The sequence below is a fragment of the Cyprinodon tularosa genome, unplaced genomic scaffold, assembly GCF_016077235.1.
Source record: "Cyprinodon tularosa strain WSP-4 unplaced genomic scaffold, ASM1607723v1 ctg668, whole genome shotgun sequence".
NCBI classification, from domain to species: domain Eukaryota; kingdom Metazoa; phylum Chordata; class Actinopteri; order Cyprinodontiformes; family Cyprinodontidae; genus Cyprinodon; species Cyprinodon tularosa.
The window spans coordinates 44,626-188,804 of record NW_024039416.1 but is presented as its reverse complement, the minus strand read 5'-3'; the positions used below and the strand labels follow the sequence as shown (position 1 = coordinate 188,804).

Here is a 144,179-nt window from a genome sequence, read left to right as displayed (position 1 = left end):
CACCTGCTCCCAGTTTCCTCATTAGCCCCCGTCTTTGTCTCAGTCCCCGTCCACACGAAGCCAAACCCTGGCCTAAATTCACAAATTTTTCACTAAACCAGCCTCTCATCCATAAGAAGCCGGCGTTTCGGGGGTCTGTAAACGATCTTTTTTTTATTAAGCCTTCAGAGTGGGAAGATTTTGGAACGCCGTTTTCGCGTTTCCATCTTTAAGCTCTGACCTGCATTTTTTTTTTTACACGCATGCGTCATAGCGTCGCCTCCAAACACGCATGCGCGACACAGTATCACAACAACAATGGCGCCGTACTGTGTTGAATGGTTGCTGCTCATGCTACTCACCCTGCTGTCGGGCTTACAACAGAATCTTCTTCTTCTGGAATATCTCCAGGAAGAACAGAGCAATATCGACCACATAGTTCAGCACCTGAATTTGACTGAACCACGAAAATGGACCCGCAGGGCAACCATGTATAAATATTAGTGCGCATGCTCAACATTTCGTCGCCTGTTTTCGCCTATTTTTGCTTTGGCACCACAGCGCCACTTACAGGCCTGGCATACATTTTGCAGCGTTTTCATGCATTCGTGTGGACGATCACATTTATTTTACGTCTCCGTCTTTAAGACAAACGTTCTGGAAAATATTAGCGTTTCGTGTTCGTTTTGACTTCGTGTGGACGGGGCTTCAGTCTCTCTCTTCAGTTCCCCTTTGCTGGGTCCTCGTCAAACACCGTCTAACATGCTCCACCTCCTTCTCTCTGTGCCTTCCTCCTTATGATTGTGATTCCCCTGATGTCTCCATGGTTTCTGGTACGTTTCGACTAGTTTTCATGTTTTGATTTTTGGACTTCTGGTTTCATGTTTGTTTGGACTTTGTTTTCTTTTTGGATTTTTGGATAACCTGCCTCTGTTTTCTGTTAAGTCATTATTAAATCCACAAGAGATTCACCTCTGCCTCCCTGCCTCTGCTTTTGGGTCAACTAACCAAAGCCAAATCGTGACACACCTGATCCACAGCAGCAACCTGTTAGATCTCCTGCTTCTGCACAGCTGATCAATATTAATGCATTTAATCACCTGAATCTAGCAAACCGTCAGTAGAACATGTTCCTGGGCGTTCATAACCTCTGCTGGCCCATATCTTGTTCCACGTGTAAGAATGTGATGCCCATCCTGTCAGCACCTTTTCTTGGCCCCGGTTTTCTTCGCACATCCAGCTCCTTCAAAGCTTTTGTTCCGTTATTTATGGAGCTTCATCCCTGAATGTAAATGAGACCAACGGACTAATGCATGAGCTCTAACAAACATAAAAGAAAATTTCTGAAGAGAGAACAGTGCAGATATCAATGGGACGGGCTTGAAACACGGTGGAATACATTTGCAGCATTCAATAAGTGGAACGCCGATCTCATATCTGTTTCATGAAGCCCATTAATTATTTTCAGCATCATTTTCTGAGATCTTTTTGAAACTATAATAGTCGGATGAGCCTTCAGATGGGAGATGAGATGAGTTCAGTCGGGTGGTGTGTAAACGGTTGTGTTTTTGATATGCAGAGCGGCAGCATTGAGGCCCGCTCATGTTATGCAGCTTCCAGCAGAAGCCGTATTGTGTGTGAAATTAGAGTAACCTGCCTGCAGAGTCCTCAAAGATCAGGCTCCGAGCCGAGAGCTGCACTTTATAGGAAATGCAAATGGCTGCGTCGGCAAATTGGATTCTCGTAAAAAGAAAAATACAGGAAGTGTCAAAAGAAAAAAAAAGAAACTGGCAAACGCAGTGACGGCATAAACAAATAAAAGATGGAGAAAACTGACAGCTCTGGCTGCGCGAGGGACAGTAAAAGCGAAGGAGTTTATTTTTTACTACGTGTTCTGCAGCAAAGGATTGATGAACCTTCCTGGACCATATGGACACGGCCTCGGCCCAATGAAAAACACACCTGGAAGATGATTTATGCTCAGTGACATCATCAGCCAACACTCCTCCTGATTAATACAGAAAATCTACACCAGGAGATGGAATATGATTTTATTTACTTAAAGTTTAAAATGAACGTTTGAATAAAAATGAGAAGATTGGAGGAAAAAAAATCCAAGAAATCTACCCCTTCTCTCAAGAGTCATATAGCATGGATAGCAAGGCTTCCTAAAATAGGACCCCTGAGTGGATGGTGGAGAAATGTTTTCTATAAAAGTTGTGATTCGGTTAGATGAGATGCTTCAAACTAGAGATGGACCAATCTGGGTGATCTGGGTACGCTACGCAGGACCCATTCACTGGGATCTTTTAATTAAGGTGGATGAAATTAGGGGATCTCATCAGTTCCAAATTCAGACTGGAAGAAAAAAAAATAAATACCTAAGAGGATTAGGGCCACTGACAAAAGTTAAACTGATTTTTAAATATTATTTCAGTTTAATATGGGAGGAAAAGTCAGAATTCTGACCTTAATCTCAGAATTATGCTGGTGAAGATTCTCCGGGTCACAGTCATTCCGTCAATGTTTAAAAAACAATCCACTAAACTTGGTTTCCGAGGTTTGAAGACATTTTGCTTCCCATCCAGGAAGCTTTCTAAATTCAAATGTCTGGATCCACATTGAGTTTGAGGCTTTATATAGACAAGGCCTTATATTGCTTGGAAACATGCAAATGTGGAGCAGTACGGCTATCGCCATGGTGTTCCACTTGATTTATGCATATAAATAACTTTATTATAATTCATGCAGGGAGTATTGCAGATTATAAGTGTCAGGATTAGTTTGAGGGTTGAGGACCAAAAGGCTGAGTTGAATCTTTCAAGTGATTTAAGGATGAAGAATAAAAAACTGAAAACAGAGACAGGTTATCCAAAAATGCAAAATGAAAACCAAAGTCCAAATAAACAGGGAAACCGGGAATACAAAAAATTTAAAAGGAAAACAAAGTCCAACCAAACATGAAAACAGGAGTCCAAAGTCCACAGATCAAAAAATAAGACAAAACACAAGTCTAAACATACCAAAAAACCAAGGAGACATCAGGGAAATCAAAATCACAAGGAGGGCTCAGAGAGACGAAGTGGAGGAAGACTGATGAGGTTAGACGAGGACCCAGCAAAGAGGAACTAAAGAAAGAGGGCTTTTAAGGGAGACTGAGACAAAGAGGGGGCTAATGAGGAAACTGGGAGCAGGTGTGCACAGAACAAGAGAGGGAAAGAGCTAGGGAAGAGGGAGAACACAAGAAGGCAGCAGAGAGCAACAAATAGAAACCTGGAAGACTGGAAATAACAACAAAATGATAATCAAATAACTAGGACTATAAAACATGGAGAAAAGAAAACTAAACACTCAAAAGAAAACATAACAGAACCAAGACAAGGACAGTAACTGGAAAAAACCAAAGAACACATAAAAATAAAACCACTAACACTAGAAAACAAGGAGTAAAGCAAGACTGAAGACTAAAAAGAAAATGTAACAGAACCAAGACTAAGACAGTAACTGAGAAAAAACCAAAGAACTCAATATACTAAGAATTAACTCACTAAAACTAGAAAACAAGGAGCAAAGCAAGGAAGTGGGGCCAAGTTTGTGCGACAATTGAGGGACATGAGGACTGTGGTTGGAAAATTTAATTTCTCTTATTTCATATTTTAGTTTATCCTATTTACTTACTATAAAAGTTTCAAAAGGGCCGCATGATGAACCGTTCTCTCTTTGCAAAGATATGTAAATAAAGTGCCGACTGAGTGAAATCCATCCATCTCCGTTTATTTAACTGAGGTGAATAGTTCAATACTTTTGCCAAACTACAGGATGAAAAATAGCGGGGATCCAGGTGGAAAAATGGTCCCAGCATTCTCGCGCATCTCGCTCTTCTAGCTGGTCAAACTTCACGAGTCGTTTTCCAAAATGGCGGTCATACAAACAAAACAAGCCCGGTAAGGAACCAAACAGGAAATACGCATAGTGTAGAGCAGATGTAGATCTGACCAATCAGAGGCCTCCTGTCTGCGCTCACCTACAATTCTGGAGAGGTCCAGCAGAGTGACTGGGAAGGGGGCGGGGCATATCTGCATTAACTGCAACGCACACGCAGACGACCTGGTTTCTGAGCATAAATCAGACCCTTAAACAAAGACCAGTTCATCCTAAAGTCCTAATCTGAGCAGAGTGTCTGCAGGTCAATGCAGTGAGGAATGCTCTGATCTTTATCTTGGAGAAACCAAACAACCTCTCCACAGACGCATGGCCCAACACAGAAGAGCGCCCTCCTCTGGACAAGACTCTGCGCTACATCTACACCTGATGGAAGAAGGACATTCTTTGGAGGACCAGAATGTTAATGTCCCCTGCTTTCAGGGCAGATTCCAGCTTTCAAAAACCTCCAATGCAGCAATAAAGTTGATTCCTTCCCGCTATCATCGCAGCCCCCACCCCTTTACAGGGGAGCAGAGCACCTATCTGTTCAGCAAAGCCAACTATTCCCTCTAACGACCCCCCTTTCAGAGACACAGACAGGTATGGGGCATTGCAGGCTAACAAAGAAGCCAAACGACCCCCATTCCAAAGGGGGGGACCCGTTCATCCGTTTCTATTTGCATGTTTTCTAAACTAAAACCAGGCTTTGTTGGGCTGCTGGATAAAACCTGGAACTAAACGCTATTTCTGACATTTTAAACTGAAAAATCTTCCTGGATGGAAGAGAAACGTCTTCAAACTTGGAAACAAAGTCCAGTGGATTGATTATTTTTTACTTTTCTGGAATGACAATGACCTTGAGGACCAGCATACTACAAGGTTAACACTTCCCAGCCAGTAGGAGGCGCACTGGCGTTCGCTCTCTAACTTATTGAGTAAAGTGTTAGCCAACCAGTTGCTAGGTCTGCTAACGCTAACCAAACCAAACATTTAAAGGTTCTCATTCGCATTATATTCTTTTACAAAAAATACCAAAACCGTCTGATCCTGATAAAATACGTTTATTTAAACCAAGCTTCCTGTTTTTTACCCTCATTTCCTTCAGTTACAACCTTAAAAACTTTAAAACTTTCATCAAACATGTTTATTATGTTGATTCTGTAGTTTGACGTTTCTGCTTTTTTTTCTCCTCTTTTCTCCATTTGATGAAGAAAAATAAATAAATGGACAATAAAGCGTCTCTGTTTCAGTCGGGCGGTTTAATCAAAGTTCAAACGGCGCTCGGCAGACCGGCCCTGGAAGCGGAGCTGCTGCCTCTATGTGATCTGTGCTGGTTTTCTGGGGGCCCTCGATGGGATGGGTCGTTGGTGAAATAACAGGACATGCCAACAAATTGCATCACTTCTGGCTCGATGAACAAGGACAATGGCGTGCCATATGCCAGCCGGGAGGAGGGGTGTCTCTCATTTCCAAGTGGACCCCTGCTTTCAGGACAGGGTCCAAAGTCCGTCCCACATGAACATCCAGGGAGCCAGTTTGGTGACAGAAACACACGAACCAGAAGGAAAGATCCAGAGATCTATTAGAGAGCTGCTGAGGCCGGAGCGCCGCCAACGCTTCACCTGCAGAGCCGACCGGATCCTGGCGCCGCCAACGCTTCACCTGCACAGCCGACCGGATCCTGGCACCGCCAACGTTTCACCTGCAGAGCCGACCGGATCCTGGCGCCGCCAACGCTTCACCTGCAGAGCCGACCGGATCCTGGCGCCGCCAACGCTTCACCTGCAGAGCCGACCGGATCCTGGCGCCGCCAACGTTTCACCTGCAGAGCCGACCGGATCCTGGCGCCGCCAACGCTTCACCTGCAGAGCCGACCGGATCCTGGCGCCGCCAACGTTTCACCTGCAGAGCCGACCGGATCCTGGCGCCGCCAACGCTTCACCTGCAGAGCCGACCGGATCCTGGCGCCGCCAACGTTTCACCTGCAGAGCCGACCGGATCTTGGCGCCGCCAACGTTTCACCTGCAGAGCCGACCGGATCCTGGCGCCGCCAACGTTTCACCTGCAGAGCCGACCGGATCCTGGCGCCGCCAACGCTTCACCTGCAGAGCCGACCGGATCCTGGCGCCGCCAACGTTTCACCTGCAGAGCCGACCGGATCCTGGCGCCGCCAACGTTTCACCTGCAGAGCCGACCGGATCCTGGCGCCGCCAACGCTTCACCTGCAGAGCCGACCGGATCCTGGCGCCGCCAACGTTTCACCTGCAGAGCCGACCGGATCTTGGCGCCGCCAACGTTTCACCTGCAGAGCCGACCGGATCCTGGCGCCGCCAACGTTTCACCTGCAGAGCCGACCGGATCCTGGCGCCGCCAACGCTTCACCTGCAGAGCCGACCGTATCCTGAAGGACAGTCTGAGGCTCTGCTGCCTTTTTCAACCGTTCAGGGTTCCACTTCATGAAGCAGGTTTACCAAACCTTTATGTTTTCTCAACCTGAAAACAGAGAATCTCTGGTTTTTCAGGCTAAACCTCTGTTTCAGTCGCCATGGTAACATTCTCCCAGAGCTAACCTGGTCAGTAAACTGTCCTCCCTCTCCCCTCTCCTTACAGCCAATCACGCTGCTTTATTTCCTCGTTTAGTCAGATTTTTGTCATGGTTTTGTGCATATACATTATATACATAGACGCCTCATAGGACGCTGTCGGCAGCGAAGCCAGCGTGCCTTGAGGGCGGCCATCTTGGATCGATCCATAATAATTAGGAGGCGCCTAAAATCTCATTTTAATCACATTACCTTTACGTTAACTTATATGACGGAGTATTAGGGCCAGGCTGGAGATGTTTTTTCTTCTTTTTCGAGAATAAAGTTGTAACATTATGAGAAAAAAGTTGTAAAATTACAAGAATAAAGTCTCGTAAGAATAAAGTGTTATAAGTGTTCTGATGGGATTTTCGCGAAAGGATTTTTATCAAAAACATAATTAATGTGCACAAATAAAAAAATTGTTGTATTAACCATACATGTAAACAGTGTTATGGTGCCCCCAGGAACTTGGGGCCCTATAGGCAACTGCTTCGAGTTGCCTAATGGTAAATCCCCCCCCCCCGCATACAGAGGGAGCCTGCAGACAGCAGTGATTTCTTAGCAGGTGTGTGAATCTTCCGATCATCGACTGCAGAGATCCAATCAATTCTGCCCGGGGCCCCATGGAGGTTTGGGTCGCCCCTGTTTTTATCCGCCCGTCGGTTTCTCGGGTCGATGCCTCGTCTGGACTCCTTCCAGAGGTTTGCCTCTTTTCTGTAACCAGAGCCGTTTAGTAATGAACCTGATTCCTGACGCTGAGCGCTTCCTCTGATCCTCCTCATCAGCTCCAATCATAATGAGAGGAACGTTCTCCTCCTTTTTTCAACCATCCAGGGGTTATTTCAGAGCGGACAGAGCAGCAGTGATGGAGGACTGTCCTGAAGCCATGCTGCCGCTGTTAATGGACGGCGTGTGCTGGATGAATCCCCCCAGCAGACTCCACACGACTCCTCTGATCACCTTCTAAACATCTTCTTGTGCAGGAGGACCTTCCCTGTTGAGGAGCGGAGGCTTTTGTTTCTGACCATATGTTTCTAAAGAGCATCTGCTCTCTGCTGCTGAGGCTCAGAGGGACGAAGCTGTGAAAGGGTTTTAACCTTTCGCTTCGGGGGCAGTTGAGCACTTAATACTCCAGAAATCTCCTAGCTGGGTTGATGCCAGTGTCCTTCCACCCTGGGCTCCATGGGAACGGGAGGGGGGGCAGACCCACGGAGGCTTTACCTGACCTCCGCTCCCTCACCAGATGCTGAGAGGGAGAAATCAGCGGAACCTGGAGGCTGTGATGTACGACGGCCCAGAAAATGGGTCAGGAGAGGCTCTCTGGGAATCTGGGAATCACATCCTGGAGCCCAAATCCTGTTTTCTGTTACTTTTCCCTCCTTTTTATAGCTTCAGTCAGACTCTGACTGCTAATCTGTGATAGCGGGCATTTGCCTGGTGGGCCGGTCCTGCTTTTAGCGTGCGAGGGCCGGCCCTCCTCAAATCATACCGACCCCAACACTTCCTCTACTCTCCGGCTGCAGCATCTATCTACCTGTGACAGTAAATAAAGAGCTCAAGAAGTAATTAACTATTAAATTAACTATTAAAATGATGCATGCAGTATATAATATAGCCCTTCCTTGTCATGCTCATCCTTGTAACGGTTTGCATATGGTGTCATTTTCTAACAAACTATTTTAAAATAAAACTAAAATGCTTTCTTTAAACCAAACTATGATGTTCCTCTTATATTTGACAAATTTATATTCAAATATTTTGCAAAAATATGTTGCGGTGCATGATGAGGTTTTGCATCTAAAGGCTAAAGTTTCCCGTCTTACTTGCATTGTTGCCAGGTTGGGATGTTTCCCAATCTGGCAGTTTAGGATGGAAGTGTGGACGTTATGCAGCAGCAGTCATTGTGGCGTCTGTGTTAAGTCGAGGTGATGGTTGTCATGTGATGCTTGAGACAGATCGATTTATGCTTTTTGGCAAAGTGCTAACCTAACCCGTAGTTCGGTGGCGCTTGTCACTACCCTATCCATCCCGGAAGCAAGATCCATCACACGCCTGCGCAAACAGAATAACTTCTAGGTACGCTAATACTTTGTTTGTCTTACTTTTTTCATTCTTTTGTCTTTTTCGGGCAGACTGTTCCTTTTGAATCTTTTTTTATTTGCATCAATTTTGTATTTTCTTTAAACGAAATAAAGCAATACATAAAAAAAATACTTAAAAAGCCTTTGGAAAGTTACTGTGACAGCTCTGAGCATGACGTCACGCAATATAATGGAGAGAATGGAAAACGTATCCATTACTTCCAGAAAACAATATTTTCTATACCATGTAATTTAGCATTCTTTAATGTTTTAAGTATATTGAAAAGTATTTTCTGTACCATTATTATAAATAATATAAACATAGTTTTCGGTGATCCGGATCTTATTATTCTGTTCGCTCAATCGCAGGATGGATCCAGCTTCCGGGACGGATCGGTTAGTGACAGCGTTTGCAAAACATCTCTTTGAGGCTAAAGAGAGGCTAAGCGCTGAGCTAACAGGATGTTAGCATCCTTTGGGTTTTTTATGCACACAGATGCAAACAAAAGCAGAGGGGGGGCTCACTGCTCTAAATTCTGCAAAACTTAATAATAATGTGAATAATGAACATTTTGTTTCTGCTGTTATTCAAATCATATAAAACCAACTTATTGAGTAAAGTGTTTCTATAAAGGCCTATAATCAATTTCAGTGTCTTTTGTTTCCACAGATCTGGAAAAACTAAAGGCGGTAGATTTATGGTGAATTCACCAGCTGCAGATTTAATGGCTGTAAAAAGTAAAAAAAAATGAATTATACATGCAGAGTTACCTATTATTGATTAGTTAAATGAGATGCCTCACATGATTTTTACTTATATATTTTAATGTAATTTGTGTAAAAATAAAGCAATAGTAAGAGAAAAAAAAACTAAATTTCCTCCAAAATAAATAAATCAAATTGGGTCAAATCAAATCATAGAAATCATCAACAGAAATATAATCAATTTATAGGGAGATAATTTTGGTTCATAGATTTTAGTCTTTAATGCTGGATTTTAATTTTTTTTTTTTTTGTAATTTGTTAATATTGTTTGAATAACTTGTGTGTTGTGTGTGTGATCAAATGGTTTAGGTTCAGGTTTAGGTTCAGATTAAGGTTCAGATTTAGGTTCAGATTTAGGTTCAGATTTAGGTTCAGATTCAGGTTCAGATTAAGGTTCAGGTTTAGGATCAGATTAAGGTTCAGATTAAGATTCAGATTAAGGTTCAGATTAAGGTTCAGGTTTAGGTTCAGATTAAGGTTTAGGTTCAGATTTAGGTTCAGATTAAGGTTCAGATTCAGGTTCAGATTAAGGTTCAGGTTTAGGTTCAGATTAAGGTTTAGATTCAGATTAAGGTTCAGATTAAGGTTCAGGTTTAGGTTCAGATTAAGGTTTAGGTTCAGATTTAGGTTCAGATTCAGGTTCAGATTAAGGTTCAGGTTTAGGATCAGATTAAGGTTCAGATTAAGATTCAGATTTAGGTTCAGATTAAGGTTCAGGTTTAGGTTCAAATTAAGGTTCAGGTTTAGGTTCAGATTTAAGGTTCAGATTAAGGTAAAGATTATGGTTCAGATTTAGGTTCAGATTTAGGTTCAGATTTAGGTTCAGATTAAGGTTCAGGTTTAGGTTCAGATTTAGGTTCAGATTAAGGTTCAGGTTTAGGTTCAAATTAAGGTTCAGGTTTAGGTTCAGATTTAAGGTTCAGATTAAGGTAAAGATTATGGTTCAGATTTAGGTTCAGATTTAGGTTCAGATTTAGGTTCAGATTAAGGTAAAGATTATGGTTCAGTTTTAGGTTCAGATTTAGGTTCAGATTTAGGTTAGGATTAAGATTCAGGTTTAGGATCAGATTAAAGTTCAGAATAAGGTTCAGGTTTAGGTTCAAATTTAGAGTCATATAGACTTTTTATAAAGAAAAACTTTAGGAGGCAGACAATCCGTACAGAAATGTGGGAACCGGGATCATTAAAAATGCAGATTTATTCCATCGATCTTGAATAATCTTTTAGCCTCATTCTTTTTGTTTTTAACTGATAACTGAAGGGGGTGGTGGGAGGTTGTGGGCGGGGGGGCTGTGGATGATTAGCTTCTCTTTGTCTGCTGTTTTCTTTTTCTCTCTGCTTTATTTTCCCTGAGAAGATTAAATATTTCTGCTTGAGAAAATCTTTTTAACCTGCCACTGACTGCTGTCCTGCCCCCCCCTGTCACTGCCGGAGCACACAGGGACCACACTACCCCCCTTCTAAGAAAACCCGCAGCTCTCCCCATTTTGTCGCTCCAAAATGTGGTAAAAAAAATGTAATCTTCTAACAAAGAATAGAAAAGGGGCGGCTATAGAGGAATTTTTTCCTTTTTTTCCTGCAAGTGGCCTCTTTATTGGGTGGGGGATGGGGGGGGGCCGGGGAGGGCTTCTTCACAGTATCCACACACAACAGGGATCCAATCTGTCAAATAATTAGCCAGTGTGGGAGGACAAAGGTTTTTATTTGGCTGAATTTCATACATCACTGCGTGAATACATCATCACTGTATTGTGACGGGTCATGGGAACTTCAGGCCTGAGAGACGGGACAGAGACGGGACAGAGACGGGACAGAGACGGGACGGAAAGGACCGAACCGAGGGACGAATCGACAGGGATTCACAGATGAGGACATTGCTGACATATGATGAGAGTTAGCAGGTTATTTGGCATAGAAAAAAACCCTGAAATATGTGAGAGAAAAGGTGCTTTTTATGTTAGATTCAAATATTCTGTGTCCTAAAGTGGCTAAAGTAGAGAAAATGTCCAGGAAACTGGACTGAAACGTGGCCTTTTATAAGAAAAGCTTCGATTTCTTTTGGTCCTGCGGGTTAGTTATTAGTAGTTAGTATCTTTCAACTCATTTGGGAAAAATAAAAAAAAGAAATCATCTGAAAAATGAGAAAGGCTGCAGACTTTTGTTTTGGTTTTGGTTCCCTGAAATCCTTTCACACAAGAAAAAATGTGATAATTTTGTAAGCGATGCCTCAGTGGAAGAACTGATCCATGAGAAAAATGAGAAGAAGGTTCTGCAGCAACAGAGTCGGTGCAGAGAAAGCATCCTGCAGGTGGACGACCTGAACTCTCAGCACAGAAACAACAAACTGTTTGCTGAGCAGTTTCAACCGACAGTCTCAAGACAGCCGATTAATTATATAAAATATAACTGTAAAATGTTTTATAAATGGAAATTAAAAAAAATCCATTCAGAAATGAAACTTTAAAAAAATGTTTTAATGTTTTTTTTTTTCAAAATATTTGTTTTTTGGTTTCAGTTTGACTTTATAGAGTTCATGCATTTCAATTTGCCTTTTCAAGATCAGATTCTGTTTACTTCTGGGGGCGGGCTTTCCTCTGGAGGGAGGAGCAAAAATGCATTTCTATTGGTCTACTGAATGTTAGCAGCATTTCTATTGGTCCAGACCGAGCCTTTGGGTTTGGCTTTAAGTGAGGAGAGTGTCATCAGTAAAACACAATTTATAAATGCTGAAATTTGTAAAACTCAATCTAAAAAACCGAAATTTCAAGAAAACAAATTTCTTGGAAAATAAATAAATCTAAGAAAACAGCAAAGTTCCTCTTACATTGTTTTTATTGTCTGCTGGATGTTAGCAACCATTATTATTGGGCAATGTTGTTTTAACAGTGAATGATTATTCAGGATTTGATATTAAGATAATCATTTCTGCTTCAAACGATTTTAAAGTTACTTTTCTGGATTATATATTTTATAAAAATTTCCATTTTCAAAACCTATTCCTTGCTTGCATCAATAATGGAACTAAATTCACTCCATAGAGTCCCAAACTTGCCTCAACATGTTGCTCAGACGACCTGAAATCCCTCAGAGAGCAGACTTTCAATGATTCCAGAAGGCGGAGAACATCGTTAGACCTGGTTAGATTATGGCATTGAAAATGGCCCTGCAGAGGATAGTGAGGGGAGCCCCACTCATTCTTTCAGTAGGAACAGAATATCTGCAAAAAAGCGACCAGAAAAGCAACAGCAGAAGCTGCTATAAAGTTTTTTGGCCTTTTCAAAATGCTTTTTAAATGTTTTTTATATTTATTTTAATTTATCTCTTGTTTTCACTTCAATCTGCTAAATGATCCCAGGAAGAAAATATGTGGTTTTTGGTCCTTTTATCTTTCTAATCAAAAAAGCATAAACTATTTACTTGTTTTTTCTTCTCGCCCTGTGAAGACGGTCATCTTCTGGTTATCACCTCTCCACAGAAAAGCTCCTGCTGATCCTCAGGAGGCCTCTTGATCCGGTAGCAGAACATCCCAGAAGATGATGAAGATGATGTAGATGATGAAGAGAATGTGGGGGAGCAGCAGAACCGTTTGATCTTTATTCACTCGATCATCTAAACATTTGTCAGCTCTAGAAACAAGATCATTAAAAATAAATAAAGAGGTTCAGGCGTTCCATCCCACTCATCAAATTAAAATACATCATTCTTCCAACAAATAGAACATAACTAAAGCAGAAAACATTCCTTAAATGTAAGGATTAATATTCAGTTATAAAACAAGAAAAGAAAAAAACAGATGCCATTCAAAAGTACAGAGTTATTTATTTTATACTCATGTCAGGGGCGGATTTAATACATTTGGAAATGTGGTGAACAACAAGTTGGGGCAGCACCAAGTCCAACCACAAAATATATTAATTGTCTAAATGAAACTAATTATTTTTGATGTTTTTTTTTCTTAAATACCAACAGGCCATAATGAAAATGAGCTTAAATGAAACAAAACTGTAGCGGGTTTTAAGCAGCGCCTCAAAAAAAAAAAAAGTAACTTTAGCTGCTGGACGCGCCTCATCAACCAATCAGAGAAGCTGATCTGGGAGCTGGCAGGGAGTCAGACGCAGCACTGCTGATGCAGAGCGCTATGATCACTCCTCTGAAACAGTTTATTAACGCCTAAATTAACTTCAAACGTAGAAACCTGCCGGCAGAATATGTTGGCTTTTATTATCCTGCTGCCTGCAGTTTGTAGCACAGACCTGAAAAACGCTAACATCTACTTCCAGCCGCCACCAACAGGAGGGGAAAACCCCCAAGAGGCGAGCGGGCATGAGGCAGCTGCTGCTGGGGATTCCCAGTGACAGCGCAGCGCCGGTATGTGGGGGTCTGAGCGGCTCCCACAGAGAAATAATCTTTGAAGGCAGGATGGTAATCTGGATGAACTGACTGCACAGACCATGGCCGTTTCTCAATATGCGTTCTTGAGCGTTCTTGTGTACTCGTGACACGTCATCAGCCTCAGCCCGAGTACCGTTCCAATTCTCAAGAAGGCCTGATCGAGAACGCAAAAAATCCCCGGATGTTGTTCTCACCCCGCCCTCTTTATCGAGCATGCATCAGAGCAGACTTGTGCGTTCTTCAGACTGGCCGCTTCCCCAGAATGCCCCGCGGCCGCAGCTTGATTCCAGACAGCGCTCACAGTGGTAGGTTAAACATTCCCTTTTCTGCTGCTGTTGTTCTTCAAAAGTACGTTTTGAAATCGTTTGAGGCGATAACATTATACATTGAAGCCTCCCTGTGTGGTCTGTTTACAGAGTTAGTGCGAAATTTAAAAAAAAGTCTGACGTTGAGTGGCCCAGAGTGACCAGCAGACCTCCAAGGGTAACCGCAGCCAGGGCTAAATTTACCCCGTCTGTAGTGCACTTCTCTCGGTCTAGTTACGTGTGAACTACCGCTCTTTCTGATGGCGGTTTTTTGCGGTTCGGTAATTTTTTTAATGTTTTTTAAGCTTTAGAAATTTAAAATATTGTTTTCAAAATGTTTTGTGTAGGGAATAAATAGTTTTGACTGTTAAAGAAAAGCTAAACAACGTTGCCTGTGATGACGTCACGAGTACGCTTCTGCTCCAGTACACATACGTGCTTGCGTGCTCACGTTCTCGTCAAGTCCGATCTTCCTGCGTTCTCGCCAAGAACGGACTTGACGAGAACGCGAGTACGTATTGAATTGAGAAACGCCTCATGTTTTCAGGAGGACTTTCTCACTTCAACATAGATTCTAACTACTTTTTACCCGCTGATCACAGCTAATATAGCTGCCATTGTTCCAGGCAGAGAAAGGATAGGGTAGCTCCGCCCACTGCGTGTAGTGGGGGAAAAAAAGTATTCAACTATTCATCCTAGTTAAATAAAAGGAGATCGATGGATTTCACTCAGTCGGCACATTTATTCATATCTTTGCAAAGAACAGTTCATCATACGGCCCTTATGGCACAGCATTCTGCCCTGTTCTGATCTGGGCAGCGTTCGTTCCTCCTTACTGACAAAAATGGAAAAGTAGTCAGAGTCAAAACAAATTACAGACACTTTGGTTAAACAGTAACATGTTATGAATAAACTTTGAGAAAGAATCTGGTTTGTTATGGGAAGAAGCTATGTCTGGTCTACAAACACCATCCTGCAGAGAAATGTGTGGCCTTGAGAGAGAAACAGACTAATTGAACACTTTTATAGTGAATAAATAGAATAAATTAATATATAATTAAAAGAGAAATCTAAATTTTCCAACAACACGTGCATCAGACCACTTTTCCACCGCGCAGTTAGAACAGCAAAGATGCTTCAGCCGCGCGTCAGAACTGGAGTAATGTAACTAAAGTAATCCCTCCCTGGGATTATTAAAGTATTTCTGATTCCTGGTTGATGGGACAGGTGTTGTGAATGAAACGGTGCCCAGCTTGAAAGAGCTCCTGTGTGTCGCTGAATGTGAGCATTGATGACTGAAAGAGATCTGCCTCCATTTATCTGTTTACTACAGTCTGTTGGATTCATGTTCATGTGGATTTAAAGACATTTCTATTAGTGGAAAAAATTGCAGGGAGGAATATAAAAAAGTCTAATCAACCAAAACTTTCACAACCCCCATGCAGTTCCTCCATGGACCCCCTAGGGGTCGTGGACCCCCTGTTGAAGACCTCCGATCTAGAGCTTCACCTTTTAATAAGGTTTATTCTTTCCCACAGCAATCCGTGCTTCACCATCTGCTGCAAACGGCTGCAGTGGACCAAACCAAACGGACAGAACTGCAGGATCTGTTTCAAGCATGACACCTGAGACTCTCTGCTCCTGGACAGCAGCTCTATGAACGCCACAAACACGGCTCCACTCCTGTCGCTTCACTGCCTCATTCGGTCGGAGGAGCTTTCACCTCAACATGGCGGACCTGAGTTCCAGGAGCGAGTTTCAGTGGAGATCAGAGGAAGAAAGCCGACAGAGCGAGAGGACCTCCGCCTAGCAGAGGAGCTGGGGGGCCGGGGTCAGCGGGTACAGCTGCCCTTTGGGGGCTAAATGAAAAACCCACACAGAGCATTCCTTCATTCATCCTGTCAGAATCATCTTTTCTTAACTTTTATTGATCAAGGTTCGTCCCTCTGTCCTCTTCCACCAAACATTATACAGCCACATCCAGTCCCTGACTGCTGGTTAAAACACCATAGAAAAGTTTAAATTTTTAAACTCCAGTGACGGCTGATAAACTTCCTGCACAGGTGCTGTAATTCTCCATAATCGTGCATCGCTAGAAGAGCATCAATCGCATTGCTTTGTTTCTAAGGAACACCTTTCAGCACCGGAAAACATGGAAATCCCTGGAATCCCGGTCAGAGTAAATGCTCTGTCTCTGTTTCTTTATTCTCTGACTCCTCAAACTAAACATCTAAAGACTGCGCTTAGAATCTATTTATTTAGACTCTATTTCCTTAAAATCTGTTTCCTTACACTCTGTTTCCTTAGACTCTATTTCCTTAGACTCTATTTCCTTAGACTCTATTTCCTTAGACTCTGTTTCCTTAGACTCTGTTTCCTTAGACTCTATTTCCTTAGACTCTATTTCCTTAGACTCTATTTCCTTAGACTCTGTTTCGTTAGACTCTGTTTGCTTAGACTCTGTTTCCTTAGACTCTGTTTCCTTAGACTCTGTTTCCTTAGACTCTGTTTCCTTAGACTCTATTTCCTTAGACTCTATTTCTTTAGATTCTGTTTCCTTAGTCTCTATTTCCTTAGACTCTATATTTCCTTAGACTCTATTTCCTTAGACTCTGTTTCCTTAGACTCTGATTCCTTAGACTCTATTTCTTTAGATTCTGTTTCCTTAGACTCTATTTCCTTAGACTCTGTTTCCTTAGTCTCTATTTCCTTAGACTCTATTTCCTTAGACTCTGTTTCCTTAGACTCTGTTTCCTTAGACTCTATTTCCTTATACTCTATTTCTTTAGATTCTGTTTCCTTAGACTCTATTTCTTTAGATTATATTTCCTTAGACTCTATTTCCTTAGACTCTGTTTCCTTAGACTCTGTTTGCTTAGACTCTGTTTCCTTAGACTCTGTTTCCTTAGACTCTGTTTCCTTAGACTCTGTTTCCTTAGACTCTATTTCCTTAGACTCTGTTTCCTTAGACTCTATTTCCTTAGACTTTGTTTCCTTAGACTCTGTTTCCTTAGACTCTGTTTCCTTAGACTCTATTTCTTTAAACTCTGTTTCCTTAGACTTTATTTTCTTAGACTCTATTTCCTTAGACTCTATTTCTTTAGATTCTGTTTCCTTAGACTCTATTTCTTTAGATTCTGTTTCCTTAGTCTCTATTTCCTTAGACTCTATTTCCTTAGACTCTGTTTCCTTAGACTCTGATTCCTTAGACTCTATTTCCTTAGACTCTGTTTCCTTAGACTCTATTTCTTTAAACTCTGTTTCCTTAGACTTTATTTTCTTAGACTCTATTTCCTTAGACTCTATTTCTTTAGATTCTGTTTCCTTAGACTCTGTTTCCTTAGACTCTGTTTCCTTAGACTCTGTTTCCTTAGACTCTATTTCCTTAGACTCTATTTCTTTAGATTCTGTTTCCTTAGTCTCTATTTCCTTAGACTCTATTTCCTTAGACTCTATTTCCTTAGACTCTGTTTCCTTAGACTCTGTTTCCTTAGACTCTATTTCCTTAGACTCTATTTCTTTAGATTCTGTTTCCTTAGTCTCTATTTCCTTAGACTCTATTTCCTTAGACTCTATTTCCTTAGACTCTGTTTCCTTAGACTCTGATTCCTTAGACTCTATTTCTTTAGATTCTGTTTCCTTAGACTCTATTTCCTTATACTCTGTTTCCTTAGTCTCTATTTCCTTAGACTCGGTTTCCTTAGACTCTGTTTCCTTAGACTCTATTTCCTTAGACTCTATTTCTTTAGATTCTGTTTCCTTAGACTCTGTTTCCTTAGACTCTGTTTCCTTAGACTCTATTTCCTTAGACTCTGTTTCCTTAGACTCTATTTCCTTAGACTCTGTTTCCTTAGACTCTGTTTCCTTAGACTCTGTTTCCTTAGACTCTATTTCCTTAGACTCTATTTCCTTAGACTCTGTTTCCTTAGATTCTGTTTCCTAAGACTCTGTTTCCTTAGACTCTGTTTCCTTAGACTTTATTTTCTTAGACTCTATTTCCTTAGACTCTATTTCTTTAGATTCTGTTTCCTTAGACTCTGTTTCCTTAGACTCTATTTCCTTAGACTCTGTTTTCTTAGACTCTATTTCCTTAGACTCTGTTTCCTTAGACTCTGATTCCTTAGACTCTATTTCTTTAGATTCTGTTTCCTTAGACTCTATTTCCTTAGACTCTGTTTCCTTAGTCTCTATTTCCTTAGACTCTATTTCCTTAGACTCTGTTTCCTTAGACTCTGTTTCCTTAGACTCTATTTCCTTAGACTCTATTTCTTTAGATTCTGTTTCCTTAGACTCTATTTCTTTAGATTATATTTCCTTAGACTCTATTTCCTTAGACTCTGTTTCCTTAGACTCTGTTTGCTTAGACTCTGTTTCCTTAGACTCTATTTCTTTAAACTCTGTTTCCTTAGACTTTATTTTCTTAGACTCTATTTCCTTAGACTCTATTTCTTTAGATTCTGTTTCCTTAGACTCTATTTCTTTAGATTCTGTTTCCTTAGTCTCTATTTCCTTAGACTCTATTTCCTTAGACTCTGTTTCCTTAGACTCTGATTCCTTAGACTCTATTTCCTTAGACTCTGTTTCCTTAGACTCTATTTCTTTAAACTCTGTTTCCTTAGACTTTATTTTCTTAGACTCTATTTCCTTAGACTCTATTTCTTTAGATTCTGTTTCCTTAGACTCTGTTTCCTTAGACTCTGTTTCCTTAGACTCTGTTTCCTTAGACTCTATTTCCTTAGACTCTATTTCCTTAGACTCTATTTCTTTAGATTCTGTTTCCTTAGTCTCTATTTCCTTAGACTCTATTTCCTTAGACTCTATTTCCTTAGACTCTGTTTCCTTAGACTCTGATTCCTTAGACTCTATTTCTTTAGATTCTGTTTCCTTAGACTCTATTTCCTTAGACTCTGTTTCCTTAGTCTCTATTTCCTTAGACTCTATTTCTTTAGATTCTGTTTCCTTAGACTCTGTTTCCTTAGACTCTGTTTCCTTAGACTCTATTTCCTTAGACTCTGTTTCCTTAGACTCTGTTTCCTTAGACTCTGTTTCCTTAGACTCTATTTCCTTAGACTCTGTTTCCTTAGACTCTGTTTCCTTAGACTCTGTTTCCTTAGACTCTGTTTCCTTAGACTCTGTTTCCTTAGACTCTATTTCCTTAGACTCTATTTCTTTAGATTCTATTTCCTTAGACTCTATTTCCTTAGACTCTGTTTCCTTAGACTCTGTTTCCTTAGACTCTATTTCCTTAGACTCTATTTCCTTAGACTCTATTTCCTTAGACTCTGTTTCCTTAGACTCTATTTCCTTAGACTCTGTTTCCTTAGACTCTGTTTCCTTAGACTCTGTTTCCTTAGACTCTATTTCCTTAGACTCTATTTCCTTAGACTCTGTTTCCTTAGATTCTGTTTCCTTAGACTCTGTTTCCTTAGACTCTGTTTCCTTAGACTTTATTTTCTTAGACTCTATTTCCTTAGACTCTATTTCTTTAGATTCTGTTTCCTTAGACTCTGTTTCCTTAGACTCTGTTTCCTTAGACTCTATTTCCTTAGACTTTGTTTCCTTAGACTCTGTTTCCTTAGACTCTGTTTCCTTAGACTCTGTTTCCTTAGACTCTATTTCTTTAAACTCTGTTTCCTTAGACTTTATTTTCTTAGACTGCGGATCATTAAATCCCATTTTAAGGCTCATAGCTTCTTATTCAGTCGTTCTAATATTTTGAAAAGGAAAACTGAGGATTTTCAGATCTAATTTGTTCGACTTCAGTCATTTTTCTGCGTTGAACTTGTTCTTAAAATCACAAAGTTAAACCCACTCCTCTTAGAGCCCCCCGCCACCCCCGCACACACACACACACACACACCAAGCCCCCCGCCTCGCTCCCTCCGTCTCACACTGTGATTTATACACACAAGATGTTGCACAATAGGAGCCTTGTTTGCTAAATGGGATAGCCTTAATGGAGACTTATATTTCCAGGATTATATCTGTATTCAGTTGCAAATTATTTGAGTGGTGGGGGGGGGCTTTTTTCAATACTCTTCCTCTGTCTATGAATAATAGTATCATTTGAATTAAGTGGACACCTGGTGCAGCAGCTACGGCTCCGAGGCGCGCTGTTGACCCGCCACCGCTGCCAACTTCCCTTTTTCCCAGCCTGGCCTTATTCGTCCCTCTGAGCCTCCAGATTCAGTTTCCCTCCAGCAAATGCCACACACTTGTAACTTTACTCTCCCTTCAGCTGAAACTTCCTTTCTAAAAGGTAAAAAAAAAAAAAAAAAAACTTTGAGAGAAGAGAGGGTGGAGGTGAAGAGGAGGGGGAGAAATTCTTATCAAGCTCCTCTTAGGTTTGGCCACATTGGTTTGAAAGCAGCGTGTAGAGTTTCAGGGAAACCTTCCAATTAAATACTGTAAAAAGATAAAATAACAGAGTCCCGGAGCTGCAGCTCGCTGGTATTAAAGCCCCCTTTTGTTGATTTATTGTACATTAGCCACTGAGCCATGCAAGGAAGAGGACATTTCAGAGGGGATTCTATTTGTATGCATCCTGCGTCGGCTCTGCACACAATCGGGCCTGTATTACGTTCTGCAAATTTATACCAGGATGTAGGTTTAGAGTGCCCCCACCCCCCCCCCCCACCCCCCCACCCCCCCCACCCCCACCACCACCACCGCCAACCCCGCTTCACTCGCCCCCTGAAAGAAAAAGAAAGTTTTTCAAGTGTCTGCTTTCATGAGCACAAGTGATTGAGGTTGACAAACAAAGCTTTGTTTCTCCTCTCACAGATGTACAGCCCTGCTGCACATCCCTGAGACGCTTTCACAGATTTCTGCTAGAGCCCCACCATCGTGGGGACCGTGTGGAGATACTCCTGGAGTGGACATCCAATAATAAGCAAAGCTTTTCCCAGGGCTGTATTTCCACCCAGGAGGAGGAAGCTCTTTCCAACCACAGATCAGATAAAAACGAAGGAGCTGTTGTTTTTATTTTTTTCTGTTCCTTGCTGTGAATTTTCCTTCAAGAAAGACAATCTGAGAATCCAGAGATGTTGGTTATAATAAAAGGTGTTTTTTCATCACTCTACCTGGTGTCTATATAGACATATATTCAGTTAGCTTAGCATCTTCCTCGCTATAAATCCAAGCTGTTCAGATTCGTCCAACAAGCCAGAAACATCCCTGACCTGCAGAATTGGGATTCATTGTCTTTGACATATAATTCAAGTATCCGCAATGAGACACAGTCAGGGGGGCATTTACCATTTGGCAATACCAGGCAGTTGCCTAGGGCCCCAAGTTCCTGGGGCCCCATAAAACTCTGTTTCTATGTATGGTTAATACAACTATTCCTTATTTGTGCACATTAATTATGTTTTTGATAAAAATCCTTTGGCTAAAATGCCATCAGAACGCTGATAATATTAATTGTGTCTCAGCCCCCCCCTTCAGTGTCCACCATATTGGATCAGTCCATTTGCTGCACATGTTCAGAAAGGTCCAAACAGACAGCAGCAAACCATTTGAAAACAAACCATGCAAAGAGCAGTGTTGCCAACTTAGCGCTTTAGTCGCTATATTTAGCCACTTTTCAGACCCCTCTAGCACTTTGATTTCTAAAAAGCTCCTAGCGCCAAATCTAGAGACTTTTTTCTGCTACTGGAGACTTTGGAGACAACATCTAAAAGCAGCGAACTCTGCTCTCCAGAGCGAGTAGATTGGTAACCCCGCCTCCTGCTCTCCTCTATCTTGTCTGCTGTCATGATTCATGCAGCTATTATTTCATCCAAATGAAAAATGGAGAACAGATAAGCAGATCATGGCTTGTCTACAGTGAAAAGAAGGACTGGGTTATTTACTTTGGCCTTTTTGGAAACATAGGAAGGAGCAATCAGCTAAGTGAGCTTAGTGCTTGGAAAAAATCTTTCATTCCTTTAGAGACAGCATGAAAAGTCAGCTGAGTACAAAACATAGAGAGGAAAACAAGAAGAAAAGGGACGAGAAGAGAGGGACACAACCTAGAACAGATAATGGATGTCTATTCTATTAACATTTCTCTATCTGTAGAATGGGGCTGTTCTATGTGTTGACTTCTCCATTCAGAGGGCCCCCTGCCTGTCTTTGCCAAGGGCCCCACATTTCCTAAATCCGCCCCTGGGCACACATTAACAAAAACAGAAACGACTTCCAGCTTCAGCTTTTAAAAGAGAAATTCTCAGGTTTTCTATCAAATCAAAATAATCCCCTCTTAACTAATTATTTTTGACTTGATTATTTGACATCTCAAACATAGTTTTTTATTTGGTAAGAGTTTTTTTTTAATCATTTTAACCCTTTATAGGACAAGTAACCGTTTTTGATCACTTGCATACCCCTTAGAAACGGACCCCCCCCCGTCCCTCAGTGAGATGGTAAATGGTAAATGTCCTGTACTTATATAGCGCCTTTATTCAAGTCAGGAGACTTGACCAAAGCGCTTTACACTACATTCATTCACCCATTCACACACACACTCACACACTGATGGTGGCAAGCTACATTGTAGCCACAGCTGCCCTGGGGCTCACTGACAGAAGCGGGGCTGCCGTACACTGGCGCCACCGGGCCCTCTGACCACCATCAGTAGACAATGCAGGTGAAGCATCTTGCCCAAGGACACAACGACACTGAAAGTCGGAGTTTGAACCGTCAACCCTTCGATTTCAGGACAAACTCCTACACCCAACGCCACTGTCGCTCACAGTGAGGTCTAGAAGCACAAGATCTATATCCAGTCATTCAGCAAAGATCCTGCTACAGTACATGGTTGTAGATCTTATTTTGGCATTTGACCAATTAGATGAGCCAAATTAGATGAGTCAAGAAAAAAGGTAAAAAGCTGATTGAAAAGTTAAAAAGGAAAGCTAAAGGGTTAATATGCTTCTAAGGTTAAAATTTGTTTTTCATGAATTTCTTAATATATTCGGGCAAGTTTGTGTTTCTTGTTATTACATTGACACAAATTTTTGCCATCAAAATATCCACAGTTTTTGAATGTTACAAAGATAATAAGGTATGGTGCTGGATTCCAATAACACACTACAAAAATTAGTAAAAATGTCTTAAAATAAGTGTATTTACCCTTAATTTAAGTAGGTAAATAAGTAAATCTCCCAGTGGAAGAAGCATTTTTATCCTTAAAATCAGATTATTTGATATTATGCACTTGGAATAGGAGACTGCACTTTTTTTCCTTATTTTAAATGTACTAAATTTAGTTATTCCATTTCTAAAGTGTCAAATTTACCTGCTCAATTCAAGAAAAAATCACAAATTTTAAGAGAAAATGACTTAGTTTAGATATTTAAAGTCTTTCACAGAGTGCCCTATAAAGGGTTAAAGTTTTCTTTTTCCTTTTTTGTGTCTTTTGGTTGCAGGAGCAGCTGCTTTAGATGCATTTCTTTGTAAGCATCAGTGGCTCAGATTAGGTCAGGGTGTGAATGAGCAGCCAGTAAAAAAAGTTGGAAAATATGATGATTTGCACTGCAAAAACGATCTAGAAATAAGTAAAGATTTCTTAAATTAAGTGTATTTACCCTTAATTTGAGTAGGTAAGTAAGAGGATTTGCCAATGAAATGAGTATTTTTATTTTATTTTAGATAAAATTCACTTGAAATAAGACAAAGCAATTGTTTTTTTTTCTTATTTTAAATGTAAATTATCTTGTTCTATTGGCAAAGTGTTTCACTTACCTCTTCAATTCAAGAAAAAAATGCACTTATTTTAAGAAAGAATTAAATTTTTTGCAGTGTGCCAATGGAATGAGCGTTTTTACCCTTTTTATTTGAACTCTTTACAGGGAAAGTTATTGTTTTTGATCCCCTTTACAAATGAGCACACCCCCAAACCCCCACCCCCCCGCCCCCCGGGCAATGTTAATACATTGCGATTCATATTTGCCATTAAATCCTCCATGTTTTTTGAATGTTCCAAAGATAAAAACGTCTTGTCCTGGATTCCAATAACACTTTTGGCCGGAAATTTTGATTTTCAAAGGATTTCACTGAGCACCCTATATGGGGTTAAATGTATATTAGTCGTGTTTTAATGGCAAAGTGTCTCACTTTCCTGCTCAATTCAAGAATAAATGCACATATTTAAAAAAAAAACTTGATGTATTTACGTTTTTTGCAGTGCAGGGAAGGTGGAGGAGCTGCAGGAGCTGCAGAGAATCAGAGACAGTTCTGCAGGCGGCAGCTGAAGCTCAGCCCAGGATGTGAAAATTATTTTCTTTTTGTTTGCATGACTCTTCTCTTTCCTGAGCTCTGTTCACATGGTGCCACGCTCTTATACTCTATATTTCTTCTCTTGTTTCTCATAATCATCAAATAAAATCCCAATGTGACCCTTTAGAGCTCCAACCCTGCAGGGAGCAACCAGGATTATAAAAAGCAGGCAGCTCTGCAGAACTTCTGTCCCTCCAATCATGATACTTGAAAGCTTCCCAGCTTGAGCAGGTGGTTCTGCAGCCTGACCTGCAACCCGGTGTCAGTGTCTGAAAGGCCCCCGCCGGCTCCCTGATCTCCACCGGCTGGATGACAGAGGAACAATTATTGCTCTAATTCTCTCGTCGATGCGGTTTTGTCTTACGAGGTCGATGATTGTCGTCGTTATCGCTGATCGATGCAGAGACACTTCATAACCCGTCTGACTGTGATAGAAGCTGATTCCTGCCTCCTGATCTCCATTTAGCTCTGATTGCAGGCGCTGGCCCGAATCCGCGGGGCCGCGTATGGATTAGCTGCTACGGTCTTCAGGTCGATTCGATGATGTGATTAAATCGATGATCATCTCTCCGAAGGCTCTTTCATTTGTTCTCGTTTGGCTGCACAGCAGAACCGTCCCTGGAACACAGAGAGCAAATTAAAAGTTCAAAGACTCCAGGAGAGTCCATGCCGTTTGGTGGGTTTTCAATTAATCATTTAGAGAATTTCACAATAATCGAAAGTTCTACGGGGGGCAAAAAGAAACCAGCAAAATAAATATAGGAATGCTCCTTAAATTTATACATAAAACATTTTAGATGCTCAAATTACAGGAAATATATCTTTAAACTATAAAATGCTGACCCTCCTACTCTGAGGAACTGGATGGACATAATAGAGGAGATCTATAACATGGAAAGACTCACATTTAAGCTGAGACTGAAACAAGGCGAGTTTGATGCCAAATGGGACAAATGGACAACATATCGACCCCATAGCAGAGCCGCCATGAGAGACTGAGTCTATTCACCATTGCCGAACTGCTCTTACCTAAGATATATATCACTGACACCTTTGTTTCTTTTCTCTTATGCAAAAGCAAAAAAAATTGAGTGTCAAAAAAAAAAATAATGGTTCTGTTCTGTAAAACCCTTTGTTGTTGTATATTTTTGTAATTATTAATGTTCTATATTGTTTATGTACTTTCTTTTGCAATAAAAAAAAGAAAAAAACTATAAAATGCTCAATTAAATTATTAAATTCAATTATTTAATTGTGCATTTCAATCTGAAAACTCACATGGAAAGAAAAGACAATTAGAAGAGTTTTATTGGTACAATTAATTGAATCTCAATATACACTCACTGGCCACTTTATTAGGTACACCTGTCCAACTGCTCGTTAACACTTAATTTCTAAGCAGCCAATCACATGGCGGCAACTCAGTGCATTTAGGCATGTAGACATGGTCAAGACAATCTCCTGCAGTTCAAACCGAGCATCAGTATGGGGAAGAAAGGTGATTTGAGTGACTTTGAACGTGGCATGATTGTTGGTGCCAGAAGGGCTGGTCTGAGTATTTCAGAAACTGCTGATCTACTGGGATTTTCACGCACAACCATCTCTAGGGTTTACAGAGAATGGTCCGAAAAAGAAAAAACATCCAGTGAGCGGCAGTTCTGTGGGCGGAAATGCCTTGTTGATGCCAGAGGTCAGAGGAGAATGGCCAGACTGGTTCGAGCTGATTGAAGGGCAACAGTGACTCAAATAACCACCCGTTACAACCAAGGTGGGCAGAAGAGCATCTCTGAACGCACAGTACGTCGAACTTTGAGGCAGATGGGCTACAGCAGCAGAAGACCACACCGGGTGCCACTCCTTTCAGCTAAGAACAGGAAACTGAGGCTACAATTTGCACAAGCTCATGGAAATTGGACAATAGAAGATTGGAAAAACGTTGCCTGGTCTGATGAGTCTCGATTTCTGCTGCGACATTCGGATGGTAGGGTCAGAATTTGGCGTCTACAACATGAAAGCATGGATCCATCCTGCCTTGTATCAACGGTTCAGGCTGGTGGTGGTGGTGTCATGGTTTGGGGGAATATTTTCTTGGCACTCTTTGGGCCCCTTGGTACCAATTGAGCATCGTTGCAACGCCACAGCCTACCTGAGTATTGTTGCTGACCATGTCCATCCCTTTATGACCACAATGTACCCAACTTCTGATGGCTACTTTCAGCAGGATGATGCGCCATGTCATAAAGCTGGAATCATCTCAGACTGGTTTCTTGAACATGACAATGAGTTCACTGTACTCAAATGGCCTCCACAGTCACCAGATCTCAATCCAATAGAGCATCTTTGGGATGTGGTGAAACGGGAGATTCGCATCATGGATGTGCAGCCGACAAATCTGCGGCAACTGTGTGACGCCATCATGTCAATATGGACCAAACTCCCTGAGGGATGCTTCCAGCACCTTGTTGAATCTATGCCACCAAGAATTGAGGCAGTTCTGAAGGCAAAAGGGGGTCAAACCTGTTACTAGCATGGGGTACCTAATAAAGTGGCCGGTGAGTGTACTTTTTTGAAGTGTATGGCGACTGACCTTAAAGTATTTTTTTATGCATGACTAAAGGGATACACGCCCATTCAGGGAGTTTAAAGTGTATTTTACGTATAAAACTAAAGGAATAAACGGGACTAAAATACGCGTAAATCTTGCGCTTGCATATGCTGATCTGAGAGAACACGTCTTTCAAACTGCAGCAGTGGAGCTGGGAATCTTTGAGCATCTTGACGGATATAGATATTTGCTCCAGACTACAGGCTGTGACTCACAGGAAGTGACTGTTTGAGTCGGTTTACACAGATGGAGACCATTATCAGTCAACACTCACATACAAATCTGTTGGAGGCATTTTGCCTTTTTTCTTCTTGTTTTCTTGTTTCCTGTTTGGATTAACTGAGTGTGCAACTGAGTGTGCAGCTGTTCAGAGGATCTCCATCTGAAGTTAAGTTATTTTCTCTGTGATATCTCTGTATCTAAGTAACTCTAACTGACTACTTTAAAACATAGCACCTTCTGCTGCACTTTTCTACTGAGCACTTGTCAGTTTCACACGGTTTTATTTCTGATAGCAAGAAGTAGCTAGCCTAGGCTAGCGCTAGCTTAGCATTGCTATGGCTTCTCTCTCTCCCTCCCTTGACTCTTTTCCAACTCTTCCTTCTTCCTCTCCTCTCTCCTGCTCTCTGTGTCAGATGTTCAGTTATTCCTCTGCCTCCTTTAGTGATAATGGGATGTGTAATAAGTGTAGTATTTTTGTAGCTTTGGAGGCGAGGGTGTCAGAGTTAGAATCCAGGCTTCAAGCTGTTGAAGTAGGCCCCCCACGTAGCTGTCCTCCAAAAGTGCCTGAGCAGCCAGGCGATTGGGTAACTGTACGCAGAAAGCGTAGTCGTGGATCTCTGCCCACTGGTCACCACCAACCCGTTCACGTTTCTAACCGGTTTTCCCCACTCAGTGACACACCCACTGAGAAGCCCACTCTGGTGATTGGCAGCTCCATAGTCAGAAACGTGGCATTAGAGACACCAGGGACCATAGTCAAATGTTTGCCGGGGGCCAGAACGGGCGACATCAAATCCTACCTGAAACTACTGGCTAAGGATAAGGTTAAATACAGTAAGATTGTTATTCACGCTGGTGGTAATGACACCCGGTTACGCCGATCGGAGGTCACTAAAATTAGTGTTGCTTCGGTGTGTAAGTTTGCCAAAAAAATGTCGGACTCCGTAATTTTCTCTGGTCCCCTCCCTGATCTGACCAGTGATGACATGTTTAGCCGCATGTCGTCATTCAATCGCTGGTTGTCTAGGTGGTGCCCTGAAAACAACGTGGGCTACATTAATAATTGGCAATCCTTTTGGGGAAAGCCTGGTCTGATTCGGAGAGACGGCATCCATCCCACTTTGGATGGTGCAGCTCTTCTTTCTAGGAATCTGGCCACATTTATTAGTCCTCCAAAACCCTGACCACCCAGGGTGCAGACCAGGAAGCAGAGTTGTAGTTTAACACACATCTCTGCAGCTTCTCTACTGTTACCCACTCTTTACTCCATCCAGACAGTGTCTTGCCCACGACCAAAATCTAATAAATTAGCAAAGATTCCCAAAGGAGTAAATCATGATAATCTAATTAAAATCAAAATAACTCCAATTGGGGAAAAAGTTAAAACAATTAAATGCGGTCTGTTTAACATAAGATCGCTTTCCTCTAAAAGTCTACTAGTTAAAAACTTGATTTGTGATAATCACATTGACTTGTTTTGCCTTACAGAAACCTGGCTGCAGCAAGAGGATTATGTGAGCATAAATGAGGCAACTCCTTCAAGCTATTTAAATTTTCACATCCCCAGAAGTTCTGGGCGAGGAGGAGGAGTAGCAACAATCTTCGAGTCTGACTTACTGATTACTCCCAAAACAATTAATTCCTACAACTCTTTTGAACATTTAACCCTTAATTTCCCTGATCCAAATTTCAAGGCAAGAAAACCTCTTCTTTTTGTAACTTTGTATCGTCCACCAGGTCCTTACTCTGAATTTTTAGATGAGTTTTCAGAGTTCCTTTCTGATTTGGTATTAAATACTGACAGGGTCATCATAGTGGGAGATTTTAACATCCATGCTGACATTGAAGGCGATAGCTTAAGAGCAGCCTTTAATGCTATCTTAGACACTATTGGCTTTGTTCAAAATGTGAATAGTCCCACGCATTCTCATCTTCATACTTTGGATCTTGTGCTGACATACAGCATAGAATGTGAAGAAATAACAGTATTTCCTCACAACCCTGTCCTCTCTGACCACTTTCTAATAACCTTCAGGATTACTTTAACAGAGTTCTCCTCCCCCAAAAGAAGGTTCAATTTTAGTAGATCTTTATCAGATAGTGCAGTTATAAATTTTAAAGAATCTGCTTCACTTTCTCTCTGCTCTGTGTCACTGAGCAGTGCTGCAGAGTGCAAAAGCTTAGCTTATTCCCCTTCACAGGTTGATGATTTTGTTGAGGGGGTTGCTAGTTCTCTGCGTATTGCCTTAGACAACGCAGCTCCTTTGAAAATGAAAACCGTTAAAAATAGAAAGCTTGCTCCTTGGTTTAATGCAGAGCTGCGTACTTTGAAGCAAAATGCTAGGAAACTGGAGAGAAAATATCGCTCCACAGGCCTGCGAGAGTCCTTCCTAGTCTGGAAAAATGGTTTACTGCTGTATAAGAGGACCCTTTGTAAAGCAAGAGCAGCATACTTCTCCTCATTAATAGAGGAGAATAAGAATAATCCTAGATTTCTTTTTAATACAGTTGCCAAACTCACCCTGAGCCATAGCTCTGTTGAACCGTCCATTCCACCTGCTCTTAGCAGCAATGATTTTATGGGATTCTTTATAAATAAGATTGATCTTATTAAAAATAAGATCATAAGCACTCCTCTATCCGTGATTGTACCTGAGGTAGTCATGGAATCTGAACCGGGTTTAGACTGCTTTGATCCAGTTGAACTCTCTGAATTAGCAAAATTATTGTCTTCATCTAAGCCTTCAACTTGTATGTTAGATCCAGTTCCAACCAGGTTATTTAAGGAGGTATTCCCTTTGATCTCCTCCTCCATTTTAGATGTGATTAATCTATCTCTGTTACAGGGATATGTACCTAAAGCTTTTAAGATTGCTGTAATTAAACCTCTGCTTAAGAAACCGTCTCTTGACCCAGATGACTTGGTCAATTATAGACCTATATCCAATCTTCCTTTCTTATCCAAAATTCTTGAGAAAGTAGTTGCCAAACAAGTTTGCGATCACTTCCACCATAATGAACTTTTTGAAGAGTTTCAGTCTGGCTTTAGAGCTCATCATAGCACTGAAACAGCTCTGGTGAAAGTCACTAATGATATTCTCATGGCCTCAGATAATGGACTTGTATCTGTGCTCGTCCTGTTGGATCTTAGTGCTGCATTTGATACAGTTGACCATAATATTCTTTTAGAAAGACTTGAATATTTTGTTGGAATTAAAGGAACAGCACTAGACTGGTTTAAATCTTATCTATCTGATCGAATTCAGTTTGTTCATGTTAATGATAGATCTTCAACACGCTCAAAGGTTACCTGTGGAGTACCACAGGGATCAGTGCTAGGACCAATTCTCTTTACTTTATACATGCTCCCAATTGGTAGAATTATTAGACAGCATGGGATTAATTTCCACTGTTATGCTGATGATACCCAGCTATATCTGTCTATAAATCCAGATGAAGCTAACCCATTACATAGATTACAGGCATGTCTTGAAGACATAAAAACCTGGATGACTCTTAATTTTCTGCTTCTGAATGCAGACAAAACAGAAGTTATAGTCTTTGGACCAGAGTCTCTGAAAAAGAAACTGATTAGCCAGTCACTTCATTTGGATGGGATTAAACTGATTTCAGATAATAAAGTAAAAAATCTTGGTGTTATTTTTGATCAGGACCTGTCATTTAAATCCCATATCAAAGAGGTTTCTAGAATTTCCTTCTTTCATCTGAGGAACATTGCAAAAATTAGAAATCTCCTGTCCAGGGGTGATGCTGAGAAACTAGTCCATGCATTTGTTACTTCAAGGCTGGACTATTGTAATTCTTTACTATCAGGAAGTCCACAAACTGTAGTTAAAAGCCTTCAGCTGATCCAAAATGCTGCAGCCAGAGTTCTAATGAAAATGAAAAAGAGAGATCATATCTCTCCTATCCTGGCTTCTCTTCATTGGCTTCCTGTTAAATCAAGAATAGAATTTAAGATCCTCCTTCTCACATATAAAGCCTTAAATGGCCAAGCTCCATCTTATATCAGAGATCTGATTGTTCCTTATGTTCCTAACAGAGCACTTCGCTCTCAATCTGCAGGTTTACTAGTGGTTCCTAGAATTTCTAAAAGTAGAATGGGAGGCAGATCTTTTAGTTCTCAGGCTCCTCTCCTGTGGAACCAACTACCAGTTTTAGTCCGTGAGGCAGACACCCTGTCTACTTTTAAGGCTAGGCTTAAAACTTTCATTTTTGATAAAGCTTATAGTTAGGGTGGCTCAGGTTATCCTGAGCTATCTCTATAGTTATGCTGCTATAGGCTTAGACTTTTGGAGGACATAGGGACCCCCATTTCATCATTCTGCTTCATTCTCTCTCTGTTCTCCTATTCTGCAGAATCTGTTAGTTCAATCTCTAACCTTCTGCTCTCTCTGCTTTTCCTCAGAGTAGCTTTGCCTCGTCTGTTCCTGTTTGGCTGTGACGTCATCCTGGAAAAAAACATCAGCTGTGCTGCTTCTATCAACACCCTTGTTAATAGATGTTGGAGATCGGCCTGTTTTCCAGTGTGGTCCTGTTTCTCTGACCGTGACTGAGTGGATGTGCTCTCTTCGTCCTCTGGCATGGGAGCTGCCTTGGAGCTCGTCTGCCTGGCTGTGTGTTTCCTGGACGGGGCCGCCTTTTACAGCTGCTTTTTGTATCTCTGCTTCTGTCTCCTTGAACCCCAGTCGGCCTCGGCAGATGGCCGCTCACACTGAGCCTGGTTCTGCTGGAGGTTTCTTCCTGTTAAAAGGGAGTTTTTCCTCTCCACTGTCGCTACAAGCATGCTTAGTGTGGGGGATTGTATTTGAGTCAATGAGTCAATGCAATCAACTGGTTTTCCTTAGATAGAAAACTTTGTATCAATTTGACTGTATGATCTGGTTGAACTGTAAAGTGCCTTGAGATGACATGTGTTGTGAATTTGGCGCTATATAAATAAACTGAATTGAATTGAATTGAATTAATAGCGTCGGGATCTGACCGGAATCGAACTTGTTTTTCAGTTTGTTAAAAATGCATCACATCAGAACATTCTTTTTAAGCATTTAAACTGATGTAATTCACCAAAGAACAGGTTTGTGTGTCTGAACAAGCTCTGCGATTCAGAGGAACCCCTCATGTTCTTCTCCTACCCCCCGTCTGGGAGGTTTGCTTCTCATAGGTTGTAATTAACCACAGTTTTATTGCACTCGTTGCTCTAGGTGTCCTGCAAGACCGTGAAAAGGAACAATTTGCTTTCTTTCTCCTGAAATCTGCAGGTTTTCTTGGCATTAGTTGGTTGTCGCATCGCTTTGCATGTCAGCAGAGAGCCAAACGTGTAATTATGAGTCTTTAGTTTGTGAGAACACAGCAGCTGTGAAGGTGCTGGAATCACCCAGCAGCCCCAGAGCCAGTGGTCCCAGTCCGTTTCTATCATCGCCTTCCTCATTTCCACGCTGAAGGCGATCTGACATCCAGGACGTCATGTGAATCTGTGAAGGACAGGAGGCAATGAGTGGGAGAATAGCAGCAATCTTCAGAAAAGTTCTCCATTCATTCCCACAGCTCACAGCCTGGAAGATAAAGGGAAAAAAATCAATAAAGAAACATAGAGTTAGATAAAAGCAGAGAGGAGCAGACGGGCCGGCCGGAATGAGCCGAGGGTTGGGAATTAAAACCATCAGAAATGTCCCGGCTCCTCAGCCTCGGGTCTACGTAACCTAACAGGCCTGTCTCTCTGCTGTCTGTCACTCCACGCTCTCTGTTAACTCCTCCTTTGTTCACTTCTGATTTCTTTCTGCTCTCCTCTCCGCCTGCTTTGTGTTTGGGGATGAAGAAGCTGCTCCCATTCAGGTCCAATAACTGCTGACTGAAGGTTTTGGTTATTGGATCTGGATCTGTGATGTTTGCTGCTGTCTGTGGAGGAACATCTGGAGGCGGGGGGGGAGTCACCATTAGGCAATACTAGGCAGTTCCCTAGGGACCCATGTTCCTGGGGACCCCTTAAAACTCTGTTTACATTTGTGGCTCCATGTCATCAGAACACTTATACTATTAAAGTCGTAGGAAAGATGCCGTTCCAACTGTTTCATTTCCGAATTCTCCTGAGTGGAGCCCGACTTTACATCAAGGGGGCGGGATTGTTGTGGCGGAAGCAAGTTTGGCTGTGGCCGGTTTGTCGGAAGCATCTTGCTAACCAGTTAGCATCTTAGTGCTAGCAGGTTCCCAATGGGAAATTCCATTGGGACCAAGTAGCACTAAATTGGTGACTTAGAAACGACGCTGTCAAGGAACGCTATGGACAGCTGAAACATGCAAGAGGAGGAGAGTTTAGTGTCGGAGGTCGTGGATGAGTCTCCTCCGTCATCCATTTTTTATTTAGAGGAGGAAAGCGGGGACGAAGATGTTGTGGAAGAGGACGCCAGGGCGGCAGAAGCTTGGTTTGGTGTAGAAGGCTTCCAGCCGTACATGTTTGAGCCCTTGCCTCGCAACGCTGCCAGTTCTGTTAGCTCTACGCCTGCCGAAGACACAGACGTCCATCCCCGTGAACACTGGGACGCAACTCAATGGGAAAGGAAAGGATTCTGGTTTCAACCGTTGCGTATATTAGCTGCGACACATGAATCAAGATGCTATGACCGGAAACATTTGATTGACAGATGACCGTTGATATATGATTGGATGAATTTAGGTGTTCAGGCTGACGTAGAACTAACTGGTCTGCAGAAGATAAAGGAAAAAACACAGATTTTAAGATAGGATTTTATTAGAAAGGATTACATTTTTTTCTCTTAGATATTGGAGCGGTGCATTTAAATGCTATAGAGCTAAACATGCTAAATTGTAGAGTATTAGTAGTGTACATTTTTAACCTGTCAAGTTTTTTTTAGATTTTTAACATTACAATTTATATTTTTCCAAGCACACAACAGTTTAAAGCAAAGTTTAGTTTGAAAAGAATGTGCAGGAAGGATTGAAAAGCATGTTAACACGGTAATATAGGCTTGAGTTCATTATCTGACGCATGCAGATACACACCAGGAACCTGGAAACTTAAAAAATACTGAATTACAAAAAACATTTTAAAAACAAACATGTTTCATTGATATATATACAAAAATAAAAGTTAGGAACTATATTTATCAATCATTATACTGGGCAAGTACAAATTGTTTCCCAAAATTCCCAAATTTCTTAAATCCGCCCCTTTTTGGAGGGATCAGCCTTAGAAACCAGCGGTGGAGCATCTGAGGAGAAAAGCTGAAACTTTGTCTTTTCTCTGCAGTAACTTAGATGCTTTTCTTTAACATTATGTATCCAACCAGAAAAGCTGGTTTATTTAGGCCTTTTTCTGTCTAAACAAAGCATGTAATCATTAAGGATTACATGCTTTGTTTGGCAGGATAATCAAAGCAAAGTCAAAAGGGGGATCCAGGTTCAATCTACAGAAGAATCCGACAGGAGTCCGAAGACAGACCAGGCAAACAGATCAGACGGGGGCAGGTAGGCTTTGCTTTATGTAGTTTGGTTTTTCTTATTGTAGTTGCGCTTTTAGATTTGTAGTTGCAGTTTGCACTTCAGGGCCACCGTAGAAAGCAGCCAGGTACGTTTTGTTTTCTTGTTTCTTTAGTAGGTTTATGTTTTGTATTCTAATATTTTTAATATGTTTTTGTTTTCACAGTGACTGAAGTAACCGTGGTGACTGTGATGAGGATCTTCATCAAATAGAATAAATTCAAGCGTCGCGTCAGGCTGAGTAATTGAAGTGCTGTGGAGCTGCTACAGTCTGTATGAAGCACCATGTTTTCATGCTTGTGGTTCTGGTCCACATGCATCCATCCTCCTGCTCTCCATCACCTCTCAGTTAACCGACCTCATCGACGTGTCTTGACTTGTAGCAGGTATCCGGGTCGCCGGTGAGGCTTTTTCAAACGGGCTCAGGTCATATCTCACGGCTTCAGGGCTGGCCTGCCGTCACGTATTAATTAAAATCCAAATACATGGTATCGATTGTGTTATCAGGCGAGCCCAGGCCAGCCTGGCCACATTGATCCAACCTCTGATTTATGGTCATTTTCTAGAAATATACTTTTGTGTGACAATATGAGAAACACTGAACCCGATAACAACCTGAGAGCATTTAAATGATGATTGTTGTTTAAATCTAAGACATAAGTTATGTTTTTTGGATTAACTGTCTGGAAGCGTAATGCATACGAACATTTAACCACCCAAACTGATCAGATCAGGGCAGGGCTGAGCGATTCCAGCTCCTGAGGGCCGATATCCTGCAACTTTTAGATGAACCTTTGGTTTAACACACCTGAATCAAATAATTAGATGATTAAAAGGACTCTGGAGGAACCACTGATCTCTATTTATTCTCTTGATCACCCGTTGGTAGTACAGGGTGGAGTAAAGCCACCGGCCACCATATTGGTACTCCCTAGTTAGACCGATGCAGAGATGGGAAGTAACGAAGTACAAATACTTCGTTACTGTACTCAAGTAGATTTTTCTGATATTTTTACTTTACTTTACTACTTATTTTTAATGGCGACTTTTTACTTCTACTCCTTACATTTTTACACAAATATCTGTACTTTCTACTCCTTACATTTTAAAAAATTGGCTCGTTACTTTAGTTTTGAATCATTTCAATGGAGTTACCGTTATTATTTTTCACGTCATCAATACCAAATTCAATCTAACTGGATGGGAATCTACGTTGCATTTGACGCACCACTACAAGATGAATCGACAGATTCGGCGGTATTCATTGGCGGCAAATCATTGCAGCTTGGTGGCGGTGGCGTTAGCATAGTAGCATGGACGACGAGATGATTGAAAATGAACACAACGGAGATCTAGTCCTATTGGCAGACATCCATTTAAAATGTAGGCAACGGCATGAAAAAAGTGGTTTCTACTTTTACTTTTATACTTTAAGTAAATTTACAAGCCTGTACTTTGGTACTTTTACTTGAGTAAAGAAGTTTAATCAGTACTTCCACTTTTACCAGAGTATTTTTTAACACAAGTATCTGTACTTTTACTCAAGTACGGAAAGTGAGTACTTTTGCCATCTCTGGACTGATGTAACCAATGTAAACAATCTGTGCGCTACAGCATCAAACAACGATGATTGTTTTCATTTTCAGGGGGACTTAAGACTTAAAATCGAACCAGGAATCTTGTTGCTGTAAGGCATCACTGCTATCCACTGATCCACTGAGCAGACCCTTAATTATTCTAATATTTAGTTAAAAACATATTAGTATTAAAATGAAAGTTCAATCATAAATTAATTCTTTCAGTAAATTCATGTTTTTCATGTTTATGTAGTTTGGTTAAAAGCACATTAAAATGATCTAAATTATTTAATCTTTTTATTCCCCAGGTCACGTTCCCCATGCAAAGATTGATTGATTGTTTGATTGATTGATTGATTGATTGATTGATTGATTGATTGATTGATTGATTGATTGATTGATTGATTGATTGATTGATTGATTGATTGATTGATTGATTGATTGATTGATTGATTGATTGATTGATTATTGGACTGTTTTCCAACAAGTTTCACCAGAAAACTTATAAATAATCTTTATTCCTCAGGAGTTTATGCCGCCAATGAGGCACAACTTTATTGTTTTACTTTATTTGTGTTAACCTTTATATTTGTTTTGAGCTAATTTGAGTTTGAGTTAATTTGACAGCTTTTGTTTGGGACTTTGAAAGATGTGAACGCAATAAATGGCTGTTAAAACCAAAAGAACGACGTTTAGCCTTGATTAACTGGAGAGGAGTAAAACACTTTCACCGAGGCTCGTCTTTAACCAATCAGCTGTCTTTAAGAATCTTTAATGTATAATTAAAGCAATTCAACAACCTGGAAAAACATAAACATATTAAAAGAGAATTAAAAGAAATCTTTAAAAAAACAAATGTGCAATACCACATCTGGAAACAGCTCTGCTGTGAAGCTAACATATTTATACAGAGTTAATCAAATGTTAGTTTTTACGATGGCGTATTAGGGCCCAGCTAGAGATGTTTTTTTCTTCTGTTCCGAAAATAAAGTCGTAAAATTACGAGAATAAACTTCTAACATTAGGAAAAAAAGTTGTTATATTACAAGAATGAAGTCATCAAACCAAAACCTGTTTCAGAGAGAAAGCTTGGAGCTCCGCCCACCAGATGACGGCCGACCAGCTCCACCAATCAGCATCCTGAGTCCACTTTGACTTCCTGCCCAGTTTGATGCTGCTGCTAAAAGATTTCCTGATTTGTCAAACCGATGCTAAAGTAGAACTTCCCATGATGCTCCACATTCCTCATTTTAGGGAAGAAAGCGCTTCTGGAACGAGTTATCATAAAATACAACTTGTTTCTTGTAATATTACGACTTTATTCTCGTAATTTTACTCCGTTGTGTGGTTTAAAGTTATTCAAATGTTTTGTTTTTCTCTTTAATGCAGAAATATTTTGATCTTCTGCAGGAAAATGCCAGAATCTCTTTAAAATGGATCCCAAACGCATTCAGTCAACATGCATCCATGCAGCACCTTATTTCCAGATTCTTGCACATCAGAAATATGATTATATTTAGAAAATTAACCCCTTCAGCCCAGAGGGTCTTAGGAGCAAATTCCACCTGAAATTACATGTGAATTAAAGCAAGAGCAGCTCCGAAAGTACACATTGGAAATACAGTTGTTTGTATTTGTATAACAGAAAGGCATTGAGGAATATTTTTCAGGTGGAACAATTATTTTAAATGTCACCATGTCTGATTTATAGGTGCACTGGGAAAAATCGAAGTCTAAATAAGTAATTTTTTCTTAAAATAAGTGCATTTGTTCTTGGATTAAGGAGGTAAAAGAGACATTTTGCCAATGGAACAAGACAATTTACACTTAAAATAAGAAAACACAATTGCATTGTCTAATTTCAAGTGCATATTATCTAGTTATCTTATTTTAAGACTAAAAATACTCATTCCATTGGCAAACTATTTCATTTACCTACACAAATTAAGGATAAATACACTTAATTTAAGACATTTTTATTTATTTCTAGATCGTTTTTCCAGTGTGATAAACAAAGAAAAAAAAAATTTATATTTAGCCTCGCCAATTTTTTTTTCTCCAAAATAAACACTGAAAAACACCATGAAAGCTCATTAGAAACTCTGCATGCAAATGCATTTTTCCGCTCATAAAAAGGGAATCCGGTTAGAAAAATCTGCTGATTTCCATTATTGGAGACTTTCTTCATAAGGCAAAGGCTTTGTTTATTTGAAATTGACCAATAAAATCACCAAACTGAATAGAAAAGAAGAATAACAGAGCAGCTAATCTAACGCATGACGGTTACATCACCTGAAATGGTCACACAATGACCTCCGACCCCTCATTGGAAAGGTCTGAGCCTCTAGTTTCCAATGTTGGCGGCCATTAGGGGGAGGGGCTAAAAATGCATCGATGTTGTTGCAATACTCCCGCAGAGTCACACATGTCAGCTGGAATTTTAAATCTCATTTTATTTGTTTAATTCAATTCTATTCAGTTTATTTCTATAGCTCCAATTTACATCATCTCAGGTCACTTTATAGATCCAGATCAACCAGATCATCCAGTCAGATTGACTCAAAGTTTTCTATCTAAGGAAAACCAGCTGATTGCATCGACTCATTGACTCTTCAGCAATCCCTCACACTAAGCATGCTTGTAGCAACAGTGGAGAGGAAAAACTCCCTTTGAACAGGAAGGAACCTCCAGCAGAACCAGGCTCAGTGTGAGCGGCCATCTGCTGAGGCCCACTGGGGTTCAAGGAGACAGAAGCAGACATAGAAAAAGAAGCATAGATACAAAAGGCAACTGTCAACCAGCTCCACTGCGTTTACAAAGCTATAAAACAAAAAGTACTTGTGAAAAAATTATTTTGAAACATGTTTTTAGAAAATTTAAAGCCCCATCTGAAAGGAATGTGGATGAAACACGTTAATTGTTTTTCTATAAATAGATAAACATGAGCAGGTGTCAGTTGGGCCCGGTACCGGACCCGTTGGGCTTAACGGGTGAAACAAAAGAGGTTTTGATCAAGTCGTTCCTGCAGAGAACAGGTTTGCATCAGAGCAGCGGCTGATGATCACAGTCTGCACTGATCACAGCATCAAAATAACACTTTTTTATCTCCAGACTTTTGTTTCTATAATCCTGGAGCTCCGTCCGTCATGATAAAGTTCACCCACATAACCTAAACAGAGAGAGAATCAGAGCTGCGCTGCGACTGATTCATTTCTTCCTCTAATAATCGATACTGTAGATCAAGAGGTGCTTCAGGAGTCTGCGTTAGGATCTGGAAGAGATCATGAACAAGGAGTTAATGGTTTGATTGTGCGTAGCGACACCTCTTACAAAGAATCAATATCGAATCAAGGAGGGTCGAGTTTCCAGATAAGCGCTGGCGGACGCTCCGGCTATTCATCATAAGTCTGCAGAAACCGGATGGGACTGAAGAAATGATATTCCAGCAGGAGAGAGGAGCCTCCTTATCTCTTCATAGCAGGGGAGCAGCAGACATGCCGATCAATACCAGGCTGCTGTGTAGTAACTGCAATTATCAACAGCTGATTCTGTCCGCCCCCAGCTGCATCTTTTAATACCACATAATTACAAGTTTGGGAACAAAGCCGGGGGAAAGGGGATTAGAGCTCTGCTGAAGTATGACGCTCTCTCTCAGCTCTGTAGGTGAGGTGTGAATGGAGGACTTCTTTACCCTCTAAAACCAAATAAGAACAATTGTTTTACATGTTTTTTTTATATTGATCTGTTCAGTTATGAAAGTCATGAAGTAAAACTGAAGAAACTCTATTTTTTATCTCTTTTTCAGCTTTTTATGAGTGAAATAAAACAATCAGGCATTCCTCGGGGTCCTGGTTTTGGCTCCCTACAAATATTCAGTGAAACTTATCAATCATTGCAACATATTTATGTTTATGACACATTAACTGTTAAGCTAACTCATGCCCCGCCCTCCTCTGATTATAAGGGAGAGAGTCTCCTAACCTGGAGCCACAAATTGTTTGAATATTCAGAAGGAAATGTTAAAATAAAAGAGGAATTTGAAATATATTTGAGAAAGTAAATTAATACTGGAATGTAAAAATGTATCAGTGAATAATGCTTTGAATAGCTTTGATTTTGGGTTTAAATCTTATATTTTGTTTCAGGAATAATTTTGTTATTTAAATTATGTTAATCAATGTTTCATGTTTTTTTTTTATATTTATTCTATTGTATAGTTGGATGTGTGTATATATTATATAAAACTGTAACTGGAGCGTGTAACAAAAGTAATTTCCCACTGGGATTATTAAAGTATTTCTGATTCTGATTTCTCTGTGTTTATGTTTAAAGGTTTTTCACCTACTACTGCTACTACTATTATTAATGCTACTATTGTTGATTGAACTTTCAAATAAAAGACAAAAAACGAAATAATCAACTTTGGTGTTCTGATTGAAATCCTGTAAAATCTCTGGAAGCAAGCTGCCTTTTGAAGAGGGGGAAACCTGCAGTTTAACCAAACAAATGTTTTCAAGATGACTTGGATAATAGCGCGTTGTGACAAACACCAGATAAAGCACTGGGACTTGATCAACAGCCGATACCGCACCGTGACGTCACTAACCAGTAGGTGGCAGTAGTGTTCTTTGACAAACATGGATGCCTCCAGTAAAGCACATTCACATGAAAATTACTCTGAATTAAAAACACTGATCATTTATTGAACAGGATGGAATCATTTCAGATTTAAAGAACTTTCAGAGGACTTTTCCTTTAAGGAACGACCATATTTGGAACATTTCCTAGATCTAGCAGGTCCTCCTATGAGTACAGAGGTCTTCTGAATTATGGAATCTATAAGTGAAGATGACTGTCAATAAAAATATATGCGTAGGTGTCTACATTTGTCAATGTAAATCAATATACTTGAATAAATGTATGATTTGCTGCTTGTTGTGAACTCATACAGTCATGTGACATCAGATGTTTATTCTGTGATGTTCCCCTTTAGAAATAACAGCTTTGCAACCATACAAGTACAAATCACAGAATTATGAGAACCAATCACAAAGTTCTACTTGTGATCCAACCTGGAGATATGCACGCTGACATGAATGAAATAAGTCTTGTGGCGCTCTGACCCAGGCAGAAGACTTGATGCTGTGAGTTGATATAACCTAGGGCTGGACTCTGATGGTGGAATGATCCGGAGGTGGAGTGGGACTGAGAAAGTTTGGGATTGATGGGGGAGGGTGGGTGAAAGTTCAGCTGGTTCCCAGGAGAGAAGCTGGGCTGGTAGCTTAATGAAGAGCGCCTTCGCTCTGGGTGCTAACGTCCCGCAGACCAATAGAGCATCATCAGCCTCAGCCCTACTGTTCCAATTCACAAGAACAACAGACTGAGGACGGACAAAGTACCCGGATGCTGTTCTGGCCCCTCCCTTTTTACCCAGCATGCATCAGAGCAGACTTGTCCGTTCTCCAGACTGAGCTGTCCCAGCATGCACTGCGGCAGCAGCAGCTTCCAGGTTAGCGCTCACAGAGCTCAGAGTGTTAAGATAAAAGTTCTCTTCTCTGTTGCCGTCGTTCAATAAAAGTACAGTTAAGATTATTAGAGGTGAGAATATTAAACTTTCAGCTTCACTATATGGAACATTTACTGATTTACTGCGTCAGGCTAACGTTAGCCCGTCTGCAGCGGCCAGGGCTAACGTTAGCCCGTCTGCAGCAGCCAGGGCTAACGTTAGCCCGTCTGCAGCGGCCAGGGCTAATGTTAGCCCGTCTGCAGCGGCCAGGGCTAATGTTAGCCCGTCTGCAGCGGCCAGGGCTAACGTTAGCCCGTCTGCAGCGGCGCTCTCTCTGCATAGTCGTGTGTGAAGGACCGCTGGCTCTGATGATGAGTTTTTTCTGCTTTATTTGGAAAAACGCTCATTTGATTTGTTTTACAGTTGATTAAAGAAAATCTAGGAAAAAAGAAATCTTCATTTTAAAACATTTCTTAAACTTTTTTCAAAGTTTAATTACTGGATTGCTTCAGTTAAATTAAATGAGAAATTAAAAAAAGCTTTTTAAAACATTTTTATTTACAAAATGTATCTTTTTGTTGCAACAACATTGGAACAAAATTCAGTCCATAGTTTTCAAAAATGGACAGAAAAGTTTCCCTTCAGGACCTGCAGAGGTCTAGTGTAAAATCCAGCTAAGTCCTCTGTGGACCCCACACATCCTGGACATTTCATGTTTATATATTGATTAGCAGCAATTAGAAATGTAAAAAGGTTAAATGTTAAATGGGTGCAGGTCTGTTTGGAAGGCTCTGTGTTTTATTGGCTTTTATTAACCCTAACCCTAACCCTTTTGTTCTAGTTAGTTTTGTCTTTTCAAATCAAGTTAAATCTAATTAAATGTAATGAGTTTAATCAAAAATCTGCAGATAAAATGTCCATACACTACCGTTCAAAAGTTTGGGGTCACATTGAAATGTCCTTATTTTTGAAGGAAAATTACTATACTTTTCAATGAAGATGACTTTAAACTAGTCTTAACTTTAAAGAAATACACTCTATACATTGCTAATGTGGTAAATGACTATTCTAGCTGCAAATGTCTGGTTTTTGGTGCAATATCTACATAGGTGTATAGAGGCCCATTTCCAGCAACTATCACTCCAGTGTTCTAATGGTACAATGTGTTTGCTCATTGGCTCAGAAGGCTAATTGATGATTAGAAAACCCTTGTGCAATCATGTTCACACATCTGAAAACAGTTTAGCTCGTTACAGAAGCTACAAAACTGACCTTCCTTTGAGCAGATTGACTTTCTGGAGCATCACATTTGTGGGGTCAATTAAACGCTCAAAATGGCCAGAAAAAGAGAACTTTCATCTGAAACTCGACACTCTATTCTTGTTCTTAGAAATGAAGGCTATTCCATACGAGAAATTGCTAAGAAACTGAAGATTTCCTACAACGGTGTACTGCTCCCTTCAGAGGACAGCACAAACAGGCTCTAACCAGAGTAGAAAAAGAAGTGGGAGGCCGCGTTGCACAACTGAGCAAGAAGATAAGTACATTAGAGTCTCTAGTTTGAGAAACAGACGCCTCACAGGATCCCGACTGGGATCTTCATTAAATAGAAGCTGCAAAACACCAGTGTCTCTTAAATTTCTAACATTGTTAATGTCTTGACTCTATTTTCTATTCATTTCACAACGTATGGTGGTGAATAAGTGGGACTTTTCAGGAAAACACAAAATTGTTTGGGTGACCCCAAACTTTTGAACGGTATATTTGTTTATGACCTTCCAAGTATTATTGTGAAATGGTTTACAGCTTTTAACCAAAGTGGCCCCTCAGAATGAGGTGATTGGGGGCCCAGATTGTGAGAAATGAAGCAGAGGCTCCAGCAGCTGATGTGGCGTCCAGGCAGCAGCCTATCGCAGCCGGGCTGCTAATGATGGACCGGAGGCGGGGGAAGCGAGCGGCACACCGGAGCCTCCCTTCCCACCACCTCCACTCTGAGATGGGATCCAGCAGCGACCTGAGCGACGCTCTTTACGCACCGCTTCAAAGCCGCTGAAATCTGACATGGAGGAAGCGGATCATCTCCCGCTTTGCTTCATTTCTCACTTTATTTTCTCCAAAGTCCGCTGCCACCGGCTGCTGCCAGACGCTGTTTGGGGATAAAACATAAAACCATCCGGATCTTGGAGAGGCGCTTTGATTTCTGCGTCCGCTGGACTCTGGGAGCTCAGAGGAGAAAGGTCCATCGGACTTTAGGGACATTCAGAACCAAAACAGGAGGATGACCTGCTGAGGAGTTCGGATCGCGGAGCTGTGCGTAACCCCCCCGCAGCGGACAGGAAGTGAACTAATTATGATAAAACCCTCATTTTAATATCTGCTGCGCGCTGGATGGACTGCAGCCAATCACCCAGCGAAGGGCAAATCATGATCCCCCCTCCATCATAATTACACTGACATGCGCAATCTGCGCATCAGCAGCGGCGCGCGCGCGCAGCGTATTTCACCGACCCCGCTGCCCATGAAGGCTCCCAGTCTCTGCTCGTAGATGATCCGGCGGGAGGCTCAGCATGTCCCGCCGAAAGCAAACCAAGCCTCAGCAGCTCCGCTCCGAGGAGGAGGAGGCGGAGGAGGACGGAGAGCAGAGCCGGTGCGCAGCGCGCTGCAGGACGGGTAGGTGGCTGCGGGGCAGGAGGTCAGGCTGGGATGGAAAACTATCTGCTGCAAAATACGTCAGGATAAAACTAAAAAAAAGATCATTAAATCATCTTAAATTGTATTTTTAAAGTTTTTCCAAAATAAAAAAAAAGCGCAAGCAAATATTTACTACCGATTTAGCTGAATTTTTGCTGCTTTTCAATCAAACATTCACCATTTTAAATAATTTCCTTTGTTATCTCTGCTTTGAAGCTGGAAAATATTTTCAAAAAGGAATAAAAATTAGGTTAGAAAGAAATAATTCAGTTTGTTAAAATGAATTAACCTTGTTTTATTGCTGCCGACTCAGAAAATAATCATCTCACACCAAAGCCAAACTAAATCAAATTCTATTTAACTTTTAATTTATTTTAAGAGACATTTTATTGATCTAAAAATAAATGCTCAACATTTCTAATTAGTTTAATATTTTGGGTTTTTTACGAGGCCTCTTAGTTCTCAATTTAGTTTATTTTTTTATTCAAACTTTAATTTAAAATTTTCTTAAATTATATTAAAGCTTTGCCTTAGTTTGGATTGTTTATATATATATAAAAAAAAACAACTTAAAATTCATCTGATTTTAATCACCATTATCCAGTTTTAGAATTTTATAATCATTTCCCGTCATTTTCTTTATGCTGAAGGCCTCAGAGTGATTTATCCAGATTTTCCTGCAGAATTAAATCCTACATCTTTATTTCTGACAGAATGAGGCCCTCGGTGAGCAGGGGCCTCCCTTCGGCCCTGCAGGAGGGACTGTGGGCTTTGATTGAGCCCGCTGACTTAACCTTTGTCAGCCTCACCCTGAGAAGGGCAAGTGGTCCGTGTCGAGATCAAAATACAATTAGTGGGTGTGAAGCGTGGCCCTCTGAAGCCCAGGGGTCACACGGCGAGCTCTGAGCCGGTCTGCTCCTCAGCTGCAGCTTCAGGGGGTCCTCCTCTGACATCTGAGGCCAAAGAGAAGAAGAAGAAGCAGGAATGAATCTGTTTGCTGTCCCTGACCGCTTTTCAAGCTTTCTTGTCATCGTTGGAGATGGATTAAAAGTCTAAAATCCAACCTGATCTCCTCTTTGTTTTCCCTGGAATTAAATCCTAAACAGCCGAGAGAAAAACAGTGAAAGTGTGCTCGGACCACCCACCTAGAGACACCAGAACTCTGCTCGCTTCCCTCCGATGAGTTTAACTTTTAGCCGCAGCTCAGCTCCGGTTTCACTCTTATTTTCAACAAACTTTCTTCATTCTTTAAGTCCGTCTGTCTTCGTCCGACTAAACCGCAGCAACTAAACCTGGAATCTGACACCAGCTGACATTAAACCGCTTTAAATGAATTAGTGTCTTTTAGCCACAGAGCACAATGTCTGTGTCTGGTGATACAAACCGCGAGAAAAAAAGGAAACATTTCATCATTGAAACATTTTGCTCTTATTTTCCTAAAGGGGCAGAAGATGATGCAATAATATACAGCTTATGCTTTTATTGTCTGTTTCCAAATGGAGTAAAACCTGCACAGATGCATCAGTGAAACTATCAACATCTGGTAGGAAATCTTCTAAATCAGCTGCAGACCAAATAAAACCAAAGATCTTCATCAGAACATCCGGTTAACGTCTTTTAGTTCCAGCCAGTGAGCTTCTAGGTCCATTAAAAAGGTGTGATTTATGCAGAAAACAGAACAAAATAACTAATCCAGGTTCAGGAAACAACCTGAAGCATCATTTTAGATCAGAAATATGATCCCGCCTTAAAAAAGCTGAAACCTGCTGCTTGGTTAACATGATTGGATGGTTTGTTCAGAACGATCTGAGCTTCAGAAACGCAGAAAATCAATGCAAAGCTTGAAATGTCATTATGTGTCTGAATGAACGGTCGGGATGTGCGATAACTTCATCGATTTTTCTCCAGGGGAGGGGGTGATTATCAACATGCATGGATTTATAAAAAAAAAAAAAACAAGCTTTGTTTTCACTTCTAAGCTGTATGATAATTTAACTAACTGATTTTTTTATTCCCTATTGTTCTCCCTTAAACATAAGTGTCATGTACGCAGGTCCAGAGTAGATTGTTGATCAACAGATCAATTATATAGAGATCACTATGTTTTATTTAAAAAAAAAAAAACATGCTAATTAGAGAAATAGCATAGAAACTGGAACATTTCTGTTTCCAAATGTTTTCCCCAAATTTAAACTCTACATCTTCAAAGCTACATTTGGTTTCTTTTTCTGCACTATAAGAATGATCGCCTCATTCATGATGAAACCCTTCAGTTTGGAGGCGTTTTCCGCTTAAAGGATGCAGAACCAAGTGGCTTTAAAAGAGTCCAGATAAAAAGAAGAAAACTCTTAATCCAGAATAAAAAAAAAAAAAAAGAAAGTTGGCCTTTTTCCAAGACGAAGACGCAAATCAGGAGTTTTGTACGATGGGGGAAAACCATTTTCCAGACTCTGAGTTTCAGACGATGAATGTTTAATTCAATGCGCTGTAAAAGACTGAAAACTTGTTTGTTTCTCTCAGTGAGAATAAAAACAAGATAGAAACTCCTGCTGATTCCTGCTTTGCTTGACGCTGCTCGAAATGTTTGCACTTCAACTCTAAAAAGAGTGAAAAGATCAACAAAGTACTGAATTAAAATAAAAACAAGAACAAAAATGTAGAATTTTCTATATATTTCTGCTTATTGATGAGCAGCGGATGCACAATAGTCTCGTATAAATGATGATAAATCAAGCTGCTTTAATGGAAGATTTTAAATAAAGTTTTATTCAATAAAGCTTGAATAGATTTATTAGAAAACAAAATGAAACAATTATAATTAAAAACAAGTATTACAGTTTATGCTGTCAAATGCTAATTTTATAAAATTAAAACTTCCTTTCATTTCTTATTTATGAAAAAAAGAGAGAAAGGGACAGAAAATATCCAAACACTGTCGGCACCTTTAAGAAAATTTTAAAATGATTTTTAAGCTGATCTTTTTGTCTTTTTCCAGACAGTTCAGAGCAAAACGAAGAAAAAAAAATCCTCATCTCCATGGAGCTTTATTCAATTAATCAGTTAAAAAAAAAAAAGTTACAAGAAACTTTTAATTGCTCCTAAAGTTTTTTTTCTTCCCACAGGCTATATCCCATCACTCCCAGTAAACTCTGTTCTAATCGTCCAGTTTGGATGGAGATATTCAGAAATATTCAGGTTCACTAACAACATAGAAAGATGTAGATGTAAACAGTCTAGAGTTAGCATGAAAAGCAAACGATGCTGTTCGGGAATAGAATAAAATATAATAGAATATTATTTTATTTCCTTAAGGTTGTTGTTGAAACAGCAGCAAAGCGACAAATTAGAATAAAACACAGTAAAAATATGGAAATCCTGCACAGAAAGAGCAGAAATTGTTAAACTACATGTAAAACAGAAATATGTGTAATTAGTCAACCGTCAAAATTTTAATGATTGGAAACATTCAATTCTATTCAGTTTATTTCTATAGCTCCAATTCACATCATGTCATCTCAGGTCACTTTCCAGTTCACCAGATCATCCAGTCAGATTGATTCAAAGTTTTCTATCTAAGGAAAACCAGCTGATTGCATCGACTCATTGACTCTTCAGCAATCCCTCACACTAAGCATGCTTGTAGCGACAGTGGAGAGGAAAAACTCCCTTTGAACAGGAAGAAACCTCCAGCAGAACCAGGCTCAGTGTGAGCGGCCATCTGCTGAGGCCCACTGGGGTTCAAGGAGACAAAAGCATTTTAAGAAACTGTTAAAGGAAAATGAAATATTTTTTATTATTGTAGAAATAATATTTAAAAAAGGCAGGTCAATAAAATGTCCTTTTTCCATCTGATTGTTAATAATCTAGATCCCTATAACTGATTTAATTCACTAATTAGAAATTATTTTTAAATTATTAAAACTAATAATTTTTTTAAGATTTTTGCTGATTTTTTATCAACATTAGAATTCAGTGCAATCAAATTCACATTCTATAATCTCAGGTCTCTTTATAGATCTAGATCAATCAGATCATCCTGTCAGATTAAATGATCAAAGTTTCTCTCCAAGGAAAATCAGCTGATTGCATCCAGTGATTCACTTTAAAGGATTTTCTCCTCCTGGATGAGCAGGCAGAAGCAGTAGATATCGATTATGTAGCAATCCTTCAAACTAAGCATGCTTGTAGTGACAGTGGAGAGGAAAAACTCCCTTTGAACAGGAAGAAACCTCCAGCAGAACCAGGCTCAGTGTGAGCGGCCATCTGCTGAGGCCCACTGGGGTTCAAGGAGACAAAAGCATTTTAAGAAACTGTTAAAGGAAAATGAAATATTTTTTATTATTGTAGAAATAATATTTAAAAAAGGCAGGTCAATAAAATGTCCTTTTTCCATCTGATTGTTAATAATCTAGATCCCTATAACTGATTTAATTCACTAATTAGAAATTATTTTTAAATTATTAAAACTAATAATTTTTTTAAGATTTTTGCTGATTTTTTATCAACATTAGAATTCAGTGCAATCAAATTCACATTCTATAATCTCAGGTCTCTTTATAGATCTAGATCAATCAGATCATCCTGTCAGATTAAATGATCAAAGTTTCTCTCCAAGGAAAATCAGCTGATTGCATCCAGTGATTCACTTTAAAGGATTTTCTCCTCCTGGATGAGCAGGCAGAAGCAGTAGATATCGATTATGTAGCAATCCTTCAAACTAAGCATGCTTGTAGTGACAGTGGAGAGGAAAAACTCCCTTTGAACAGGAAGAAACCTCCAGCAGAACCAGGCTCAGTGTGAGCGGCCATCTGCTGAGGCCCACTGGGGTTCAAGGAGACAGAAGCAGACATAGAAAAAGAAGCATAGATACAAAAGGCAACTGTCAACCAGCTCCACAGGCGGCCCCGTCCAGGAAACACACAGCCAGGCAGACGAGCTCCGAGCCAGCTCCCATGTCAGAGGATGAAGAGAGCACATCCAGTTAGTCACAGTCAGAGAAAGATGTAAAATTAGGTCCTACGTAATGAAAAGACACCAGATTTCTCGCGTCCGCCGGAATTCAGTCCAACCAGTGGAAGAACTTCCCTGGTTACTATGGCAACGGATTGCTGTTGTCTCAATGGCTGGGAGACATTTTACACGTTTAAAGTGTAAACATTTATGACATCTATAATGGGTTTAAAAGACAATGGTAACATTCCATTCACATGGACTTCAACATTAATACTGTGCAGTTATTAAAAATGTGCAACTCATTTAAAAATACTAATTTAACCATCGAAAGTTAAAGCAGCAGAGTGTATGAAGTCAGAATTCTCCTAAAAGTATGCACCTGTAATTATTCCGAAATTTTCTTAAAAGAGTAAAACATTTGTTAAATGGAGTCATCATTAAAAAATTGTTTAAAACAGTGATTCCAAAAAGTGTTTAAAACAATCCACTGGACTTTGTTTCCAAGTTTGAAGACGTTTCTCTTCCATCCAGGGAGCTTTTTCAATTCAAAATGTCAGAAAAAGCGTTGAGTTCAAGGCTTGAAGGCCTCTTTTTGTTTAGAAATCATGCAATAGAAACGGATGAACGGGTCCCCCCATTTTGGAATGGGGGTCATTTGGCTTCTTTGTTAGCCTGCAATGCTCCACACTGGAAAAACAACCTAGAAATAAGTAAAAATGTCTTAAATTAAGTGTATTTCCCCTTAATTTGAGTGGGTAAATGAGATAGTTTGCCAATGAAATTAGTATTTTTACTCTTAAAATACGAAAATTAGATAATATGCACTTGAAATAAGACAATGCAACTGCTTTTTTTTCTTATTTTAAATGTAAATTGTCTTGTTCCGTTGGCAAAATGTTTCTCTTATCTCCTAAATCCAAGAACAAATGCAGCTATTTTAAGAAAAAAAGTACTTATCTAGATTTGGATTTTTTTCCAGTGCATCCCTATGTCTATGTCTCTGAAAGGGGGATCGTTAAAGGAAATTGTTGGCATGGCTTAACATCTCTTAACATGATGGCTTCCTTCACGCTCCTCTCAAACCACCTGTCTTCTTTGTCCCAGTGTGAACATTCTGGTCCTCCAAAGAATGTCCTTTGTCCATAAGTTTTAAAACAGAAAATAAATGTTCTGACATCAGCAGCAATATCCTCTAAAATGACTGTATGAGCTAAGCTAACGTTAGCATTGCTGCTGATATTGAGGAAAGTGAGGCATAAACAGGTTTCGTCTATAGTTGAAAACAGACATTTACTTTTTTTAAATCAGTTTGCATCTATTGTTAAATGTTTATTATGGAGGAACATGCAGGAAGAAGATAACAGCGATCAGCCTAAAGATGCTTTGCTAACAAAAGAAAAGCGTAGAGGGGGGGTATTTTCTTGAAAAGTAGCCAATGAAAGGCAGTTTACTTTCTCAGGTTGGTTCTACCCTAACATTGACAGAGACAGGTTCACAGGTGAGGAGGAGAGATCTACAGGTGCAGAGAAGGAGTAAGCTCCAGGGGGAGTTCATTTGAGTTTTAAATAATGCTGCTTGTTTCACTGTTTGTTATATTTGTGCAGTTTTGACAGAATAACGACTCCATAAACTACAGCAGAGATGCTGTTGAAAGTGAGCAAAGAAACTGTGCAGCAGGTATGGAAACACTTACTGAGCTTATTGGGAGCAGTGAAGCTTATAAAGTTGCTGCATGGAGGAAGGATCTGCAATAATGCTCCTCTGTGCATTTAAGGATGCAGAAGGAGGAACAGCTTGGTGCATCACTGTAGGGCATGGACCAAAAGGGATGTTATGTTTGCTAGAGTCCTTCTGTCTTCCGCCACCTGCAGTGAAATAACGGGGAATCCGATAACAGAGCTGGCCTTCCTGATTTATCCTCTCAGCTATAGATCAGCTACTGCTCAGACAAACAATACTATAAAGCCAAAGAAGGTGTTCACTGAAAAAGACCTCTGTCTGCTCAGCAGGAAGAGTCTGCTCTGACTCTGCCTGTCAGTGTTATGAATCCAGCCCAGTTTACTGTTCAGGTTTAACAGCCTTACGCTACGTTCAGAGGCCTGCAGCAGGAGCAGCAAAAACACGTCATTTTTTAAGCTTGTTCAAGTTTAGTTCTGACGCGTGGCTGAAGCATCTTTGCTGCCCTGGCTGCGTGGTGGTAAAGTGGGTCTAATGCGCGGTGGGCGGAGCTACCCTATCCTTCCTCTGCCTGGAACAATGGCGGCTATATTAGCTGTGATCAGCGGGTGGAAAGTAGTTAGAATCTATGTTGAAGTGAGAAATTCCTCCTGAAAACATGGTCTGTGCAGTCAGTTCATCCAGATTACCATCCTGCCTTCAAAGATTATTTCTCTGTGGGAGCCGCTCAGACCCCCACATACCGGCGCTGCGCTGTCACTGGGAATCCCCAGCAGCAGCTGCCTCAGGCTGTTTGCGGCGGGTGAAAGGCGTTTCTCACGTACGTAATCCAAACTGCAGGCAGCAGGATAATAAAAGCCAACATATTCTGCCAGCAGGTTTCTACGTTTGAAGTTAATTTAGGCGTTAATAAACTGTTTCAGAGGAGTGATCATAGCGCTCTGCATCAGCAGTGCTGCGTCTGACTCCCTGCCAGCTCCCAGATCAGCTCCTCTGATTGGTTGATGCTGCGCGCCCAGCAGCTGAAGTTAAATTGTAATTTTTCCAGCTGTAGCAGCTGCTGCTTCTGAAGTGCATGGCACGCGTCAGATGCTCAGGAGCTCATGAGGCGATGCTCCCACTGCAGGACCTTCTGCTGTGTCTTGATGCGCGTCAACCATCGACTTTGCATGTAAATTAGCTGCTTCTGCTGCTTGCGGGCTGAACGTAGCATTAGAGTCCACTCATTTCATTGTGCACTGGATATTCATCGGTATCAGAAAGGTGGGTCTGCACCTGCCAAGACAGATTAAAGCAGGAGTCACCAACCTTTTTAAGGCTGAGGGCTACTTCATGGCTACCGAGTCATAGGAAGGGCTACCAATACTGACCTATGAACTGGAGGGATCAGTGTTCACCTACAGTAAAACTCATCCATAAAAACTCATTTTTATTCTTATTTTATTCTTTTATTCATTTCTAATTTTCTTTTTAATATTGTCATTTTAAAACCACTGAAATATGATGAAATAATACAAAAATGAATAAAAAGAAGAGCAACAGAATAAAAAAAACTAAACTTAACCCACTGAGTGAGTTCTTCTGTTTTCAGAAGACGAAGAAGGCCCCCCATGTGGTCCTTGAGAGCCCCTTGGTGCCCGCGGGCACCGCGTTGGTGACCCCTGGATTAAAGATTTGTGGTTAATTTACCATCACAGATGAAGAAGAGAAAATGGGAAGATCAGCCATAGGATCCTCCAATGTCCACATCATTCAATTCTGTCTTAGTATTAGATTTGGACCAGGACTAAATCTGACTGGGTTGGTTTTTTTCTGACAACAGAAATCTCCAATAATCTGTTCCAGAAACCAGATAATCTCTGGATTAAACTTTTGTATCTTTGTTCTCTGTCAGGTTGAACGGTGCCTCATTTGAGCTGCGCTGCACTGTAAAAAGTGTTGTTGTGATGGTAAGACGATAATAAAGAAGGTTTTTAACTCTGAATTCTGTTTTTCCTCCTCAGAAGTTGCTGGTGCAGCTGTGGAGACCGATGCAGGACCCTGCAGTCGAGAGGAAACGCTAATTTGTGCCAAATGTTGCGCTCAGTTCTTCAGTTGGACTGAGCTGAGCAAACATCAGAGAGTCTGCACCGAGGACCCCATGGTGCTCATCGTGACAGACAATCCGCCCGAGGAGTCTACAGGAGAGCCCTCTCCGCTTCCCAGCGTAGCATCCAGCGACTCCTCCACAGACGCTGTCTTCGAGCTGACCAACGACAGTCTGGATCATTTGGAAGAAAGCAGGGATTGGGATGAAGGTATGGAGATGGACGCTTCCTCACAGACCACCTCCAGCCCCCCTCCTCCAGACCCCACTGCGTCCACATCCCCTCAGGCCTCTGCGGCCGGCAGCTACGGAATGCCAAGCACCAACGTTACACTGGAGATCCTCCACAGCACCAGGGTGGCTGTGGCCCAGTTCTCCCAGGGGATCCAGAGCAACGGTCTGGGTGGAAAGGCAGCCTCGGCGGCTATCCCAGTGATTCTGGAACACCTGCTGGCTCTGCAGCAGCAACAGGTCCACCAGCTGCAGCTCATTGAGCAGATCTGCAGCCAGGTGGCCGTCATGAATCGGCAGCCAACACAAGCAGCGTTAAACCCGGTGTCCCGCTCAGTGGCTCTGGCCTCCAACCCAGGAATCCCGCAGCCTCCCGTCCTGCCTCTGTTGGGAACCATGCCTTCCTCCGTTAACGGACAGGCCGCCGCATCTTTACCCTCAGTGCTGGAAAAGCCACAAAGTCTCCCCTCGCAGTCTTTCTGTGGAACGTCCGCGTTCACCTCTGTGTCATCAGAATCCTCCACCTCACCCCCCAACATCTCCAAGCTGCTGCCTCCTTTCAGCGGCTCAAACAGCGCCTCCCATCCTCTGACCCCCTCCCCCTCGCTGCCGTCACCACAGCCGAGTCTCCTCAGCTCATCCTCCAGCCTGCCGTTTCTACCTCAGAGCCCGCCAAGCGGCGTCATTTTCCCCAACCCGCTGGCCAGCATAGCCGCCACGGCCAGCGCCATCGACCCCCTGGTGGCCCTGATGAAGCAGCGGAAAGGGAAACTTCCCGGCGTTTCTCTGTTTGAAACAAAGCCCAGCCCAGAAGAACCCTTCTTCAAGCATAAATGTCGGTTCTGTGCCAAAGTGTTTGGCAGCGACAGCGCTTTGCAGATCCACCTGCGCTCCCATACGGGGGAGCGGCCCTTCAAATGCAACATCTGCGGCAACCGCTTCTCCACCAAGGGAAACCTGAAAGTGCACTTCCAGAGACATAAAGACAAGTATCCTCATGTCCAGATGAACCCCTTCCCTGTGCCAGAGTATCTGGACAATGTGCCAACAAGCTCTGGGATTCCCTACGGCATGTCTGTTCCCCCAGAAAAACCCATTTCTTCATGGTTGGACAGCAAACCTCTTGTAGCAACCATCCCTGCGACTTTAGAGCTCCCACTTTCCTCCAGTGTTCCCAGGAACGGAGGATCTGGTGACCCGGTTAGTGTGGCGGCATCGGTGAAGTCTCCCTACCACGCAGCTCCGGGTGAAAGTGTTTCTGATCCACCGACCCACAAAGGCAGTGAGGCCAGTTTCTCTCCTGCCTCAGAGACTGAAGCCTCCAAAATGCTGCAAACAGATGAGGCCCAGCTGCCCCACAGCTGCACCCGGTCACAGAGGGGTAATGCTGTCGACGAGACACCCAGCTGGGCCACCGAACCCCAAACCCCCACATCCCCAGCCTCCCGCTCTCCACCCGTCTCCCACCTCACAGATTCTCTGCAAACATCTGAAACCTCCAAGCTACAGCAGCTGGTGGAGAACATCGACAAGAAGATCACAGACCCCAACCAGTGCGTCTTGTGCCGCCGCGTCCTCAGCTGTCAGAGTGCGCTCAGGATGCACTACCGCGTCCACACCGGTGAGCGGCCTTTCAAGTGCAGGCTGTGCGGCCGTGCTTTCACCACCAAGGGGAACCTGAAGACGCACGTGGCGGTCCACAGAGAAAACCCTCCGCTTCAGCTGCAGCACTCGTGCCCCATCTGTGAGGAGAAGTTCACCAACGCCATGGCTCTGCAGCAGCATGTCCGTCTGCACATGGGGGGGCGGGTTTCCGAGGCGGACAACTGCGAGACTCTCAGCAGCAACAAGCACATGGACGACATCTCCATGGAGGATGAAGACGAGGACGAAGAGGAAGGAAATGTAGAGGATGATGTTGATCCATCTAAACCTTTCATCTCTGAATGCAGAGCACCTCCAAACTGTGAATCGTCAAGTGTAGCACCTCAGCAGAATCAAATAAGGATGACAGATGCCTCAGTCGGTCGGAACCCCAGCTTTGCTGTGAAACCCCTCAAAGCCGGAAACCTCCGGAGCGATGATGCCGTCTTATACGAGGAAACTTTGGAGAATGGCTGCAGAAACAGCCCTCAGGTGTCTGAATCCTCCTGTTCTCCATTTGCACCAACATCTCCTCCTCAAAGCGTCTCTGAAGGCCTGGCTGTCAAACCCCCGACAGCTGCCAGCAATGCGACAGAAACGCTAGAGCTTCTATCCGCTGCTGTGAAGACGGAGCGGTCGCTGTCTCCAACATCAGCACCAGCGTCCGCACAAGATCCAAGCAAAGCCTTCGTGAAGGAGGAGAGTCCTTACAGAGTTTCGTTCCAGCTGAGCGGAGACAGAGGTGAGGCCAAAGTCTGATGTCTGGTGAATTAAAGCAACCAGAAAACACTCTGGTATCGTCACACTGTTTGCTCTTTGCTCACAGCTGCTGATGGGAGCGTCTCCAGCCCCATTATGTCTTCATCCAGCTCTGTCAAAGCTGAGGGGACTGCGCAGGGTCAGCTGAACGGCGTGATGGAAGCGCAGCAGCCACCTGCGTTTAGCGTGCACGTCCCTGCAGCGTACCCGACCGCCGGCAGCCCCGGTGTGACCTCTCTGCTCGGCCCGGCGCCTCCCAGACGAACGCAGAAACAGCACAACTGCAACGTCTGTGGGAAGAACTTCTCTTCAGCCAGCGCTCTGCAGATCCATGAGCGGACGCACACCGGAGAGAAACCATTCGTCTGCTCCATCTGCGGGAGAGCGTTCACCACCAAGGGCAACCTGAAGGTACGCAGAAATGTCTTCCGGTCCGGGACGAGGTGACCTCATTCTGTTGGACCTTTTTCTGATGTCCAGCAACCAAACATCTTACTGAAACTGAGAGGAAACAAAAGACTCTCAGCTTTTCATTATTTACCAAGATTTCCCAGGAAAATTTTTTTAAACCTTTAAAAAGAACATTTTATTGGATGATTTATTTAAAATATCGTTTTTGAGATGATTTAAAAAAGAGGAATTCTTCAGAAAATCATAAAAAAATATATAAAAGCAATCCTCGTCAGAGCCTGGTTAAAAAACAGCAGAAAACACCCTTTGATAGGAATAACAACCACTATGGATGCACAATATATCTATAAAAATGCCAACAAAAAAAACAAATGATTTCCAGGTTTATTTTTTGTACACTGGAAAAACGGTCTAGAAATGAGTAAAAAATTGTATTTACCCTTAATTTAAGTTGGTAAATGAGATACTTTGCCAATGGAATTAGTATTTTTACTCTTAAAATAAGATAATTAGATAATATGCACTTAAGACTATGCAATTGTGTTTTCTTATTTTAAGTGTAAATTGTCTTGTTCTATTGGCAAAATGTCACCTTTACCTCCTCAAGCCAAAAACAAATGCACTTATTTTAAGAAAATAACGACTTATCTAGATTTCGATATTTTCCAGTGTATATAAATCTTGTCCTTCTGAGGCTGTGAAGGTAAATTTTGTATTTTGGTCCAATATTGGGTCTCAAACCTAAATAAATAATCTATGAGTTTAATAATGGAGAAGCTATTAGTCAGCCTTATATTTTATCAATATATAGAAACTATTTTTTTTTTGAGAATTTGTTTATTTAAGAGCAACTATGCAAATAAACAAACATCTAGAAAAAGTAGATTATATTCTATTATTTTTCTGTTTTGCAGAGGAGCTACTGCGCACGTAAAACTTTTAACGAGAGTCAAAGGGCAAAGATTTTTGTGTCCTAGGGTGGAATACGTCACCAATCCAAGGGAAAATGTGTCATAATTGGTTTAAGCGATCTGACCCAAATGCAGAGAATCCCTCAGAGACCAGGGAAAAAGTTTAACAGGTTTATTAAATGTTGATGAAACACAGAAGTAGGAACTGGAACTCGGTGGACTGGTGAACCGGAACCGGAAGGTCTGAAGTAGAGGTCAAAGCGATCAGTTCTGGGACCATAGGAAAATTGACTGAGGCTTGAATATAGCTGAAGAGCAACTCATGTTTGAGGGGGCTCTTGTAAATCCTTGAATCCAGTTTGTGGGGAATTAATCCAGAGGAGAGGGAACTCATTGGAGAGCGGACAGGCAGACATACGTTGGACCCAGAGGAGTAAACGAGCGGACTGTCACTTGGTTTTCCGATGAGGACTTGAATGGATCATGTGAAGGTTTACCCCTGCTCAGTGTGTACTCAGTAATCCTTCCAGGGGGAGAAGGTCCAGGTATCCAGTTACACAGGAAAGGCTTCCTGCCGAAGAGCAAAGACAAAAACAAGATTAGACTCAGAGGAACAAAGCTTCGGTTAGACTCTGCTAATCTTAGCTTGGCAAGTGTACCCAAAACTGGAAAACACACTGGCTTCGAGGTAGCGACAGCCAGCTGCTCAAATACTCCTCCGGTAATGATCCAACGAGCCGCAGGTGTGCAGGGAGGCCCAACGAGGAAAGGGCAACACCTGGTTGTGGAGAGAGAAAAACACAAAAACAACCCACACAAACTGGATTCCTAACAAAATTAAATGACGCTTTACTAGTCATTAAAGGTTAAATATTTATCTAGCACAAAAATATGTATCAATATATTTTGAAATATTTTTTATGAATCCATCCATTTTATTTTTCGTCACGCTTTATCTCAGCTGAGGTGGCAAGGGCTGCTGGTGTCTATCTCCAGCTGTCTACGGGTGTAAGGCGGGGTCCACCCTGGACAGGTCTCCAGTCCATCGCAGGGCAACACAGAGACAACCATTCACACTCACACCTAAGGAGGATTTAGAGAAGCCAATTAACCTGACAGTCATGTTTTTGGACTGTGGGAGGAAGCCGGAGTACCCGGAGAGAACCCACGCATGCTCAGGGAAAACATGCTAACTCCATGCAGAAAGAACCTGGGCCGGGAATCAAACCTTCTTGCTGCAAGGCAGCAGTGCTACCTACTGTTCCACTGAGCAGCCATTTTTTATGAATATAAATGATAAAATATAGATTTAATTTTTTTATTTTTTTTTTATGTCTTAATCAAGGTCATTTGGCAGGTGGGGCGGCGCCCTAGCGCCCTCTATTGGCCAACCGCCATTGCCAATATTGTCGGACTCCCCAGCCTGATAACAGATACCAATGCTTTTTAATGAGACCTCCTAACAGACTCTATATTGTTTCCTCCCTTCTGTCCAGTGAGCCAATGAAGATGGTAGTTCATGTAATTAGAAACTTTAAAACAACCAACATCCTTTTTACCTCAACTTCTCTCCTGTAACAGACTCATGCATTTGTTGAGTGCTTCCAACAGGCTGGGGTGGAATAATCCTCACCTCTTTGTAACATAAATAAATCCTGACATATAAGTTACCTACTGTATATTGGTGGAGGGATTTCCTAACAACATTTTCTTTCCATTTGGGATTAATAAAGTGCTTTTTTCTGACCAAATAAAAGATTATTCATGAACACATAGAGAATAATTTTTAGATGAATGAAAAATAATATTTGATAGAACAAATAATATGTGAAATTAGTTTTCCTTTTTGTTAACAAGTTTATTGTTTTAAAAAAAATGGATGGATGGATGGATGATGGATGGATGGATGATGGATGGATGGATGGATGGATGGATGGATGGATGGATGATGGATGGATGATGGATGGATGGATGATGGATGGATGGATGGATGGATGGATGGATGATGGATGATGGATGGATGGATGGATGATGGATGGATGAATGGATGGATGACTGGATGGATGGATGGATGGATGGATGGATGGATGGATGCATGATGGATGGATGGATGGATGATGGATGGATGGATGATGGATGGATGGATGATGAAGGGATGGATGGATGGATGATGGATGGATGGATGGATGGATGGATGGATGGATGGATGGATGGATGATGGATGCATGATGGATGGATGGATGGATGATGGATGGATGGATGGATGATGGATGGATGAATGGATGGATGACTGGATGGATGGATGGATGGATGGATGATGGATGGATGGATGGATGGATGGATGATGATGGATGGATGGATGGATGACTGGATGGATGAATGGATGGATGACTGGATGACTGGATGGATGGATGGATGGATGGATGATGAAGGGATGATGGAAGGTTGATGGATGGATGGATGATGGATGGATGGATGGATGATGAAGGGATGATGGATGGATGACTGGATGGATGGATGATGAAGGGATGATGGATGCATGATGGATGGATGGATGGATGGATGATGAAGGGATGATGGAAGGTTGATGGATGGATGGATGGATGGATGGATGCATGATGGATGGATGATGGATGGATGGATGGATGATGAAGGGATGATGGATGGATGGATGATGGATGGATGACTGGATGGATGGATGATGAAGGGATGATGGATGCATGATGGATGGATGGATGGATGATGGAAGGATGATGGATCGATGGATGGATGGATATGTGGATGGATGGATGCATGATGGATGGATGATGGATGGATGATTGGATGGATGGATGGATGATGGATGGATGAATGGATGATGATTGGATGGATGGATGGATGGATGATGGATGGATGATGGATGGATGATTGGATGGATGGATGGATGATGGATGGATGAATGGATGATGATTGGATGGATGGATGGATGATGGATGGATGAATGGATGATGATTGGATGGATGGATGGATGATGGATGGATGGATGAATGATGGATGGATGATGGAAGGATGATGGATGGATGGATGGATGGATATGTGGATGGATGGATGCATGATGGATGGATGATGGATGGATGAATGGATGATGATTGGATGGATGGATGGATGGATGGATGATGGATGGATGAATGGATGATGATTGGATGGATGGATGGATGATGGATGGATGGATGAATGATGGATGGATGATGGAAGGATGATGGATGGATGGATGGATATGTGGATGGATGGATGCATGATGGATGGATGATGGATGGATGAATGGATGATGATTGGATGGATGGATGGATGGATGGATGGATGAATGGATGATGATTGGATGGATGGATGGATGATGGATGGATGGATGAATGATGGATCTGTTCTGTGGATGAAGGTGTTCACTGAGCCTTGTCTCCCCTCAGGTTCATATGGGAACCCACATGTGGACCAACGCCCCGGCCAGGAGGGGGCGCCGGCTCTCCGTGGAGAACCCCATGGCCCTGCTGGGAGGAGAGGCCCTGAAGTTTGGGGACGTGTTCCAGAAGGACCCGGCGACCCGAACTGTGAACGTAGAGCCTGGATTCTGGAACCGTTACGCCACGGCGATCACCAACAGCCTGGCCATGAAGACCAACGAGATCTCTGTGATCCAGAACAGAAGCATCACTCAGCTTCACCCTCTTACCGTCATGAGCGCCGCCAGCGGCCAGATACCCGGCCTAAACAAGACCCGAATGGACCTGGGAAGCAACCGGCATTTTACCATGCTGATTGACGAAGGAAAAGAAATCGGAATAAACTAAAGAAAAACCGGGAAAAATCTTATGCAAATGATTATAAACATTAAAGTATTTGTAAAGCATCTTTAAATCATGGTTTCAGAGAGCAGCAGGACAGGCTGCAGTCATGGGGGAAAGTTTTCTACGCAGTAAAAAAGTTCAGGTTGTTCCTGACGATCCCTTCAGAGCTGCACACTGCTGCTGCAGCTGGCTGCACACAATCAATCCAAACTCTAAACGAAACACCTGTTGTCCATGTTCTAAAGAAACTGTCATTTTCAGAATCACAGCTGAATAAAAACATTAAAACTTTGTCTGTTTTTTGATGACTAAACCTGAAAAAGCAGAAGGTGGAATTTTCCCCAAAGAGCAGAAACTGTTCAGATGATCTCCTTCCAACCGCTGAGCAGGAAAAGGAAATAAAGAGGAATGAGTCTGAGAAGTTCCCTGTATCAGAGGTCATCATGAAGCTCAGCCATTCATCCATAATACATTCATCCATCCATCATTCATCCATCATCCCTTCATCCATCCATCTATCATCATTCATCCATCATCTCTTCATCCATCATCCCTTCATCCATCCATCATCCATCCATCCATCATTAATATCCATCCATCATCCATCCATTATCCATCCATCCATCATCCATCCATCCATCCATTCATCCATCCATCCATCTATCATTTATCCATAATCCATCATCCATCCATCTATCATCCATTCATCCATCCATCATTCATCCATCATCCCTTCATCCATCCATCTATCATCCATTCATCCATCCATCATTCATCCATCATCTCTTCATCCATCATCCCTTCATCCATCCATCATCCATCCATCCATCATTAATATCCATCCATCCATCATCCATCCATTATCCATCCATCCATCCATCCATCATCCATCCATTCATCCATCCATCCATCCATCCATCTATCATTTATCCATAATCCATCATCCATCCATCTATCATCCATTCATTTATCATCCATCATCCCTTCATCCATCCATCATTCATCCATCCATCATTAATATCCATCCATCCATCATCCATCCATTATCCATCCATCCATCCATCCATCATCCATCCATTCATCCATCCATCCATCCATCCATCTATCATTTATCCATAATCCATCATCCATCCATCTATCATCCATTCATTTATCATCCATCATCCCTTCATCCATCCATCATTCATCCATCCATCATTCATCCATCCATCATTCATCCATCCATCATTAATATCCATCCATCCATCATCCATCCATTATCCATCCATCCATCCATCATCCATCCATCCATTCATCCATCCATCCATCCATCTATCATCCATTCATCCATCCATCATTCATCCATCATCTCTTCATCCATTATCCCTTCATCCATCCATCATCCATCCATTATCCATCCATCCATCATCCATCCATCCATCATCCATCCATTATCCATCCATCCATCATCCATCCATCATCCATCCATCCATCCATCCATCATCCATCCATCCATCCATCCATCCATCCATCCATCATCCATCCATCCATCCATCCATCCATCCATCCATCCATCCATCCATCATTCATCCATCCATCCCTCTATCATCCATTCATTTATCATCCATCATCCCTTCATCCATCCATCTATTAATATTGTTTGCTTTACAGGATTTCTAGCTTTGTTTTTATGTCCTAAAGGTTCTGAATATTTTCAGAACCTTTAGGACATAGATGTAATTTCGTTTCATCCAATCATTGGCATTTCTGTCTCCTTCCAGACAGGATGTCTCCCTCTGCCATAGTCCATCCAATCAGTTCCCAGAATGCAGAGAGAGACACGCCCACATTCTCATTCCCTCCCAGTAGATTTCAGCCATAAAGGTTCTGTAAAAGTTGCACGGGGGGGCAGTTTTTAGTAAAGGGGTTCAAGACTCTCTCCCTGGCTACCCCAGGATCTTTCTGCAGTCCAAACACATGACTCCTGGGTTATTTTGTTTTTCTCCATTGTCCTTAGGTATGAGGACAGATATGCATTATTAGCCTGATAGAATAGACACAGTGTCCAAATCACCAAACTGTAAACTTATCTGCTGTGCTGGTATTGATTATATCAACTCCACTCCACTGCAGTGCAAAGCCTAAAGGGGCGCCTGCACAGACTGATAGTTGATAATATACACAGATATCTATAGATATACTCATAAATCTTTTATTATAGCAAGTTTTTTAAGCAAGTATATTCGTCTTTAGTGAAATATTTTGAAATGCAGATGCTTTCATTGTTTTGTTTCCTGTTGGAAAGAATTGATTTCTAAATATTTGCTGTGGTCTTGCTCCAGCAGAAATTTAATTTAATTTATGGCACAGAAAATACACAACAATTATAATCCCTGAGAGAATTTAAATAAGACGAGTTCTAATGTTGCTGGACGCCCTAACAAGACTGCAGAAAATATTTAGAAATATTCAAACAGTGCACATTAGATTAATCATTGGGCCGCATTTAATTAAAACCCATTCATTAAACATTAAATATTCAAATATTAGCAACAAATAGCTTCTCTGTTCTGCCCTATTTTGGAATATAACTCCTGAAAATGTTTGGAAGGCAAAAAACAAAAAGTAAGGAATTTTTAGTCATTTTAAAACCTATTAGAGGAGTTATTGTGCTCAGGCTTTTAATATTTGATCTCTGCAAGTTCCTTGGAGCCATGGACAGTTCTAGACAGGGGCCAACGGGGGCCAGTGCCCCTGTAGATCATGTCCTGGCCCTGTTATGGCCCCTGTACCAAAGACATAATACTAAAAGAAAGTCTAATGCTAACATGCACTTGAACAGACATGGTTACTGATAGGGCCTTTGGATCTATTTCATTTTTTATTCTGTTTTACTAATTATTTAAAAACAATAAGGTGATATTGTGTCGGTATTGAGACAGGAGCCCAATTTTGATCTGCTAAATGTTTTTTTCAAAACAATAAAAAAAAATATATACTCTCATTTTTACAGCTGAATTTATCAGTTTTTCTTGAGTTCTAATTCAGGTTCTATAGAAAACTGTAATTTTAAGTTAAAATATATAAAATTCCCAAATTATGAATGACCTAATATTCCAAATAATAGCTTTATTTGTTCTTTTAGATAATTTTTTGAGTTGCTTTTTTACTATGCAAAGGGATTTTATTTTGATTTTAACAATAATCCAAATGAACATTTTCAAGCCAAAAATAAAAATTTTCAGTTGGAAGTCATATAAACTTTGATTAAACCTAATTGAATGGAAAATTCACTTCATGCATAATATATTTAAACCCCTTGCCCTGTTTTTTACTCCATGCTTTTCTGTTCCCAATGAACACGTCCTGCTGCCCCCCTGAATTCTGACTCTTTTCCATATTAAACTAAAATAAAATTTAAAAATCATTTAACTTTTTTCATTTTTTCAGTGGTCCTAATCCTCGTCTGTTTACATTTAAAGAATTAGATTATGTCCCCAAAAATTTTACTTTACATGAAAATAATATTTAGCTATTTCACCCTAAATTCCCGTAATTCCGTGAGACCGCGAACGCTTCACTGACAGAACGTACGTCTCAATATGACGTCATCACGCCCGTGCCCAGCCAACATGGCTGACAGCATCCCGTTGAATCCGGTTCGGAAAAGCTCCACGAGAATCGCGAATTACAACTCGGGCCGACATTCCAGGTAGGTGTTTGGATCCGGGACGGGTTGTGGGTCTGGACCGGAACCATGAACCAGTTTGTCGGTGTTTGTTTGAGTCCGGAACTTCGGTTTTTGTTCCCTCTGCTGTGACAGCTTCTGTAAAACAACCAAAACCCGAACAGAGGTCTGATTTTACTCCAAACAGAGCGACTAAAAATCTTCTTTATTCTGGAGTTCATGTTAAAAAGCAGCAGAATGATTGAACTGGACCAAGTATCTGTTTTGTGGACAGAAAAACTGAATGTAGCTAAATATAAAGGTTGCTATCAGCTAGCATAGCAGCTTGTTTGGCTTTTCAGGTCACATGATCGGTTCTGTCGATCACATCAGACTCTCTCATTTTCCTCACTTTATCTTAATATAATCAATTTAATTCAATCATTTATATTTATTGGTTTTGGTTATTGCCTTATACTACTACACTTTTCTATTTTCCTTATCTCAGGCCACAATCTAGTTAATTTCAACTCCCTGATTACTTCTTAAAATAATTTCTTTAGATGGAATAATTATGACGGAGTATTAGAGCCAGGCTAGGGGTATATTTTCTTCTATTTCGAGAATAAAGTCGTAAAATTACAAGAATCAAGTTGTATTTTATGACAACTCCTCCAAGAAGCCCTTTCTTCCCTAAAATGAGTCATGTGGAGCATCATGTGAAGTTCTACTTTAGCATCGGTTTGATAAATCAGGAAATCTTTTAGCAGCAGCATCAAACTGGGCAGGATGTCAAAGTGGACTCTGGTGGCTGATTGGTGGAACTGGTCGGACGTCATCTGCTGGGCGGAGCTCCAAGCTTTCTTTCTGAAACAGTTTGCTGTATGATGACTTCATTCTGTAATGTTACGACTTTATTCTCTTAATATTACGTATTAATTGTATATTATATATCAGATATAAGCAAAAACTGCGTAAACACGCGGAATTGCTTCCGGTTGATCGTAAAGCGTTATTTCAGAAAAGACGGCTGAAAACCTGAAAAGTCAGGTTTCTGGGCTGTTGCTGAGAAACACAGTTTGAGCTCCTTCCAAAAATTCTCTATTGGGTTCAGGTCTGCTCTGATGCATGCTGGGTAAAGCGGGAGGGGCGAGAACGACATCCAGGGACTTTGTCTGTTCTCGCTCTTCTTCTTCTTGTGAATTGCAACAGTTCTAGGGCTGATGACGTTTCAAGAGTACACAGATTGAGAACCGGCCCTGGACTCACAGGTGGCATCAAGGAAATTAACTTGTTCCCCCCCTCAACGCCAGATGACAAAAGCCCTCCGTAAATATTTCTATTTACAAAACTAATTCTTTCCCAAAATAATGGAACATATTTTACTCCATACTGCAGCTGGCGGATCTTCTTGTTCTCATTGGATCCTCACAGGGATCAGGATCCATTTGGGTCGGTGTGTTCTGGTCAGGATAGAGTTTATGCTTTCCTGACAGAATCTGGTTCTGGTTCTGGAGTTGGTCTGAACTGGTAGGAACCCATCAGGAACTGGATCTGCTGCTCCCCACTGAGCTCTGATGTTCTGTAAAGTTCTGCCACCGAGTCTGCCTTAAATCTTCAACCATTTGAATCAAATCCACAAACCTGTCATTTTAGGTTAAAACCAGAGAAGGGTTTTGTTTTTTCCTGGTCTTTTTCTAATTAGGTGTGGATCAGATTCAGTGTTTCCATCTTTGTTTACCTCGGTCGCGGCGGCTGTCTGGGTTTAGGTCTGGGCCGCCCCAGATTAACGTCCTCTTCTGTGTCTCTTTTCCCAGATTCTCGCTTGAAGATGAGCCGTCCAACCTGGACGAGATGCCCCTGATGATGTCCGAGGAAGGCTTCGAGAATGACGAGAGCGACTACCAGACGCTGCCCCGCGCCAGAGCGGGCCAGAGGCACAGAGGGCTGGGCTGGTTCCTGCTGGGAGGCTGGAAGGTCCTCTGTAGCAGGTAGGGCTGCTCTTTCACATCACAGAAACCAGCTTCTGCTCCCAGTCTTGGTTTAAACCTTGTTGGACAAAGAAGAAAGTAAATCTGTATCTATTCTGGAACCAGATCAGGGTCCGAATGAAGGACGTTTCCATATATATGGGTCCTCTGAGCTCCAGATATCTGCCGTTTACTAACCGGCTGTCCAGGTCCTGTCCTGTATTCCATCCTGAAGCTGCTAGATGCTCATCATCATGCTGTCACTCAGCTCTGCAGAGACCAGCTGCTGATCCATTCATTCAGCTGCAGTGTTCTGGAGAAGAAAGCATCTAATAACTGCAGAACTGGACCTGGACACCCCTGGTCTACATCATCAGGGCTCAACATGGAGCACGACTCATTATCAGAACTGCTGTGCATGGCGGTAGATGCTGTGCTAACAGCTCAGAATGAGGAAGATGGGTCCGAACGAAGGGGAGCGTGTTTTTGTGTCTCAGCCTGATGCTGCGTTCAGGGTCTGTCTGGAACAGAGTGACACGTTTAAACTTGTTTATTTTGATGGTTTTATTCTAGATTCTGTCCCAGATCTAACATCTTTTTTTTTTCTTTACTATAACATAAAAAACTCACTTTAATATTTTACCAGTGATATTTTCCTTTTTCACTGATTGAACTCATGGAAATTGTCTTTTATTTCTCTCTATTTGGACTCTAATCTGCTTTATTCAGGTTTAACGGGACTCTTTGCTCTTAAAGGAAAAAGCAAGGTATAATCAATGGATCATTATTTATACCTAAAACTAATACGTTCGCTGGGATTTAATGAATTTAGCGTTAATCAATAGAAAAAATAAAATAAAACCAATAATTTTTGTGGCAATCACTGAGTCTGGGAGCGGCCATTTTTTTCCCAGATATAGCAACCCCTCCCTCCTGCCATCTTCCAGCAGTGACGTCACGGTGCGGTAAGCCTAGCGCCATTCTCCCCGCTTTCCAAGCTAAATCAATGGGAACTACTAGACACATCTGCAATCAACAACAATTATTGAAGATTTCCAGAGGACTTCACCATTGAAATTCACCAGAGCTATAGTGAAACTGACAATGCCCACGTGCATGGCAGCTGGATGCTGGAATACATTGGGTAAAAGTGGAAAAAAAAGAGTTATTCCACCTTTCTGATTCCTGATCCTCCACGGACGGGTTGGTCGTTGGATCGCCAACTTGAAGAGGGAGGATTTGCCACCGAACTTCTGGCCAGAGAAAAATCACGTAATATGGCAGCAGTCTAAGCTCCAGTCCTCCAGCAGTCTAACCCTATAGCAGCATAACTATGGAGCTAGCTCAGGATGAAACCTGAGTATTTTGGATGAGGTATAAAGAAGGTAAACCTTCCGCTGAAGTAATTTTGGGAAGGGGCGAAAATACTGGTTAGCTGATTGGCCTATGTTGGTGATAGACGGGCCAAATAAACCAATCAGATCAACGAAGCATATGACGTACTAACAGAGCGACGACGAAGAGGAGCCAATTGATAGATCAAACTCTTGCTGAAACCAGTCGGGAGAAGAGCAAAAACATCTTTTCCTCTGAGAAAAGCCTCCAGAGCAGTGTTTTGCTCTTCTTTCATTGAAGAAATACTCTGTAATTACGATACAACTTGCTCGATAGCCACGCTAACGCTAGTTTCATCGGCTGAAGCCGCCATGTTCTTTAGACTGAACTGTGGCGCTTCTCGTTGCGTCACACCTCAACCCGCCTCAAAGCCAACGCTGATTGGACATTCGTTTGGTGAACGGCTCCAAATTTTCTTCAACGGAGAGTCTCCAGACTGATTAGCGAGTGAAACCTTGAAAGCTCGCGAGATCAGGATGGTCTCACGAGGCTAAAAATTGCCCCCCTCTGCATCAGGCTGGTAAAGCTGTTCCTGGGTACGCGATTGTGATTGGTTGGGAGGAAGTAGTGATCGTAGCATCAACCTACATGATAGGCTACAATGAAAAGGAAGGAAAAACTGTGTTTCTTTATCAAACTTTTATCGACCCTTTTTTTTATTGCACCCCATTTCCATCGATCAATATATATTGTTATTGAATTATCGTCTGCCCTACTTATTAGTACTGGATTGGAGATCCTTTACCTAAAATCATGTATAAGAAAACCTGTTTTTGTTTTTTCAGTCGGCATTTAAATCATCTGGATCATAAAATTGTTCAAATTTAATGATGGGCTATTTTATTTTTTTTGGGGGGGGTTGATTGCTCAGCATATTGTAAAACAAATATTCAAATATATGCATTAGGGAGGTACGTACCCCTCTTCATAAAAGAGAAAACTTTGGTTTGAAAATGTCTGCTTATCAGTTAATGGTTAAGATCAATTTCAGTTAATTGATGAATGAATAATTAGCGTCGTTAGTAGGAACCTGCCGCTTAGTGTTTATGGTCGGACTGTCTTCCTGTCCAACATGAACATGTAGTTAATATCTTGGTTCTCTTCAGGGGAAGAGAAATTCTGCAGGTAGAGCAACCGGACCTCTGCAGCAGCTCGGATATTTAAAGCTTGGCAGCAGCAGAGATGCGTCCCTGTGCTTCTTTCTGACCCGGTTCTTAGGGTGTCGGAGCACACGTGGCGCCCGATGCCGGCCATGGCGCTCTGAGATGATCCGTTTGCGTTCCTAACGCTCTGGTAGCTGTGCATGAACTGCAAAGACAGGATAAGGACGTTTTTTTTTTTTTTTTGGTTGAGTTCCTCGATCCGCACCGTCGGTCCAAAAACACTTTGGGGTCAAACGGAAAAGGACGCTTCCTCCGACTGATGATTCATTTCAAAGGTTCTGTCCTCGACAAGGACGCCAAGAGGAACGTTTGTTACGGCGGAACAACAAAGTGGAACAAATGTTTGTGGCGCTGCGGTGACATGTACCGATGTAGGGAGGGTGGCTGTGCCGCTTCCTCGTTCAAGCTACATATTGAACCCCCCCCTCCCTCCTATGAACAAATGGGATATTTCACAGCTGACCAGTTTGATGCTTTCCAGTAATTTTCTGTTTGCTTAGTGCAGGATTATAAAACGCAAATAATTCCCAGTGAATAAACCCTGACTGTTCAAATGGCTTATTATTTAAATAGCATTCATTTGCTCAAATAATGGCTCTTATGAACCTGAACTGAGGGGGTGGGGGGGTGCAGAGAGGCTGAAAACATGGAGGCCAATGCAAACAACACTTTTCACCAAAGTTGATTTATTTAGCTTTATGTTTTGCCAACTTGCTCAGAAAGTGGAAAAGCCAAGTCGCTCAGCATGACGGCACACAGCGAGCGACACTGTCCCCCACACACCCCAGGTGCCAGGCCAGGTGGAGCTCGCATCAGGCTGCTTTCACCGTATTAACCCCCCCGCCCCCGCCCCCTTCTGTTTGCATTTTATATCAGATATGAGAGATAAGCTCCATGTAGTCATTAACAGGTTGAAGCAAAGTCACAGACTTTTGCAAAGTCTCTGCCGTCCTTTCAGTCTGATGATGAAGAGTCGTTTCCAGCCGCGGCTGGTGGAGTTTTCTCTGGGGGACAGACATATATACCAAAAACCAATCAAACATAAATAAAGTTATCACACCAGTAAAATTATTTAAATACCAACAATTTGTACATAAATCTTGCCCTTCTGAGGCTTTGTGAGGATAAATCTGTGTTTTGGTCCAATATTGTGTCACACCAGTTTAATAATGGAGAAGCTAATAGTCAGCTTTATATTTTTTTTATATATGAAAACTATTTTTTTTGATAATGTGTTTATTTAAAAGCAACTATGCAAATTAACGACCATCTAGAAAAGATTATATTCTATTATTTTCCATGTGAATCCCAGATTGTTCTTTCTCTTTTGCCTTTTCTACAAAGTTCTTTAAATCAGTCCTAGCTGTCTTTATCCATGCTGGATCAGATCCTGACCTTTGGAAAAGGAGGCAGGGAAAGCAGGATAAAGCCTTAGCCTCGCTGCATGCAGTTAGCCCCGCTGCATGCAGTTAGCCTAGCCTCCCTGCATGTAGTTAGCCTCGCTGCATGCATTTAGCCTAGCCTGGCTGCATGCAGCGGGGCTAACTGCATGCAGCGGGGCTAAGTGCATGCAGCGGGGCTAACTGCATGCAGTTAGCCTCGCTGCATGCATTTAGCCTAGCCTCGCTGCATGCATTTAGCCTAGCCTCGCTGCATGCATTTAGCCTACCCTCGCTGCATGCAGTTAGCCCCGCTGCATGCAGTTAGCCCCGCTGCATGCAGTTAGCCTTGCTGCATGCAATTAGCCTCGCTGCATGCAGTTAGCCTAGCCTCCCTCCTGCATGTAGTTAGCCTCGCTGCATGCATTTAGCCTAGCCTCGCTGCATGCAGTTAGCCCCGCTGCATGCAGTTAGCCCCGCTGCATGCAGTTAGCCAAGCCTCCCTGCATGTAGTCAGCCTCGCTGCATGCAGTTAGCCTAGCCTCGCTGCATGCAGTTAGCCTCGCTGCATGCAGTTAGCCCCGCTGCATGCAGTTAGCCCCGCTGCATGCAGTTAGCCTAGCCTTGGAGCTAAACCAGGTCCTGCAAAAAGACCTTCTTTTTATTGAATGCAAAATCTTTATATTATATAATACTTTTTACAATCTTGGTATAATTCCTGCTGTAAGTGGGTCTTTCTGTCAGCTAAAGGCAGGTTTTAGAGTCTCTTTACTCCAGTTAACGATTAATTGATTACTAAATTATTTGACGATTATTTCAATAATCATTTAATCAGATTAATTATTTCAGCCTTAATAGACATACAGTTCTCTTTATGTAAGGCTATTTTCTAGGGTTTAGCAGGTTTGATGTGGAATTAGATGATTTTCATTATCTTATCTAATTATTATATTTATAAAAAACATAAATCCTCATTCCATTAATCAGCTGGTTTACCTGCTCAGATTAAGGCTAAATACTTTCTTTCCATCCATTTAGGGCTGGGCGATATGAAAAGCATCTAATAGCTGGGAGGATTGAGTCCTTCATGCTAAGCCTGCTATGAGGAGTGGCGGCCTAGTGGTTAGGGCTTAGAGCGTGGAATCCTGAGGTTCTGAGTTCAAGCCCCACTCCCACAGACTGCCACTCTGGGTTCCTGAGCAAAGACCCTTAATCCCACACTGCTCCAAGGGTCCAAGCATAGAGCCCTGAGGCTTCCGCAGGTTAGAACCACCACAGGAAGAATAATAAAAAGAGATTAGATTAGTGCTGAACCACAAGTGGTGCATCATTAAAATCTAAACATCGAAGAAAACTTGAGCTGGTTTGATTTTTCTTGAAACAAATATTATTTGGATCAGCATCTATAAAGTTTAATCTTTAAATTATTCCAATCTTCCTGAAAAAGATGAGTCCTTATTTTTAAACTGAAATCCCTGAGCCTGTGAAAGTAGAATGGCGTGGGTCTAGTTGTCCCCCTCCTAAGCAGAGCTAACGCTGATGCTAACAGGCGGATCTGTGCTGCTTTCCCTCCCCAGGTGCTGTGACTGTCTGGCTCACATCTGTCGGAGGAAGAAGGAGCTCAAGGCTCGGACCGTTTGGCTCGGATGTCCAGAGAAATGTGAAGAGAAGTATCCGAAAAACGCCATCAAGAACCAGAAGTACAACATCCTGACCTTCGTGCCTGGGGTGAGTCAGCGGCAAAAATGGTTTCCAATGCGTAAAGTTTCAAATCATTTATAAGAAGACATGAAAAATTTAAGCTGTGTTGGACGGTCCTCGCAGTTCAGCACCGCCGCCTCCATGCGTCCACCCAGCCAATTGACACGTTTCACACTTCACCACTACACAGTGTTAAGAGTTAAGCCCTAAACACACTGGTCGCCTACGACTTTTTAATCTCGATATGATTTTTTCCATGTGATCGCACAGAGCTACAAACTAGCGTCCTGTACGGTGTCTGGAATAGTGTTAGAGGTGTGCCAGGCATTGTGGACGGCACTACAGCCAGTATCTGCCCTTAGCTACCAAACAGTAGGGCCCTATAATTTCCGCGATCACATAATCGCGGACAGAATCGCAGAATTGGCAAATTAACGCGGAATCTAGTGTAAACGCGGAATATCTACATTTGAAATGAAATTCTGTTTTTGTGTGGGAAAATGCACACCGGGGGATGCAAATCTGGGCGACACAACCCCTCCCCCCCCGCTCCGTCATTTCCGCTAACCCTCCCCCATCAAAACATTGCAAAAATGGCGAAGCGGCTCTCCACAGCTCGGCTTTCGGCGAAAAAGTTGAGAAACACGACGCTAAGCCCCGAGTACAGAGCCGAGCAGTTCCCTCCTGACTTTTACGTGTCAGGTGAACGATTGTTTTGCAAGTTTTGTCAACATTCCATTGATTGGAAGCGCAAAAAAACATGGACTGACCGATTGTCATCCAAAATCCATGTTAAGAACAAGGTGAAGTACAATAACGCTAGCAAGGCCACCGCGACCCTACAGACGTGCCTTACTGCTACGTTAAAAGCACATTCTTTTAACGACTGAAATAAAAGTAAAGGGTAAAAAAACTGAATTTGCAAAAATTAAAACGGAAAAAACTGAATTTTTAAAAATGTAAACGGAAAAAACAGTATTTTCAAAAATTTTAACGGAAAAAACGGAATTTGGGAAAAAATTAAACGGAATTTATAGGGCCCTAAAACAGGAAATACGCATAGTGTAGAGTAGGGATGGAGCGGTTTATGAAAAGCGTCCGAACCGTTCGGTTCGACTGTCTCAGTTCGGTTCGCGTGTGTTGCGTTCGGTTCATGCGCTGCTCCTTTTTCTCATAGGCGAAGCGTTTACACTCCAGAGCAGAAGGTGGCGGTACTGCGACCAAAGCCAACCACCAGTAGTAAACAAGAAGAAGAAGAAGCGAAGCAGCGTAGCCGGGTGTAGCAGAAAAAAATCAGTTGTTGTGGAGAATTGTGTGGGTATGGCGAGTGGGAAAGAACAGGAGTTGGAAGACGCGCCAGCAGCACTTTATAGGTCTGCTGTATGGGACCGCTTTGCATTTAGAGTGACCTACGATGACGGCGGGAAGAAAGCTGTGGATAAAAGTGCAACAGTGTGCAAGCATTGTGCAACACGTTTTGTTTATGCTAACAGCAACACGACCAACATGTCAGGCTAACAATCAACATATACCGAACTGAAGCGAAAACCGTGACCATGAAACCGTGAACCGAACCGAACCGTGGATTTTGCGAACCGTTCCACCCCTAGTGTAGAGCGGATTTAGATCTGACCAATCGGAGGCCTCATGTCTGCGGCACTGTTTGCAGTCACCTATAATTTTGGGGCGGTGCACCAGAGTGTTTGCGGGAAGGGGGGGCATATCTGCGTTAACTGCAACACACGCAGGCGACCTGGTTTCTGAGTATAAACCAGACTTAAAGAGGGACAGAGATAACCTTACTCCACCAGATGGATTTGCTCCGCATATCCATCTGGAAACCTTCCGTTGAAGTAATTTTGGAAGGGTCGAAAATACTGGTTAGCTGATTGGCCTATGTTGGTGATAGACGGGCCAAATAAACCTGATCAATGAAGCATATGACGACGAAAACACAACCACCAGCCAGGCTACTCTTGCCGAAACCAGTGGGGAGAAGAGCAAAAACATCTTTTCCTCTGAGAAAAGCCTCCAGAGCAGTGTTTTGCTCTTCTTTCAGTGAAGAAATACTCTGTAATTCCCATAAAACTTGCTCCATAGCCACGCTGACGCTAGTTTCATCGGCTGAAGCCGCCATGTTCTTTAGACTGAACTGTCGCGCTTCTCGTTGCGTCACACCTCAACCCGCCTCAAAGCCAACGCTGATTGGACGTTCGTTTGGTGAACGGCTCCAAATTTTCTTTAACGGAGAGTCTCCAGACTGATCTGAGAGTGAAACCTTGAAAGCTCGCGAGATCAGGATGGTCTCACCAGGCTAGGACAGAGATTCGAGAACTGGGAAATTCAATTTCCAGTCATCAGAAACCAGTCAGGCCTGTAAGTTTATATGGATTTCAGCCTCCCAGCCCGTTCAGGCCAGAAGGTTCCCTATAATTCTGATAATCATGTGAACCCTGGTAAAGTCTTCCCCTCATATTTACTGTATATAAAGCCCAGTGGCCTTCTTTGTATCTAATAGTTATCTCTTCTGCCTCTAAATGAGGGGTTTACCTGGTTGGGGACGCTGGAGATCCATCAGTTACTTATTAAAAAGCAAATTGCTCCATGATTAAGAGAGCAGCCTTTGGCTCGCTTCATTAAATGTCAACTGTCTATTAGAGACGTAGATATTCCCATCGACGACCAACCAAACGCCTCCATTATTCTCCCTCTTCCTTGAATTATTAAATACACACAAATTGAGTTTAGCAGGATGCATTCCCCCAAAAGGTCAGGAGGTTCATTAACTCGAGCGCCTCGGCCATTGATCCCGTAGTCGCTGATGGTCTTTGACGCAGCGCCTTTCTCTCATTATTGCAAACATTACTCAAAATCCGACCTTAGATGAAGAGAAATCCGACTTCGTCTGGCTGACTGAAGGCTAATTAACTTGAAGGGCTGCAGCGTTGTGCGGAAATTTAAACTTACCTGGATTTGACTCTTCATGTGTTTGTGTTTATTTTTAAAGCACCAATTCAGAACCCGTCATCACAAGCAGTGTTGTTTTCATCAATAATGAGGATGACGAAATCATTTTTCTATTTTTCGTCATTATATTTGTTTCTCTAAAAACCCGGCTATGTGACTAAATGTGACTAAAACTTATAATAGATTCTTCCTGAAGACTAAGACTAAATCTAAGATGCTATTAAAAACAACCCTGATCACATTCAGTAAAACTGAAGGTTCAACGTTTCTGTAGAAGGAAAACCAGCTGATTGCATCCAGGATTAAATCCTCCTGGACGAGCAGGTAGAGACGGTAGATATTCGCTGAGTTACGATTCAGCGGCTGCGTCCTCCGAAGGCCAGATTCATCGGCCGATTACGTCACGGCGCCGCGCCGTGGCCTGTTCAGATTGGAAGACTCCTCGTAATGCGGCCGACAAATGCGTCGTTCTTTTTGCCCGTTTTGAAGGTCAGGTCTGCTGTATCCTCCGTAGCCAGGTGTACTCAGGTGTATCATCTGAGTGAAGTTCACCCCCCCATCTTCTTCAAATGAGACAAAATTAGTGTCAAACGTTTGTGCTACATTTGTGCAGCAAAAATCTTCGTTTGTGCCGCTATCATTTTAAAGATATAAAGAAATATTTCTAGAGGTCATCAAAGGTCAACCAGCCCCCCCACCTTCTTCAAATCACACGAAATGAGTGTCAATTAACTCGGCTCCGTTTGTGCTGGTTTGTGCAGCAAAAATGTTTGTTTGTGCTGCTTTGGCTTTGAAGATATTAATGAAAATGTAAAGGTCAAAAGGTCAACCAGCCCCCCCACTTCTAGAAACATTTATTTATATCTTTAAAATGATAGCGGCACAAATGAAAATTTTATTAATTATTAATTAATTGGCATTCATTTCGTCTGATTTGAAGAAGGTGGGGGGGCTGGTTGACCTTTGATGACCTCTGAAATATTTCTTTATATCTTAAAAATGATAGCGGCACAAATGAATCTTTTTGCTGCACAAACTTTTGACACCAATTTTGTCTAATTTGAAGAAGGTGTGGGGGCTGGTTGACCTATTGACCTTTACATTTTCATTAATATCTTCAAAGCCAAAGCAGCACAAACGAAAATTTTTGCTGCATAAACAGCTGAGTTAATTGACACCCATTTCGTCTGATTTGAAGAAGGTGGGGGGGCTGATTGACCTTTGATGACCTCAGGAAATATTTCTTTATATCTTTAAAATCATAGCAGCACATATGAAAATTCTTGCTGCACAAACGTAGCAAAAACATTGGACACTAATTTTGTCTGATTTGAAGAAGGTGGGGGGCCAACTTCACTCAGGTTTAGGTATCCCATGATTCATTGCGAGTCCAAGCTAGCCGGCTGCTCCGTGCTCAGAGGAAAAAGGGAAATGACGCCGAACAGTGGTGAATATTGGAAGTTCAGTTTAATATTATCCAAGTCCGTCAATAGTTCCGTCTGAAATGAATGAAAATAGTTGTTTTAATGGTTATTGAGTCAGATATGTGGCGGTTAAGTTTGGTTTATCTAAAGGTTTTTATCTGTTACTGGGTAAATGGGTTTGGCTGGAATTTAAGGACAGATTCTAATATATCTGCAGGGTGGGGGGGGACTATAAACCTGATATCTGAGATGACGGTACTTCTGCTGAAGCAAGAACAGTAGTGAGAAAACGGTATCCATTCTTTGCCTGCTGTTTGTGTCAACTGTCACGGTTGCTAGGCGACGGTGTATGCTGAGTGAGGGGCGGTTAGAGCTGGAGAAGGATGGACCAGTTTACTTTCACAAACTGTAAATAAACACATCATTGACTCTACAGAAATCCCTCATACTGAGCATGCATGAGGGCAACTGTGGGGAGGAAAAACTCCTTTTAACAATAAAAAGCATCCAGCAGAACCAGACTCTGTGTGAGCCAGTTTATGTCAAAGGATGAAAGAGAGCACATCCAGTTGATCACAGAGAAAGCTGAGTCCATAGCTACGTCTAGGAGAGAAACAGGACTAGACATCAGCAATTACCTTAGAGCAGCAACTGTTGCTGTCGTCAATCAGAGGGAGGTTATCAGGTTACCTCCATCGTCTTCATCGTCCAGAGAATCTCAGACGGCTCCGGTCTTCCCAGGAGTGGTCGTCCCAGCAACTCCACCTCTGACTCTACAGGTCACAGTTACAGGGTCAGAGGTCATGACCCTGACCTAGTGACCTCTTCTCTCTGAGCCCAGTAGTAATTAAAGCTGAAGTCTGTAAGTTTTTAAAAATCACTTTTTTGTCATATTGGCTAAAACTGTCCCTATGCCCAGCAGCAGTACATGTGATATGTAACCTGTGAAAAAAACTGCTTCAATTGGTCCCGCCTACTGCCTGTATTTCAATCTGGAAAGAATAATTCGGGACGAGTCAAAACAACCAATCACAGCCAGAGGAGCGTCTGATGGAGTGTCAATCACAGCTCACACACGCTGAATCCCGCCCCCCCCCTTCTGGTCGCATGCGGTAGCCGCGCAGATGCTGTGAGAGGGGTGGAGCTTGGAGGTGGGGCATGAGTGAAGCAGAGAGGGTGGGGGAGTGGCGTGAAACCTGTTTTTCTTCAAATTTTCAGTCGAAGTCTGCTCTCTCCTCAATGTTACAGACTGCAGCTTTAAATCTGCATGAACTGGATTTGCTTAAATCTGAGTCTCCAGAAATGGGCTGTGTGACGGAACCGGACCTGCTTCAGAACCAGGACCTCCAGACGCTGCAGCAAACATTCAGTGATCTCCTCTCTCCTCCAGGTTCTCTACCAGCAGTTCAAGTTCTTCCTCAACCTGTACTTCCTGGTGGTGGCCTGCTCCCAGTTTGTGCCGTCGCTGAAAATCGGATACCTGTACACCTACTGGGCGCCTCTGGTTTGTAGCTATTTTCCTCCTTTTTTCCTCCAACTGTTCATTTCTATTCAGTTTATTTCTATAGCGCCAATTCCCATCATGTCATCTCAGGTCACTTTCCAGTTCACCAGATCATCCAGTCAGATTGATTCAAAGTTTTCTATCTAAGGAAAACCAGCTGATTGCATCGACTCATTGACTCTTCAGCAATCCCTCACACTAAGCATGCTTGTAGCGACAGTGGAGAGGAAAAACTCCCCTTTAACAGGAAGAAACCTCCAGCAGAACCAGGCTCAGTGTGAGCGGCCATCTGCTGAGGCCCACTGGGGTTCAAGGAGACAGAAGCAGACATAGAAAAAGAAGCATAGATACAAAAGGCAACTGTCAACCAGCTCCACAGGCGGCCCCGTCCAGGAAACACACAGCCAGGCAGACGAGCTCCGAGCCAGCTCCCATGTCAGAGGATGAAGAGAGCACATCCAGTTAGTCACAGTCAGAGAAACAGGACTACACTGGAAAACAGGCCAAGCTCCAACATCTAGAAACAAAGGTGTTGATGGCAGCAGCACAGCTGATATTTCTCTCCAGGATGGAGTCACAGCCAAACAGGAACAGACCAGATGAAGCTACTATGAGAAAAAGCAGAGAGAGCAGAACGTTAGAGATTGAAGTAACAGATTCTGCAGAGTGGGAGAATAGAGATAGAATGAAGCAGAATGATGAAAAAGGGGTCCCTATGTCCTCCAGCAGTCTAAGCCTATAGCAGCAGAGCTATAGAGATAGAATGAAGCAGAATGATGAAAAAGGGGTCCCTATGTCCTCCAGCAGTCTAAGCCTATAGCAGCAGAACTATAGAGATAGATCAGGATAACCTGAGCCACTCTAACTAGAAGCTTTATCAAAAAGGAAAGTTTTAAGCTTAGCCTTCTATCTATCTCTTTATAAATCCCGTATTGCTGCTTCCTTGTGTTTTCATACAATTATATTTATTTGACTTCATGTATTTTTGGATTATTACAGTATTTTTTTAAACATATTTTCTCCGGTTTAGTGTTTTAAGCAGCAACCTTTTTTAAAGCAAGTCTCCTATTAATGCAGCTTTCAGAGAACTGAACAACTTTTCCTGTGAAATTATTGATGCAGAGTTTTTTTTTTTTTGCCTGCTCAGGGATTTGTGATGGCGGTTACGATGGTGCGGGAGGCGGTGGACGAAGCGCGGCGCTATCAGCGAGACAAAGAGATGAACTCTCAGCTCTACAGTAAACTCACAGTCAGAGGTCAGCAACGCACGCCGCTGAGGAAGACCTTCTAGTCTGTTGGTTTAACTGAGTTTATTTAGATATTTTCTTTCCCCTGGCTGACAGAAAATAATCTGAGATCTTCTTTGTCTTAATATAAATTGAATGTTATGGGTTTGTATTTAAAAAAAATAAAACCTGCAGCCCTGTGTGCCTTAGTTCATAGCTGATATCTGAACTGAGTCTTCTGACCCTAACGGGATATGGAGTGAATTTTGTTTCATAATTGAACACGTTTTATTTTAGCTAAATAGTGGGAGAAAAAAATGCAATCCAGAAATTAAACTTGGAATAAGTTTTTATGTAGCTCTGCTGTTTCTATGAATTTTTTTTTCATATTTGTTTTTAAACAAATATTTTTTATAGATTTTATATTTTTACATTATTTTTTTTCATATTTAAAATTTGTTTTAATAATATAGTTTATAATATTTTAAATTTTTTTGTCTTTGTTAGATTTTATATTCTGGATTATTTTCATATTTAAATAATTCAAATAATATAATTTATAATATACATTTTTTTTCTTAGAGTTTATATTTTACATTTATTTTTATATTTCATTTTTTTTAACATAGTTTATAATCTTTCTTTATTCTTTGTTAGATTTTACATTATTTTCTTATTTAATTTTATTTAAATAGTATAGTTTATAATATACATTTTTTTTTCTTATATTTTATATTTTATTTACATTATTTCTATATTTAATGTTATTAAAATAATATAGTTCATAATCTTAAATAGTTTTTTTGTAGATTTTATATTTCACATTATTTTCATATTTAAATTATTCAAATAATATAGTTTATATTTTTTTTCTTAAATTTTATATTTTACATTTATTTTTATATTTCATTTTTTTAAACATAGTTTTAAATTTTTCTTTATTCTTTGTTAGATTTTACATTATTTTCTTATTTGATTTTATTTAAATAGTATAGTTTATAATATACATTTTTTTTCTTAGATTTTATATTTTATTTACATTATTTCTATATTTAATCTTATTAAAATAATATAGTTCATAATCTTAAATTGTTTAAAATTTTTCTGAGATTTAATATTTAAAATGTATTTTATATTAAAACATTTTCAAATAATATAGTTTATAATCTGAATTCTTTCTTTGTTTTTCTTAGATTCATTATTTTCACATTATTCAGGTTGAGTTGCTCGCTATTGATGCGTTCGCTAACGCATCGACCATCAGAGGAAAATGGAGTGAGGAGTAAAAACAGTTTGAAAAGAAGGCAATTTATAAAGCTAAAATCTCAATAACAGAAATAAATAAATTCATTTTGTAATGTTTTATTGATAAAAGTCAAAGTTATTCTAAAACCCCATCTTTTATTTAAAAGTTTTTATGGTTTTGTTTAAGGTGGCCCTTTTTTTTCCAGCTTTCTATTAACAAATCATGACCTTTGACCCAATAATGGAACCAAATTCTCTTCATAGCGGAACCAGATCTGGTCCACATAGTCACCCTGTTAGTGGAATAAAGGAAAACGTTATTCTAACATTTGTTAGATCCAGAAATCTGCGTTTATCGCAGCTTTTTAAACCCCATTTCTGCCGTTTTTTTTATTTTTCTGTAACTTCTGCTTCATTTTTCAGGTAAAATCCAGGTGAAAAGTTCGGACATACAAGTCGGAGACCTGATAATTGTGGAGAAGGTAAGTGTTACCTGTTCAGATCTGCGTTTCTATGGTGATGGATGTGTGACTGAGACGGTGGGTTTATGTCAACTAATCCTAATATTCTCAGAGGAAATGAGCAGCAGTCAGGAAGAATCAGGATTCCGTCCTTTCATGTCTGCACAGCAGATCAGATCGGCCCCTGAAGGGACAATCTTTTTTTAGAGCGGTCAATATCTTACCAGCCATACGGATCTCCTTTGGTGTTGTCCTCCAACCATTTGGTCATTTTGTCTCACTAATAAACTGGATCTTTAGGTTTTAAATGATGAGTAGAAGGTGATCAGAAAACTTCAGCCGGCCTCTGTGGACCATTCAGAGCAGAACGATCACTGTGCTTATGTCGAGAAGAAGGAATTAGATTTAAATCCTTTATTGTCCCCTAGGGGCCAATTCATGTACAGGGGAATCCATAAAATCTAAACCTGACAATAAACAAAAAATAAATAAATTTAAAACATCACAAAAACCAAACCAGGACTGGAGGCAGAATAATAATCTAGACCAGGGCTCTAGATCAGAGGTCTTCAACAGGGGGTCCGCGACCCCTAGGGGGTCCGCGGAGGTACTGCATGGGGGTCGCGAAAGTCTTGGTTGATTACTTTTTTTATATTCCCTCCTGCAATTTTTTGCACTAATTAAAATGTCTTTAAATCCAAATTAACATGAATTCAACACACTGTAGTAAACAGATAAATGGAGGCAGAAGATGTCTTTCAGTCATCGATGCACACATTCAGAGACACACAGGAGCTCTTTCAAACCTGGGCACCGTTTCATTCACAACACCTGTCCCATCAACCAGGAATCAGATTCAGAAATACTTTAATAATCCCAGGGAGGAATTACTTTCGTTACATGACTCCATTTGTAATAGAGTGACTATAGGACCAGTTTGATATAACACAATTTAATACAATACATATAATTAGGGGGTCCCTGCTCCATCTCGCAATCAGTTTGGGGGTCCTTGGCTTTGAAAACGTTGAAGACCCCCACACCGCTGAGACCCCACCATCGTTACCAGCTTAGCAGAGAAAAACTGCTCTCCACTTTCACCTGATGGGATGTTTTCTATCTCTCTCTGTAGAACCAGAGGATTCCAGCAGACATGATTTTCCTGAGGACGTCGGAGAAAACGGGTCAGTATCCAAACTGTGTTTTCTGATGCAACGACCGGTGAAAGAAACGTCTGTGCAGGATGTAGCCTGGTCCCCTCTGAACCCAAAGCGTTCCTCTCACATTGTTCCACTGACTGATGATCCGGATTCCAATCAATCGATGAGTTCTGCCTTTTTTCCGGAGGAGATGTTGGAAGGACATCACGTCCATCAATCCAAACCTTGTCAATATTCCCCATAGTGAGGCGTGGACGTCTCCGTCCCCTTCAGCGTCTCTCAAACTGCCCTCTTGTTTGGATGGCGTGGTGTTAATGTCCTCCATCACTCTGGGCGCCCCAGGGAGCGTTTACAGCTGCCCTTCTTGTCCCATAGAGGTTCCCATCCATCAGCTGTTTCATCTGTAATATTACCTCGGATCGATGCGTGCCTCACGCCTCGTCCACGCCGCTGCCGCTGAAGCTTTCTGACCAGGAGTCCAGATTGAAGACGATTTTATGTCATGCTCTCATTTATCTGTTTATCTGCTTTAGGGTTTATTAATAGAAACATTGATGGAAACTATAATCAGCACGAACCAAGCGCAACATTATAACCCAATTAGGGAACTACCAATTGAATAGATGAAGGAGGAAGTTTAATTGATTTATCTATATCAGGGGTTGGCAACCCAAACGGGTAAAAAAAAACACAAAAAACTAATCTTTCTGGAGCCGCATGAATGTAAAAGTCTTCTATAAGCCTCATATATCAGCTGTGCTGCTGCCATCAACACCTTTGTTTCTAGATGTTGGAGCTTGGCCTGTTTTCCAGTGTAGTCCTGTTTCTCTGACTGTGACTAACTGGGTGTGCTCTTTTCATCCTCTGACATGGGAGTGTTGATGGTTGTTTTTTTGTTTCTTCCAGGGTCGTGCTTCATCAGGACGGATCAGCTGGACGGAGAGACGGACTGGAAGCTGAAAGTGGCGGTTTGCTGCACTCAGCGCCTCCCAGCTGTTGGGGTATGGAGGGCGGGGTCAACGTTAACCTGACAGCTGCTGCATGTAGATGAAGGCATAGTGGAATTTGTTTTAAACTGGAGACATCAAGGCTGCAAGTTTTAAAACAATTTGAGTTTTTCAAGATACAGCACATAGAAAAAAAAACACCCAGACAGAAATGAGATGTTTCTGAGAGAAAGCTTCTGACCCATCCTGCCCTTAAAGTCCAATCAGCAATGTCTGCTGAGGAAGAGGAGGGTGCAGCTGCATCCTTACCTGTTTCCAGCAGTGAACGATGAAGACTCTAGAACCTGGAGGTGTCCCTGTGCCGCCAGTAGAGATGGAAAGAGGACTGAAGGTTGGGATTTGATGATGACGAGGAAGCTGAAGAAGGGCTGAAACAATTAATCGGATTAGTTTCTTATTGAAATAATCTTCAACTAATTTATTAATTGATCTGTGTAACTTTTGGCCACTACGGGGCGCTAGACCTGTAACTTAAGCCGGGCCTGCACTGTAGGACTTTTTTGCCCTTTTCAGGCCAATTTTCCAGTCACGCGAGAATTTTCCGGCCGACTTCTTTCAGCCTGATGGTGCGTGGTGTAGTGAACAGGGGGTAACGAGGGGCGACCAGCCTCTATCGACCACCTCCCCATCAGGAATCGTAACGTCAGGAGGAAATCAAACATGTTTGAAATTCAGTCGGCCGTCGTAAGGTGGTCGTGGGAAAATCGCTCAGTGGGCAAACAAGGATTCTTCTTCTTTTTCTTCCTCTCAGAGGAAAATGAGTTCTTTCTGTCAAACTGACAGACCGTAGTAGCCACGTTAGCTCAGCCATGTCTTTGTCCAAATACGTCGTCTCCTTTTCTTTTTAGGGCTTTCAGCACTAAATCGCCCAAATATCCAAGGCAGCGCGTTTCACTCTAGTGAGCTTCATGTTCCTCTCTACTCGTTTGGCTTCCAGATAGACGAGTCCGAGTAGCGCCATCTCACTGCGGAGCTGAGTCCCACCTGGTTTTTAGACGTACAGTGTGAGCAGGTAGATCGCATCAGAGCGTCGCACAGGGAGAGAACAAACATCGTGAGCTGTGAACTTTTAAAAACTGCGGTTTCATCGTACAGTTTGAGCCGTAGCTCTGTGCGACAACTGAAAATATTGCACAGTGTATGGCTAGCTTTATCCAACTAAAAAACTAAATCAGAGGTCACAGATGAGCCGACCGCGGTCTGGATCCGGACCCACCTGCTGCTAATTCTGACCTAACCTGATTTTAAACATTTATAAATAACTGCATGTTATCCGACGACAGTGTCTAACTTTACTTGCGCCTCTTCTCCTGTTAATACGGTAAAGCCCTGGGGAGCGTCCGGCTCCAGGCTGCACGTGATCCAAATGAGCCAATGAGCTGCTGTCAGTCTGGGTTGCTGCTGCTGCTACTTTTAGACACAGCAGGCAAACCTGTGGCAAGCCGGGCGATGGGAAAGAAGGAGAAGACCATGAGAAAAAGAGAGCAGAGAAAGTGTGGACTGCTGGAAGAACTGCGGTGAACTGGTGAAAGAAAAGTGAAATGGCGTGCTCAAAGATGACCCTGCACATTTAGAGGATGTTTGGCTCAACCTGCTGCTGTGAAGCAGGATTCTCCACCATGAACAGAATCAACAATAAATCTGGATCCAGGCTCAAAATGAGCTCCTTGATATGTGCTTGAGAATGGCTTAGTCTCTGGTTAAACCCAGGTTTAAAGCCTTGCAGGGCAGCCTAAAGCCCACTGCCAACATTAAGACAGAAAAAAGAAAGAAAATAAAAAACCATCAGTTCAGGGGTTTGAGAAAATATGGGAATCTGGAAATTATCTATAAACCAAACTGAACGATTGTTGTTCTCTACTTCAAAAAACACTTTAGATTTTAAGACAAAAAAAATCTAAAAATTCACTGTATAACATGGATACATATAAAACTCATTTTATTTATGTGTTAAATTCTGTTTAAAGTAACAGATTATAATTAAAAATGTCTCCTTTACTGGTTGATGATTTTTAATTGGTTACCGCTGGTTGAAATCATCAAGGTGTGACGCCAGTTTTAGAGGAGCAGTTCCATCGTCTCCCATAGATTTTTAAGATGAAGGCATCTAAACATGGAATGGTTGATTTTATTGTTATTTTTCTCTGCTCTCCTCTTGTTGCAGGACCTCTTCTCCATCAGCGCCTTCGTCTACGCCCAGAAGCCCCAGCTGGACATCCACAGCTTCGAGGGGAACTTCACACGGGTACTGCAGCCCGCTGACACTTTTATTACCTGAACAAACGCACAGTTTCCCCTGACAGAGCGGGGACTGCTCACAGGTGACGACAAAGAGCCGCTGCGTCCATCAAGGCGTCCCTCTTCCGTCCCATCCTGCTTGTTCCTCAAAGATTTCTCTTCTTTTCTTATTAATAGCAGATTAGTGCAGCCCCCACAGAGAGGAGAGCGGCGGTACAAAGGGGGGCTTTGTGGTGCGTCCTCGCTCTTGGCCACACATCAAGCTTAGTGAGCGAGCGCTTCCTGCGTGCATTCATCCTCCGTGGCCGAGCGTTCCCACAGAGGTGTTCCTTTCCTTCTCCCCCAGGACGGACACGGCAGCTTTGTTATGAACGGCAGAGTGATTCCAATGTCAGAGCGGTCAGGCGTCCTGCAACCTGCCATTTATTTTTTATGCTCCTCTTCCCGTGTTATTGCGGACTGACAGGAAGTGGCCGGTTAGGTATCATAATTATCATATCAGGCAGGAAAGTCGAGCTGAAACCAGAATCCGGATTCGAGCCGTCGGTTAAAACAGGACGCCTCTCCAGGGGCTGATCCGTCACAGGAATATCATTTACCTTCTCTCCCTCCAATATGTTTTTTGTTTTTTAATTTAAGGGAACTTCTAAGCTATGGAGTTAATGTTGTTCCACAATTGTTGAAAATCACACATTTTGTAAATTCAAATAAAAAAAAAATGCAATCCAGAAATGGAATTGCATTTTTTTCATGTATCACACTCGGAACCAACGCAAACACTGAGTGTCGACCAATTAAAATGCTTCTTTGCATTTTAAAGCCCCGCCCCCAGAAATAAAGAGAATCTTATCTGAAAAAAGGGAAAATAGACAATTTTAAGTGATAAGAAATTAAAATAAAAAATTTCTTACAGCAGTGTGTTGCAGTGAGCTTGATGCAGACATTTTTGATTTATGCTCAATATTGAAGCGTGGTCTGCGCTACACGCTGTGGGTCTAGATACGGCCGAGGCGGCAAGGAAGTGGGGGCGAGTTTAGTCCGACGAGGGAGGGACATGAGGGCCAAAAAGAGCAGAGATCCAGGTGGAAAAAGGGTCCCAGCGTTCTCGAGCACCTCGCTCTTCTAACGGGTCAAACTTCACGAGTTGTTTTCCGCAATTTCGGTCATAAAAACAAAACAAGCCGGCCTCCTGTCTGCGGCACTGTTAGCGGTCAGCTACAATTAGGGAGAGGAGCAGCGGAGCGTCTGTGGAGGGGGGGGCGGGACATCTGGAGCCGAGGTATTGCATTGCACTCATTGCACTGATCTTGTGCAGTATTGTATTTTTTGATGCAAGGCCTTGCAGAATCTGTAATGCAGGGGTGTTATTATTTTTCAGTGATTAATAGGAATAAGTGGAGTGCAACTTTTCTACTTCTGTTATTTTCTGTAGTTTCTCAAAAAAAAAAATGCATAACGATATTACAGCTTTCATTGATTTATTTCAAATTTGAAACATTGTCTAGCCTGTAAGGTAAAAAAAAAAATATGAATCGAATCATGGTGTATTCTTGAGTATCGAAAATAATCGAATCGTTGGGTCAGGAAATCGATACTGAATCGAATCGCCATGATGGATGTGATTTACACCCCTAGTATTTTTAAACTGTTTCTCCATAGTTCATAAAAACTTATTTAGTGCAGCAATAATGATCAGAGCTGCTCTCTGTTCCTTCTACGTAACAATCCAATCTTTTTTTACCCTTTGTAGTTTAACTCATTGATATTTATTGATTTTTTATAAGCAGAATGTCTGCAGAAGCAATGGCAGCTTGCAGATAGTGTCTGTCTCCCCCCAAAAAACTCCTGGATCAGCTTCTCTGATTGCTCCGGCGTGCAGCGGCAAAAGTTCAATTTACTGAACTCCAGCGTCCAATGCTCAGACGTGTTGCTAGATCCCTCTGCGCTGCATTCAATAGAACAAGCATGTAAACTTAGTATTAGTTTTGACTTTACTGAAAGTGTTTGAAGTCTCTGCGTCTCTTCTGTTGTTTGCAGGAAGACACAGACCCTCAGATCCACGAGAGTCTGAGCATTGAGAACACTCTGTGGGCGAGCACGGTGGTGGCATCTGGTAAGTGAGCTGCAGCTGTTCTTTCACAGATTATTCCCTCATTTAAAGCATAAAAGCCTACTAACAACTAACGATTATTTTGCAAATCGACTAATCTGTCAATTATTTCTCTGATTAATCTGTTACAAATCAGATAGCAAAAGGTTCCTTAAATATATATTTTTTAAGGAAATTAAACCAGGTGAAACTAAGACTTTTCCACTTGAGGAGAGTAGTTGTATTTTGCCTTAAATGCCAAAAGTTTTTTTTTTGTTTTTTTTTTTTTACAATCTTGGTATAATTCCTGCACTAAGTGGGTCACTCTGTCAGTTATACTCCAGTTAATGATTAATTGATTATTGATTAAGCCGTTCATTTGTTTCAGCGCTGCATTAAAGTGTTCATATTCATTACTTTAGTAAAACTCTTAACTTAAATACAAGTAAAAAAAACTACAGCCTTTAGATTTTACTAAAATACAACAGTGAAAATTAGTTTTTGCTTTAGGTTAAATAAGGTAAAAACTATAATAATCTATAATCTATTATAATAACAGTCTATAATCCTGTTCTGTTTGCTGTGTTGGAAGAGAAAACTTTTAAAATATTGGCAAATTTGAGTTTTGTTCCATATTAAAATGTCAGACATGGATTAAACTCAAGTCCTGAAAACTTTTAGATGTCTGGTATTATTTCTAATATTGATATGATGAATCTTCGGCTGATTTCAGAGGTTTGTCTGATCTCGGCGGTTAGGCCGATCTGGGAGGTTAAGTATAACAAACCATTCGTGAGAAAAGGAGGAGAAAGTCCAGATATTTGTGTCCAGGTGTAGTGTAGCACTCATCCGTCTTTGGAGGTTCGTCTCAGCAATTTACCGACGACATGATCTCGGAGATCACCGTGATCGCCGATCAGATCCAGATGATCTCTGGGGTTCAGCTGGTGGTTGAATCCTAGGTCTGGATCAAGGTATCGTGGTGAAGCTCAAATGTCGTTTCGGTTCCGGTTTGGTTGGGAAGACGAGCTGTTCAGCTTTAACTGGTTCACCTGGAGATGAAGGACTTTCTCCTACCTTGAGGTTTTCGCTTGGACCATAAAGCCATCAGGTGAAAATGAGATGAAGCTGAGCGTCATCAGCTAGAGCAGGTATGATCAGCTGCTGTTGACGGGGCCCAGGACTGAGCCCTGAGGAGCCTCCTGCACCCAGACCAAGATAAGTTAAATGAGTGATCTGGGAAGTAGTTGCTCTCTGCCGTCGCTCCCGGTGAGGCTGTTAGTAGGAAGTATAGATGTGATTGGTTGGATCATTATTCCTAAAACATTTTGATCATTTGCCATTTTCTTTAAAACCTCGTTTCTTTCTGTGATCTTCATGCGGGTCTGGGTCACTAGCCAGGTTTCCCCGATATCTGACCACATCGAACAAGAACGATTCCTTCTTTGACTCAACCATGAAGACAATATGGAATGAATTATGTTCCATCATTAATATAAGCAAATTAAAACATTTTTTTACTAAAAAAAAAATTAATAATAATAAATCAATCCAGAAATGAAACTTGGAAAAATAGCTGAGTCAAATATTTTGAGAGTAACTTTTTTTAACCAGCTTTGCTTTTTGTTTTTTCCGCAAAGTTTTTTTTTTCTTCTGAGTTTATATTTTTAGAATTTATTTCCATTTTTCTTTGATGAATCGCATTATTTTTGTTTGTATTGGACTTTAAGTGAAGTGAATGCAGTCTGTAAAAAGCATTTTGAAGAATAGGAAAATTAAATTGATTAAAATTTAGTTTAATTAAATATTTAAAAAATGTTAAATAACAGTTTTCATATACATCCAGAGTAAGCAGCACATCTACTCTCAAAACGTTTTTGAAGTTTTGTTTCTGGATTTCATTTCTTTTCTTGTTTTTTGTTTTGGGATGCAGCTAACTTTTAGTGTTTGTTCCGAAACTGCTTTAGTCCTGATCATGGGAAACGTGTGTGATTGACTACAGGTGGAAAATTCATGAGGAAGACATTAGATCTTTTTTTTTGGAACAATATTATGTTTCATAGGTTAATTCAAGCAATCAGAAGGTCTGATGCTACGTTCACAGCGAACGCCATCAAAGACGCTTCTGTTGCTCCATTTCTGATGCTTGTCCACATCAGTGTTTAGGAAATCCAGCATCGTTGTGGTTTTTCAGAAGTTTCATTGATGTCCAGTTTGTTTCCTCTTTGTGCTTCTGAACCTTTGCAGACTTTTTGTCAGCTTCTAAGTGTTGCTGATGGCTGCAGCATTAATAGGAGAACGACTTGGACACCATCCCCCTCCTCTTCCTCTCTGTTAGGTCCGAGTCCCGCTGTGAAGGCAGAATTAGTCGCCCACATGTTTACCCCGCAGCTCGGCTGTGTGCTGACACCTTCTCACCATTTGTCATCCCGCCCAATAATCCAGGAGCAGCAGTCATGGGGTCGTTCATCACTCCTCCTGCAGTCCTCTAACTACAGGTCTCTCTTCCTCCGCCCCGGTGCTTTCAGAGGCTGCGTTTGTCTTCCGTTAAGCTCATCTAATATTAATGAGTCGTTAATCCTTTCTAAAGGGCCGCCGTAATGAATTGGCAGTAAAGATGGGAAGTATTGATCTGAGTTTAAGAGGAAGGCTGTGACTTTCCTCTGGTGTCTCCAGTTTATTTTTAGGAGGATCTTCGGTGAATTGATCGGTTTCTGTGTTTGACAGGAACGGTGATCGGAGTGGTGATCTACACGGGGAAAGAGACGCGCAGCGTTCTGAACACGTCTTACGCCAAGAACAAGGTGAGGATTTCTCTGCTTCTGTGTTCTTTGGGAAACGTTTGAAACAGAGCCGCAGTTTGAACTGAAATGATTGATCGATTATTAAAATAATCAAATCGATTTATCTCTATCTACTCCATCAAAGATCAAGTTTCAAGTATAAAACCACAACAAATATTACAAAACCCAAAGTTTAAACCTGCTTTTGTTACATTGGTAACATAATGCTTTATTTAAAAAAAAAAAAAGTGTTTATAAAAACGATTTTCATCAGATATATTATAACACGATATATTTGCGCGGAATTGCTTCCGGTTGATCGTAATGCCGTATGTTTAGAAAAGAAGCTCAATGCGGACAAAAAGCTGGAGAATGGGGGGGTGGTGCAAACAGTACAGACTAAATGTTCGGACACACCTTCTCATTCAAAGACTTTTCTTTATTTTCGTGACTATGAAAATAGTAGATTCACACTGAAAGCAAAAAAACTATGAATTAACACGTGGAATTATAAACTTAACAACAAAGTGTGAAACAGCTGAAAGTATGTCGTATGTTCTGGGTTCTTCAAAGTAGCCACCTTTAGCTTTCAACTCAACTCAACTCAACTTTATTGTCAAATGTGCTACATGTAACATACAACACAGATGAAATTTCCATCCCCTCAACCCCACGGTGCATAATAAAATATAAAAATATATATATGTTAAATGAGCCATAGCACGAAAATAAAAACCTAAGATATAAAATAAATATTAAAATATTAAATATGTAAACAGTAGTGTGAATGGTGCAAATAGTGCATAGAGTAGCAGTCCTGGGGAGAGTAGTGGAAAATAGTAGAGGATGGGGATATTGGGGGGTCAGGGGGGGGGCAAAGGGGGGCAGGGCAGGGAGGGAATTGAGCATCCTCACTGCCTGATGGAAGAAGCTGTCTCTGAGCCTACTGGTTCTGGCCCGGAGACTCTGCAGCCTCCTCCCGGACGGCAGCAAGGTTAAGACATTGTGGGCGGGGTGGGTGGGGTCACCTGCGATCCTGGTGGCTCTGCCGGTGAGGCGGGAGTGATAAATGTCCAATAGAGAGGGGAGGGGGACACCGAGGATCTTCCCAGCTGCTTTCATGGTGCGCTGCAGTGTCTTGCGGCAGGCTGCAGTGCAGGCTCCCTACCACACGGTGATGCTGCTGGTCAAGATGCTCTCGATGGTGCCCTTGTAGAAGGAGTGCAGGATGGGGGACGGGGCTCTTGCTCTCCTCAGTTTCCGCAGGAAGTAGAGTCTCTGTTGGGCTTTCTTTCCTAGGGACGCGGTGTTGGTGTCCCAGGACAGGTCTTGAGAGATGTGGACACCCAGGAACTTGGTGCTGCTCACCTGCTCCACCTCAGCACCGTTGATGATCAGGGGAGCGTGCTGGGCAGGCCTTCTCCTGAAGTCCACCACAATCTCCTTTGTCTTCTCTACGTTCAGATGGAGATGGTTTTCCTGGCACCACGTGGCCAGGCGGCTCACCTCACTCCTGTAGTTTGTCTCATTGTTGTTGTTGATGAGACCCACCACAGTTGTGTCGTCTGCGAATTTGATGAAGATGTTGGAGCTGAATGTTGGAGTGCAGTCGTGGGTCAGCAGAGGGAAGAGGAGGGGGCTCAGCACACATCCTTGGGGGGCCCCCGTGTTCAGTGTGATGGTGCTGGAGGTGTTGCTGCCGACCCGGACAGCCTGTGGTCTCCCCGTCAGGAAGTCCAGCAGCCAGTTGCAGAGGGAGGTGTTGAGTCCCAGCTGGACCAGTTTGCAGATGAGCTGCTGGGGGACGATGGTATTGAATGCTGAGCTGAAATCGATAAACAGCATTCTGACATGTGAGTCCCTGGTCACCAGGTGGGTGAGGGCTGAGTGGAGGGCGGTGGAGATGGCGTCATCGGTCGAGCGGTTGGACCGATATGCAAACTGGTAGGGGTCCAGATTGGGGGGGAGGGCAGACTTGATGTGTTGCATGACTAGCCGCTCGAAGCACTTCATGATGATGGGGGTGAGTGCGACAGGGCGATAGTCGTTGTGGCAGGTGGGGGGCGACTTTTTCGGTACCGGGATGATGGTGGTGGCTTTGAGGCACGTCGGGACCACAGCTTGTCTCAGCGAGATGTTAAAGATGTCAGTGAAGACATCCGTGAGCTCTGCAGCACAGTCTCTGAGGACGCGACCAGGAATCCCGTCGGGACCGGGGGCTTTCCTGGCATTGATCCTCCTGAGGGTTCTCCTCACGCAGTCCGAAGAAAGTGACAGCACCTGGTCGCCGGGGTGCGGAGGGATCCTTTGTGCTGGGGTGCTGTTGTCTACCTCAAAGCGAGCGAAGAAGTCGTTCAGCTGGTTCAGCAGGGAGGGGGAGTTGTCACAGGTCTGCGGTGGGGGCTTGTAGTCCGTGATGGTCTTGATGCCCCGCCACAGGTTTCTGGAGTCTCTGCTGTCCCTGAAGTGGTCGGCGATCCTCCTGGAGTGCTGCCTCTTGGCCTCTCTGATCCCCCGTGACAGGTTGGCCCTGGCTGTCCTCAGGCCTGCCTCGTCCCCAGCCCTGAAGGCAGCGTTCCGGGCCTTCAGGAGCCTGTGAACGTCCCCTGTCAACCAGGGTTTCTGGTTAGCCCGGATGGAGATGGTTCTGGAGACCGTCACGTCGTCCATGCACTTCCACATATACGCTGTGACGGTCTCTGTGTACTCCTGGAGGTCTCCAATGTCATTGTATGTGGCTGCATGTCTGAAAATTCTCCAGTCAGTGGTAGAAAAGCAGTCCTGGAGAGCCTCTCTTGAGCCCTCTGGCCACACCCGGATCTCCTTCTTGGCTGGTTTAGTCACCTTAACCAGCGGTCTGTATGCAGGGATTAGCATAACAGTGGAGTGGTCTGAGGCACCAAGGTGGGGGAGGGAGAGGGCTTTGTAAGCTCCCTTCTGAGTGGTGTAAACATTGTCCAAGATGTTGTTATCTCTTGTGGGAAAGTCAACATGTCCATGTAGTTGTGGAAACACACTCTTGGGGTTGGCCTGGTTAAAGTCCCCAGCCAGAATGAGGAAAGCATCAGGGTGGGCTGTTAGCTGCATGCTAACTTGTTGGTAGATTTCCTGTAGGGCCTCACTCTTGTTGTTAGCAGAGCTGGGGGGGATGTACACCGCTGCTAACAAAATAGCAGTGTATTCCCTGGGCAGGTAGAATGGCCGGCACTTGACAATCATTAACTCCCCCAGCGGTGAACAGTGTCTGCAAACCACCACAGCGTCACGACACCAGGCGTCGTTGATGTAAGCACACAGTCCCCCGCCGCGAGTTTTTCCCCCCTCAACAAGCACTCTGTCCGCCCGGAAGCATGTTAGCCCCGCTAGCTGGATAGCATGGTCAGGTACGCTGTTGTTTAGCCAGGTTTCCACCAGCACAAGTGCGCAGCACTCACCCACAGACTTGTAATGAGTCCGGAGTAAACGGATGTGGTCCAGTTTGTTGTCTAGTGAACGTACGTTGGCCAGGGTGATGGACGGGATAGCCGGCCGATGGGGTTTAGCGGCTAATCTAGCTCGGATACCTCCGCGCTTCCCCCTCTTCTGCCGCCTGAGGTTCCGGCCATGGCGCCTCCTCTGCGGGCTGGGTGCTGGCTGTGGAGTCGGGGCCTGAGCGGGGCTCCGGAGCAAACCGTAGGCTCGCAGCTTTTCCACGTTCACCGGAGTTAAGTCCTTGTTTCTGCAAATGTCGAGCAGAAACTCCCGAGAATATGTGCGCTTGTAGTCGTGAGGACACGACGATGACTTGGAAAACACCGTTTTAGCTGGAGCGCGAGGAGCCGCTGCGTTCGTCCGCGCCGCCATTTTTAATGACTGTTAGGTTCAATTAACCTAACAGTCATGTTTCATCACTGCTTCGCTCGCTCTTAGCATTCTCTTGATGAGCTTCCAGAGGCCGTCACCTGAAATGGTTCTCACCTCACAGGTGTCCCACTGTCAGGTTTAATAAGTGGGATTTCTTACCTTATAAATGGGGTTCAATTCAATTCAATTCAGTTTATTTATATAGCGCCAAATTCACAACACATGTCATCTCAAGGCACTTTACAGTTCAACCAGATCATACAGTCAAATTGATACAAAGTTTTCTATCTAAGGAAAACCAGCTGATTGCATCGACTCATTGACTCAAATACAATCCCTCACACTAAGCATGCTTGTAGCGACAGTGGAGAGGAAAAACTCCCTTTTAACAGGAAGAAACCTCCAGCAGAACCAGGCTCAGCGTGAGCGGCCATCTGCTGAGGCCCACTGGGGTTCAAGGAGATGGAAGCAGAGACACAAAAAGCAGCTGTAAAAGGCGGCCCCGTCCAGGAAACACACAGCCAGGCAGACGAGCTCCGAGCCAGCTCCCATTCCAGAGGACGAAGAGAGCACTTCCACTCAGGACCACACTGGAAAACAAGCCGATCTCCAACATCTATAAACAAGGGTGTTGATGGAAGCAGCACAGCTGATGTTTCTTTCCAGGATGACGTCACAGCCAAACAGGAACAGACGAGGCAAAGCTACTCTGAGGAAAAGCAGAGAGAGCAGAAGGTTAGAGATTGAACTAACAGATTCTGCAGAATAGGAGAACAGAGAGAGAATGAAGCAGAATGATGAAATGGGGGTCCCTATGTCCTCCAAAAGTCTAAGCCTATAGCAGCAGAACTATAGAGATAGCTCAGGATAACCTGAGCCACTCTAACTAGAAGCTTTATCAAAAAGGAAAGTTTTAAGCCTAGCCTTAAAAGTAGACAGGGTGTCTGCCTCACGGACTAAAACTGGTAGTTGGTTCCACAGGAGAGGAGCCTGAGAACTAAAAGATCTGCCTCCCATTCTACTTTTAGAAATTCTAGGAACCACTAGTAAACCTGCAGATTGAGAGCGAAGTGCTCTGTTAGGAACATAAGGAACAATCAGATCTCTGATATCAGATGGAGCTTGGCCATTTAAGGCTTTATATGTGAGAAGGAGGATTTTAAATTCTATTCTTGATTTAACAGGAAGCCAATGAAGAGAAGCCAGGATAGGTGAGATATGATCTCTCTTTTAATTTTCATCAGAACTCTGGCTGCAGCATTTTGGATCAGCTGAAGGCTTTTAACTACAGTTTGTGGACTTCCTGATAGTAAAGAATTACAATAGTCCAGCCTTGAAGTAACAAATGCATGGACTAGTTTCTCAGCATCACCCCTGGACAGGAGATTTCTAATTTTTGCAATGTTCCTCAGATGAAAGAAGGATATTCTAGAAACCTCTTTGATGTTGGATTTAAATGACAGGTCCTGATCAAAAATAACACCAAGATTTTTTACTTTATTATCTGAAATCAGTTTAATCCCATCCAAATGAAGTGACTGGCTAATCAGCTTCTTTTTCAGAGACTCTGGTCCAAAGACTATAACTTCTGTTTTATCTGCATTCAGAAGCAGAAAGTTAAGAGTCATCCAGGTTTTTCTGTCTTCAGACATGCCTGTAATCTATGTAATGGGTTAGCTTCATCTGGATTATAGACAGATATAGCTGGGTATCATCAGCATAACAGTGGAAATTAATCCCATGCTGTCTAATAACTCTACCAATTGGGAGCATGTATAAAGTAAAGAGAATTGGTCCTAGCACTGATCCCTGTGGTACTCCACAGGTAACCTTTGAGCGTGTGGAAGATTTGTCATTAACATGAACAAACTGAATTCGATCAGATAGATAAGATTTAAACCAGTCTAGTGCTGTTCCTTTAATTCCAACAAAATATTCAAGTCTTTCTAAAAGAATATTATGGTCAACTGTATCAAATGCAGCACTAAGATCCAACAGGACGAGCACAGATACAAGTCCATTATCTGAGGCCATGTGAATATCATTAGTGACTTTCACCAGAGCTGTTTCAGTGCTATGATGAGCTCTAAAGCCAGACTGAAACTCTTCAAAAAGTTCATTATGGTGTAAGTGATCGCAAACTTGTTTGGCAACTACTTTCTCAAGAATTTTGGATAAGAAAGGAAGATTGGATATAGGTCTATAATTAACCAAGTCATCTGGGTCAAGAGACGGTTTCTTAAGCAGAGGTTTAATTACAGCAACCTTAAAAACTTTAGGTACATATCCCTGTAACAGAGATAGATTAATCACATCTAAAATGGAGGAGGAGATCAAAGGGAATACCTCCTTAAATAACCTGGTTGGAACTGGATCTAACATACAAGTTGAAGGCTTAGATGAAGACAATAATTTTGCTAATTCAGAAAGTTCAACTGGATCAAAGCAGTCTAAACCCGGTTCAGATTCCATGACTACCTCAGGTACAATCGCGGATAGAGGAGTGCTTATGATCTTATTTTTAATAAGATCAATCTTATTTATAAAGAATCCCATAAAATCATTGCTGCTAAGAGCAGGTGGAATGGACGGTTCAACAGAGCTATGGCTCTGGGTGAGTTTGGCAACTGTATTAAAAAGAAATCTAGGATTATTCTTATTCTCCTCTATTAATGAGGAGAAGTATGCTGCTCTTGCTTTACAAAGGGTCATCTTATACAGCAGTAAACCATTTTTCCAGACTAGGAAGGACTCCCGCAGGCCTGTGGAGCGATATTTTCTCTCCAGTTTCCTAGCATTTTGCTTCAAAGTACGCAGCTCTGCATTAAACCAAGGAGCAAGCTTTCTATTTTTAACGGTTTTCATTTTCAAAGGAGCTGCGTTGTCTAAGGCAATACGCAGAGAACTAGCAACCCCATCAACAAAATCATCAACCTGTGAAGGGGAATAAGCTATGCTTTTGCACTCTGCAGCACTGCTCAGTGACACAGAGGAGAGAGAAAGTGAAGCAGATTCTTTAAAATTTATAACTGCACTATCTGATAAAGATCTACTAAAATTGAACCTTCTTTTGGGGGAGGAGAACTCTGTTAAAGTAATCCTGAAGGTTATTAGAAAGTGGTCAGAGAGGACAGGGTTGTGAGGAAATACTGTTATTTCTTCACATTCTATGCCGTATGTCAGCACAAGATCCAAAGTATGAAGATGAGAATGTGTGGGACTATTCACATTTTGAACAAAGCCAATAGTGTCTAAGATAGCATTAAAGGCTGCTCTTAAGCTATCGCCTTCAATGTCAGCATGGATGTTAAAATCTCCCACTATGATGACCCTGTCAGTATTTAATACCAAATCAGAAAGGAACTCTGAAAACTCATCTAAAAATTCAGAGTAGGGACCTGGTGGACGATACAAAGTTACAAAAAGAAGAGGTTTTCTTGCCTTGAGGGACCATCAGGTGTGTTGTGCAGAATTCAGGTGGATCCACAGCTGATAGTCCTACTGAACAGACTGTTAGAATTATTATGACAAGAAAAAAGCAGCTAAGTAAAGAAAAACGAGCGGCCATCATTACTTTAAGAAATGAAGGGCAGTAGGGGGTGTAAATCACTAGCCTCGTGAGACCATCCTGATCTCGCGAGCTTTCAAGGTTTCACTCGCAGATCAGTCTGGAGACTCTCCGTTAAAGAAAATTTGGAGCCGTTCACCAAACGAACGTCCAATCAGCGTTGGCTTTGAGGCGGGTTGAGGTGTGACGCAACGAGAAGCGCGACAGTTCAGTCTAAAGAACATGGCGGCTTCAGCCGATGAAACTAGCGTTAGCGTGGCTATCGAGCAAGTTTTATCGGAATTACAGAGTATTTCTTCACTGAAAGAAGAGCAAAACACTGCTCTGGAGGCTTTTCTCAGAGGAAAAGATGTTTTTGCTCTTCTCCCGACTGGTTTCGGCAAGAGTTTGATCTATCAATTGGCTCCTCTTCGTCGTCGCTCTGTTAGTACGTCATATGCTTCGTTGATCTGATTGGTTTATTTAGCCCGTCTATCACCAACATAGGCCAATCATCTAACCAGTATTTTCGCCCCTTCCCAAAATTACTTCAACGGAAGTTAAAATCCACACCCGGAGCATAAATCCACACCCATCATGGCGATTCGTTTCAGTATTGATTTCCTGACCCAACGATTCGATTATTTTCGATACTCAAGAATACACCACGATACGATTCGATTTATTGGTTCTTTTTTTTTTTTTTACCTTACAGGCTAGACAATGTTTTACATTTGAAATAAATAAATGAAAGCTGTAATATCGTTATGCTTTTTTTTTTTAAACAACAGCAAATAACAGAAGTAGAAGAAGTAGAAAAGTTGTACTCCACCTATTCCTATTAAAACCTCATTCACTGAAAAATAATAATACCCCTGCGTTATAGATTCTGAAAGGCCTTGAATCAAAGATACTGCACAAAATCAGTGCAATGAGTGCAATTCAATACCTCGGCTCCAGACGTCCCGCCCCCTCCACAGACGCTCCGCTGCTCCTCTCCCTAATTGTAGCTGACCGCAGACAGGAGGCCGGCTTGTTTTGTTTTTATGACCGAAATTGCGTAAAACAACTCCTGAAGTTTGACCCGCTAGAAGAGTGAGGTGGGCGGACCCTTTTTCCACCTGGATCTCCGCTCTTTTTGGCCCTCATGTCCCTCCGTCGTCGGACTAAACTCTACCCCACTTCCTCGCCGCCTCGGCCGTATCTAGACCCACAGCTTGTAGCACAGACCACGCTTCAATATTGAGCATAATTTAAAAATGTCTGCGTCAAGCTCACCGCAACACACTGCTGTAAGAGTATAACCAGGAAGCGAGGTAGGAGGGCAAAATAGGTTTAGCGCCACCGCAGAATTAAGCCCAGGAGAAAAAAAAAACATGAATCGATACTCTTTCGGACGTATCGATGCAAAACGATGGTTGTTCGATCCCGGGTTTCGGCACCAAAATGTTACGTTCAAAAATGTAGGTTCATAAAAGAGAAACTGAGTCCGCACAGAATAGGGATTTTTGGCCTCTGCAGAGGGAGAGAGCCACATTCAGCCACATTTGCTCTCTGGTGGGTTTCCTCAGCAGAAGCCTTTTTATAGCAGATCATAACACATGGGGTGGGTTACAGAATAGTGTTCCTCTGACAAGGCAATTGATCAGGCCATAGGACAAAATGCTCTTTCTGATTGGATCACAGAATAGAGTGGTCTCCCGATAACTGTGATTATCCTTGCACAAACATCAGCAGTTTTCTACCACCGTTGCATGACAGTTTGCAGTAAACAGAGTTAAGCATCTCATTTCTTTAAAGTTCCATATGCACATACATTAACTTTATAATCATCATTGAATAAACCTGACAATTTACACCCCTACTGAGGAGGAGTTCATCCGAGTCACCAGCCTCAGAAATGGCAGGTTAAGAGCAGCTCAGATCAGAGAAACACAGAGTTCTAGCAGCAGACGCATCTCTAGAACAACTGTTTAGAGGAGACTGTGTGAATCAGGCCTTCATGGTAGAATAGCTGCTAGGAATTCATAGTCATTAATATAAAAAAAACTCTTTGAATGAGAAGGTGTGTCCAAACTTTTGGTCTGTACTGTATGTGGGAGTCATGACTACTCGATGATGGTATTTAAATTATTTCTAAAAGCATTAAAAGAGCATTAAGTAGAGTTGCTGATTCCGGTATAAACTTCAGGGAAAAATGATCCCTGATCCCAAAGATGAATGAAGAAGTGAAACTAAAGATTTAATTTTCTATTGAGGAGCTGCACAGTCCTGCTTCACATGTAGACCCAGATCAATGGGTAACGCTGGAGTCCTCTCTGTCAGGCTGCAGCGTTTTGACACCTCCTCCTTTTATTAAGCTCGCTGCAGCGACGGTCGGAGCGGCGGCCCGTGATTTCCGTCAGCTCCGTTCGATATCTCAAGGAGACGGTGTCAGAAGTGTCGATATGCAGACTGGAGATCAGGGAGAGAGTCGATGGAGCTCTGCTAAAGTCACAGGAATGTTTTTGGCGGCTGTGACACGGACGAGGACGAGGCTGCGGCGGATCGATGCCAGCGGACGTTTAAGGCGCAGTGGCTCTGTGAGGCAGTGTTGAAGTCCGAGCAGAAACACTGATCAACGTCGTTTGATGAGTGGCTCTTCTTCAATAAAGACTGAAGTGTTGGTTTCAATCTGCTCCTGGTGTTTTAGCTCACACGTCTACTCTGCTCTACTTTCCTGCAGCTTCTGCAGGAGATCAAACTGCCATGTTTAATAATGGAGGTTTGCTATGAAGTCACTCAAAGGCCTCTTAGCTGGTTAAATCTATCTCACTTCTTTGGTTTTATTTTACTGGATGGAAGACATTAAATTAAGGTTAAAAGAAAAAAAAACCTAAATCAGTTTTCTACACTATCATATAAATAAATGGTAAAAAAAAGAAAATCATACATTGTGATTTCTGGATTTCTAAGTGGGAGAAGTTGCATAACAGCTCGAATAGTTCAAATACTTATTTTCCTCACTGTATATAAAATTTACTAGGCTATAAATTCCCAAATGTGGAAATTAGTTTCCCATTTTAGCACAACAGATTTTTTTATGCTAAAGTTATGTTATTAAAATAACCTTAAATTTAGAAAATTTGTTGCAATTTGCGTCGGTCAGCGATCCAATAATATCTCAGTTTCAGGAGTAATTTCAGGTTAGTTAATAGTTTCAGTTTCTGGTGAAGATTCTCAGTCATCCTGGTCAGAGTCCAAACTTTCAATCTTCCATCCATCCATTTTCTGTCCCGTTTATCCCTGCTGGGGTGGCGAGGGTCGCTGGTGTCTATCTCCAGCTGTCTGCGGGCGAGAGACGGGGTCCATCTTGGACAGGTCTCCAGTCCATCGCAGGGCAACACAGAGACAAACAACCATTCACACACAAACCTAATGAGGATTTAGAGAAGCCAATTAACCTAACGGTCATTATTTTTGCACTGTGGGAGGAAGCCGGAGTACCCGGAGAGAACCCACACATGCTCAGGGAGAAAAAGTTAAACAATCCACTGGAATTCTTTTTCCAAGTTTGGAGAGGTTTTTCTTCCCAATCAGGCCTTTTCAAGCTTTTTCAATTTAAGATATCGGAAATAGAGTTCCAGGTTTTATCCAGCAGCCCAACAGAGTCTTGTTATGGCCTAGAAAAAATGCAAAATGAACCAAAGAACAGGTCCACCCCTTAGTAATGGGGAGTCGTTGAGGTGTTTTTTAGCCTGCAATACCCGATACTGGCCTATTCCTCTGAAAAGGGGAGTCGTTAGTGTTAAATGAGGAAGTTATGTCCCTTAAAAAGGCAGTTCCCCACCGGTTCTTTTCCTGGGAGCAAGTTATTTACTACTCTTAACTGCTAACTGGGTAAAACCATATAAAAAAGGACTATAAAAACAGGAGTAAAAAAGTAACAGAGTTTATTCCAGATCAGGTCGTTATAGGACAGAGAAAATGCTTGGAGCTTGCACAGCTGTGGGCTCAAAAATCATGTCCGCGAGCGTCCGGCAAAGATTGAGCCCTGAACAAGGTCATCTACTCCTTCTTATAGCTCATGAGTCTATGTGTTGCATCATGCTGATGTTTAGCTGTCCGTATCAGAAACTGACACGCCATCCATGCCCTGACCTGTATGCATCTTGCCTCTATTCACAAGAATTACAGATAGCTCTCCTCTATCAGTCCGGCTCCAAGATGTGCCCATATCCTGTGTATCTTTAAAAGACAAGAAGGCTGTCCTATTTAGATGACCTACTTACACAAAGTGACATCCACAATGTGAAGGAAGGCCTTCTACTCTCTAATCTGGCTAACAAAGTAACAATGCACATGATGTATAAAAGATTAAACCTAACTTTAGGGTCGTTGTTGGCCTGGCTGACCAGGCTGGAAGGGAATGGAAACGTCTTCAAATAATGGAGGCACTGTCTGCGGTCACCAAACATTTTCAGGAGTGTCTGTGTTTACTTTCTGTAAAAGTAAAAAAAAAAAAACAGTCCAGTGGACTTGGTTTCCAAGGTTTGAAGACGTTTCGCTTCCCCTCCAGGAAGCTTTCTCAATTCAAATGTCTGGATCCGCAGTGAGTTTGAGTCTTTATATAGACAAGGCCTTGTAATGCTATTGAAACTAGTGTTGCAACGATACCGATACCAGTATCGGGCGGGGGCCCCGATACTGCTCTAAAATGGTGGTATCGGTATCGGCGAGTACCAACAAATAGGGCACCGATACCATTTTGAGAGCCATAAGTTTATTCAACTATTGTCACCCACTCCTGGTAGGCAATAAAAAGTTCTACTGGATTCACTTTGTATTAGATTTTTTCCTGCTTCACAAAGGTAGGCAGCAGCTTGACAAAGCCATGATGGCAATTATTTTACATTATTATGGTATCGGTATCGGCCGATACTGCACAGCCAGGTATCGGGGCCAAAAAATGGCATCGGCACAACTCTATTTGAAACCGACTGCGCTAACTGTGACACACGCGCAGACAACCTGGTTTCTGAGCATTAACCAGGCTTTAGTTGGCAATTCTGCAGTTGAAGCAGAACTACGAGTCAATTTACCAGAAACTCGAGCACTGCCATGTGCAAACAAGAGGCTCCTTCTTCTTCCTGATTGACGAGTCCGACCAGCAGCATGTCTTGGCGCTGAGTCCAATGTGTGGGTTTTGGGCATGCGGTGTGGGCAGGGAGATCACATGAGAGCGTCGGGCCGTTCAGTGGAAGAACAAACATCGTGAACTTTTCAACTCGGCGGTTTCATCGTACAGTTTGAGCCGTAGCTGCGTAGAACTCAGAAAAATATCGTACAGTGGATGCCCGTCCTTTTTAGTAATGGACACAAAGGAATCGGGAAAACCATTTAAACTGGTGGTTCAGTGTTAATTTTCTAACAGATATAATTATTTTTTTTAACAAGTGAAGCTGGAATTAAAGTCGTAGGGAAGCGGCCGTTCCAACCGTTACATTTCTGAATTCTCCCGAGTGGTGCACGACTTTACACGAGTGAATAAAGTGAATGGGATTGGTCGTTTATCAAGGGGGCAGGATTGTTGTGGCGGATGGTTCGCAAATAAGCTTGGTTGTGGCCGGTTTGTTGGAAGCATCTTGCTAACCATTTAGCAACTTAGTGCTAGCAGGTTCCCAATGGGAAATTCCATTGGGACCAAGTAGCACTAAATTGGTGACTTAGAAACGACGCTGTCAAGGAACGCTATGGACAGCGGAAACATGCAAGAGGAGGAGAGTTTAGTGTCGGAGGTCGTGGATGAGTCTCCTCCGTCATCCATTTTTTATTTAGAGGAGGAAAGCGGGGACGAAGATGTTGTGGAAGAGGACGCCAGGGCGGCAGAAGCTTGGTTTGGTGTAGAAGGCTTCCAGCCGTACATGTTTGAGCCCTTGCCTCGCAACGCTGCCAGTTCTGTTAGCTCTACGCCTGCCGAAGACACAGACGTCCATCCCCGTGAACACTGGGACGCAACTCAATGGGAAAGGAAAGGATTCTGATTCCTGATTTCAACCGTTGCATATATTAGAAATAAAAAACACAGATTTTAAGACAGGATTTTTTTTTAAATAGAAATGTTCTAACTTTTGGGTCAATATGGTCTGAAGAGTACTTTTATATACATGTTTAAGCCAGAATGATTTCACATCTGAATATGATTTCCTACGAATTTAAAATTAAAGGAAGTATCAGTCATTTTTTTATAAAAGTGACAGACTGGTTATTTTATAAAAACCTGTTGGAGTTTCCAGACGTTCTCCAAACCCATGAATATACATGTTCCCGGGTTTCCATTCTTCATCAGATTTCACACCCGTTTGACAGAATCCAGGCGGATCCAATCATTCCTCCGGGTTTTAACGGCCCCCAGCATGAATGGGCTGAAACACGTACTTTTATTCACTGATAGCATCTTCACGTCGGGGTAATTGAGTCCCTATTTTGCCCCCATTGACTGAATGAATAATGACTTCATCTGATCCCCGGCAGCCGTGGAAAATGTGGAGCGGCCATTGTTCCGGCAGAGTGGCATCCTCTGTTCTCCGTCTTAATTTTTCTTGGTTTTTAATCCACCCTAACCTGCTATTTTTCTCAATAACTCAACCATGAAGCATGTAGTGAGGCGGCCCTCCTCTGCGCTCTGCTGCTGGGACTTTAAATCGCTCATACTGGTCTCCCAGTTCGTCCCAGTCCTCAGGGGAATGCTGGGTGGAGGAATTTAGCTGCTTTTTGTAAAAGCACGCCCCCCTCCCATGCTCTCCTTTCTTAAGGAGAAGGGATGTTATGTTGTGCGGTTTTTGTAAGCGTGGTGCGTCACATGAAAGGCCTCTGTGTCCCAGAAAGGGGACGGCTGTGTCTTTATTTGACGTCTTTTTCCCATATGCTCCATTGGCTGGGAGACGCACTTCAAGAAATAAGACAATCGTGCCCTTTATGGGAACTTTTTCTGCTTTTTTAGGCCTTTTAACCTTCTGTTGTATCGATGCACAAAACCTCAGCATGCTGATGATGCAGTTTGAGCGACTTTCAGCTAAACTCCGGCGTTTGCATTAGAAAAAGCTGCAGGGGAGACCTGCTGGCTTTGTTTCTGTGCAGCAATTTGGAAGATTTCAGGACTATGGAGTTAATTTTATTCCACTATTGTTTATAGTTACAAGCACAGAACACACTGTGTAAATGGAGAAAAAAAAAGCAATCCTGAAAGGTAAAATATTTTAATCAAAAAGGATTTAGAGATTAACGCTGCTGTTTTCTCATGATTTGCTTTTTCTATAATTTTTTGTTTTTATTGATTGAAATTATAATTTTATATTTGAATTCTTTTGCATCTATTTTTTCCAAATTTGATTTGTAAAACGCAACTTTAAAATAATTAATTTTTTTAACCTGTTCTGAAGCAGAAAATAATTGAAAAGAATATTTGAACATTTAAACTTTGTTAATGAAATTTTCTCAAAATGAAATAAAAAATAAATATGAAAAGTAAAATTAATTAAAAAAAACAAACAGAAAAAAAATGTTCCATTTTCCAATTTCCCATTTATCAAATGTCTTGTTGGCAAAAATATTGGCACAAAATGAAAACCATACAAACAAAACTACACCAGGTAAAAACATTTGCTTTTCAATTTCCCATTTACCAAATGTCTTGGTGGCAACAATATTGGAACAAAGTGAACTCCATACAAGATCATCTGAACAAAAAAACTTTGGCAGATATAGACGTCAGGATCAGATTAGAGTTTTAGTTTTTCTCTGTAGACCTAAGAGGCTTTAATTGCTTTCGACGGCACTGATTCTTTGGTTTGGACCTGCTACAGGTGGGCCTTCTGGACCTGGAGCTGAACCGCCTCACCAAAGCCCTGTTTCTGGCCCAGCTGGTTCTCTCTGTCGTCATGGTGGCTCTGCAGGGCTTCGTGGGACCGTGGTTCAGGAACCTCTTCCGATTCGTGGTCCTGTTTTCCTACATCATTCCCATCAGGTGCGGCGTGGTTCTGAATGGAGCGGGCGCGGCTTCAGCTCTAAAAGCAGGAAGTTAAATGGGTGTTTGTGTTCTGCTGCGCAGCCTGCGGGTCAACCTGGACATGGGGAAGTCGGCGTATGGGTGGATGATCACAAAGGACGAAAACATCCCCGGCACGGTGGTCAGAACCAGCACCATACCAGAAGAACTGGGTCGGCTCGTCTACCTGCTGACGGATAAGACAGGTGAGCCAGATCAGATCTGAGCCGGTGTTCTGCTCAGCGTCAGGCCAGCATACCCTTAGTAATACGCTTGCCCGCATGATCGTTATTAATGGTTATCAGTCCCATTGAATGGCTTCAGATTGTTCCAATAGGTTATTATCACTGAGCGAATTCTACTCCCATTCCTAAAGTCATTTATTTTCCCCCTCAAAATTAATTAAATTGCAAATATTTCAGTAGTTCTTCATTTGCTGTAAAAAAAATTAAAAAAATTAAATAAAATGATCTGCATCTCGCTCATATTAAACAAACAAAAAAAAAAAAAATCTCATATCCTTTCAACTATTTAATTCTCTGTGAAAAAAATCCCGATCATTCTTTAATAAGATCCTGTACAAGCATCAACCCCTGTACGAGTAAAAACATCTCAAAAAATGACAGAAGCATGATTGGTTCTGGTTCTGTTCCACTGATGATAATTATTATTTTTTTTATTTATCCTGAAGAACCGACCCGCTGGTCCGTCTGCGTTTCCGCCTCAGATTTTAACGTTTGTCTGTTCAGGAACTCTGACCCAGAATGAGATGATTTTCAAGCGGCTGCATCTGGGAACCGTCTCCTACGGCACCGACACCATGGATGAGATCCAGAGCCACATCATCCAGTCCTACGCCCAGGTGAGCCACGCCGCCATCAGAGCTAGCGGTTCTGCTCCTCTTCTAGGTGGAAAACCATTTTTCTCAATGAGGCTGAGATGCTGCTGGTTGCTGGTTTAATTCCCAGTCTGTGCTGGTTTCCTTCTTCAGCAATAAAAGCAGGTCTGTAGAAATGATCTATAGCCGCTGGGATTCACAGGAAGGTCTGATATATCGGTTCAGTGTTGGTCATTTTCAATCGCGTTGGTCCGATGAGTCAAACCGGGTCGATATGAACCATCGAAGCTGGTTTCCATGTGACAGATAGTGATGGAGCAAAGGACTGGGAGCGTTAAAGCTCTGTGGTCGGCCTTTCATGGATTCCCATCAATAAGAATACGCATCGTATAATATATGGAGGGCTAAAGGGGACAAAATAAACAAATAAATTAGATGTCACATTAAATGAGTATATATAAATAAAAAGTGCAATTAAATGTTCCAATTAATAATTAAATAAAACATTTAACCATTAAATTATGGAATGCAAAAGAAAATAATTAAATGCACCATAAAATAAATGTATCGGTTCCATATTATGCAAAATTCACATTAGAAACATGTTTGACGTTCACCAATGAATCTATGGGCCACCCCCTTAGCTATTGTTTGTTGAAAAGCCTCCCCCCTGATGATGTCATCGGGGGGGCTGTCCAGAGCAGCCCCTGGTCGAGCTACGGCCTTGTATTATTCTTTGCTTCTAGCCACTGTCTGTACGAGCTCTGACTGGTTGTCATGGTTGCGGGGTGTGGGGGGGCGTGGCCTTTGTGTAGACGGGGTGTCAAAACAAAGAAAGTTAAAACGGCTCATTTAGAAGAGGGATGAATGTGGAGGTTACTGGTGAAGCCTAATCTGAAGGGGAATTTTCCTTATAAAAATACAAAAACATTCTCTGGGGGCTTATTGTTGATTTTTTATTATTTTTAAATGTAGAATAATATGGGACCCGAGTAAATACTGGAATTTCATATATGTTTAATTGATAAATTAATGAGCCGCAGACTAATCACTAAATAATTTAAACTGCGAACCCATCAAACTCGATGGGCGGGACTAAATCCGCTTCCACAGAAACCCTGACATCTGATTGGCTGCTTCTCTCTGAGAAAGATGAGAAAAAAACTTAATTTATCGTTTTTAATCTTAAATAAATATAATCACTTTTAAAAAAGCAAAAATAACCTCAAAGTGTTACAATTTATTCCGTCCTTTATTTATTGCGAGCAACTCCAGCCTCTGTGCCTCTAAAAAGTTAATGACCGTTTCTCAATTCACTAGAACGCGAGTGAGGACTCGTGTCCCCTCCAAGTCTGTTCTTGAGAAGAACCCAGGAAAGTCTGGACACTGGGAGAACGGGAGAACGCAGAATAAATCTGGGTCAATTAGAACAGAAGCGTACTGATGACATCACCACATTCAAAGCTAGTCTGAGCTGCATTTCACCTCCTGTTATTAATAGTCTCTAGATAATAATAAATTATAACTTTTATCGTTTAGTGGAGGAATAATAATGAACACAGTCAGATAAACACTAATCAAAAAATCGCCATCAGAGCCAGCGGTGCTTCACATATGGCTATGCCATGAGAGGGCTGCTGCACCCAGGGCTAACGTTAGCCCGTCTGCAGCAGCCAAGGGTAAAGGCAGCCCTGGTTGCCTTTACCCTTGGAGGTCCGCTGGTTGCCACAGTTCTCTCAACTTTGAAAAAAAAATGCATTAAATCGGTAAATGGCCCGATAGTGATGCTTAAAGATAAAATGATCTCGCCTGAAATGATCTTTAAACTTACTTTTATAGAACAAAGGCAACAGAGAGGAGAACTTTTAACTTAATACTCTGAGTTCCGTGAGCACTAACCTGGAAGCTGCTGCAGTGCATGGTGGGAAGTGTAGTGCAGTCTGGAGAACAGACAAGTCTGCTCTGATGCATGCTGGGTAAACAAGGGAGGGGCCAGAACAACATCCGGGGACTTTGTCCGGATGTTTTTATGGCTGAGGCTGATGACGTTTCACGAGGACGCACAAGTACATATATTGAGAAACGGCCAATGAGAAGAGAGTCAGTGGGCGGGGCTAACGTTGATTGCTGAGTTCTGGATCTCCTCGGCCACACTAAGTCGTCTCCTGAACTCATTAGAGAGGTTTCAGTCTAAGCTAGGGATGGTCCGCTTTAACCCTCTCTCTTTATTGATAAAGAGTCATTCCATAAATACAGGTGCTGGTCATAAAATTAGAATATCATGAAAAAGTAGATTGATTTCAGTAATTCCATTTAAAAAGTGAAACTTGTATATTATATTCATACATTACATACAAACTCATATATTTCAGATGTTTATTTTGTTTAACTTTGATGATTACAAATGACAACAAATGAAAATCTCAAATTCATCATATCAGAAAATTAGAATATTACTGAAGACCAATAAAAACAAAGGATTTATAGAAATGTTGGCCAACTGAAAAGTATGAACATGAAAAGTATGAGCATGTACAGCACTCAGTATTTAGTTGGGCCTCCTTTGGCCTGTATTACTGCAGCAATGCGGCGTGGCATGGAGTCGATCAGTCTGTGGCACTGCTCAGGTGTTATGATAGCCCAGGTTGCTCTAATAGTGGCTTTTAGCTCTTCTGAATTGTTGGGTCTGGTGTATTGCATCTTCTTCTTCACAATACCCCATAGATTTTCTATGGGGTTAAGGTCAGGAGAGTTTGCTGGCCAATTAAGAACAGGGATACCATGGTCCTTCAACCAGGTACTGGTAGCTTTGGCACTGTGTGCAGGTGCCAAGTCCTGTTGGAAAATGAAATCTGCATCTCCAAAAAGTTGGTCAGCTGCAGGAAGCATGAAGTGCTCTAAAACTTCCTGGTATGTGGCTGCGTTGACCCTGGACCTCAGAAAACACAATGGACCAACACCAGCAGATGACATGGCACCCCAAACCATCACTGACTGTGGAAACTTTACACTGGACTTCAAGCAACGTGGATGAAGTGCCTCTCTTCTTTTCCTCCAGACTCTGGGACCTTGATTTCCAAAGGAAATGCAAAATTTACTTTCATCAGAGAACATGACTTTGGACCACTCACCAGCAGTCCAGTCCTGTTTCTCTTTAGCCCAGGCAAGACGCTTCTGACGCTGTCTGTGGTTCAAGAGTGGCTTGACACAAGGAATGCGACAGCAGAAACCCATGTCTTTCATACGTCTGTGTGTGGTGGTTCTTGAAGCACTCACTCCAGCTGCAGTCCACTCTTTGTGAATCTCCCCCACATTTTTGAATGGGTTTTGTTTCACAATCCTCTCCAGGGTGCGGTTATCTCTCTTGCTTGTACACTTTTTTCGACCTCATCTTTTCCTTCCCTTCGCCTCTCTATTAATGTGCTTGGACACTGAGCTCTGTGAACAGCCAGCCTCTTTAGCGATGACCTTTTGTGTCTTGCCCTCCTTGTGCAAGGTGTCGATGGTCGTCTTTTGGACAACTGTCAAGTCAGCAGTCTTCCCCATGATTGTGTAGCCTATAGAACTAGACTGAAAGACCATTTAAAGGCTTTTGCAGGTGGTTTGAGTTAATTAGCTGATTAGAGTGTGGCACCAGGGGCCATCAATTTTGAACCTTTTCACAATATTCTAATTTTCTGATATGATGAATTTGAGATTTTCATTTGTTGTCATTTGTAATCATCAAAATTAAACAAAATAAACATCTGAAATATATGAGTTTGTATGTAATGTATGAATATAATATACAAGTTTCACTTTTTAAATGGAATTACTGAAATCAATCTACTTTTTCATGATATTCTAATTTTATGACCAGCACCTGTAAATGAAGACGTTCCCATCAGCGCGTCTCTAATTTCTAACTATCTTTATTGCGAGTTAAGATTTTTGACCTTAAAACAAGCTCTTCCAGTTGGACATCTGTGGAGGTCAGAGTGGTGAGGGGACCAGCTGCTGGCCCGGCCCTCAGCGGCCCCTGCTGGTACCTCCTTATGTGTGAAGTGGATCTCCTTCAGGTGATGGAGATGGAGGCAATAATCCAGCTGGAGAGGCTCTCCGATTCACAGAAAGATTCCTGAAATCCCTGCTGACACGTTTCTGCTCCGCTCATAAACAGGCGTTCACTTTTCCTTCAGCGGCTCTGAAAGTCAGCTTCCTGTGACTCATCCCTTCCAGCTAAAGGGAGAAGAAGACCTTTCAAACTTGGAGTCTAAATCCCGGTTTGTCCCTCGCCTCCGTTTCCTGCCCCGTCACTCTGTTTTCAATCAGTTTATTTTTGACGAGGGAATTCCGGGAAAGCTGCTCGTATTGTCCATTCATTGCTTCGGGTCCCTTCGGGTGTTCCTCGCTGTGTGGCTCGGATCCTGCTGCGGTCGGGACAGAATGATATTGTTCGCCGCGGGCCGAACAGCTGCTGGAACCATCTGCCCCCCCGCCCTCATGGGTAATCTCTGTTAATGAGGGAAGACTCTGAGCGGCCTAAACGTTCCGGAGCCGCTCCGCTCGGCTCGGTCCTGCCGGTGGCTCTTCTCTCCTTTACCTGCTTCCCCTCTTTGGGTCGTCAGTCCAGTTATCCTTCATCAAGAATTCAGATTATTTTCCTAGATTGTTTAGTTGCACCTGATCTTGTAACACAATGAGTTTGTCAAAACCGGTCCTGTAGAAACTTTGATCTAAAATGAAACCTAAGCCTTCATGATATTTCAGGTCAGCTCTCAGCCGTCGGGGGGCGGCGCCGGAAGCAGCGCCACGCCGCTACGGAAGAACCCGCCGTCTGGGCCCAAGGTCCGTAAGAGCGTCAGCAGTCGCATCCATGAAGCGGTGAAGGCCATCGCCCTGTGTCACAACGTGACGCCCGTCTACGAGTCCCACGCTGCCGTAAACGGTGAGGCGGAGTCTGCGGAGGCCGACCAGGACTTCAGCGACGACAACCGGACGTACCAGGCCTCCAGTCCGGACGAGGTAAAGATGCGTCTGAGAGAAACCAAACGGAGAAATTAGGAAAGTTTTGGCTAAGACTTTAAGAAATTTACTTGGTAATTTGATTGGCACGCTTTCTATGGAGCTACAATAATATGGAGTGAATGTTGTGCCAGTATTGTTTAAAAAAAAATAATTTTTGTAAATGGTGGGAAATTTTGCAATCCAGAAATTAAACTTGCAAAACTTGTTAATTGAAAGAAGAAAAAAAATTAATAAAACTGTTTTCTTCACAATTTTTTCAAATCTCTTTTTCAGGTTGAATTTTAGAAAAAGGATTCTATTCAAATGTTTTTTTTTTACAGATCAATTGTATTGACTTCAGTCAGAAAAAAGAAATTTGAAAAAAAATATATATAAAAAAAACTAGAATACAAAAAATGAAAATGCGTTTAATTTTTGATATGTAATTTTTTTTTCATTTGCAGAATATGTTCTTTACTTGCAACAATAATGGAACAGTAATCACTTCTCCTGTTTCAATGTTTATTGGCTGAATCTCAAAGGTCACAAACCCCTGTAGGAGGTTAATCCGTTTAATTATCGCTGTCCGCTTCCTGGGGGACTTATTTCCCGGACGGGAGGCAGAAAGCCGCTGGTTCCCTGAAGGCATCTTAACGGCTTTATGTGCGAGACGGAAGCCGAGGAACCGGCCAGGTGGAACGCACAGAAGAACCTCTAATTAAAGCAGAGTTAATGTTTACTTTAACATGAGAGAATAAACGGGAGGTTTGTCAGGCTGGACTGTTTAGGGGAAGTTTAGTGAAGCTCACAGGAGAAATACTTTGCATGTAAACTGAAGATGCTCGGTGTTCGTTTCCTCCGTCGCTGCTCCGCCTTCCTCCCACGTTGATCAATATTTCATTTTCTCTGCAGGGCAGAAAGACGTCGCCGTCTTTTTTTGTCCTCCTTTTTATTCATCTGTCTTTTTATTTCCTTCTGTTTGGGTTGAAGCTTCAGATCTCTGTCACCGAGCCGCCGTCATCGCTCTGATTACAGGGTTTCCGCGGGTCATTAAAATCATTAAAAGTTATTAAATGGCATTAAATTTCATGAAATTTGATTTTTGTGGCATTTAAGGTGCTTTATAAAAAAAAAAAAAAAGTTTATAAAAACAATTTTGTCAGATATATTGCGATATATTTGCGTGGAACTGCTTCCGATTGATCGTAAAGCCGTATGTTCGGAAAAGAAGCTTGAGGCGGAGAAAAGGCTAGAGAATGGAGGAATGCTGATTTCAACAAAAGTGGCTGAAAAACAAGGAATTTGGGAGACGACTGCAGCCTGTCCCAAAAAGACGACATATATATATATATATATATATATATATATATATATATATATATATATATATATATATATATATATATATATATACCGGTATATTCTATTCAGTTTATTTCTATAGCTCCAATTCACATCATGTCATCTCAGGTCACTTTCCAGTTCACCAGATCATCCAGTCAGATTGATTCAAAGTTTTCTATCTAAGGAAAACCAGCTGATTGCATCGACTCATTGACTCTTCAGCAATCCCTCACACTAAGCATGCTTGTAGCGACAGTGGAGAGGAAAAACTCCCTTTGAACAGGAAGAAACCTCCAGCAGAACCAGGCTCAGTGTGAGCGGCCATCTGCTGAGGCCCACTGGGGTTCAAGGAGACAGAAGCAGACATAGAAAAAGAAGCATAGATACAAAAGGCAGCTGTCAACCAGCTCCACAGGCGGCCCCGTCCAGGAAACACACAGCCAGGCAGACGAGCTCCGAGCCAGCTCCCATGTCAGAGGATGAAGAGAGCACATCCAGTTAGTCACAGTCAGAGAAACAGGACTACACTGGAAAACAGGCCAAGCTCAAATAGAGCATAGTGTTAGAGATTGAACTAACAGATTCTGCAGAGTGGGAGAATAGAGATAGAATGAAGCAGAATGATGAAAAAGGGGTCCCTATGTCCTCCAGCAGTCTAAGCCTATAGCAGCAGAACTATAGAGATAGATCAGGATAACCTGAGCCACTCTAACTAGAAGCTTTATCAGAAAGGAAAGTTTTAAGCCTAGCCTTAAAAGTAGACAGGGTGTCTGCCTCACGGACTAAAACTGGTAGTTGGTTCCACAGGAGAGGAGCCTGAGAACTAAAAGATCTGCCTCCCATTCTACTTTTAGAAATTCTAGGAACCACTAGTAAACCTGCAGATTGAGAGCGAAGTGCTCTGTTAGGAACATAAGGAACAATCAGATCTCTGATATCAGATGGAGCTTGGCCATTTAAGGCTTTATATGTGAGAAGGAGGATTTTAAATTCTATTCTGGATTCTGTTCTAGCATGAATCCGCTTTGGCATAGAATGAAAAGAGGCGCCCTCTAGTGGGGGATGGTAACATTACAACACTGAAAGATGTTCCTTTAAAGCGACGTTTATCAGATAATTTCATGGAACTGATTTTAATCTAGTAAAACGTTGATCAATAATTAATTATAAGGCGATTATTGGATTGCATCCATAAACTCCATCAGCTGCAGCTTCAGGTTGAGCTCCGGTCTGCGCCTGACTTTGGGATTGTGATGTTCTCCAGGTGGCGCTGGTTCGTTGGACGGAGAGCGTGGGTCTGACCCTGGTCAACAGAGACCTGACCTCCCTGCAGCTCAAGACGCCGTCTGGGCAGATCCTCTCCTTCCTCATCCTGCAGATCTTCCCTTTCACCTCGGAGAGCAAACGGATGGGCATCATCCTGCGGGTGGGAACCGTCTCCTCCTGCCGTCGTCACGCTTTGGGCTCCAGCAGCTCATTAATCTGCCTTAAACTGACCCGGCTGTTGCTTTTTCTGATGAAATCAGGAGGAGTCGACCGGAGAGATCACCTTCTACATGAAAGGAGCTGATGTTGCCATGGCGAGCATCGTCCAGTACAACGACTGGCTGGAGGAGGAGGTAGGAGTCAGAAGTATTCATACATTCAGTCACGTTTCATAAGTTAGTTTAAATGTGTATTTGAAAAGTCTTAAACTTTTTATAAACATAAATCAGTGCGGTGCATATGGAGTGAGTTTTGATGCAAGATCAGAACATGTTTTGTTAATTGAAATTTGAAAATAATCCAATCCAGATATAAAAAAGTGAAAAACGATTAAATCAGAAAAGGGTAATGAGAAAAATGCTCTGTTTTTAATTTTAGAGATAGAATGAAGCAGAATGATGAAAAAGGGGTCCCTATGTCCTCCAGCAGTCTAAGCCTATAGCAGCAGATCTATAGAGATAGCTCAGGATAACCTGAGCCACTCTAACTAGAAGCTTTATCAAAAAGGAAAGTTTTAAGCCTAGTAGACAGGGTGTCTGCCTCGCGGACTAAAACTGGTAGTTGGTTCCACAGGAGAGGAGCCTGATAACTAAAAGATCTGCCTCCCATTCTACTTTTAGAAATTCTAGGAACCACTAGTAAACCTGCAGATTGAGAGTGAAGTGCTCTGTTAGGAACATAAGGAACAATCAGATCTCTGATATCAGATGGAGCTTGATTGGTCCAGAGTGACTGTTTGGATTTAAAGTGAAGAGAATTTGATCTGTGGAATGAAAAAGTACAATTTGTGATAGAATAGAAATAAAATAAAGAAAGAAATCAACACAAAAAAGTGACGAATATTTGAAAAATGAAATCTGAGATAATTTTTTTTTCCTCATAAGTTTTTTTTCTCAGAACTTTTTCTTAATTAAAACATTTTTTTGTTTTCTGTGTTGAATTTTTATTTTTTCTTCAAATTCCATTTAACAAAATGTGTTCTTTGTTCCAATAATAGGATAAAATTCACTCCATAGGTGTGTATTGTCAGCAGGACCTCCTCTGGCTGCAGGAGGTTTTTTAGTCTGATTTCAGCTAAAACATCATCATCATCATCATCATCTGGGTGTCCGTTGGTAGACCGCCTCGTGTTACCTTCGTCCTCCTCATCATCAGCTTCATATTGGCGTTATTGAATCATTTGGCACCGGGGGGCAGCTTCTGATTTAATTAGTGACCTAGATAAAGTTGATGTAATTAATGTTTGTCATATTCGCGGCTCTAACATCCTGACGTGGGATCAGCGCGCGGACGCGGCCGTCAATAACCAATCATCTGCAGCCGTCGGTGTTTCATATCAGAAACAAACGGCCGGACCGTCCTGCGAGCTTCACCACAGGCTCTTATCCTCCATCGATCTCTGTGGGTCATGATGAGCTGTTATTGGCAGCTATGGACGTGGTGTTCCTGTCAGAACCATCATCTGACCCATATTTAATGTCATTCAGGGTCACTGCACAGAACCTAAAACCCTGGAACCGACTTAGAGTCGTTGTTTATTCATATTTAGATCCGTTTGTGAGGAAGGAGGAGGAGCAGAGTTTGGGAAGGTCTTCGTTCTCCAGATGTGTCTCTCTGGAGTTGGTTCCAGTATCCTGGTTCTCCGAGAGGCGGCGCGACGGAGCAGGAGAAGAAGCTGAAGGGGAAAGTTCTGGGTTTACTGCTCCCCCTTTGGTTTTTCCTCATGTTCTGATTGGTTCAGAGCCATAAATGGATATTTAGACGTCCCGGTTTGTCCAGGTTCCTTTTAGGGGTGAGCCAGTCCTGGCCTTCCTCCATCGGCTGGCTGTTAGTCCATTTTAAGGTTCTTTTATTTGTTTTCAAGACTTTAAATGGTTCTGCCCCTCCCTACCTGACGTGACCCGTCTCTCCCTCTGTTTCCTGGCAGTGCGGCAACATGGCCAGAGAAGGCCTGCGGACCCTGGTGGTGGCCAAGAAGGGCCTGTCTGAGGAGCAGTACCAGGACTTTGAGGTGAGGACCGACGCATGGCTTCACGTTCTGCCTGTTCAAAGCGAGGAAACCTCAGCGTTACACAGCAGGAAGCCTTTTTTTAACTGCTCTGCAGTGAATCAAATAAGCATGAATTCAACGAGTCTATAAATAAACTACTGAGTCCTCGCTTGGTTTTAGCTCCTCGCTTTGAGTTTATTTAAGTTCTAAAAATTCACCTTGATTCGTTTTTTAATGGCTGTTTGAAAACCAGAGAAAGGTGAAGTTTCCCGATGGTTTCTATTTAGTTCTTTAAGAAAATATTTTAATCTGTTCATTCATTCGTCCATTAATTCAGTGAAATAAATCTAACTTATAGATCTTACAGAAAGGATCCATCGCCACCATCTGGCTGCTGGGAGTCTGAAGGCTTTATTCAGGCGTGGAAACAATCAGATGAATCATCATTATTGAAATAATCAAGTAGCTGGAGTAAAACGCTTCTAAAAACTCCTGAAGATAAACAGAAATAGATCAGGTTCATATAAAACTCTAAGAAGCTTAGTGAGTATGATCTATCCAGGAAAGGTCTGGTCAGCAGGAATAATCAATGGATCATTATTTATACCTAAAACTAAAACGTTTGCGGTGATTTAATGAATTTAACGTTAATCAGTAAAATATTAAACAATAGTTTTCGTCATGATCACTGAGTCTGGGAGCGGCCATTCATCTCATCTGGTTAATAGGAGATCTATGGAGAGAAATTTGTTCCAGTATTATTGAAAGCAAAGAGTGCTTTTCAGAAAAGGCCATGAGAAGATAAGAGTTTAAGAAATGAAACTTTGCAAAAGTTAAACCTGTATTATGACATTTTTTTACTGATTTTTTCCCAAACAAATTTTGGAAAATAGAATCTAAAAAAATACCAAACTACAAGCTGCTGAGTCCTTAAGCTTTCCGCCAGAACCAGACCCGTGACCCGTGGACTGATTTCTCCTGCAGAATCGGTACAACCAGGCCAAGCTGAGCATCCATGACCGGGCGCTGAAGGTGGCGGCGGTGGTGGAAAGCCTGGAGCGGGAGATGGAGCTGCTGTGTCTGACCGGAGTGGAGGACCAGCTGCAGGCCGACGTCAGGCCCACGCTGGAGCTGCTGAGGAACGCCGGCATCAAGGTCGGTGCGGGAATCGCATCCCCGTCTGACGCTCCGACCTCTCCTCATCACCTTCCTCTTCTCCTCAGATCTGGATGCTGACGGGAGACAAGCTGGAGACGGCGACGTGCATCGCCAAAAGCTCCCATCTGGTTTCCAGGAACCAGGACATCCACGTCTTCAAGCCGGTGCGTAACGCTCCCTCTCAGAGATCAGCCGCGCCTCTCGGCTCGTGTCTAATTGGGCTTCGCTGCTCTTGAGCAGGTCTCCACCCGAGGAGAGGCCCATCTGGAGCTGAACGCCTTCAGGAGGAAGCATGACTGCGCGCTGGTCATCTCCGGAGACTCTTTAGAGGTACTGGAGCGCCGCTGCAGCCACAGAAACACTGTGGAGCTTCGTCACGCGTTCAAAACCTCTCAGAAGTTCTTGTTTCTCCGTTTCTGCAGGTCTGCTTGAGGTATTATGAGCACGAGTTTGTAGAGCTGGCCTGTCAGTGTCCGGCGGTGGTCTGCTGTCGATGTTCTCCCACTCAGAAGGCCCAGATCGTCCACCTCCTCCAGCAGCACACGGCCAACAGAACCTGTGCAATAGGTGGGCTTCAGAACCGGGGTCGGTTTCTCCAAACGGTCCTACCTTCCTGGAGTTTCTGCTCTGCTGCTGCTGCAGAGAAACGGGTTTATTTCAGGGTTTTAACGTCTTTATTGGACGGAGAAGCTGCTGCTGTAGTTTAACCTTCAGGGGTTATGGGGAGAAATTTGTTCCAATATTACTGAAAGCAAAGAATACATTTCAAACAGGAAAAAAAGGAAATGAATAAAAATATGATTTGAGAGTAATTTATGTTGTATGCGCAACAACCAGTAAGGTTTGCTATTTTATCATTTTTTTGTTGGTTTCTAAAAAAAAAGTTTATTTTAAATTTTGTCTAGATTTTTTATTTTTTTCCTCTAATTTATTTTTCTTTGGAGATTTCTTTTTAATTCAGACTTTATTTTTTCAAAATTTTTTCAGAGTTTTTATGTTATTACGTTTGAATTTTTTTCCACTTTTCAGATTTTTTAAAGAATTATTATTTTTTGAAATATTTATTAAGGTTATTTTTATTTTTCTGGGGTGACTGTGATTTAAGGATTACATTCTAAATGAGTTTTTTCAGATTCCACCCCCTGCAGCTCCCGGTGGATTTCTATTGATCCGTGTGCAAAACCAATCATTAAAACAGGATTTAAAAAGAATCCGATCCATAAAGCTCAGTCTCTGTCTCCAGAAAAAAAATAAGACTTTGTAAAGATAAAATTTGGAAAAATCTGGAAAGAAAAGCAAATTTTAAATGTGTTGAACTTTTGCATAAATATTTAAAATTACTTTAAACATTTTTTATTGAACAAATTTTCTTCAGATTTCCTTTTCTGAAAGGTTTTCTTTGCTTTTAATATTGGAGCACATTTCTCTTCATAAGTTTAGACCTGATCTGATGGTTACTTGATTGAGCCACTAGATGGCAGCAGATCCCCGGCTGTTTTCTCCATCCATGTTTGTGTGTTTGGTGGCAGGAGACGGAGGAAATGACGTGAGCATGATCCAGGCTGCAGACTGTGGGATTGGGATCAAAGGAAAGGTGAAGCCCTCTGGGATTATAATCTGGGTTCATCTGGAGCTCAGATCTGGAGCTTTTGGGGGGTTTTTTTTGTGCAGGAAGGGAAGCAGGCGTCTCTGGCTGCAGACTTCTCCATCACCCAGTTCAAACACATCGGCCGCCTCCTCATGGTCCACGGCAGGAACAGCTACAAGCGCTCGGCGGCACTCGGCCAGTTCGTGATGCACCGCGGCATGATCATCTCCACCATGCAGGTACCGCAGCGGCTGGCTCTGCGCCTCCTCCTCCAGAACCCTCTCACCACCCTGCCTGTCGTTTCCTCCTCAGGCCGTCTTCTCCTCGGTCTTCTTCTTCGCCTCGGTTCCTCTGTACCAGGGCTTCCTCATGGTCGGGTACGTAAGCTTCTCCCGTCAGAACCAGAAACGTCTCGCCCTCCGTTCTGATGGGCTTCTGTCTGCCTCAGGTACGCCACCATCTACACCATGTTCCCCGTCTTCTCCTTGGTTCTGGATCAGGACGTGAAGCCCGAGATGGCTCTGCTCTACCCAGAACTTTACAAGGACCTCACCAAGGTACCGGATTTGCTTGTCTCGCTGCGGTTCTGACGGCTGGCGGCCCGATTGACCGGTTCTGTCGATGTGTTTCAGGGCCGCTCCCTATCCTTCAAGACGTTCCTGATCTGGGTTCTGATCAGCATCTACCAAGGTGAGCCGTCTGGGTTTCTGACTGGAGCCGTTTGAACCGGGTCGCTGGTTGGGACCCAGAAGCTCCTTCCTGACTGTTTATTTTCTGTGGCTCCGCCCCTCCTCCTCCAGCCCGTTTCTCAGTGTCTAAGGTTTCCAGCCGCCGTCCTCCTTCACATGCCATCTTTTGTTTGGGCCGTAAATCGATATCGGCGTCAGCGCTAAGCCGCTCGGTGTGCGAGAAAGATCCGTGTTCAGGCCGGAGCGTGACTTCCTGACCGCTCCAGATCTTTAATTAAAAAAATAAAGCTGCTCTGCATGGAAACAAACGGGCGACAGGAGGGAATCCAGCTGGTTTTTACAGACGTTGACTCGCTGGAATCTGAATTCTGTCCATCAGAGCCATTATGTCATCAGTTAGGGTGTAATTAGGCTTCATTTGTGCGGCGATAAAAGGCTATCGGGATACAGTAGGCGTCCTGGGGGGGGCTGCACAGACGCTCCTTATCTTCGCCCTCGCTGCTCCATGCGGTTGGTTTCCCAGGGAACCGCTGGGTTTGATCATCAGGACCAAAACTAAACATCTCTGGATCAAGATCGGCTGATCGACCAAAGTCTGGAAAACGCCACAGATTCCTTTGTTTTGTTCGACCGGAACGTCTGCAGCGAGTAAAACTCAACGCTTCTGTTGATGAGTGTGGAAGAGAAACAGGCTCACTGGAATCTGCCTTTTTTTGCAAATTGAATTTTAAGCTCTGACTTTTTATCTGGTGGAAATTCCGCTGCAAAATATTCGACTGCACCTTTTGGTGAAGTCAAGCCACAGCAATCTACTCTCCATGCAGGCGCGCAGCTTCTAGCCAATGAAATGAGCTCATTTGGTCTGGAAAACTAAAAGTTTCTTCCGGATCAAACCAAGAGCCTTGGCAGACGGGGGTGCTGCACTAGCTGTGATCGGCTCAGTTATTTCACAAAAACTCTAATGGCTGTCAGTTAGCAGCTAGCTGACGTTTTGTAATCATTCACTACTCGATCCGTTTAGATATACATCCGGGTGTCCTTAAATAATGTTATCCTGGTACTAAAGTTACTTATTTCTATCCTAAATTTGATCAACAATGCTAATCTCTAAAAGATGTGAGACAATTTGGTTCTTTTTCCATTTTCTTTGTTAAACTGCTTCTCTGATGTCATCATGGGTCGTGATCAGAGTCTAAATCTGATTAAAACATGTTTATCTGCATTTTTTCTCATTTCTTTCTTTAGTTTACACACCATATAGCATAATATTAACATGAAAGGAAAACATCAAACTCAAAAAGACTAGCATAGAATCCCATTTGTGTAATGTTTGCTATTTATTAGATTCATTTTTTTTCCTGTTTTAGTTTCTAAATGTTTTTTCAAATTTTTTTCTCTACATTTATTTTAAAAAAAATTTCTACTTTTTTCTTGATTTTATTTTTCCATGGATATTTCTTTCCAATTCAGATTTTATTTCCATTTTATTTGAGATAAAAAAAATATTTCAAAATTTTTTCTTTTTTTATAACTTTTGAATATTTGTTCACTTTTCAGATATTTTCATTTTTGAATTTTTGAGGTAGCAGTGGCTCGTTTTTCATGGACAGTAGGCTGACGAGAGGGGGACAAAGACCCACAGGTCGAATTCGAACCCGGGTCGGCTGCGTCGAGGTCTAAGGCCTCCGTACATGGGTCGTGGGCGCTAACCACTGCGCCACCAAAGCACATTTAAAACATTAGTGCAGTGGTTTATTTTAAAATAAACCTTTGGGTTAAGTTGTTGTAAGCAGGTTTTTCTGGTGTTTCTTGTGAATTTGGTCTTAAATTTTTATTTCAAGTGGCATTAAAAAGTCTTGAATTTAACTCGCCTTATGCTGCAGGAACCCTGATTTTGAAAACAAAATCTGAACAAATAGCAAAGTGTCATTAGGCTTCATTTGTGAGGCGATAAAAGGTTATCAGGATACAGACGGCGTCCTGAGGTGGCGGCTCAGACGCTCCTTCTCTAGAATAGAATCCCATTTCCTGTGCAGATCGGAACAGAGTGATAAAACAGACATTCATTTTCTCAGGAAACCTATTATTCACCTTTAACACTTTATATTTTAGTACGTAAAAATGTAATTTAGGTCTTTTTAACAAAATAATGTCGAGGTCGACCCGGATGTTTATCTGGATGCGCTAATGAGCTTATGGCGCAGAACGCAGATGGTTCTTCCGGGACGGATCGGGTAGCGACAGTCACATCTATTAAACACGAATTCTAATTAAATTCTATTGAGTTTATTTCTCAAGGCATTTTCCAGTTCACCAGATCATCCGATTTAAAGTTTTCCATCTAAGGAAAACCAGCTGATTGCATCGACTCATTGACTCTTCAGCAATCCCTCACACTAAGCATGCTTGTAGCGACAGTGGAGAGGAAAAACTCCCTTTGAACAGGAAGAAACCTCCAGCAGAACCAGGCTCAGTGTGAGCGGCCATCTGCTGAGGCCCACTGGGGTCAGAAAAAGAAACCCGTCAGCTTTGTTTTGCCGGGAACAAAGCTATGCTCAACTGTTGTGTCACGTGACCAAAGGAGCTCATTTCATTGGCTACAAGCTGCTTGACTGAGTGTAGATTGCTTTGGCTTTAGTTCACCAAAAGGTCAAAACATTTGCAGGTAAATTTTTTGCAGGAATTTTAAGAAATTCAGTTTTTATAATTCGGTGTTAAAAAAATTCAGTGTTTAAATTACGGAGTGAAAAAAAGGAAGTGTTTAGAATTCGTTGTACAAAAGAAGGCAGATTCCAGTGAGACTGTTTTTCCTCCATAGTTGAGCAGCATTTGGTTGCGATTGTTTACTGACTCACTAAAAACTGTTTTGTTTTAAACTTTTTTATTTAATGCAGGGAAAAAAGAAAAGGATTAAATGGTTTTTGAACTCTTTGGCGCCCCCAGGTGGCATCCTGATGTACGGCGCCCTGCTGCTGTTTGAGTCGGAGTTTGTTCACGTGGTGGCCATCTCGTTCACGGCGCTGGTTCTGACGGAGCTGCTGATGGTGGCGCTGACCGTGCGGACCTGGCACTGGCTCATGGTGGTGGCCGAGTTCTTCAGCCTGGGCTGCTACCTCGCCTCCCTCGCCTTCCTCAACGAGTACTTTGGTACGTGAGCCGCTTCACGCAGGGTTCTGCTTCTGCTCTTCGCTCACTTTATGAGACAAAGCCGCAGGTTTCTGGGCTTCATGGAGCTTCTGGGTGTAGAACCGGGTCAGGTTCTTCTCTGGAGGATCCAGAGGAAAACATCTCAGCAGAACAAAAAACAGTCTGTCTGTACCCTATGGAGAGAAATCTGATCCAAAATCACTAAAAGCACTGTTTCAAAAAAGGAAATACTATAAAAAATTACTATGGAATACTATGAAAATTTGTTTAAAAAATTTTTAGTCACTTATGAGTATTAAAAAGTGCAACCAACATTTTGCATTTTTTTTCAGTTTTTATTCAAATTCTATTTTGTAAAATATTTTTTACATTTTATTTTTCACATTTTTGGCAGGGAAAATTTTAAAAGTTTTTAAAAATATATATATATTTAAATCCACAGAGACAACCCAGAAGTTTAGAGGGTTAAATCTATTAAACCAGATTTGAAAAGATTGTAATTCATAACACACAAAAAAAAGTAAAAAAAAATGTACAAAAAGTTTTTATTTTATTTTTATTTTTTTTTGGCGGGGGGGGGCATCTGAAAGAATTAAATGTTTGAAAAAATAAGTTTGGAAGAAAAAATATAAAACAGGAAAGTTATTGGTTGAACTTCATGAGAGTAACTTTTTTTTATTTTTTTTATTTCCTTTAAGGAAATTTTTCTGCAGATTCTCTTTGAAACCTTTTTTTTTTCTTTCAATAATATTGGAACAAATTTCTCTCCATAAAACTGGGGGTTTTCTGGAGCAAAGGGCGGATGTGAGCTACAACCAGCAGAACCAGTATAACTGGAGGACAGCGAGGGTCCAGAGGGCTGAACAGAATCGCTTCTGGATGAAAGCTGGAGCTGGATGTCTGTTCGGTACCATCGGTACCATCCCAGAGGTCCAGAACCTGACCGGACCTCTGATGTTCATCAGTGTAAGATCCTTAAGAACCTTCAGGGCAGATCTGAAAGATTTTGGTCCATAATTTGGCCTTTCTTCCTCCAACTGTTCTGAAATGTTCTACAGAGGTTCTGGTGGACCCGGTTCGGTGTCACACATCCTCCTGTTTCTAACCCTGAAGAGGAGGACCACCAGGAAACACTGCTTATTTATATATGTGTGTCCCATAGACATTACATACGTAGACGCCTAGAGGGCGGCCATCTTGGATCAGACCACAGGTCAGATAGCTGCTGTCAGAATGAACAGGAGGCGCCTCAGATCTCATTTTAATCACATGAAAGACGAGTCAGAGATAATATTACAATAATCGCTTACATCTCACAACCACTTAAACGACCAAAACTAATTCTAAAATTACCTTTAAATTAGATTACACATATTTAAAACAGCTTTTAGTTAGACACAAGATAAATTTACCGTTCTCTACAATTTGACCAACAAGTTTTGACCATGACACAAATAAAAATTAACATAAAATTAATTTTAAAAAACAAAATAATAACTTTGCTCTGTTTTGTAAATCACATTACAAATGTTCCTTGAAAATACTGAATATTAATGTACTATATAAATAAATAATTTTTTAAAAACATAATCTTTTAATATGGTAATATAAAACTTTTTGTTAATCATATTTATGTTTAATTGCGAAATATATAACTTTAAACTTCACTTTAAATAGTTTTAAATCTGAATAAATGTGTTTAATCTAATTTAAAGGTAATTTTAGAATTAGTTTTGCTCTTCTAAGCGGTTGTGAAACGTAAGAGATTATTGTGATTTTATCTCTGACTAGTCTTTCATGTGATTAAAATGAGATCTGAAGCGCCTCAGATCTCACTGTGGTCTGATCCAAGATGGCCGCCCTCTCGGCACGTCGGCCTGGAATGAAGCGTCTACATATATAATGCCTATGGTCCTTCCTGTCTGCCGTCCAGCTGAAGCTGCTTCTTCTTCTCTCCTCATGCTGCTGCTGCTTCTTCTTCTTCTGCTCCTCTAATGCGCGCGGCAGGCATAGGCAGGGTGTCGTTCGGAGCCTTCCTCGGTAGGTCTGCTGACTTCACATTCCAGGCTGTAAATCCTGCTGCCAGTCCGTTCACGAGGCTCCACCTGCTGCCAAGCTCTGCCCCGGCGGCGCCGCAGCTTGTTGGATCCTCTGGAACAGAGGCAGAACCTCTCAGTTTTCATTCCTGCTGAAGGGGGTGTGAAAACTTTCAGGCTCTGAAGCCGTTTTGTGATAAATGATGTGAAATGTTTTTCTTTTGTTGACTTTTCCGTCTCCTTCCTGTCAGACCTCTCCTTCATCACGACGCGGCCTTTCCTCTGGAAGGTGTCGGCCATCACGCTCGTCAGCTGTCTTCCTCTCTACATCATCAAATACCTGAAGCGGAAATTCTCTCCTCCGAGTTACTCCAAGCTGTCCTCCTGAGGCGGACCGGACCGGACCGGACCGCCACGCCTGAAGCACTGGAAGCGTCTTTTCCTTTTACTTGAAGCCGGGAGCACATGGACGGGTCGGTTCTGCCCGTATTCAGTGAAATGTTCCTTTTCTGCGGCCGAATGATGCCGCCGCTGCGCTCGCTTTTATACACTGATTTTTAAATCCTTTTTTTAATCGCAGTGTTTTTTCTGGGGGGGGGGGGGGTAGAAGGTTCTGGTGCTGCTCAGTGAACACTAACAGTGAAGACATTCAGAAACAAAAGCTTGGTTCTGTTTCCATGTTTGGACGGGAAGCAGCGGCTCGCCTTCAGGTCGGAACCGCTCATTCTGAGCCGTTTTCAGAATCTGGTTCTGACTCTGATCTGTCCCCTCCTGATGTTTATAATGAGGCGGGATGAGTTTTATCATTCCTGCTCTGGGTGGAGCAAAGAACCGGCGGTCCGACCAGGCGCCATCGGATCACTCCACAGACCCGCCTGGTTCTGGTTTCTGACCTTAATGCTGGAAAACTGCTGCTCTGATGGTGAAAAACACGCCTGGATGTATTTTCTAAAGCCACTTTGATTCAATTCTGCTTCTTTTTAAAGTGTTTCCTGTTTTCTACGGGTTGGTGTTCGTCGTGTCTCTGTGTTCATGCGATGCGTTTCAGTCCTTGTCCTGCTCTGCAGCATCAGTATTTATTTGTAGAAATGTTCCTGATTAATAAAAAATAAACTCAATAAAGCAGGAAAAGCCTCCAATATTTAAGGTTTCATCATTAAATGTCCTGATGTGGCCACTAGATGGAGCCAGAGGACCGAGGTGGAGTTTTCTCCAGGGAGGGCTATAAATTCAAAAAACCAGCATATTTATATGAATTCCAACAAAAAACATAAGAAAACTCTAAAAACAAAACCTAATTTCATAAACAGATTTAATAAATCTTGTCCTTCTGAGGCTGTGAAGGTAAATCTGTGTTTTGGTTCAATATTGAGTCACAAACCTAAAAAAAAATCATGAACCAGTTTAATAATGGAGAAGCTATTAGCTTTATATTTTTTATATAATATATAAACAATTTTCTGAGCAACTATGCCAATTAACAAACACCTAGAAAAAGAACAATATGCTATTATTTTCCATGTTGTCAGGGTTTAGTTGAGGTTTTGAGGACCCAAATGCAGAGAAGAGGAGGCAGAGGTGAGTTTTGTAGAGTTAATGAAATTATTAACAGGGAACTGAGACAGGAATCCAAACATCCAACATAAAGCACAGAAAAAAAAACAGAACCTTGGAGACATCAGGAAAAACATGCATGAGGAGGCAGGAAGAGATGGGGAACCAGCACTGAGGAACCTCACAGGGAGAGTTTATATGGGAGCAGGTGGGAACAGAGGAGTCTAGAAGGAGCGAGGGAAAAGGAGACCAACACAAGACGGCAACAAAGAAATACCTATGAACTCAAATACATCCAGAAATCACAACAAAATAGCAATCAAACCAATAAAACTAGAAACAAAGAAAAACATGAAACTTAAAACTTAAACACTACAAAGAATGTGATGCATGTGAATCCCAGATTGTTTATTCTCCTTTTCCTTTTCTATAAAGTGCTTTAAATCAGTCCTAGCTGTCTTTATCCAGGCTGGATCAGATCCTGACCTTTGGAAAAGGAGGCAGGGAAGCAGAATAAAGCCTTAGCCTCACTGCATGCAGTTAGCCTCGCTGCATGAAGTTAGCCTCGCTGCATGCAGTTAGCATCGCCGCATGCAGTTAGCCTCGTCGCATGAAGTTAGCCTCGCTGCATGAAGTTAGCCTCACTGCATGCAGTTAGCCTCGCTGCATGAAGTTAGCCTCGCTGCATGCAGTTAGCATCGCCGCATGCAGTTAGCCTCGTCGCATAAAGTTAGCCTCGCTGCATGAAGTTAGCCTCGCCGCATGAAGTTAGCCTCGCCGCATGAAGTTAGCCTCGCCGCATGAAGTTAGCCTCGCTGCATGCAGTTAGCCTCGCTGCATGAAGTTAGCCTCGCTGCATGCAGTTAGCATCGCCGCATGCAGTTAGCCTCGTCGCATGAAGTTAGCCTCGCTGCATGAAGTTAGCCTCGCTGCATGAAGTTAGCCTCGCCGCATGCAGTTAGCCTAGCCTTGGAGCTAAACCAGGTCCTGGAAAACGATGATTCTTTCACCATTTCTCTCCTCAGTGCATCTCCAACTTGACCTGTCAATCATCCGTAAAATGTCTGCGCTGTGGCGGAAGATGGTGAAGAAATCCACTTCCTGTCACCTCAGGGCGCAGCTCTCCTCTCCTTCTGTATTGCAGAGCAGCTGCTGCACATAGATAACTTTTAACCAGAGTCTATGAGCAAAGATGTTTGCACCCTAGAGTGGAAATACGTCACCAATCAGACGAAAAATGAAATGATGCTTTACTAGTCATTAAAGATTTTAATGTCTCAATCAGGGTTCATTGGGTGGGGTGGCGCTCTAGCGCCCTCTATTGGTCAGCCGCCTCTGCCAGAAGCTGATTTCTGCTTTTTTTTTTTTTTTATTATTGAAATATTTTGCTAACAAACAAATATCCAGATCTTTGCTCTCAGAGAAAACTTCTGCAGAGCCAAACATCTCATGACGCCTTTCTCTGATAAAAGGAACTCGATCCACTTCAGCGATGCAGATTTCTAATTTAGAGGAAAGTCTGATGACTAACAAGTTTTAGAGGAAGAGTTGGAACCAAATGTTTGGAGGATGGTTGGATTAAGGCTCAGCTTTAAAGTCTGATTAAACTGAGAACAGAAAGAATCACAGGAAGTCATCCCATCCGACTGCTTCGTTTGGACAAGAAGTTCTGACTAAAAGTGTCTCAGTAGATCACAGAACTGAGATTTGGCTGTAAAATCTCAGATTTTTTTTCTATAAATTCTGATTTCTTCTTTTCTCCCTCAAGTTTAATGATGAAAAAATAGAAGAAAGCAGATTTGATGTCAGTCAGCCGCTAAGAGGGGAATTTAAAGGGCTGTGAAATTAAGCCTGTGGAACCGGCTTATAAAATAATCATTTTTCTCAATAAACAATGAAAATATATCAAAGTAAATGTTTGGAGTTTGACGCCTCAAACGGTAAGATTCTATAATTTATAAAGGAGACGTAATGAATTGATGAAACTATGGAAGGTCAAAGAGGTCATTGCTGGAAAAAAAATATTGTTTTTCACCATAAAAAGTAGAAAAAGTACGACGGAGTATTGGGGCCAGGCTAGAGATTTTTTTTATTTTTTTATTTTGAGGATAAAGTCGTAACATTATGAGAATGAAGTCATCAAACATCAACCTGTTTCAAAAAGAAAGCTTGGAGCTCCGCCCAGCAGATGACGGCCGACAAGCTCCACCAATCAGCAACCAGTCCACTTTGTCCACTTTGACATCCTGCCCAGTTTGATGCTGCTGCTAAAAGATTTCCTGATTTGTCAAACCGATGCTAAAGTAGAACTTCACATGATGCTCCACATTCCTCATTTTAGGGAAGAAAGGGCTTTTTGGAAGAGTTGGCATAATTTAGTCTCGTTATTTTACGATTTTATTCTCGAAATAGCCCTAATACTCCGTCGTAAAAATGTGATCATTCAAATAAAAAGAAATATAACTTTATCAAACTCACATTGGAGATATTTATCCACTATAAGCAGAGGGCTGCCATTGTGCGGCGTCCAGGGAGCAGTGTGGAGGTTAAGGCTCTTGCTCAGGGACCCTGAGTGGCAGTCTGTGGGAGTTGAACTCAAAACCTCAGGATTTCAAGCTCTATGCCCTAACCACCATGCCTCCACTCCCCGTCGATTGTCTAGATCAGATTATTTTATTAATACATTCATTGAGTCTGCATAGACATCATTAACTGTTTTATTTACTTCTATTCGGTTTATTTCTATAGCTCCAATTCACATCATGTCATCTCAGGTCACTTCCCAGTTCACCAGATCATCCAGTCAGATTGATTCAAAGTTTTCTATCTAAGGAAAACCAGCTGATTGCATCGACTCATTGACTCTTCAGCAATCCCTCACACTAAGCATGCTTGTAGCGACAGTGGAGAGGAAAAACTCCCTTTGAACAGGAAGAAACCTCCAGCAGAACCAGGCTCAGTGTGAGCGGCCATCTGCTGAGGCCCACTGGGGTTCAAGGAGACAGAAGCAGACCTAGAAAAAGAAGCATAGATGGCCATTCAGGACCGAAAGAACGAGATCCTGGATCCAAGCGGGTGAAATGAGTTTCCTCCGTAGTGTGTCTGGGCTCTCTCTTAGAGAGGGGGAGGAGCTCAGTCATCCAGGGAGGACTCAGAGTAGAGCCGCTGCTCCTCCACATCGAGAGGAGCCAGTTGAGGTGGCTCGGCCATCTGGTTAGGATGCCTCCTGGACGTCTCCCTGGTGAGGTGTTCCAGGCACGTCCCACCGGGAGGAGGCCCAGGGGGAGACCCAGGACACGCTGGAGAGACTGTTTCCCTGCTGGCCTGGGAGCGCCTTGGGGTTCCCCCAGAGGAGCTGGGGAGAGGGACGTCTGGGCCTCCCTACTGAAGCTGCTCCCCCCGCAACCCGACCCCGGATAAGAGGAAGAAGGATGCTCTGATTCAGACCGTTTATGGAGCTACTTAGCAACATTTTATAGAGTCTGCTGTTGCATTGTGTTCAGTTCACATCTGGATCCTCAGAACCAGAAACCAACATTCATGTTCTATCTTTAGCTTTCTTAGAGCTAAAAAGCCGTGGAGAAAGTTTCTCTGATAAGTTTCTAGAGTAAATTAGCAGGAACTTTGGGTGTCGATGGTAATCAGAACCGGCTTTGTGGATCATGCTAGTGAACAGTGGAGGAATTAGAGCTTTTAAAGCGTGACCTTTATGAACCCCAGAAGAAGGTGGAGCTCCCTGACCTCCGGTTCTCCAGCAGACGTGATATGAAATTCTCCTCCTAGCTGGTTCAGTCATCTGCACCTTTTGATTTTCAGAAAAGTAGAAATATGTGCTTTTAGATCCTCCATAAAGTCCCCATTTGGAGCGAAGGCGCCGCCGTCGTATTGATGACCTCGCTGAGTATGGAGCTCACAATGTGTTCTGAATTTCTCCGTCAGAGCAGGAAGCCGTCTGAGGATGCAGGAGGAGCCGGTGATGAATGTGATGGTCCGATGGCTTCAGCATGTTCGGAACCGCCTTTCATCTTCCGCTGAAGCTGCACATCCTCTCAGGGAGGCGTGATGCCCTGCAGGTTGGATCAGACCTTTCTGCAACGTTTTCAACATGGATCCCTTTTTCTCAGGTTGATGGAGAAACCAGAAAACTTTGCATTTGGTTCTTTTTCAACTTTAAATAACTCAAACGGTCTTGAAGCAGAGAAGTCCTGCCAGGATGCTCTGGGTCTCACCTTTGTGAAGACGTTCATTTAGATGTGCTGCAGCTGAAAAATGGACCAACTGGAGCACAGAGGGGGAACTTCCTGCTCCAGATACAAACAAGAGAACAAGGATATGAACAACAGCCATGAAGAGAGGGGGAACCAGGGAGGAAGAACCAGAGAGGGGGAACCAGGGAGGAAGAACCAGAGAGGGGGAACCAGAGAGGAAGAACCAGAGAGGGGGAACCAGAGAGGAAGAACCAGAGAGGGGGAACCAGAGAGGAAGAACCAGATAGGGGGGGGGGGGGGGGCAGAGAGGAAGAACCAGATAGGGGGGACCAGAGAGGGAGAACCAGAGAGGAAGAACCAGAGAGGGGGGGCCAGAGAGGAAGAACCAGAGAGGAAGAACCAGAGAGGAAGAACCATAGAGGGGGAACCAGAGAGGAAGAACCAGAGAGGAAGAACCAGAGAGGAAGAACCAGATAGGGGGGGGGGGGGGCAGAGAGGAAGAACCAGATAGGGGGGACCAGAGAGGAAGAACCAGATAGGAAGAACCAGATACGGGGGACCAGAGAGGGAGAACCAGATAGGAAGAACCAGATACGGGGGACCAGAGAGGGAGAACCAGAGAGGAAGAACCAGATAGGGGGGACCAGAGAGGGAGAACCAGAGAGGAAGAACCAGAGAGGGGGGGCCAGAGAGGAAGAACCAGAGAGGAAGAACCAGAGAGGAAGAACCATAGAGGGGGAACCAGAGAGGAAGAACCAGAGAGGAAGAACCAGAGAGGAAGAACCAGATAGGGGGGGGGGGGGGCAGAGAGGAAGAACCAGATAGGGGGGACCAGAGAGGAAGAACCAGAGAGGAAGAACCAGATAGGGGGGACCAGAGAGGAAGAACCAGAGAGGAAGAACCAGATAGGGGGGACCAGAGAGGAAGAACCAGATAGGGGGGGCCAGAGAGGAAGAACCAGAGAGGAAGAACCAGAGAGGGGGGGCCAGAGAGGAAGAACCAGAGAGGAAGAACCAGAGAGGAAGAACCATAGAGGGGGAACCAGAGAGGAAGAACCAGAGAGGGGGGACCAGATAGGGGGGACCAGAGAGGAAGAACTAGATAGGGGGAACCAGAGAGGAAGAACCAGAGAGGGGGGGCCAGAGAGGAAGAACCAGAGAGGAAGAACCAGATAGGGGGGACCAGAGAGGAAGAACCAGAGAGGAAGAATTAGATAGGAAGAACCAGATAGGGGGGACCAGATAGGAAGAACCAGAGAGGAAGAACCAGATAGGGGGGGCCAGATAGGGGGGACCAGAGAGGAAGAACCAGAGAGGAAGAACCAGTGAGGGGGGGCCAGAGAGGAAGAACCAGAGAGGAAGAACCAGAGAGGAAGAACCAGATAGGGGGGGACCAGAGAGGAAGAACCAGTGAGGGGGGACCAGATAGGGGGGACCAGAGAGGAAGAACCAGAGAGGAAGAACCAGATAGGGGGGGCCAGAGAGGAAGAACCAGAGAGGAAGAACCAGAGAGGAAGAACCAGATAGGGGGGACCAGATAGGGGGGACCAGAGAGGAAGAACCAGAGAGGAAGAACCAGTGAGGGGGGACCAGATAGGGGGGACCAGAGAGGAAGAACCAGAGAGGAAGAACCAGATAGGGGGGGCCAGAGAGGAAGAACCAGAGAGGGGGGGCCAGAGAGGAAGAACCAGAGAGGAAGAACCAGAGAGGGGGGGCCAGAGAGGAAGAACCAGAGAGGAAGAACCATAGAGGGGGAACCAGAGAGGAAGAACCAGAGAGGAAGAACCAGAGAGGGGGGACCAGATAGGGGGGACCAGAGAGGAAGAACCAGATAGGGGGGACCAGAGAGGAAGAACCAGAGAGGGGGGGCCAGAGAGGAAGAACCAGAGAGGAAGAACCAGATAGGGGGGACCAGAGAGGAAGAACCAGAGAGGGGGGACCAGAGAGGAAGAACCAGAGAGGAAGAACCAGAGAGGGGGGGCCAGATAGGGGGGGACCAGAGAGGAAGAACCAGAGAGGAAGAACCAGAGAGGAAGAACCAGAGAGGGGGGGCCAGAGAGGAAGAACCAGAGAGGAAGAACCAGAGAGGAAGAACCAGATAGGGGGGACCAGAGAGGAAGAACCAGAGAGGAAGAACCAGAGAGGGGGGACCAGAGAGGAAGAACCAGAGAGGAAGAACCAGAGAGGGGGGGCCAGATAGGGGGGACCAGAGAGGAAGAACCAGAGAGGAAGAACCAGAGAGGAAGAACCAGAGAGGGGGGGCCAGATAGGGGGGACCAGAGAGGAAGAACCAGAGAGGGGGAACCAGAGAGGAGAACCAGAGAGGAAGAATTAGATAGGAAGAACCAGATAGGGGGGACCAGAGAGGAAGAACCAGAGAGGAAGAACCAGATAGGGGGGACCAGAGAGGAAGAACCAGATAGGGGGGACCAGAGAGGAAGAACCAGAGAGGGGGGACCAGAGAGGAAGAACCAGAGAGGGGGGACCAGATAGGGGGGGCCAGATAGGGGGGACCAGAGAGGAAGAACCAGAGAGGGGGGACCAGAGAGGGGGGACCAGAGAGGAAGAACCAGAGAGGGGGGACCAGAGAGGAAAAACCAGAGAGGAAGAATTAGATAGGAAGAACCAGATAGGGGGGACCAGAGAGGAAGAACCAGAGAGGAAGAACCAGATAGGGGGGACCAGAGAGGAAGAACCAGAGAGGAAGAACCAGATAGGGGGGACCAGAGAGGAAGAACCAGATAGGGGGGGACCAGAGAGGAAGAACCAGAGAGGGGGGACCAGAGAGGAAGAACCAGAGAGGAAGAACCAGAGAGGAAGAACCAGAGAGTGGGAACCTGAGTGGAGGAACCTGAGTGGAGGTGCACTGCTGACCTGGAGGTTCCTCCTTGACGTTTTCTACTAGTTTTGGGCTTTGAGGGGTTAAAAGAAATTTTAGTATCAGGAATTTTAGTTTTGTACATATTTAGTTTTATTTCTCCGCCTGGTTTAGAACCTGTTCCCCCGGTTGGACTAAATGATGGATCAGTCATTGAAGGCTGGTCCTGTTTGGCCTCGAGTTCTCATTGGATTCAGTCGTTCCCATCAACAAAGTTCCTCTTTAAATCTGTTCATAGAAGTGAAATCATTTGGGTTTGGTTCTGCAGGAATACCTTCGGTTCTCTGGAAACCACCGAACTGGGTTTGGATGAAGCCTTTAAGTCTCGGTCCTCCTGCTACCATCAAATCCTCTGCCAACCAAACTGCTGTTTTGGTCCCTAAAATAAGATTAACTGTAATAGAAATAAGATCAAGAAGATATTCTATTTTTATATATGTGCAAAAAATCTTCTTCCTTCTTTTACGTCATCTGTTTCAATCAGGTCTAAATAAGAGAAAGTTTGAATTTGCAATTTTAACATTTCTGAGAAAAAATGAGTTTGTGATTTTCTAAGATAAATGTTCATTTATGTTTTGGGTTTTTAGTTCCATAGAGCCTCTCAGTGCTTCGGTTCTGAAGAACCCCAGTTTAGGTTTTTCTGGTTCCAGTTTGGCCTAAATCAGAGGTCACGGATTGGCGGACCACTGTCCGGATCCGCAACCTCCTGCTGGCTAATCTGGACCCAAACTGATTTAAAACATTTATAAATTATCGCATATTTTCCAACGACAGTGTCTAACCCCGAAATCCCACATCCTCCGCCCCGCCGCATTCCAGACGGTCTGGACAAAGCAAAGCCTGCAGCCTCCGCTGTGCCTCACATCCTGCTCCGCTTCGACTTCCTCGGAGCTCGAGGAGAGCATGAGCTATATTATTATTATTAAATTCAGGAGTAAAACATGCGGAAAGGAATGCTTAATTTAATATGACAGATTAAAAAAATCCCCATTAGCATCCAGCTTATGTTCAGTTTCTGCACAAATATTTTCTTTTTGTTGAGGATTTTTGTAGCAGGGATAATTAGGATGAAACTAAATGAGTTTGCATGAACTATGTTTGTTCTTTACTTCCAAACTCAGCATCTCTTCATCCATTTCTGAGGTGAGAAGTTTCGTTCTAAGTTGTCAGATGCGCTCTTAGACGTTTTGACTGGAGTTTATTAAACTTTTAAGCCTCTTAGTATAAAGTAAATATTTTGATGGAGATAATAAATCTGCTTCCTGGTCTGTTGAAGAACCGATAGTTTGCATCCAATCATTCAAACAAACGGTCTTCATTTTTGGGAATATATAAGCTGAGGAATGAGCCCAGAATGACTTAGTCTCCGGTTAAACCCAGGTTTAAAGCCTTGCAGGGCAGCCTAAAGCCCACTGCCAACATTAAGACAGAAAAAAGAAAGAAAATAACAAACGCTCATTTCAGGGGTTTGAGAAAATATGGGAATCAGGAAATTATCTATAAACCAAACTGAACGACTGTTGTTCTCTACTTCAAAGAAGACTTTCGATTTTAAAATGTTGAAAAATGATGAAATATGATGAAAAATGTTCTATTTTTTTTACTAAATACTTTTTTTATTTAAAATTCAATGTATGACATGGATGCATAAAAACCTGATTTTATTTCAGTGTTAGATTATGTTTAAAATAACAGATAATAATTAAAAAAGTCTCCAGATCTTTACTGGTTGATGATTTTCTTTATTCAGACGGCGCTGATTTTTAATTGGTTATCCCTGATCTAAATTAACCTTCAGACAGAAAATCTTAATCATCGTAAACTGTAACGCAGACAAAACCTGAACCGGGTGTTTGGAATGGAGCCGAGTTCACATAGTTCTGTTTCACCATCCTTCATCAGAACCTCTTATAAGGTTATTCTTTATGGGTTTGTATGTTAGAATCAACCTTAAAGTTCAATTAAATTCAGTTTATTTCTATAGCTCCAATTCACATCATGTCATCTCAGGTCACTTTATAGATCCAGATCAACCAGATCATCCAGTCAGATTGATTCTTGGTTTTCTATCTAAGGAAAACCAGCTGACTGCATCGACTCATTGACTCTTCAGCAATCCCTCACACTAAGCATGCTTGTAGCGACAGTGGAGAGGAAAAACTCCCTTTTAACAGGAAGAAACCTCCAGCAGAACCAGGCTCAGTGTGAGCGGCCATCTGCTGAGGCCCACTGGGGTTCAAGGAGACAGAAGCAGACATAGAAAAAGAAGCATAGATACAAAAGGCAACTGTCAACCAGCTCCACAGGCGGCCCCGTCCAGGAAACACACAGCCAGGCAGACGAGCTCCGAGCCAGCTCCCATGTCAGAGGATGAAGAGAGCACATCCAGTTAGTCACAGTCAGAGAAACAGGACTACACTGGAAAACAGGCCAAGCTCCAACATCTAGAAACAAAGGTGTTGATGGCAGCAGCACAGCTGATATTTCTCTCCAGGATGGAGTCACAGCCAAACAGGAACAGACCAGATGAAGCTACTATGAGGAAAAGCAGAGAGAGCAGAACGTTAGAGATTGAACTAACAGATTCTGAAAGGTCTGATAAGAATTGAATTAGATTTTTGTCTCCAGAGTCCAACCGTCTGTCCTTCAGAGCTGCTGCTTAGACTCCTGGACCGGGATGAACCAGGCTGTCAGAATGCAGGTAATCATTTCATGTTTTGTCTCCATGAAAAAAATAAAATATGGGTCCATAAACTGATTTGAGGCGACGTTTCTGCAAACACTTCTCCTCTAAACTCGATTAAATTCCTCCCATAAGTGGCGGCAGAAACACTTACGCAGCACAAGCTGTGGAAGTTTAGCACAGTTGTCAAATTCAGTGCCTTTATTTCACATTTCTGCTGCTTTTGGAGCGGCTGGAAGCGCAGCCCTGCCATTATGCCATTATGCTATCCTGTTACTAAGTGGTTCTGCAGCCGCGTCGTTCCCAATGAGCTGCTTTTCAAATTCCACAGCAGCCTGTTTGAATTAGGCAGCAGAGATAAGCTCAGCCATCCGAGGAGGTCGGAGACGAGATGTTTCCACCCTGCACCAGCAACCGTTCCTTCATCCATCAATCACTCTCCATGCTGCAGGTTCAGTCCGTCAGTTTACAGCTGAGAGGAATCTTTAACCTTCACATTCACTTTATTTGATTCCAGGATGAGATTTAAAGGGTGGATAAGTGATCGAATCCAGATGTGTTCAGATGTTTACATCCTCATTTAAATAAAGACACATCATTAATTCCTCCTCTGACATCAAACCAGACTCAGCTTCTCCCCTCACTTCCATCTGCTTCATTTGCTCATTTCAGAACCAAAACATTTTCCTTTACTTCCTTCAGATCCAGATGTTTCTAACCAAGATCATGATGTCACACTTTAGAAGCTCCTGATTGGTTCATTCTCCCTTCGCTGTCAGGAAGTGGAGATTAGACCTCCAGATTTATGAAGAGTGTTGGTTTAGTTCTGGTTCTGGTTCTGGTGTAAAGTGAATATATTCTTATTAGGGTTAATCTAACTTTAAAGGAAAAGTCCCTCATATTCAGAATTCAAACTTCTGAAAGTTCTTTAAATCTGAAATGATTCCATCCTGTTCAATAAATGATCAGTGTTTTTAATTCAGAGTAATTTCCATGTGAATGTGCTTTACTGGAGGCATCCATGTTTGTCAAAGAACACTACTGCCACCTACTGGTTAGTGACGTCACGGTGCGGTATCGGCTGTTGATCAAGTCCCAGTGCTGTATCTGGTGTTTGTCACAACGCGCTACTATCCAATAGCCTGGTGAGACCATCCTGATCTTGCGAGCTTACAAGGTTTCACTCGCAGATCAGTCTGGAGACTCTCCGTTGAAGAAAATTTGGAGCCTCTCACCAAACGAACGTCCAATCAGCGTTGGCTTTGAGGCGGGTTGAGGTGTGACGCAACGAGAAGCGCAACAGTTCAGTCTAAAGAACATGGCGGCTTCAGCCGATGAAACTAGCGTTAGCGTGGCTATCGAGCAAGTTTTATCGGAATTACAGAGTATTTCTTCACCGAAAGAAGAGCAAAACACTGCTCTGGAGGCTTTTCTCAGAGGAAAAGATGTTTTTGCTCTTCTCCCGACTGGTTTCAGCAAGAGTTTGATCTATCAATTGGCTCCTCTTCGTCGTCGCTCTGTTAGTACGTCATATGCTTCGTTGATCTTATTGGTTTATTTGGCCCGTCTATCACCAACATAGGCCAATCAGCTAACCAGTATTTTCGCCCCTTCCCAAAATTACTTCAACGGAAGGTTTCCAGATGGATATGCGGAGCAAATCCATCTGACGGAGTCAGGTTAATTATCCAAGTCATCTTGAAAACATTCTTCTTCCAAATGTTGGCTACATATTACGGGTTTTTTCTCTGGCCAGAAGTTCGATGGCAAATCCTCCCTCTTCAAGTTGGCGATCCAACGACCAACCCGTCCGTGGAGGATCAGGAATCAGAAAGGTGGAATAACTCTTTTTTTCCACTTTTACCCGATGTATTCCATGCATCCAGCTGCCATGCACGTGGGCATTGTCAGTTTCACTATAGCTCTGGTGAATTTCAATGGTGAAGTCCTCTGGAAATCTTCAATAATTGTTGTTGATTGCAGATGTGTCTAGTAGTTCCCATTGATTTAGCTTGTAAAGCGGGGAGAATGGCGCTAGGCTTACCGCACCGTGACGTCACTGCTGGAAGATGGCAGGAGGGAGGGGCTACTATATTTGGGCAAACATGGCCGCTCCCAGACTCAGTGATCTCAAAGAAAATTATTTTTATTTTTTTCCTGATTAACACTAAATTCATTAAATCACTGCAAACATATTAGTTTAATGTATAAATAATGATCCATTGATTAAATTTGTCTTTTATAAATAGAAATTCTTCCAAAGTGTAATAACATCTCATTTTAAAGGAAGCCGTTCTCACAGCTTTGAGTTTTTGTTTTGTTTTTTTAATTTAAATGAAAAAGTCAGCAGTGGAGATTTTTTATTACTTACAGTGAATTTTAATATATATTTGTATAAATTAATATTTGGAGTGAGAAGTAACCTCCAGCTCACAGAAGGTGGCGCTGTCGATGCCTCTGGTGACTCTCAGACTGTTACCAAGGTAACGTGCACAACAGGAAACAGAGCCAGGAAACCCACCACAAAGACGGAGCATTGATGCGTGTGTGATGTCATCGAAAGGAGCGGCGGCGGCCGGTCGTAGGGGTGAAAGGTCAGCGGTGCTAACAGGAAGTGGGTCCCTCCCAGCTGCAGCAGATGTTTGCTCTTCACATCCATCCAGAGCTGATCCATGAGTCAGAGAGAACCTCTGGAGACGGGGGGGGGGGGGGGGGCGTTCTGGAGGCTGCTGGGCCGGATGAGCTCATGTCCCTCAGAACCGGCGCTCTGGTCGCCGTCGGACTGTTTCTGCTGCGCAGCATCATCACACACTTTATAAAGTTCTGCCCAGAGACGCGTTTTACTGCTCAGAATATTCCTTTGTGCTTTTCAACAGTTTTACCAAAACAAGCGGCTGAGTCAGCTCTGCTCCCACTCAGCGTTTCATATCATTTATTGAACCTCCATCTGGGTCCAAACGGGCCGGCGAGGTTCTGATCAGCAGCTGGATTCTTGGGGAATGAAGCCGCGGAAATGAAAACATCCTGCAGGACGCTGCTGCGTCCAAACCACGTCATGCCAGAGACGTGTGGGTCGGTGACGGAGGAGAACCCCCCCGGGTGCATGGGGTTCTGATTCTGGTCCAAACCTGAGGAAAGGCTGCTGGGATCGTCCCAGAGTTTCCTGAACAGACGAATATCTGCAGTCTGACTCTGGAGCCGCCATGAACAGAACTAAGAGTCGATGTCAGAGCAGATCTAAAGGCTGGTTTAAGCTCAGAAAGCAGGTCGTCTGCATGTCGCAGTGAACGTAGATATACCCAGGGACCAATTCACCATTCGGTGACCCATTAGGGTCCCAAGTTCATGGGGCCCTAAGCAACTGCCAGGTGATTATTAACCAGTTCAAGCACCGAGGAAATGCTTAGAAGAAATCAATGCATGCACTGCAAAAATGATCTAAAAATGAGTAAAAATTTCTTAAATTAAGCGCATTTACCCTTAATTTGAGCAGGTAAATAAGACGATTTGCCAATGGAACTAGTATTTTAACTCCTAAAATAAGATGATTAGATTATATGCACTGAAAATAAGACAATGCAATTGTTTTTTCTTATTTTAAATGTAAATTGTCTTGTTCCATTGGCAATGTGTCTCACTTAACTCCTTTATTCAGGAAAAATCCACTTATTTTAAGAAAAAAAATGACTTATTGAGATTAAAATTTTTTGCAGTGTGGATGTGCCATAATTTTCTTCCACTGAATAAAAACCAAACTGAAGTAATAATCTTTGGACCAATAGAGGAGAGATCTAAAGTTAGCACACAGCTTCAGTGGCTTCAGCTAGTAACCACTGATCAGGCCCCAAATCTAGGTGTAGTGCTGGATTCAGACTTCAACCTCCAAAAGCATTTAAAGACAATTACAAGGTCGGCTTTCTATCACCTGAAGAACATTTCCAGGATTAAAGGACTAATGTCTCAGCATGATCTGGAAAAACTAATCCATGCGTTTATTTTTAGTCGAATTGATTACTGCAACGGTGTTTTCACAGGTCTGCCTAAAAAGTGGATCAGACAGCTGCAGCTGATCCAGAACGCTGCTGCCCGTGTCCTCACTAAGACTAAGAAAGTAGAGCACATCACCCCAGTTCTAAAGTCCTTCCACTGGCTCCCTGTATCTCAGAGAATAGACTTTAAAATACTTCTGTTAGTCTATAAATCTCTGAATGGCTTAGCACCTAAATGCATCACAGACTTGCTATCAGTGTATCAACCCTCCAGACCACTCAGGTCTTCTGGCTCCAGCCTGCTCTGCAGACCTAGAACCAGAACTAAACATGGAGAAGCAGCATTTAGTCCCTATGCTCCACTTATCTGGAACAAACTTCCAGAAAACTGGAAAAGTGCGGAAAGCCTGAGTTCCTTTAAATCAAGACTAAAAACACATTAGTTTAGGATTGCCTTCCACTGTTCTAATCCAATCCACTTTATTTATGTAGCACCATTTCAATAAACACAAGGTTTCCAAAGTGCTGCACAAAAAAGATAAAATAACTAAAATAAATAAAAGTAAATAAAAAATAAAATAAAAGCACTGCCTGCACAGGATAAAAATATGCATGTGTATACATAAAATCAACACCTTACATGGTGTTAAAAGCCAAAGAAAAGATCTCTCAGCTGACCTGAGAGATCGCTGGGCGTGTGGGGGTGCAGCAGCTCAGAGAGGTAAAGTGGGGCAAGGCCATTCAAGGCTTTAAAAGTAAATAAAAGAATTTTAAAATGAATCCTAAGATGGATGTGAAGCTAAAATAGGTAAAATGTGCTCGTACTTGCGTGTGCCAGTTATGCTACGTTCAAACCGGACGCAGCAAAAGCAGCAAAATCGCGTCTGCTGCTTCATTTTTGCTGCTTGTACCAGTTAGTTCTGACGCGCGGCTGAAGCAGCTTTGCTGCTCTGGCTGCGCGGTGCAAAAGTGGGCGGAGCTTCACTATCCTTTCTATGCCTTGCAGCTATATTTGCTGTGATCAATGGGAATAAAGTAGTTTTAATATGTGTTTAAGTGAGAAAATCCACCTGAAAACGTAATCAGTGCCATCAGTTCATCCAGATTACCATCCTGCCTTCCAATATTATTTCTGTCAGAGCCGCTCAGACCCCCACATACCAGCGGTGCGCTGTCAGTAGGAATCCCTTCATCAGCAGCCTCTGGCCGGGTCGCCTCCTCGCGGTTCACCACGGCGGCTGGAAGGTGTTTTTCATCCAAATAATCCAAACTGCAGGCAGCAGGATAATAAAATATAACATGTTCTGCCGGCAGATTTCTGCATTTTAAGTTAATTTATGCGTCTATAAACTGTTTCAGAGGAGTGATCATAGCGCTCTGATCATCAGCAATGTGTCTGACTCCCTGCCAGCTCCCAGATCAGCTTCCCTGATTGGTTGATGCGGCGCGTCCAGCAGCAAAAATTCAATTTTTCCATCTCGAGCAGCAGCGCGTTTGCGGTGCGTCACGCGATGCTTAAACGAGCCCGACGCGCTGCTTCAGCTGCTCAAAACGCGCCGTGGGACCTTTTGCTGCGCCTTGACGCGCGTCAACCATTGACATTGCATGTAAACTCGCTGCTTCTGCTGCACCTGCTGCGTCCGGTGTGAACGCAGCATTAAAAGACGTGCAGCAGCATTTTGTACCAGTTGAAGACGCGCAATTGAGGACCCAGTAATCCCCACATAAAGTGCATTACAGTAATCCAGCCGAGTGGTCACAAAGGCGTGGATTACTGTCTCAAAGTGCCGTCTCTGAAGGACTGGTTTGATCTTTTCATCTGCCTTAGCTGGAAAAAGCTAAATTTCACTATAGCTTTTATCTGGCTGTCAAATTTAAGGTCTGAGTCCACTTTTACCCCGAGATATTTTACAATTGGTGTTGGTCACAGACCATGACTTCTGTCTTTTCTTCATTAAAATTCAGAAATTTTAAAGACATCCAAGCTTTAAGGTCGTGTTAACACTTTAACAGTGGTTCAACAGAGTAGGAATCAGCCTTTTTGAGGGGGACATACATCTGGCTGTCATCAGCATAACAGTGAAAGGAAATGCCATGTTTCCTGAGAATGGAGCCAAGTGGGAGTAGATAGAGAGAAAATAAAAGAGGGCCAAACACGGAGCCCTGTGGGACCCCACATGAGAGAGGAGCAGTGGAGGACACAGAGTCATCAAGGCTGATACAGAAAGTCTGATGTGACGGGTCGGACACGAACCGTTCCAATGCTGAGCCCACGATGCCCGCCCACTGCTCCAAACGAGCAATCAGGATTCTAGTTAAACAGTTCAACTAAAACTTTTTATTTTCTTTAGTCCAATTGTTTTTAACTTTCCTTTTTGTTTCTGCATTTTTTATTTTTTCCTACTTGCTTTGATTCTGTTTTATCTTCCTGTATTTTAATCATGTAAAGCACTTTGCATTGTCTTTGTACTGAATTGTGCTATGCTAATAAATTTGCCTTGCCTTGCCTTGCCTTGCCCTGGTTTAGATTGAAAGTTCTGGAAGGCCTCCCCCCATCCTGCTTTAACCAGTATAGAACCACTACACTGCAAAAACAATCTAAAAATAAGTAAAAATATCTTAAATTAAGTGTATTCACCCTTAATTTGAGCAGGTAAATGAGATAGTTTGCCAATGGAATGAGTATTTTTACTCTTAAAATAAGAATATTAGATAATATGCACTTGAAATAAGACAATGCAATTGTGTTTTCTTATTTTAATTGTAAATTGTTCCATTGGCAAAATGTCTCATTTACCCCCTCAATTCAAGAACAAATGCAGTTATTTTAAGAAAAAAAAGACTTATCTAGATTTAGATTTTTTGCCGTGTAGGGGTTCGTTCCGAGACATTAATCGAGTCCAAGTCTAGCCCATGTTGTCCCACTTCCTCACTTGTCCATCTGCTTCGTCCCGTTGGTTTCCAGCTTCCAGATGTTGGAAGTTTGTGGACCGATCATTTCTGCACTGTAAAAATTTTTAATCTAAATAAGTCATTTTTTCTTAAATTGAGAAGGAAAGTGAGACACTGGAACAAATAAGAAAACCTAATTGCATTGTCTTATTTCAAGTGCATAATATCTAATTATCTTATTTTAAGAGTAAAAATACTCATTCCATTGGCGATCTCATTTACCTGCTCAAATTAAAGCTACAGTGTGTAATTTTCAGCGACATCTAACGTCCAGACTGCAGACCGCAGCAACATGAACATCTCCCCCCCAACAGTACGGCGAGCGTTACGGGACAAAATGTCTTCCACGACGTCCGCATCACCTACCTTCTCAAGTGATGAGGTTTGTTTACATAGATAATTTTACAGATAGTATTTCATTAGTCTGTGTAGGGTATAGATTTCATGTAGACTTAAGATAATAAATATCGAGCGCAATGGGCGATCTCGCAATCGCTAGTTTGTTGGCTCTGCGCTGCCGTAGCGCAAAGATGTCTGCCTCCATGGCTGCGAGACCCGCTCCTATGTAATTATAAATAACGAATTCTAAGGCAACGCAAATATTAAGGTTAAGAGGCTGAGCTCGTAGATGATGATAAATAACATAGTTATGTTTAATATATTACATTTCTGACTGTATATCCCTGTAATTATTACACACTGTAGCTTTAAGGGTAAATGCATCTAATGATTGGATTTCTAGATTGTTCTTCCAGTGTGGAAACTAACCGGAGCCAAGATGGGTTCGATTGATGAAAGAAGTTTCTTTGAGGCTCTAACAGGTCTGTGATCCAGCTGCAACTAAAACTGACCAACGTTTAAATCCTTCATCTGTGAATAAGAGACTTTCTTCTATTAACAGTTTGAATTTGAAAAAGTAATCCTACCTGGTGGGTGGGGGTGGGGGGGTTAGGGGGGGGTGTATGTAAACTTCTGACC

General features: G+C 42.5%; 3 protein-coding genes across 4 annotated transcripts; 2 read left to right on the top strand and 1 right to left on the bottom strand.

Annotated features, from left to right (window-relative positions):
- Nucleotides 1-16,611: 16,611 nt before the first annotated feature.
- LOC119771378 (dentin matrix acidic phosphoprotein 1-like) lies at nucleotides 16,612-19,707 on the bottom strand. The gene is made up of 3 exons (XM_038267257.1): nucleotides 18,503-19,707; nucleotides 17,318-17,509; nucleotides 16,612-16,813 (listed from the first exon to the last, which is right to left on the bottom strand). Exons 1-3 carry the CDS (start codon nucleotides 19,705-19,707, stop codon nucleotides 16,612-16,614), a joined length of 1,599 nt encoding a protein of 532 aa, XP_038123185.1.
- Nucleotides 19,708-44,136: 24,429 nt separating this feature from the next.
- On the top strand, nucleotides 44,137-61,194 carry LOC119771382 (sal-like protein 3). Its single transcript, XM_038267264.1, has 4 exons — nucleotides 44,137-44,389; nucleotides 53,044-55,743; nucleotides 55,828-56,171; nucleotides 60,526-61,194. Exons 1-4 carry the CDS (start codon nucleotides 44,287-44,289, stop codon nucleotides 60,904-60,906), a joined length of 3,528 nt encoding a protein of 1,175 aa, XP_038123192.1. The 5' UTR covers nucleotides 44,137-44,286; the 3' UTR covers nucleotides 60,907-61,194.
- A 3,273-nt stretch (nucleotides 61,195-64,467) lies between these two features.
- Nucleotides 64,468-126,072, top strand: atp9b (ATPase phospholipid transporting 9B). 2 transcript variants are annotated; one of them, XM_038267259.1, is made up of 30 exons: nucleotides 64,468-64,594; nucleotides 66,367-66,540; nucleotides 72,034-72,184; nucleotides 77,939-78,052; nucleotides 79,200-79,308; nucleotides 80,947-81,005; nucleotides 82,117-82,168; nucleotides 83,051-83,145; nucleotides 85,316-85,396; nucleotides 87,427-87,502; nucleotides 90,206-90,282; nucleotides 105,496-105,656; nucleotides 105,741-105,883; nucleotides 106,427-106,539; nucleotides 111,265-111,519; nucleotides 114,110-114,271; nucleotides 114,372-114,464; nucleotides 116,258-116,341; nucleotides 117,305-117,475; nucleotides 117,544-117,642; nucleotides 117,719-117,808; nucleotides 117,901-118,045; nucleotides 119,008-119,072; nucleotides 119,150-119,305; nucleotides 119,379-119,443; nucleotides 119,515-119,623; nucleotides 119,699-119,756; nucleotides 122,699-122,902; nucleotides 124,910-124,942; nucleotides 125,190-126,072. In XM_038267259.1, exons 1-30 carry the CDS (start codon nucleotides 64,485-64,487, stop codon nucleotides 125,324-125,326), a joined length of 3,441 nt encoding a protein of 1,146 aa, XP_038123187.1. In that variant the 5' UTR covers nucleotides 64,468-64,484; the 3' UTR covers nucleotides 125,327-126,072. The 2 variants fall into 2 exon arrangements, with proteins under 2 accessions (XP_038123187.1, XP_038123188.1); XM_038267260.1 differs by lacking the exon at nucleotides 124,910-124,942 and having other exon boundaries at nucleotides 125,190-125,326.
- Nucleotides 126,073-144,179: the final 18,107 nt, after the last annotated feature.

Excerpts from the sequence above, each read along its gene's own strand:
- LOC119771378 (XM_038267257.1), bottom strand. The coding sequence starts at position 19,707 with ATGGGATTTAATGATCCGCAGTCTAAGAAAATAAAGTCTAAGGAAACA. Across the intron at positions 17,510-18,502 it reads ACAGAATCTAAAGAAATAGA|TAAGGAAACAGAGTCTAAGG; the intron begins GTCTAAGGAAAC and ends GGAAACAGAGTC. Across the intron at positions 16,814-17,317 it reads ATAGAGTCTAAGGAAATAGA|AATAGAGTATAAGGAAATAG; the intron begins GTCTAAGAAAAT and ends AGAATCTAAAGA.
- LOC119771382 (XM_038267264.1), top strand. The coding sequence starts at position 44,287 with ATGTCCCGCCGAAAGCAAACCAAGCCTCAGCAGCTCCGCTCCGAGGAG. Across the intron at positions 55,744-55,827 it reads CCAGCTGAGCGGAGACAGAG|CTGCTGATGGGAGCGTCTCC; the intron begins GTGAGGCCAAAG and ends CTTTGCTCACAG. Across the intron at positions 56,172-60,525 it reads CCACCAAGGGCAACCTGAAG|GTTCATATGGGAACCCACAT; the intron begins GTACGCAGAAAT and ends GTCTCCCCTCAG.
- atp9b (XM_038267259.1), top strand. The coding sequence starts at position 64,485 with ATGACGTCATCACGCCCGTGCCCAGCCAACATGGCTGACAGCATCCCG. Across the intron at positions 64,595-66,366 it reads AACTCGGGCCGACATTCCAG|ATTCTCGCTTGAAGATGAGC; the intron begins GTAGGTGTTTGG and ends CTCTTTTCCCAG. Across the intron at positions 114,465-116,257 it reads ACGACTGGCTGGAGGAGGAG|TGCGGCAACATGGCCAGAGA; the intron begins GTAGGAGTCAGA and ends GTTTCCTGGCAG.